This window comes from Mytilus galloprovincialis, chromosome 2 (assembly GCF_965363235.1).
Source record: "Mytilus galloprovincialis chromosome 2, xbMytGall1.hap1.1, whole genome shotgun sequence".
Lineage (NCBI taxonomy): Eukaryota > Metazoa > Mollusca > Bivalvia > Mytilida > Mytilidae > Mytilus > Mytilus galloprovincialis.
The window spans coordinates 79,862,976-80,007,154 of NC_134839.1; the positions used below are offsets into that span (position 1 = coordinate 79,862,976).

General features: G+C 32.4%; 6 protein-coding genes and 1 long non-coding RNA gene across 7 annotated transcripts in view; 4 read left to right on the forward strand and 3 right to left on the reverse strand.

The window, feature by feature from the left end:
- Positions 1-28,246: 28,246 nt before the first annotated feature.
- On the forward strand, positions 28,247-48,591 carry LOC143062551 (uncharacterized). The gene is made up of 13 exons (XM_076234216.1): positions 28,247-28,324; positions 28,586-28,777; positions 34,871-34,997; positions 35,651-35,764; positions 37,413-37,522; positions 38,378-38,496; positions 39,196-39,341; positions 42,098-42,211; positions 42,763-42,857; positions 44,974-45,100; positions 45,419-45,603; positions 46,833-46,911; positions 48,059-48,591. The coding sequence occupies exons 1-13, from the start codon at positions 28,247-28,249 to the stop codon at positions 48,589-48,591; spliced, it is 2,019 nt and encodes a 672-aa protein (XP_076090331.1).
- Positions 48,592-49,584: 993 nt separating this feature from the next.
- On the forward strand, positions 49,585-61,112 carry LOC143062552 (MAM domain-containing glycosylphosphatidylinositol anchor protein 2-like). The gene is made up of 9 exons (XM_076234217.1): positions 49,585-49,648; positions 51,821-51,950; positions 52,661-52,842; positions 54,300-54,381; positions 55,860-55,954; positions 58,091-58,217; positions 58,657-58,835; positions 59,802-59,898; positions 61,105-61,112. Exons 3-9 carry the CDS (start codon positions 52,693-52,695, stop codon positions 61,110-61,112), a joined length of 738 nt encoding a protein of 245 aa, XP_076090332.1. The 5' UTR covers positions 49,585-49,648; positions 51,821-51,950; positions 52,661-52,692.
- A 6,029-nt stretch (positions 61,113-67,141) lies between these two features.
- LOC143064513 (uncharacterized) lies at positions 67,142-89,813 on the reverse strand. Its single transcript, XM_076237384.1, has 5 exons — positions 89,619-89,813; positions 79,025-79,454; positions 71,656-71,775; positions 69,602-69,662; positions 67,142-67,458 (listed from the first exon to the last, which is right to left on the reverse strand). Exons 2-5 carry the CDS (start codon positions 79,428-79,430, stop codon positions 67,449-67,451), a joined length of 597 nt encoding a protein of 198 aa, XP_076093499.1. The 5' UTR covers positions 79,431-79,454; positions 89,619-89,813; the 3' UTR covers positions 67,142-67,448.
- Positions 89,814-90,496: 683 nt separating this feature from the next.
- On the forward strand, positions 90,497-93,052 carry LOC143064514 (uncharacterized). The gene is made up of 2 exons (XR_012975268.1): positions 90,497-90,953; positions 91,892-93,052. It is a non-coding gene; the product is annotated as an uncharacterized LOC143064514 (long non-coding RNA).
- Positions 93,053-107,684: 14,632 nt separating this feature from the next.
- On the forward strand, positions 107,685-114,790 carry LOC143064515 (uncharacterized). Its single transcript, XM_076237385.1, has 5 exons — positions 107,685-107,796; positions 108,968-109,008; positions 111,127-111,245; positions 112,547-112,714; positions 114,583-114,790. The coding sequence occupies exons 1-5, from the start codon at positions 107,788-107,790 to the stop codon at positions 114,690-114,692; spliced, it is 447 nt and encodes a 148-aa protein (XP_076093500.1). The 5' UTR covers positions 107,685-107,787; the 3' UTR covers positions 114,693-114,790.
- Positions 114,791-117,418: 2,628 nt separating this feature from the next.
- On the reverse strand, positions 117,419-128,021 carry LOC143064516 (uncharacterized). Its single transcript, XM_076237386.1, has 10 exons — positions 127,931-128,021; positions 126,688-126,734; positions 125,634-125,749; positions 123,630-123,794; positions 123,211-123,257; positions 120,639-120,750; positions 119,832-119,999; positions 119,065-119,099; positions 118,569-118,623; positions 117,419-117,483 (listed from the first exon to the last, which is right to left on the reverse strand). Exons 1-9 carry the CDS (start codon positions 127,931-127,933, stop codon positions 118,585-118,587), a joined length of 732 nt encoding a protein of 243 aa, XP_076093501.1. The 5' UTR covers positions 127,934-128,021; the 3' UTR covers positions 117,419-117,483; positions 118,569-118,584.
- Positions 128,022-138,467: 10,446 nt separating this feature from the next.
- The window catches only part of LOC143062426 (melatonin receptor type 1B-A-like), a 6,355-nt gene continuing 643 nt past the window's right edge, over positions 138,468-144,179 (reverse strand). The window contains exons 2-4 of the mRNA XM_076234121.1: positions 142,199-142,316; positions 141,311-141,431; positions 138,468-139,204 (exon numbers count right to left, since the gene is read on the reverse strand). Coding sequence (XP_076090236.1) covers positions 138,541-139,204; positions 141,311-141,431; positions 142,199-142,316 — 903 coding nt within the window. The 3' untranslated portion in view covers positions 138,468-138,540. The remainder of the gene's footprint in view (positions 139,205-141,310; positions 141,432-142,198; positions 142,317-144,179) is intronic.

The window sequence follows — 144,179 nt, forward strand, 5'->3', positions numbered from 1 at the left end:
AAAACGGAGGAACCAAAAAGATTACCATTATCGCCTATGTTAAAATAAGGTCGTTAAAAACTTCCATTTGTTGTGTTAAAATAATTACTGTATCCATGTTATTGTAACCTTTACATTTACATTTGAGGTGTAAAATAACCTCACGTATAGACTATATAGTAATGCAGTACTAACATCACATTATTGATTACTAGAGTTACAGAGACGAATTTATATACGTTTTTCCAAACTTGTTTCCGAACTTGATGTAACATTGTAATACTTTATTCTTGTAATTTTTTATTAATAAGTACTGTTTAAACTAAATTAGGGTATATTTTACTTTAGGTTCAGTATACTATGTTGAGCAATCCTTGAATTAGGGGACGACCATTTGAAATTCTAGGGGGGGGAGGGGGGAGGATGATTTTGAAAATAAATAACTCAGCCTTGATAATCACAAAAATAAATGGTTTGTTCTGTGGTAGTTTTAAAATAAATTACCTGACTTGCAATGTATTGAAAATAATTAACTCAGCATGTCTAATGGTCGTCCCCTTAATGTTGAGTACCAACTCAGGTGTAAGCTACTTTTTTTGTAGAACTTGTATTGAAAGTTTATCGGTTTAATTATTCTATATATGTATATATATATAACAAGTCAAAAAGGGTACAACATCACCATTAAATAACTATAAAATAAACAAATATTAGATATTTCGGATAACAAAATATCCTTCTTCATTTTAAATAGCACGATGTCAAATGAATCATATCAATATATTCAAACTGAGAAACTTTTTCTAAATCTTGAAATTTATACAATTTAAGCGAACACCGCAGACGGTGGTACAATTTTAAAATTTCCAAACACAGCGCAAAGATTACAAAGATATGCCAAATGAAAAAAATTATTTTCGATGTGAACTGGCACAACTCTAAATTTCCAAGTTGTGACAGTTTAAATGTTATAACTGCATTGAGGGCAGTCCTCAAACAAAAAATTCAAACATGTCCTAACCGATCCAAGTTTGTATAATGTTTCAAACTTGACAACGGTAGGGCAATTGCAACAGAAACTACATATTTAAGCCTCCCAAACGAGTATCAGTCTAATAATGATTAGAACAATAAGTTTATCTAATGAGGTAAAATAATTGAACGTGGCTACGTACTTATACATCCATCCCGAATGAATGGAGCCTTGTAATTTAAACTGGTATTTTAAAAAGAATTTCGAACTGTAAAGCCACTACTAAAGCCGGAGTTACTGGAAACAAGTGATGACAGGAAAATGAGGGACTAATTCTATGTTTTTTCATTGATGCCCTCTGGGGAAACTGTCCGTAACTTTCTGATCCAAAATCTTTCCCGAGCGACTCTGTCGACCTTCGACAAACCCTCGTTGTGGTCTATGATTGTGATGGTAAGGTTTTTGAGATCAGCTTGTGTGTGCCCAGGTGATCTCAAATGACGACTTACGGGTAGATCGGGCTTGCAAGTGTAGTCACTTCGATGACCATTCATGCGTTTGTTGAATGGCTGCTCTGTCTCGCCAACATACTGCATGCCACATCGACACTGAAGGAGGTATACAACATTCTGGGTTTTGCAAGTTACATTGCAAAATATAGTGTACACAGACCCAGTCGAGTGGCAAGTAAATGTTTGAGTATTTAGTATTTGTTGACAAGTCAGACAACGTCTGTTACCAAATGACTTGCACCATCCTGCAATTGAACAGCTTTTATTTGAGGAGACGCCAGCTCCAACAAATAAGTCTTTCAGACTTGCTGGTCTCCGAAAAGCTAAGACAGGAGGATTGTAAAAGATCTTGGATAATTTAGGGTGTTTGGCAATAGTTTGCCGATTAGCACGGATCAAACGTGAAAGGTTAGAAAAGGCTGGATTGTATGTTAGAACAAATGGGACTATTTTGCTGCGCCTCTTCCGTTTGTACTGTAAGAGGTCATTGCGGCTGTTATTGTTAGCGCGCAAACCCCTTATCTATGTCCAATTTCTTATTTAATTGAATGGTGGGCGTTGTTTGCATGTCTGATGAAATCATCCAATTTTTGTTAGGATTCAATCTATTTCATGTCAACATCATTAATGAAACGGAACCAAGACAAAGGTTTGGATAAAGATGCTGCAATAAGTTGTTTTTCTAATTTGCCCATGAAAATATTCCGTTTGTACTGTAAGAGGTAATTGCGGCTGTTATTGTTAGCGCGCGTAAACCCCTTATCTATGTCCAATTTCTTATAACCTCGTTTTGTCAAAATTCTGCGAAGTTCCTGTAACCGTTTCGTGACAGCCTCCTCAGAGGAGCAAATCCGCTTGACTCTGAGAACTTGACTGTACGGGATACTTTTTGTACAGTGTTTGGGTGACAGCTTTGGGGATATCAACCATATCGAATCTCATAAGCTCCACGTCAAACAGATTAACAAATTTAAACGTGATGGTGTTCAAATTAACCCCCTTTAATCAGACCCTCTAAAAAATCAAATAAAAAGCCTCGAAATCGTAGATTTCAAAGAAAAATTCGAGTTCCGACCAATCCCAACAACACGGTGGTCAATTTATCCTCAGTCTCTTTATCTGAGGACGTCTTGTCTAAGGGTTTGAATTTTTGCCCTACTCCCAATAACGTAGATAATATGAAACTGGGAGATGACCTTGATAACTTTGCCAGAACCCTCAGAATCAAAGAATATTTTCCGTATTTTAAAAAGAAGAGTTCATGGATTCCAAAACCTAGTAAATCTGCTACACTGGAAGATGTTATCAACAAAATCAAATCGGATGTTGTTCATCTAGCTAGCAACAAGTACTCGTCATTTTATAACACCTCTCCTGACGAGAAAAAAGCCATACAATCGCTGAGAAACCGAGATGATATTGTGATAAAACCAGCAGACAAGGGCAGTGCCGTTGTGATAATGGACAGAGCTAACTACATCGCGGAAGCAGTGCGTCAGCTCTCTGATGAGAGATTTTATAAGAAACTAGACTATGATCCTACATCCGCGTTTACCTCCAAAATTATCACTGCGTTACAAACCATGTACAATGACGGTCACATAGATGAGGATACAATTGGTCATTTAAAACCAGAGAATGCCAAGCCTGGTCGATTGTATCTTCTTCCCAAAATACACAAGTTTAACAACCCTGGTAGACCCATTGTATCCGCAAACGGCCATCCGACTTAGAAAATCTCGGAATTCGTCGATTTTCATTTAAGATCTCATGTAGAAAGTCTTCCTTCCCACATTCAAGACACTACAGATTATCTTCGTAAAATGGAATCTATGAACCCTCTTCCTCCGGAAACCCTCCTTGTGACTTTAGATATTACCTCATTGTATACCAACATACCTCATGATGACGGCATACAATCTTGTAGGGAAATATGGGACTTTCGCAACATTTTAGAACCACCTACTGAATGTTTAGTCCAGCTGCTTTCTCTGGTCCTGAAATGCAACAATTTCACCTTTAATGGTGATCAGTACCTTCAAATAAACGGGACAGCGATGGGGACGAAAATGGCACCGTCTTACGCCAATATTTCCATGGGCAAATTAGAAAAACAAATTATTGCAGCATCTTTATCCAAACCTTTATCTTGGTTCCGTTTCATTGATGATGTTGACATGAAATGGATTGAATCCCAACAAAAACTGGATGATTTCATCAGACATGCAAACAACGCCCACCATTCAATTAAATTTACGTATGAAATTTCCGACTCTAAAATATCTTTCTTAGACACAACCACATCTATAAAGGACGGTGTCATATCAACACACCTCTACTGTAAACCCACAGATAAATATCAGTACCTTTCTCCCCAAAGCTGTCACCCCAAACACTGTACAAAAAGTATCCCGTACAGTCAAACTTTCAGAGTAAAGCGGATTTGCTCCTCTGAGGAGGCTGTCACGAAACGGTTACAAGAACTTCGCGGATTTTTGACAAAACGAGGTTATAAGAAATTGGACATAGATAAGGGGTTTGCGCGCGCTAACAATAACAGCCGCAATGACCTCTTACAGTACAAACGGAAGAGGCGCAGCAACATAGTCCCATTTGTTCTAACATACAATCCAGCCTTTACTAACCTTTCACGTTTGATCCGTGCCAATTGGCAAACTATTGCCAAACACCCTAAATTATCCAAGATCTTTCCCAATCCTCCTGTCTTAGCTTCTCGAAGACCAGCAAGTCTGAAAGACTTATTTGTTAGAGCTGACGTCTCTTCAAATAAAAGCTGTTCAATTGCAGGATGGTGCAAGTCATGTGGTAACAGACGTTGTCTGACTTGTCAACAAATACTAAATACTCAAACATTTACTTGCCACTCGACTAGGTCTGTGTACACTATATTTTGCAATGTAACTTGCAAAACCAAAAATGTTGTATACCTCCTTCAGTGTTGATGTGGCATGCAGTATGTTGGCGAGACAGAGCAGCCATTCAACAAACGCATGAATGGTCATCGAAGTGACTACACTTGCAAGCCCGACCTACCCGTAAGTCGTCATTTGGGATCACCTGGGCACACACAAGCTGATCTCAAAAACCTTACCATCACAATCATAGACCACAACGAGGATTTGTCGAAGGTCGACAGAGTCGCTCGGGAAAAATTTTGGATAAGAAAGTTACGGACAGTTTCCCCAGAGGGCATCATTGAAAAAACATAGAATTAGTCCCTCATTTTCCTGTCATCACTTGTTTCCAGTAATTCCGGCTTTAGTACTGGCTTTCCAGTTCGAAATTGTTTTTAAAATACCAGTTTAAATTACAGGGCTCCATTCATTCGGGATGGATGTATAAGTACGTAGCCACGTTCAATTATTTTACCTCATTAGATAAACTTATTTTTCTAATCATTATTAGACTGCTACTCGTTTGGGAGGCTTAAATATGTAGTTTCTGTTGCAATTGCCCTACCGTTGTGAAGTTTGAAATATTATACAAACTTGCATCGGTTAGGACATGTTTGATTTTTTTGTTTGAGGACTGCCCTCAATGCAGTTATAACATCTAAACTGTCACAACCTTTGGAAATTTAGAGTTGTGCCAGTTCACATCGAAAATAACATATCTTTGTAACCTTTGCGCTGTGTTTGGAAATTTTCAAATTGTATCAGCGTCTGTGGTGTTCGCTTAAATTGTATAAATTTCAAGATTTAGAAAAAGTTTCTCAGTTTGAATATATTGACATGATTCATTTGACATCGTGCTATTAATGAAGAAGGATATCTGTTATCCGAAATATCTAATATTTGTTTATTTCATAGTTATTTAATGGTGATGTTGTACCCTTTTTGACTTGTTATATATATAATATTTTGTAGTGTACAGAATCATATTACATGATCCATCGCCCTGTAAGATTGATCGTTGACTATTTATTTAGTCATTTTTTATATATATATTACAAATCCGGTAAGGATCTTTGTCTGGACCTTGGCGCTTGGAGAAAACTTTCAAATGATAGTGAGGGCCATGTTTTATTACGTTTCTCGTGAATTACATTTGATGTTTGGCTCACACAACTTTTTGAATGGCAGTGGGACCAATATATGCAAAATTGAAAACTACTTCATGAATGCATTATTTAAAAAAAAAAACCAGAATATACAGAAAAAACAATTAGAAGCGATATGAAGAAGAAAAACTGACAATAACTCTGTATAAACCCTGTATCAAGAATAACCCAAGCCTCTTAATACCAAATAATTGTGAAATTAATGCATGTTTTACTGGGAAAATGCTACATACCAATTGAGCGTTTGCAATTGGATTCAGATTGGCCTTTTACAAATAAAATTGAAATACGGATTGTGTCAAAGACACAACAACCCGACCTTAGAGCGGAAAACAGCCAAAGGCCACCAATGGGTCTTCATTACAGCGAGAAAAACCCGCACCGGAGTCGTGCTTCATCTAGCCCCTAAAACAAAAATGTGCACTACTTCAGTGATAATGGACATCATACTTAACTCCACAATATGTAAAAGAAACTAAAATAAAAAATCATACAAAACTAACAAATGCCAGAGGCTCCTGACTTGCGACAGGCGCAAAAATGCAGCGGTGTTAATCATGTTTTATGAAATCTCAACCCTCTACCTATACCTCTAGCCAATGTAGAAATAAAATCAACAATACGCACAGTAAAACTCCGAGTCCGATGTCAAAATAGATAACAAAAGACTATGATACATAAATAAACAAAGGAATACTGGCAGTAACATCTCTATTATCCAAAATATCATGATTTGTCCGTTACTTAAAGAAGATATTTGTATCTTCGTTCGCTATTCTTTCTTATGAACTTGTTCTTTTAGATTTATCTGAAAGTTCGGAAAAGTTTAGAATACAAGTTAAACGGGTAGATACGTCACATGTTCTTATTCTTTTTCGTGAGAAACGGGTATAGAATGATGTAGATTGGATGTACTCTATACGATCATTGAAATGTTTTAATATGCAAATCTGATTTACATCGCCATTTAAGTTGACAGATTAACAATATCTCTGAAGCCCGATTTTGATTGTTGTTATAAAAAATAAATAATGATTTTGAAAGAGATTTCAACAAATATACCGAAAACTAAATTAAAATATGTTGTTGTGATTTTACTTATTTAATTATGTATCAAATACAGTATCTTTTTACATCTATTTGAATTATAAAGGGATATATAGAACAGAACTATGATTGTATTCAGAGTTCTGTTCATTGATAAGTGTTTTGCATATTTTGAGATTCCAAATAAATTATCAATATCCAGTTCCTTTATGAATGTTTGGATATGGATTATGCACCAATGCTTTACCAAAACGATATTTTGCCACAGGTTGTAATTGAACAAGGATGAAATGCTCATTTTCACGTCGAAAATAAATAAAAAAATACATACAAAAATTAATTACTTAGAAATGTAAAGGACACAAATCTAGATTGAGATTTATGTAGTGATTTTCTGAATTATTGTGCATGCATTTATGATGTGACTCTGTACCTATATATCTTGTCATACTTTGAATGACAAAATTATTTTATTCATTAATAGTACTTTTACTGTTAACCCACTTTTTTGCGATATACATTTGACGTGACTCTGTACTTATGTATCCCGTCATACTTTGAACCACACTATTATTTTATTTATTATTACTTTATACTGTTTAGTCAGTTTTTGTTATATCTATTTTGCGTGACTGTATTTATGCATCCCGTCATACTGTGCGAATTTCAAACGCGCAATTATACACTAGTACTAAACCCTCCCTCCTTGATGGGTGCATTTTACATAGACAAGTAAAATCGTATAATATAATCAAAATGAGGATGTTAATTTGATGTGTGCTTCTTCGTTACATTTGTTGTTTTTATAGTGATTAAGATGATAACACAATGTTGACTACCCCTATTTTTAACTATTGTGTCTGTTTGTTTTGTTCACGCATCGATGACAATATAATGGAATGTGATACGACTGTCATACAAGTGAGAGATTTAGCTAGCTATAAAACCAGGTTCAATCCACCATTTTCTACATCTGAAAATGCCTGTACCAAGTCAGGAATATGACAGTTCTTGTGCGTTCGTTTTTGATGCGTTTTGTTATTTGATTTTGCCATGTGATTATGGACTTTCCGAATTGATTTTCCTCTGAGTTCAGTATTTTTGTGATTTTACTTTTTAGCTTCTAAAACTCGCGACATGGGACAACATACATTTCAAACTTTAATGTTTTCTTTCAAGACCTGCTTAAGTCTTATGGAAAAATAATCAAAAGGATCAGCTGTTTTCTTCACAAATAATACAAGACGGTTTTGAAATAAAGATTATATGTACAATTTTTATAGCGTGTTTTTTTATTTGTCTTTTAAAGTTATTACTTTTACTGTTCAGTCTTTTTTTGATTATACCCATTTGACGTGGCTCGGTACTTGTATATTCTGTCATAATGCTATTATGCAATGGTAAATTTGTAAATTCGTGCCTTTCGTTTTTGCTTATGTACTTTGTCTGTGTGCTTTTGTTTTTCTTTGTTGACATATGTGTTTGTTTTAAAGTGATTCAGTTTAGAAGACAATGTTGACTGCTGTACCTTTATTTTTAACATGTTTACCTATTATGTCTGTTTGCTTTGTTTACACATCGTTGTCAATATAATCGAATTTCATGCGACTGTCATACAAGTGAGGGGTTAGGCAATCAAACCAGGTTTAATCCGCAATGTACTCATAAATAATAAGAAAATGCATGTAAAGAGTCAAGACAGGTCTTATCCATTCGTTTGATTTGTTTAAGCTTGTGATTTTGCCATTTTACTAGGGACTTTCGGTTTTAAATTTTCCTCGTAGTAAGGTATTCTTGTCTCATTCTAGAAGATGACAGAAGAAAAGTATTGTTTTTAATCCAAGAGATATGTCCATTATTCGATGAACCCTTTTGGATTATCTACAGAATATTCTTATCAATACATATGTTTTACTTTAATTTGAATATTTACTGCTAACATATTCTTATATTTTAAAATATGCATACGATATAAGTACCATTAAATTAAGTTGTGTAAAGATTGACAAATCATTATCGACAATCTGATGAATTTTACTACCTTGCCACCAACAGTGATTAATGTCTACATATTTTGTACATAAAATTATATTAAAAATAATACTGTTAAGATTCATAAGAAAAAAATGAGGATAGTTAAAAATCATTTAAAAAAAATTATCAATCAGAATATAAATAACATTCACACGTATATGTTGTCGAAGGTGGTCCTCACAATTTCGATGAACGTAACAACAATTTGTAACTACAAGCGATTATAATATTTTACGCTTCTCGATGATTCACAAGGACAAATAATTTTCTTTGTGACTTTATAATCAACGTTACATATTGTTCGGGGTGATATTCATCATAGCCTTATATAGTTTACTTTTGCTTATTTGCAGTGTCCTTTTAGACTCTGGTTGGTACTTTTCTCATTGACACATCTCCCTTTTTTATATTATATTATTGTTTTTTTGGATTTGAATAGGTTGGTGGTGAAGTGAGTTAACTACACGGTTGTTTGAAGTCAAACATGCTTCTTCAATTGTAAAAGCAAAGTTAATAATTTTAACTAACGATCTTACAAGTATCATTGCAGAGCACACTTACCTGTACCAAGTCAGGAACATGACAGTTTTTGTCCATTCGTTTTTTATGTGTTTTGTCATTTGGTTTTGTAATGTGATTAGGGACTGTTTGATTTTCCTCCGAGTTCAGTCTTTTTGTGATTTTACTTTTTTTATATAATGCTGATGTTTTGATAACTTTTACTATCATGCCGATCACACTTATTTGTTAAGAACTATCACTATACTGAGGTTCCAACACATATATACTATCAATATAATGAGGTGTCATATTAGACAGAAAAAAAAATATTTACCAATAAATTTCGTTTTAACAACGTACATTTATATTATATCTTTAATATAGGAAATCAACACTCGTATATTTGTTCTAATATCCTTGATAACCGTGGACAACACAATAATAATAGATTCAAGGGTTCATATTCTGATAAAACGATTTTGTCGAAATAAACATGTTTCTAATTTCCTTGGTTCTGTGACTTCGAACGCTAATTTGAAATAAAATGTAATTTCATTTATATATATATATATATATATATATTATCATTTAGATCATGATGTCTATTTTATCAATACAAGATATGATTATATTGTCATTTATTTATTTGATAAGTTTCAAGGTTATTAGCTGTCATAGTTGATTTATATGCTTCAATTATGATAAATTCCAAATTATGAAGAAAACCAACGGTTAACATCCTAATACAAGGTTGTTCCTAGACGCCTCTGTCTACACTTTGTGCTTCATTTGTTAACGGTTACCCTTTCTATCTATTGATGGGGTATTGATGTTGAAGTAAATAATCATTTAAATGGCTCTTGATTAATTTTCAAAACTGAAGATCCAACTCGACGACGCAGAATCTGATATTTGTGATGTTTAATCCTTTTGAATAGAAAAAGAGGGATCATATATTGAATAATTCGAAACACCAAATCCCTACAATCATGTATTTTACGAACATAATGCAAAGTAATCTTTTATTCTTCTTCCTGTTCTTCTATGGTGCCTTACACACCATTGTATGTTAAAGGAGATTCTTAAGCTGTTGACCCCTAAATCATGTTTGTTAAAACTTTATTTGCAAAAGTAGCAAACGGGATTGAACACAAGTTATAACATCATTCGTGACGTCTTCTCCCTATACAGATATAGACATAAAAAATATTTGATAATGACGACAACACAACAGGAATGTCCAAATGATCTTTTAGACTCATATATACATAATGTACACAGCCATGTATCACCATCATTGCTGGTGATCCGATGAATAAATCTGTTGTAGAGTTGTCACTGACTCAGACGTACTTAATACTTAAGACTCAAGATTCGTGTATATATTTGTTTTACATGTACACGCATAAAAAGTGCGGTTTTTATCCAACGCAATCATAGGTTTGAACGTAGTTTTCAATTTAGACTCGTATATACAAAATTGCGGTTTTTATCCAACGCAATCATAGGTTTGAACGTAGTTTTCAAATTAGACTCGTATATATGTACGAGCCTAATTTGAAAACTACGTTCAAACCTATGATTGCGTTGGATAAAAACGTAGTTTTCAATTTAGACTCGTATATATGTACGAGTCTAAATTGAAAACTACGTTCAAACCTATGATTGCGTTGGATAAAAACGTAGTTTTCAATTTAGACTCGTATATATGTACGAGTCTAAATTGAAAACTACGTTCAAACCTATGATTGCGTTGGATAAAAACCGCAATTTTTATACGTGTGCATGTAAAACAAATTTCGTTGTAGAACGCTCTAAAAACAGCACAAACAACATTTTCCAAAAGACCAAAAAAGTGAAAAAGTATATTTAAACAAAACGCATTTGACTAACAGATCGAACAACTGATGTTCTTTAACCCTGCTGACTGCCATTGTCGATTGCCAAATAAAATTGATCACAAGATGTAACAAAATGGATCTTAATATAAATTTAATACTAAACAGAAGAAAACAATTTCAACTTGTGGCCACGATGTTATGCCACAAACATAAGGTGTTAATATTTTTTGTACACCAGATCCGGATTTCGACAATAAATGTCTCTTCAGTGACGTTAGGGATCGAAACGGTATTTGGAAGGTCATATAAAATGTACCCTCATTTTTAGATAGACTCTTGAATTTTAAGAGTCAATATAGGATGAACGGATCATATAAACCGGAGGGAAAATATGATACAAGCCCAAACGAAAAAATATAATTGAGTCTAAATTGAAAACTACGTTCATCCTATGATTGCGTTGGATAAAAACTGCAATTTTTATTGCATATGCATGTAAAACAAATTTCGTTGTAGAAGGGTCTAAATACAGCACAAACAACATTTTTCAAAAGACTAAAAAAGTGAAGAAGTTTATTTAAACAAAACGTATTTGACTAACAGGTCGAACAACTGATGTTCTTTAACCCTGCTGACTGCCATTGGGGATATATAATAAGCATTAAATGTTTGATATGAACTGATTGATATTTCAGTCTTTGATTCATGAACTTTTATATGTTATTTTTTACTTTGAACAAGGTACCAGTAACTGTGAGTACTCTCAGATCTATAGTATGTGTCTTGTGTGTCGTGATGAATGGGTGTATAAATACCCTGCAACATCCGATATGTGTTTTTGTCAAGCTCTTTCAACTGATTTTTATAGTTTGTTCTTATGCTGAACTATAACACCCTTTGTGACATTTTAGGTGAGGGTTTTGTTGCCTTCAAACAAACATACTTAACCCCACCACATTCTTTATGTGCCTGTACCAAGTCAGGAGCCATTTTTGTCAGTTGGTTCATATCTTTGATATTTGTTTTTCGTAAATTGTTTTGTTTTAAATAAACCGTTTGTTTTCACTATTCAATTATAATTCAATATATTTGTTTGTAGTGGTCTTTAATTATCCGACTAAATGGTTTTTTTTTTCCTATTTCAAGATCAAACGGTTGCCTATAGCTGTTAACGGTACATATATTCAATTTGCACAATCTTGGATAGTTGTCTCATGGACATTCCTATCATACATCCTTATTTTAATATAAACAGAAGAAGAAAATTACAATTAAATATGAAATAATATAAGACAAGACTGGACTGGACTGGACTGGACTGGAGTAATGTGTTTGGAAGTAGAAAGTCATAAAATGATTCTGTAGTTTCGGTAACAAAAAAATATCTGCTGAGTGTTTCAGTAACTGTTGTTGTAGCCACAATTTTAAGGTTGTTGTATTTTTTGTTGTTTTTTTGTTTTTGTTTTTTTGTTTATAGCGCGACATCGCTGACTACGATTATAAGTAAAATTTACTTGCATTAGTTACACGATTGTTGCAGCTAGTTTAGCAGGAACTTAGTAACACTCGGCAAACCTGAGTTCATACTTGTTTGTGGTTTGGTTCGTGTTAGTTAACATTTTTCCGTTGTGTGTGGTTTTTCAATTGTTGAAAAAATCCAAATACATAATGTATAAAGTAAAATCACAAAAATACTAAACTTCGAGGAAAATTGAATCGGACTCACCCTAAGGTACAGAACCACTACAAAATTTTTACAACCTCTGCGCACACAAAATAGTAACTAGGAATAGGGCACCACAGATCACATCAAGAAATTAATTAAATTGGTCATGTGGAAAATTATGGACGAACAGTATAATTCAATTTGATGAACAGAAGCACAATATCAAAACGTACTCGTAATAGAAAAAAAAGACGTTATTTCGAAAGTAAAAATAAAGGTTAACACCAAAAAGGATCATACAAAGATTCAGAAAAAAATTACCAGCGTTGTTTTTTTAATGTTTGTCCTTGATAAAAATTGACAACAAAGCAAATAATTTAGAAAAGGTTCAATATACTGATGATATATCTTCTGTCTTGATAAACATGTTTTTAATTTTCTCGGTTCTGTGAATCTGAATGATAAATAGTAGATTAAATTTCATTTTTCATCATTAAATATTATCATTTTCAAATCGTGAAATATTACCACGAAATAAAAATGTGATTGAACTGTCATTCATTTAATTGACGAGCATTATATATTACAGATTTCAGATGTTAAGATTAAAAGCAAACTAATTTAATAACTTTATCAAACTGTCTAAATCGATTCAAGGTCTTTATTAAAGATTGCGGTTTCATAGTTTCTTTTAGTAGCAACAAATATTAAGGAAAACTGACCTGTAACAAATATGCGTTTTTCTCACGATGTTTCATTGCGGATGAAAACTGAATATACATCTGTCTTTCTTAAAATTATTATTCAATCTTATAAACATCACATGTGAAACATTTCTTATTGATATCAAAAAAGTTAAATAGTTATCTCGATTCATCCAAATGTTGACCTATTGTTATACGTGTATATAGTCCTATATAAATAAACCCGCCTGCGTGTGCGGCATTGTCTCGATGCGGTTGAAGTCCCATGGGTGGCCTTGTGCTATTTTCTACTACTTGGTCATGTGGTTGTCTCTTTGACACATTCCACTTTTCTCTTTTCTATCCTATTCTAAATACAGTGGTCGTATAAACACTGTTCTAAATACGATGGTCGTATAAACACTGTTCTAAATACAGTAGTCGTATAAACACTGTTCTAAATACAGTGGTCGATATAAACACTGTTCTAAATACAGTGGTCGTATAAACACTGTTTCAATACAGCAGAAGTACAAACACTTTTTAATACGTCAACGGCGGTAGTAGAACACATGCTGTACCCTAAAAGTGATGACAAGGCCTGAATCTACAATGAATATTTGAAACTAATTATTTAACCAACAGTCGATCAATAAAATTTAAAAAATGTTCGTCTGTTGTGTTTGGCATATACGAGATGAAATTTCTACATGGATGCCCAATAAAAAGCATAGAATTAGGTCGTTGTTCTTGTTTACAGAAAATTCTTAATTCATAATACATGAAGATTGCTAAAATAAGACAGCATGAACTCAATTGCAATAAAATACACAAATGTGAGGTAGATTGTTAACAGAAAATATAGGTGGATATCTTCAAAGCTTAATAAACAGAAAAGTATAGTAGTTTATTCAGTAAACAATAAGCAATGTGGTTTCTTAAAATTTAGTATTTAAAATAAGGAAAAATGAATTTCATTTTCTTTGTCTGTGAGATACAATATTAAATATGAAGCGAGCACATGTTAATAAATATTGAAAAAAGTAAGGCACACTTTTGAAAACTATGTACATTTTCATAATGGCATTAACATTAACTTTGTCATAGACATCGATGTCTTGTCGATTTGTTTAAATTGTATTTTCACAATATTTGTGCTGAATGTTGTTTTGACACTCGCTGTTGTTCTGGGGGAAACGGTACTATTTATTCTGCCATAGGCCACAATGCTAACATTTTCTAAATTTACCAGTTTTTCTAATAAAAACCTGGATAAAACAGTTATGTGTGGTGTTAGTACTTTATTACTGTATTCTAAGAATTGAAGCCAAATAGTATCATGACCAATTTCCAACGGAGCTTGTTTTTGTTATCCATGCCCACCGTCATTTTGCACCAAATTTATGAAACTTTGGAAGCCTTTTCGAATAATTTTCTAGAAAATATTTCAATAGGTTTTAAAATTTATATTGTAAATTTACACACTGCAGTTATTCATAGATAAATAAAAAAATATATTGTACCCTTACATCCAATCACAGTGCTCCTAAGTTGACTTCCTTCACCTGTCTTGGGTACACAAAAAGCAAACCTAATGCTGGGAAAATATAATACTACCGTTTTCCCTATACTGTGACACAAAGCTATAAAGAATTCTTATGACACCACCAATGCAATACTGGGTTATTGTGGAAACCTTGACTATAATTAATACTTGTATGTCTCCATTACTTAAAGAAACCTGGATAATTTTATGTCTTCACCCCTACATGCTGATTTACCGCTTTCTCTACTTCTTTCAGATAAGGCTTAACAAACAACCTGTATCCAACTATATCTTATCTTATTTAAAAAGAATAATAAACATTTCCATTTAAACAGATAAAGATGACAGTTCCATTCAATTTGTATACATTTTATCCAAAATTTACAACAGAAGCACAAATTCAAGATTTGTCATACTAATCTCCATTCCATGCTTTAGTATATGCCATAGTGTGGTTCAAAATTTCGGGCACAGGACGTTTGCGCTATTTTACCTGTAAAACGATAGGACATTTGCGCTTCAAATACTATGGACATTTGCGCTTTTAATTTTGTTACACCTGTATTAAATTGACCGGACATTTGCGCTTTTTACCTATAGTCGTCTACTTGATTTTTTAATGAGAAGTAATCATTACGTAAATTTAAGTAATATTTCTCTTTAGTACGACAAATGGTCCAGAATCCTTTCGTGCTTCTTCTTGACTCATCCTGCTATATATATATATTTTTTTTATTATCTTTTTGAAGAGTATCATTTAACAACAGTCTGTGAATTACATTAAGGTTCGTTATATTCATGAATATACACCCCTGTCAAGAATTGAGAAAGAAAAACTTGATTATTTATTTGAAAATGTGGTCGAAATACCATTCAGAACAATAGATAACAATAACTAAATTTGTTCACTTCTTGGGCTTCAGGTATCAACAAAAACTGACCTGAGTTGACTGTACGTGTTTTTATGTCTTTAGAATGTTTACTTTAGCTCAGTGTATATAAACTTTTCAGCACATATCAATGTGATATGAAATGTGCTATGAAATGATTTTAAACTTTAAACCATAAATAAAAATATGTCTTTAACTCTGCCAGGTCAAACATGCGGGTCCCAAGTCCGGATAAAAGAGAAGGATAGTCATAAAAACAAAATGTTGCAAAAGCGCAAATGTCCATTTTTAAAAAGCGCAAATGTCCTATGACTTAAAGCGCAAGTGTCCAAAAAAAAAATAAGCGCAAATGTCCTATCAAAAAGTGCAAACGTTCTGCGCCGAAAATTTCAGAGCTGGTTATAAAATCCATTATTCTGTCTTGAGATGATAAAAACAAGGATATTAGATACTTAAAACATTAAATCTGCAAAATACTCAGCTGTAAAGTTGTCTTTGTTGCCTGTATTAATCTATGAAAAAGCTGTATTATGTCCCTTGTGAGTATTAAATTCCAACAAAAGTCCTTTCAAACAGTACAAAATGACAAATTATATATGCCTGATATAATAAAAGATAGAAACTACAAAATGAAGCACTATTGGAATATTTGCTACATGAATTGCCAACAATGTGAGCAATTCTTTACACAGGAGAGTATAAATTCTGTCTAAATTTAGCCTCAAGTGGGCCCCTTTTTTCTTAGATGAACAATTCTAGCAGTGAAAATGCTTCTAGTATGACCAAATACTGCCTTACTATATAAACATTACAAACTTAACAAGACAATATCCAATTTTGATAGATTGTGTCAAGGGAAATACCCAATTGATACATTTGGGGAATTACACAGCAAAAAAAGCAAATACTTCAGTTAAAAATATTTGTCGCGACTTGAATTCTGGGTTTTCCAATTGAATGAATCATTGCGAATGGTGAAAACAAACACAAAAGAACAATAGTTTAGTGCAGTTTATGCAATATAGTTAATATTATTGACACCCTAGAATAAAGTTTTATATCAGTACCCATCAATTTGACTTATTATGATGACTCAGCACTTTTCTCAACACAATACTGTTCTTAGATAAAAAGTTCTATTCTTTGTGATAAAAATCAAATGTTCTTATCAAAATGCTTCAAAATAATATAATATGACTGAAGTCTGATTGATTTTGACTTCCCTTGCTACCTTGAGTATAGGGAAAACGGTACTATTTAGAATGAAATTCAGAACAGTGTGGCTGTGGCCATTGATTGACACATTAAATTCATCCATTGACTGGGACAATTTAGGTGAACGTTTGTATGTAACGACCACTGCTCACTATGTACTTTTTAAAGACACTTAAACTATGGTGTCATCAAAGGTTCTCAACACCTTAATAAAGTAATTCAAAAAATTGATCAGAAATAACACGATGTTTTGATTTATATCAATTATATAAATCAAAACACAAAGGTTATTCCTGATTATTTTTTCGAATTATTTTATAATTGTGTCAATCAATGGCCACAGCCACACTGTTTTGAATTTCATTCTATTCTGCCATTGGCGACAATACTAACATTTTCTAAATTTACCAGTTTTTCTAATGAAAACCTGGATGAAACAGTTATGTGTCTTTTCGTGTATTTGGTCATGAACTGTTCAAAGCTTTTCAAATTAAAATATGTTGTTACTGATGACAAAATTTAGGTCAAGTTCAATAATGGCGATTTTCACTTTTTCTGTTCAGGAGTTATGGTTCTTGAAAGATTGAAAAGTTGTGTTTCCAGTCATGTTTTTGCATTTATTCATATACCATTCAGCCAAAGTTTTTCGGATTTTAATATGTTGTTACTGATGACAAAATGGAGGTCAATTTGATATTGACGATTTTCACTTTCACCGTTCATCAGTTATGACTCTTGTGATATTAAAAAATGCCAGGACACAAATAAATGTTAATAAATCCGATTTGTTGTCGATCTGACAGCCTCTTGTTTACAGCATAGTCAATTTTCAAACCAAATGCCTATTTTCAAAGGATTGGCACCGTGATCTGCGCACATAATAAGGTCGATGAGTAGTGTCAAAAACATATACGTCTAAACACTATATAATGAGAAACACAAATTTATGATGTACGTAAAAAAGATTATTTTTTAAAATGCATCATCAATAGTGTTTCAATAATATATTTTTTTTCCTATTATGTAGTTTGTTTCATTCATGACGAACGTTCGCTGTCCGCCTAGATATTAGACTGTTTACACATGCAGGTTAGCTGAATGTTTGACTTGCAGAAATTACTAATAATAATGAGTTAAAGCATAGGGGTACTTATTCACATTATCTTAATCAACATCTCAAAAATTAATCGACCACAATATTCTTAACCAGGATCAAAGTATCATACGATTGATCAAAGAAAAATACCAACTTATAGGGTGGGTAAAGTTTAATTATTAGTTTACTTTCTTTTGTAAAAAACGATAGCCAATCATAAAAAAGAAGGTTTAACTTCAATTTAAGAAATTATATAAAAGGGCTACAATGCGACAGTTTCTATATCTTGCAGCCTCTACTGAGAATTAAAATGTTGATTATCTACGTTGCATGTGTTTTACATATGCTAACTGCGGTATTGTCAACACCGTACCGTCACAAATGTAAGTTAAAAATAATTATAAAGGTTGATTACTCTACTTTTTGATGTACTTTTGTCTTTTTTTTTTTTTTTTGTTTGGTTTATTTGTTTTTTTTTTTTTTTTTTTTTAGATATATGTAATTCATTTAAATAATAATAAAAAAAAAATACGAAGTATTTTGTGCCTAATATTTAATTTTTACGGTATATTGACGTGTAAACATTTCTTTTTTAGCAACAGAATTGATTGAAAACGAACTAAAAAAGTTTGACAATTTCCATGGCAGACAGATTAGAACTGTGAGTGGATTGGTTTTAGAAGTTTCCTCTCATTTATTGGAATTTTGAGTTTTCATTTTTTTAAAATCGAAATATGTCAGTTATGTCATCAATTAAAAATATAATTACTAAAAGTTTCAAAACAAAAATACTTACGAATCGAATGAAGTAAATTAGTTTAATAGTGTTAACAACAAGTTAATGAATCATGAAATACTTTGATCATGTTGATGATTATTTACCATTGATAGTTCCGTTTCTTACCCGAAAAGTTACTTATTAAGTTTGAAAATGATTATTATAGATTATCCAGAAAACAAAACTTTCATGAAAATATCTTTTGCTTTCTGTCGTTACTTTCAGATATAGGCAGTAGTGCTTTTCAGGTTTCCATTCCCTCCAATTGTTTATGTTTAACACCTTCATTGAGCATACTCTTTCCTTTATTTTCTCAATCAACCCGGCGTATGTACAGATGATATGCATTTTAAGAATTGAATGCTTCTTTTTGTAACTTCATTGAGATGTAAAAGCGTTGACCGAAGTACATTTTGTATGAAGCGCGAAAGCGCTTCATTCTAAAAATGTGCGCACGGGCAACGCTTTTACAACCCTATGAAGTTACAAAAAGAAGCATGCAATACTTATATTTTAGCTATGATCATGAAAACACGATTTTTTTTTTTTGATTTTTTATTTAATTCACCTGTGCTCTTTATTGTGGGACCACGTGTTATCATGAATGATGAGTTTTATTGAGTGATACAATTGCTTAAGGAATAACACGTGATGTGCAGTTAGCCAATCGGAATAAAATATTATAATGAAACATACATCTATGATCTAATGTAATTATAGAGCAATACAAAATAGAATAAGAAATCTGCCGTATTACTAGAACAAGTTAAGCTGATAACAAACAACTTATCAAACATCGTGACTTCGCTGATTATTTTTCTCCATTTTTTCTTCTCATAGTCGTGACACGGGATTTACGTAATTACAACTCAAGCACGGGGCAGTATGATAAAAATAAAAATATAAAAATTTAAAGACGTGGTATGATTGCCAACGAGACAACTCTCCACAAGAGACCAAACTGATGCTTGTTCACATCACTTTAACCCCATGTATTTGAAATACACATGGCAATAGTATTACTAGTTGTCCCTTTTGTAATACAAGGTTAGTCTCAGTAACAGTCATCTTCTAAGTTTTATGTAATTTTTATGCTTTTTTTAACAGAATGAGGAGAACAATGACATACTTTTAAACAACGCACAAGATCGACTATCAAGCTACGGTGTGCGACGAAAATTGAACAAGCATGGCCTCAACGAGATGAATGACCTACAAAGAAACCTTCAAGAAGGCACGCAAACAGACAGTAAAAAGCTTGGGATCGTTGAAAGACATGGGGGACATGGAAAAGGAAAAGGGAAGGGAAAGGGAAAAGGAAAAGGAAAAGGCAAAGGAAAAGGAAAGGGAAAGGGAAAGAAAAAAGGTCTTGGAAAAGGACATTTTTTTGACAATCAGGAGGTAATCTTTAACATTAAGTATGTAATATGAAACATTTTATTGGTAATATTTCATCATAATAATTTTAGTAAATAAAAGTTTTATGATCTACAAATAATTGAAGCCACATTTGCTTTAATACACCTTAACGCTATTTAGTCCAATACGGGGAAAAATCAGTCACTTGCACAATCTTCTGTTTGGGTCAAGTCTTGCAATAAATGGGAATCCGATTGTGTTACGCTATGAACAATGTGTAGTAGTCAGACAAATACCAGCTTAGTCTTATTAAATAAAAGGTTAACAGTCACGAGCTAAGGAGGGAAAAAGATAACTAAAAAACAAAACAAAAAAAAAACATTTCGAAACAGAAAGTCACCAAACGGCATTTAGCTACAAATGTATGAGCAAACCCAATACTGTATATTGAGCTATAAAATCTCCAACAAAAATTCTTAACATTTCAAAAGGAAAAACTGACATCCTGATTCGTGATTAAACAACAAACAAGGCCGTATGGTGACCTATAGTTGTTAATGTCTGTGTCATTTTGGTCTCTTGTGGACAGTTGTCTCATTGGCAGTCATACCACATCTTCTTTTTTATAAACAAATATGGCAGACAGCCACCAACGACAACTCCTGAATAACAGTTCGTGGACTTAGGACAGATACATCAAAAAATTTGTTTCTGAGCTTTTAATCCTCGCTCAGTATGGGGTAACAGCAAAACATAAGAACAAACTGAAAAAATCAGTTTGAAAAGTTTTAACTCTTCAGATGGACACAAAACTGTAAAAACCAAATAAGACGGCAAACGGTAAACGACAAAAAAACACGGAGAACATATCTAGTCGTACTTGCAGTAACAAAAAGCAAGTCAAATGCTAATAAAAACTAAATAACTGCTAATTAAATCATGTTTACCAGAATACTATTACTTTTTTTTATTCCAGGAAATTCCTGAAGATCTTGAAGTTTATCATGAGGCAATGTATATTGAGAAAGATGGCAAAGTCCACGAGGTAATTAATTAACTTATTTTTCCATCATAATTATATCAAATGTTGGCAAAATTATACCTTTCACATTGCTACTGTCAACAAATATATCTATTCAAATTAACAATTATTAAATTCTAATATATGATATATTTTTAAGCTGAGTCAACATTTGTGACACCATCTTCCGAAATCATGTGAGAAAAATAAGATAATACAAATCCACAATTCCGAAAAATCGGAACTTATTCTTTTTAGCTCACCTAAACCAAAGGGCCAAGTAAGCTTTTCTCATTACTAGGCGTCCGTCGTCGTCGCCTGTCGGCATACGTGAACTGCAAAACAAACCCACTCTGATTTTAATGGATCAATTGGAACCAAACTGGGCCACACTCATTATTGGGTTATCTTATTCAAAAATGTGTCCAATGACCCCTGGTGTCGACCAACATGGCCGATATACTTTAACTAGATTAAAATAGACCATAGTGACAAAATTTAAGTTTAGCTATTATCTTGGAAACCTTTTAAAACATGACAGGACAAAAATGTTCAAAATGATGTGATCTATTTAATGTCTATTGACATCAAAAATGGCTTCGTAAGTTATTGCAATAAACGAATATTTGTCCACCATCTCAAATATTATTATAGATAGAAAGAAACTTTAATTTATAAAACAAAATCAGCAACACAAGATCTACAAGTAAGTCAAATATTCGAAATTGTTAGTCAATTGAAGTCATTGCCTTTAGTTTAATATCTTTATTTTTCTTCTTTTTTTTTTGCGTTTTTTGCTGATTTTCTTGAAAACTATAATAAAAAGATTTTAAAGAACAAACATGATCAGCAAGAAAAGTTCTACAAATAAGTCGACATTACCAATGTCTTTGGTCGACTGCTTAGTAAATTTAATGCCATTTAGTGACGATTTTCCAATTTTTTTATGTTAGCCTATTAAAAATCACGGACCATCACAATTACACTATCGTATTTTGAATCCTCTATCTCTTCCGCGCCCGAGCCCTTTCTTGTTGTCTCAATCAGTTTCATAAATAAAAAAAATTGTATGGACAAAAATCATTCTTTACATCAGTTTAGATAAAAAAAAAAATCGTTTAACTTTGTCCTATCGGTATCACAAAAGACATAAAAACAGAACACGTAATATAAAATTGGATTCTAAAGTTATTGTAAATACTTGTTTATGTGGTTGTCATACATCTCTATTTTGTTTTATTTTCAATATACATGAACAAATGCACTCTCAAGGTTTGTGGACTCGTTTTATTATTTTGCAATTATACCAGTATTTCCTTGGCTTGTGTTGTTTAATTGTCATCTACTTTGTATATAATGAAATTAATTTCTTTCTTCTTTTTCCTTACTTCATGTTAAATAGGCTACTGGGAAGAATTTAGGAAAGAAAAAGGCTAAAATTGAACAGAACGATAGACATCTGTATAGTAAAGTAAGTAGAAATTAATGTAATTATACATGAATAAAAAAGGTGAAAAATCTTTATCATATATGATTGTCAATGTTTATAACTATGAAGATACTGACACCGGATAACAATATTCCTTATAAGAAATGCATATATCAGATTTTAAACTGTATCAGAACACCAACACACTATTGATGCGTATTACGTATGTGCTACATGTCAAGTACAGAAGGTTAATTCATGCAGGAACAAGGCCAATGAAACTACCAGCGAAGTATAATTATGAAAATTCTTCCATTTAAACTACGGAGAGTTACATTCTTATCCTTGTCATTAACTTTATAGTATAAAACTAAGTGGATGATAAGGGAAAGGGGCACCGGACATTTGCGCTTTTTTTACCTGTAAAACGATAGGACATTCGCGCTTCAAATACTATGGACATTTGCGCTTTAAATTTTAGTTCACCTGTATTGAATTGACCGGACATTTGCGGTTTTTAACTATAGTCGCCTACCTGTATTTTAATGAGAGGTAATCATTACGTAAACAAAACAAATGATCCAGAATACTTCCATGCCCACTATAATGAACAGTTCTGTTCGACTCATCCTGCTATTTTTATCATTTTGAAAAGTATCAGTAAACCAGAGTTGGTGAATTACATTAAGATTCGTTATATTGACGAACAGGCACCACAGTTAGGAATTGAGAAAGAGAACTTGATTATTTATTTGAAATGGGGGCGAAATACCAGTCAGAACAGATAACAAGAGCTAAATTTGTTCACCCATTTAATTGGGGGGAAAGTATTTAAGGAAAGCTTTCTTCTCATACATGTATTTCATTTCAATATTCTAGAATATTTTTTTTGTTTTTAAACATTATGATTGTACTATTATCGTGTGTCAGTTGTAACTACATTTTGCAATTTTGCACGACCTGTAGTTGTAAAACAATCTCAGTGACATATACTTTTTATGGTTATTTTAGAAATATTTTACATTGTTTATCAACATTGTTTGCTAGACAGGTCTTTGAGATATAAACTTTAAACCCTATGTGTGAAAAGATCATATAAAAAGAGACTGTATCAAAATGTCTAAATTAAATGCATTCTGTTTTCCCTAATTTATTTTTAATATGTTAACATTTTTAACACTATATATAATACATTTAATTTGTTATTCATTTGATTTGTTTGAGTTTTTTTATTTTTGCCATTTGAGTAGGGACTTTTTTTTTAATTTTCCTCGGAGTTCAATATTTTTGTGATTTTACTTTTGGATAGTTGTTGCATTGTTAATTATACCAAATCAACCTTACATATAAATATAACATACTGATAATATTTTTTCCAGGACTCGAGAAAGAGAAACTACCTCATAGGCGATAATTATCTGTGGCCAGAGGGTATAGTTCCGTATGTCATCGATTCTGCATTTAGTAAGTACAATCCAATATAACATATGTATTTTTTTTTAATGAAAATGAAAATATTTTGGCGAATAATTCCAAAAATATAGAATTCCCTCCACAATCTTTTGAATTTTGTTTAAGTACATTTCTGACGAAGAAGTATATAACTTAGTTAAACGTAAATTTCGACTGCCCGTGCATGGACTTTAAATTCACTGCAAAATGTTAACTTTAAATTCACTGCAAAAAGTTAACTTTAAATTCACTGCAAAAAGTTACATGGTTTGAGAGGTTAACACTGTTTTTACACTTTAGAAGGCTTTGAACGTCATTAGAATTTTGTAATTTGAAATTAACTTGACAATTTTCTAAACCACTCAACTCACAGGAAACGGTCGACAGAAACAATATCTAAGTCATTATTTGTCTGTTACTTGGGTAATGCTACCACCTATTTGATGTTCGTAATCCTCTAAAATAATCGCTTTATCTGCTGAAGCGTAAATAGAGGATGAGTTGAATCAATCTGTGTGTTATATTTGCTATTACTAGACGTGCCTATTGTTGGTATGTCACGGTTGTGCTTTCTTCTGGTCACTTAGTTCAAATTTGTTGCAGTTTTCGTCTGAGTTTTTCATTCCATAAATTTTGAACTCCTCCTGTTGAAAAAAATACAAACCAAAATACAACTTCCCTTTATCAGTTTACCTATCGTCGTTCTCATTAGCTTAGCTAAAATGTTGTTTATTTTTTTAAACAATGCCTGTCTAGAAAGATATGTCATGGTTGTTCCTTCCTCGCTTTCTTTTGATAGGCGGTGATAGTATCTTCAAGGAATATCTCCCCTTTTAACTAACTCTACAATTAAGTCGGAAAGTAAATCTATGGAATATCAAGGACTGTTTTCATTTAATTGTTTCAGAGATAGTCAACATTATCTATAATTTCAGATGGTATATAGGAAAACAATGTGTTAATAGATGAATGCCGGTGATGGCTGGCAAAAAAAATCAAATTCCTTTCCGTTTATCTTTTTGTAATTTCAATCTTTCAACTGAAAAACTTTTAGAATGATAAATTTAGCGTAAATGTATTTGTGTTTTGTCGTGCAGTCACAGATTTTTTTGCTAATTTATTAGCATTTTACAAGACTTTGTTCGTCCATTTTTATGCCTAGCACTATCCATGTTGAATCAAGTTTTCTAGAGAAAAAAAAAAGAAGTTTGGTGCTCTAACAAGACCATTTCCATGCATTAAAAATCTTTCTTATCCCATATCCTGTTTTTCATTGTTTATTTTTGCACTGTTCTTGCGGTAAGAGACGTCATATAGATTTTCCTTCTCATTTAATAGCAGTTTTAAACAAACATAAATATGGATTGATCACCTTTCACGAATAAAGTCTTTTGCACTCTTTGTACGGTTTTTTATATAAGACAGTGAAAGTTTGTGTTTAGCACACCGAGTTAATAAAACGAATATTCATGCATGTAAAACTACGAAGATTACCAATGCAATAACTAATCATCTGACATGGATGGAAACAACTATCAAGCACTGTACGAAAAAAAGTTGGAAAATATAAACTAATTCCCACTAATAAAAACATTTATTTTAAGTCATCTGTTTTGAAAGTCAAGACTTAGATTTTTTATGAACCTTTTTTCTAGATGCAGGGGAGAAAGCCAAAATCATAGATGCAGTCGCTGAATTTCGTTCTTTGACATGTGTACATTGGGTTCCATTAGAAGATTCTAAGGATCTTGGACATAATAACTATGTTTCTTTCGTCAACGGAACGTGAGTAATTGAAAATTAAGAATAAACTCATCATAGATATCAAGATTGAAATTTAGTATATGCTCCAGACGTGTCTAAAAAAAGACTCATCAGTGAAGCTCGAAATAAAATGTCAAAAGGCCAATTTAAATACCAAGTTGGAGAGCATTGAGGACCAAAAATTCCTAAAAGTTATGCCATATACAGCTAAGGTAATATATTCCTGAGGTAGAAAAGCCTTAGTTTTTTTCAAAATTTCAAAGTTTTGTAAACAGTTAATTTATAATTATGACCATATCAATGGCAAAAGTGCTGACTACCCTCGGGAAATTAAAACTACAACAGCAGTGACATCGACCCAGTAGGTGTAAATACCCAGTGGTGCTGATACCACCTTCCCCCCAATCCTTATTGGCAAACGATGTTCTTGGCTTGGATTTAGCAAATAAACATACGATTGGTAAATACTATTTTTGAGTTCCTATTCCTACCCGTTCTAACTGGGGTTATCTTCTTCCACTAGTAACACATGATGCCTTCGTTTGTTAGAATTTAGAAGCGTTGAGTTTTCTCCTGTAGTCAATTAAAATCTGTTTCAAACTCTGTTATGCAGCTATTGTTGTGGTCTGTTTTAAACTCTGTTCTTCAGCTATTGTTGTAGCCTGTTTTAAACTCTGTTCTGTAGCTATTGTTGTAGCCTGTTTCAAACTCTGTTCTTCAGCTATTGTTGTAGCCTGTTTCAAACTCTGTTCTTCAGCTATTGTTGTAGCTTGTTTCAAACTCTGTTCTTCAGCTATTGTTGTTATCTGTTTCAAAATCTGTTCTTCAACTATTGTTGTTATCTGTTTCAAAATCTGTTCTGCAGCTATTGTTGTTGTCTGTTTCAAACTCTGGTCAGTAGCTATTGTTGTTATCTGTTTCACAATCTGTTCTTCAGCTATTGTTGTTATCTGTTTCAAACTCTGGTCAGTAGCTATTGTTGTTATCTGTTTCAAAATCTGTTCTGCAGCTATTGTTGTTATCTGTTTCAAACTCTGATTAGTAGCTATTGTTTTTATCTGTTTCAAACATGGTTAATACAAAGATGTTTTACATATTTCTGTTTGTGCATCAATTGTTAAGCTGGTTATGAAATTGAATAACATTCATGTTTTATGTTTTAAATAGAGTATGCTCGTCTTACATTGGAAGGGTTGGTGACTCTAGCCAGAATATAGTACTCTCGATTACAGCGAAATGTGTGAAAGTGAGTAATATCAACGTACCTTGTACCTATCAAACTATATATTAAGGAATGTTGCAGAATTTTTGTGAATTACATTCAGTAAGACATGTGTAATCAATTTTTAAGGCATGTATTTCTACAATGAGACATCTCTCTAGCTTTATAGACTCTCTACTCTAAACTGACAACATTTTGTAGTATCATAGCACACAAACATACATTCATTCGTGTTTATCATGCATTGCATCACCACTCTATTTTCAAAAAGGAAATAGAATGAAAAAATGATTTATGAATGGATTTGGAATGGATTTGACTTATTGTTCCAATGTTTGCGACGCTGAAAAACACTTTCCTTTTATTTTCTTAATAGAAATTTATATGAAAAGTATAATGTAAACTAAGCTGTCATATTTATGTGGTCAATATAGAAACAACATTTATTTAAATGATTATCTTATAATTTATTCATACTGCAAGAAAATATAGCCTATTGAATCTTTTGTTCCATGCACTTACCATGGGTCGCGCTATAGGAGTATAAACATGCAATTATTATTCAGTTGAGAGACAGTTTAATTTGTATGGTCATTATACCATGGAATCATTGCAATTAATCTATTCAAGCTATTGATTAAATAAAGTGTGGTTCATCAAAATCTGTATAACATATATATTTATAACCTATTTGATTGTTGCAAATTACAATATTATGATCATCTTTTAATAAAAAGCGATTCCTATCCACATGTAAACATAAAACTAAAGGATGTGGTATGATTCCTATTTACAAGTAAAAACAAATGAGAGGATGTGACATGATTCCTATTTACATGGAACTAAAACTTAGAGAATGTGGTATGATTCCTATTTACGTGTAAACATAAAATAAAAGGATCTGATATGATTCCTATTTACGTGTAAAAATAAAATTCGAGAATGTAGTATGATCCCTATTTATGTGTAAACATAAAATAAAAGGATCTGATATGATTCCTATTTACGTGTAATAATAAAATTAGAAAATGTGGTATGATTCCTATTTACGTGTAAAAATGAAAAAGAAGATCTGGCATGATTGTTATCGACATGCAAACATAACATAAGGGATGTGGTATGAAAGGTCAAATGATGAATTTCAAAATAATTTCCAAATGTCACTCCTAAGACCTTCAACAATGAGCAAAACTCATACTTCAGAGCAAGCCATAAAAGATTCCGAAAAGAGAAATGTGAAACAATTCAAACAAGACAAATGAGAAAACAAATGGCCTGAGTTATGTACAATACAAAATAATATTAGTTCCTCTCTGTCTTTGTTATCAAAAGAAATAATTAATTCAATGACATAATCATATTTCAATACCATGAAAAGTAGTACTTATGTTACATTATTCTTAATAACTGATTCACTGGCTAGCTTTCCTAATATACAAACAATATATATTCTGTGTTGATATTGTTGTTTTTTTTTTTTTTTTTTCTTGTTTTAGCATAGCATTATTATACACGAAATGTTACATGCCCTTGGTGGAAAGCATGAAATGAGTCGACCTGATAGAGATAACTATGTACAAATCATGTGGGACAGACTATCGATGGGTGCAAATAACTTTGTAAAAGGATCAAAAGTATCAACTACTTATCCCTATGACATGTCTTCAGTTTTACAGTACGCTTTAAGAGTATGTATCAATTTAGTAAACAAAAAAAACTAAAATTTGTTTGGAAGAAAACCTCATCTCAGCTCAACTGAACTCAAAATAATTTACTTCTTACGCTTCGAGCTAAGATTACGCAGTTAAGATATCGTCTTTAAGATGTTGGAAATGATATACTTTATAAGCTTTGAGCTTAGGATTGGGCAACTAATTAATTTACAATATGCAAACATATTATATTTTGATTGTCTTGTAATAAGCACCTAAAGTATAAACACAAGTAGATGTGGTATGATTGCCAATGAGACAACTTTCTAACAAAAGTTGAACTGTATGTAAGCACGTGCGGCCTTCAACAATTAGAAAAACCAATACCGTATAGTCGGCTATAAAAGGCCCAAACATGATAATATATGAAACAATTCAGTTGAAAAAACTTAGGGTCTAATTTACAAGTAAAAATCAATATACGATTACCAAACATGATATAAAACGTAACAAAATGCAATGTTTCCCCATTTAGATCCGAAAATGTAGAAGATATATATTTTGCTTTAATTAAAAAAGTTTGTCGGCAATTAAAAGTTAAACGGGTCTTCCTTATGAATTGCACTTTTCTAAATCCTTCTTTAATAACGGAACAATTATAGATTAAGAAATAAAACGATTATCATAAAAAGGTTAATTATATTCATCTCATATGTTTGATATGGAGAGGTATATAGCCACGCTTCAGGCCCAATTCTATTTTCACTTTAAAGTTCTACACATATGAATCTTATTTGCAGAGAAATACTTTTATGAACATAATTTACACGAACGAAATTTCATATAATCGTATATTTTAAAACCTATAAGCTTTGATAACTTAACATTTTCCTAAATCTGACCATAGTGAACACTTTTTGTTTTTTGCCAAAACAGGCGTTGATAATTACAGGAACGCATATTCAGTAATATTTGAATACTTTATATATAAAGCATATCATTCATTCGAATTTTCTCGGATATAACACTGTTTTGAAGAACACAAACACCCCTGCTAAAATATGGCATGGTATTGGTTGCAAAAATTCGATATTTTTCATTAAATAAATGCAATATTTTATATTTAGTTGGTATATTTCTTCATTTAAATGCAATATTTTTTCATTTGAATGGTATATTTTTTCATTTGAATGGTATATTTTTTCATTTAGATGCAATATTTTTAATTTAAATGGTATAAATTTTCATTTAAATGGTATATTTTTTCATTTAAATGCAATATTTTTCATTCAAATGGTATAATTGTTCATTCAAATGGTATAATGTTTCATTCAAATGGTATAATTTTTCATTCAAATGGTATAATTTTCATTCAAATGCAATATTTTTTATTCAATTGGAATAAAATTTATTTACATACAATATTTTTTATTCAATTGGTATAATAGTTTTATATTTATATGCAATAATTGCATCATGGGAAATTCTTTGACGCCTTAAGGTCAAATTTGCAACAACGTTTGTGATTGGTCGGTATTTATTTGGATTTTCTTCCCTTTCTTTCTAAACTTGAATGACCAATAATTAAAAAAAAACGCTTCAGAATATCGCCCCTCTAACTAAATCTGGCGTTCGTGCGAGTCCTGTACTGGCTGTTTTATTAAAATCTTGTGGTCATTTCTATTGCAAAATTTCGATGGTCACAACGTTTGGGCCACTTTTCAATCAATTTAAACTTGTGATAAATAAGAGCCATTTTATATTTATTTATTTGTTCGGGTGGGGGACAGAAGAATTTCATATATGAATATGGTTGCCTGGTAAGAGCTGAAAAATATGCATGATTAGAGACATATTGAAATGATTAATAATGTTCTCCCTTCCCTTTGCCATCCTTAATTTATAAATTTAAACTGACCACCAAGGAATAGCCCAATAGTGTTGACAGTAGCGTTAAACACTAATCAATCAAAAACCCTTCCCTAGAATATCAAATAATTGTCCCTTAACAGTTATTGTCAGTGTAGTTTTCATATTTATCCAGCTTATCGTCCTACTGACATACCATAAAAAACGTTTATAAAACAGCTCACATTCTTATATATCTGCATTCATAAATTAATAATTTCATTTAGACTAAACGACGCCATGTTTGTTATGTGTATCTACCGTCTTAATAACCTATCAAAAAAGAAGAAGTAAAAGAGAGCCAGAAGATCTTCCAAATGCAAAAAAACAAAGACAGAAATAGACTTCTTCTGGCTCACTTCCGAAGAACAAACAAAAAAAAAAAAAAAAAAAAAAAACACGCGACCCATTAATATGTTTTTAAAAACGCCTTGCCCCTACCTTTTTTTCCCAAAAAAATGGCATTATCACATATATAAACAAAAAAATAGATAAGGGGCGGGACCAAACCTATAGATAACATAATAAAGAAATGAAATATACAGAATAAGTTGATTGGTTTTTGGTTGCCTTAAGTCCAGTGGCAAATATGTCACGCATGTTTAGGACAAATATAATAGAGATCAAAGGATTAAAAAAAGAGTGAAATGGTAAAACCTAAAAGATATAGAATTATAGAAACGATCTTTGATCTGAAACCCTCCTTACACACACACACACCATAACCATTGCTGCCAATACTCGCATACGTTGTATATACATCTCTATAGAAATATCTAAATTTGAAAATCCTCTCCCACCCCTTTTAAGACACCGAGTTTTTTTTTATCCGCCCCTGTTATGTGTGTCTTAATATATACATTTTGTACGAGTCTAGATAATAGCTAAACGTACAATCATATAATTTGTTGGATACCTATAATTAAATTATATACTGTATCACAAAATAAACTTCTATACCCTTTTCCTTTCCCAATGCAGTATTGAAAAGTAAATCATTTAAAAGTCCTGAAGATAAAATATGTTTTGACATATGCTCTGCATACTTATTTAAGCAATGACATATAGTAATTATTGAACTACTGTGGGGCTTGAAAAAAGTCTAATTTAAGGGATTCGGAGATGAGAACAGTAAAAAAAGCTCAGCAACGAATCCTAAATGTAAAATGATTTGCGGCATAATACATGAGAGCACATATCAGTATTAATAATGAAGTTCACGCCTCATACAGTGATGTCCTATGTCATAGGACTATTAATGTAACATGGGTTAGCAACTGGTTCCTATTTATCCTGAATTGTCTTTATTAAAGAACTTGTTCCGGAGTATAACAGCTTATGTCTCTCCTTGTCACGGGGTCTCTTGTTCTGCTGTTGTAATTAGGTGATTTTTTTTCTTCATGTAGCAAAAAAAGAGGTGGCTTTGTTCAAATAATTATAACGTCCTTGAAGGCTGTTTATTCTTTTTTCATGTTTGTCCACCTGCAACGTCTCTGAGGATCAAGAAACTTGAAGTAAACAAAATAATATACATGTAGCACAAAAGAACGTCATGACAACATGTATCTTGACTTAGCGGGGGAGGGGGACTAGCTATGTATATATTTTTTATTTCAATGTGAAGACTGTAGGGGAGTTTCTTCAGAAAGGGTTTTTATTAGAGATGTTTTTGCAATGCACCTAGGCATCTGTTTCTATCCATGAACAAGTTGTGTGTCAAATTAATTATTATTACTTGTCACTCGCATATTTTGATCTGTCTGGCCACTATTTGCATTAATTGCCAGTGCACGAACTCCAAATTTTAGTTAGATGGGCGATATTCTGAGGCTGACGCGTTTTTTAATTCTTGGTCACTGAAGTTTAGAAAGAAAGGGGGAAAATCAAAATAAATACCGACCAATCACAAACGTTGTTGCAAATTTGACCTTAAGGCGTCAAAGAATTTCCCATGATGCAATTATTGCATATAAATATAAAACTATTATACCAATTGAATAAAAAATATTGCATGCAAATGATATTTTATACCAATTGAATAAAAAATATTGCATTTGTATGAAAATTATACCATTTGAATGAAAAATTATACCATTTGAATGAAAAATTATACCATTTGAATGGAAAATTATACCATTTGAATAAAAAATATTGCATCTAAATGAAAAAATATACCATTTAAATGAAAAATTATACCATTTGAATGAAAAATTATACCATTTGAATGGAAAATTATACCATTTGAATAAAAAATATTGCATCTAAATGAAAAAATATACCATTTAAATGAAAAATTATACCATTTAAATGAAAAATTATACCATTTAAATAAAAAATATTGCATCTAAATGAAAAAATATACCATTCAAATGAAAAAATATTGCAATTAAATGAAGAAATATGTCAATTAAATATAAGGTATTGCATTTAAATGAAAAATATCGAATTTTTGCAACCAATACCATGCCATATATTCAGTAATATTTTAATACTTTATATATAAAGCATATCATTCATTCGAATTTTCTCGGATATAACACTGTTTTGAAGAACACAAACACCCCTGCTAAAGTTAAAATTCGTATAATCTGTTACGTCTGACACGCATATGTTTGACGTTTTGTAAATATGTTTTCCTTATTTTAGACTAATGTTAAATATGATAAAACAATTTGTAGTATTTTTTTACATCCCAGCTCCTTTGTTCTAACAGGGGTGATCTGAGCCGTATCACCCTTCCAGATCACCCTAGTTTGAGTTTCTTTGTTATGCATGCTTTCCTTTGTTCTGTAACATTTTTTGCGGGAATGTCAAATCCACTATAAAACTTATAATTAAATATACAATTATACGGAAAAGACTATCTATCAAAATTCACGTAGAAAAAATCCAGTGTATATGCTGGGATTCGAACTCAAGACCTTTAGCATATCACGCCACAACACAACCACTACACCAGGACGACTGGATACGAACTATCAGGAATTTAACATACTTAAAGGAAGCAAGATGATTTTTATAAGTGGGGCGAGTTGGCAGACCTTTATTCAGTGGGGTGTAAACCCTTTTCGTTAATAAGTGAATTGTCAGTGATTGTTCAGTTTGATTTTACACTTTTTCAAAAGTTGGGAGAGTCGGTAAACAAGAGTGTGGAGATTTTTTTCATAAAGTGGCGATATAGGTTGGGCCGATTGGCCAGTGGGGCGAGTTGACATTGTTTGATATCTACTCATCGTGTTTGGGGGTCAAAAAGGGTATAAATCATATAGTAATGTATAAAGTATATTATAAAGGTTGTGTGGTGTTCTAAATTAAATTTTATGAATTGTAAATGGTTTTTCGTCTAATCTAAAACAGCTGGGATGTAAAATAGTTATCCCACTCGGACTTGGTGTGTCAGTGTTAGATCACCGTCTGGCCTCCGGCCATCGGGATGATCTTACACTGACACACCGCGTCATCGTGGGATAACTATTAACGAAATACTATTTACCTGTCTTACCTATGGATATAAAATTTATATAATTTAAGTGTTATGATTTATAGAAAAGCTGTTTATTAGTATGGACTGGTTGATTACACGGTATTGACACAATAACGTGCTTAACGTCTGTGTTCTCAACATTTTCATTTTCTATTTGAAAAACATTTTACTAATATGGTATGATTGCCAATGACACAACTATCCACCAAAGTTCAAATAATAGTCTATAAAAGTATAGCTTACAACTATAAAACTAAACAATATTAATATTTATAAATTATACTCTGCTTAAAAGAAAGTTATTACAAAACCGACAAAAATTTTTATTTTGAACTATGATCATTTGATTTCAAATATGAATTATATAAAATTGAGAATGGAAATTGGGAAGGTATCAAAGACACAACAACTCGACCAAAAAAGAAAAACAGCCAAAGGCCATGCACCAATGGGTCTCCAACACAGCAAAGAAAATCCCGCACCCGGAGGCGGATTTCAGCTGGCCCCTTAAACAAAAATGCGTACTCAACCCCAAGCATATAAATGAACTAGAATTGAAAATAATACTAAACTAACAAAGGCTAGAGGCTCCTGACTTGGGACAGGTTCATAAATTCGGCGGGGTTAAACATGTTTTGTGAGATCTCAAAACTCCCCCTATACCTTAAGCCAATGAAGAATAAATTTTACTGGTTATCGTTGCGGTACATTGTATCAATTTCATTATAATGTTTTAGAGTTTTACTAAAAACGGAATGGAAACCATTGTGGTTAAAGACTGGCGTTTGAAGTTTCTTGCAAGTGTCGGTAATGATCTTATGTATTATGACATAGCTGAAGTAAACAGTGTCTATAAATGTGCAGGTGAGCTTATATATTTTTGTTACAAAGTCACTGGTGGTAAGCGGACGGTCGTAACTTCATCCGAAACTGGGAGACATCTCTAGGGATAAGTTTTTCTGCACGAAAATCGGAAAAGAAAAACTTATCCCTAGAGTTGTCTCCCATTTTCGGATGGTCGTATCTTTACATTACGACCATCCGCTTTCCACCAGTGAAAGTAGATCTTGCTCAATTGTAAATATTTTTTATAGTACATATTCAAAGCTTCAAAAGTGTGCTCAGGAAATTTATTTTCTGCTCTGAATTGTTCTTGTCTACGATATTCTTGATGCATTAATGTTATCATTGTTGATGAAGATAAAACAGATTTTGTAACAGTTTTTCAGAACAGTTGGGCTGATGTTTAGACGAATTATATAATTATATATATATATAACTTTCAAATAAAAAAAATCTGATTCCATGTTATTATAAGGTCATAGATGTATCATGTACACATACTTAATTCTCGTTCAAAATTGAAAGTTTTTGGATTTCGTCACGCACTAATAACAATAATGATGAAAAAAACGAAAATGTTCAACCTATGGTATTCCTAGAAGAAATACATGTTATTATGTACAATTTCCTCTAAAATTAAAATACTGTCTTAAATGTTTACATCAATTTTTTAGATAACTGTCCAAGTCTTGGATGTAAAAACGGTGGATTTACTCTTTGGAACTGTACCTGTTACTGTCCAGATGTTTTGACCGGTGATCTCTGTGAACAACCTATTTCCAATAATGGTAAGCCAAGTGAAAGTAGCCACTTTAATCGGGTTGTTGTCTCTTTGACACATTCCCCATTTCCATTCTCAATTTTACTACATGTACATATAATTTATTACATAAAAGACAGCTCTTAAATCAATCACAAATATCTATAATACTAAAATAACGAGGTCCAATTTGTCAGCCGTCATGGGGTAAAAACGACAAATCAAAGAATTCAACTTTATATATTGCTAATATAGGACAATGGTGTAGATTGAAAATTACACCACTCCAGACCCTTTTGTTTTCCAAGTAATATTGCCCATAATTAACAGGTTCCGGGTCGAATCCGATTGCGACACCAATAGTATATTCACCTGTTACCTATTATCTTATCTGAGCGTTTCCGCATCTGACAGGCGCCCCACCAAACGGTGTTTTTAGGATTTTGCTATCTACACGGGTCATAATCACAGGGTTGACACTACTAAATTCAATCATTGTCAAATTGTTCCATATTGTAGTATTTTAATCAGTAAAACTTTCTAAGATAACAATACGAATAATAAAAATCGTGACTTAAAATAAGGCGTATAGGTATAGTTTTCAATTTGTTAGCGAGCATGACGTAAAACAGCGAATCAAAGAATTCAACTTTATTTATAACTAATATAGGACAATGCTGTTGATTAAAAAATACTCCATTCCAGGACCTTTTGTTTTCCAACTAATTAATATTACCAATAATTGATAAGTTCCAGGTCCGAGGGGTTCACACAGAAATATTTGAAAGCGGAGAAAAATGTGTATCTTATAATCGGCATGACTCTATCAGATGACAATACCAATACTAAAATAAGGCTTACGCATAACTATATACTTTAATTCAGTCACGGACCCGCGATATCACGAGTGTGTTCTAGTGGAACAAAACAAAATGAAATATTTTATGTAATTGCCTGTTATTTAATTGTCGATGCCACTGCTGGTGGGGATTTATTTCACCAAGGGTATCACCAGCCCAGTAATCAGCACTTATCATTGATATGTTCATATTTATAAATTAACTGTCAACGAAACTTTGAAATTTTGAAAAACTAAGGCTTTTCTACCTCAGGAATAGATTACCTTAACTGTATTTGGCAAACTTTTTGAATGTTCGGTCCTCAATGCTCTTCAAATTCGTATGCTATTTGGCCTTTTAACATTTTTTGATTCTAGAGTCAATGATGAGTCTATTGTAGAAGAAACGCGCGTCTGGCGTAAATAGAAAATTTTTATCCTGGTATCTATGATGAGTTTATTATTAATTTCATTACATATACTATTATCGTTTAATAAAATGTCTCCTTCCTCGTTATAATTTGACTTTTCTGTACACAAAAGTCCTGACGTACATTCAGATAATCTTACCCAGGATTAAAACGTTTTACGACAGACGTGCGTTTTGCCTAGAAAAGACTCATCAGGTACACTCGAATCAAATAAGTTAAGGCCAAATATTTACCATTTTGTATCAGTTGTGCAAGAAATCAGCAGATTGAAATTTAATGACTTTACCCAAATTTTTGTCAAACGGATTGCCAAAGAATTATCAGGAAATGTAGTTCACATGCCTCATTTAAATATATTGTTGGTCTGCCAAGAAAATAAACTAATACAGTTGTTTTCTTCTATACAGCTTCTTGCGGAGGCACAATCAATGTACCTATGGGAACAGAAGTAACACTTACATCTCCTAATTATCCTAATAATTATGACACAGAACTGAGTTGCACGTGGATTATAAAGGTAATAAAAAGTAATAAAACTCATTGAATATTTGAGGTTATTGTAAATCTTCAGACCAATAGTTTATGGTAACGTTAATAAGAGCATTTATAATTTTATTATTCAACTTTAACTGCTCCAGGAGCCCCGGATACAATGTTTAAATATGTTAAATCAACAGTTAGATTGAAACTAGTCATCTTGGTGTAAGAGTATAAATTGTGGCTTCTTATGTTTAAGGTCTCGAGTTCGATTTTCGGCATAGATGCTTATAATTTAGTGGATGCGTTTCTGAATAAATTTTGTAAGTAAGTCTTTATTCCGCTTAAATATTTCTAATTGGTATTGTGTGGTACACGTTCCCGCCAAAATGTTACAGATCAAAAGCTAGCATGCAGAATAAAGAAACTCAAGTGAGTAATCCGACTCAGATCACCCCTCTAGAGAAAAAAAGTTGGGATGTAAAAATAACATAGGACTAAAATGATACCGCCTTTGGTCAAAATCTCTTAATTCCGCTTAGATTAAATTGTCTGTTCTGTTCTGATTGAGGAATGACAATTTTAATCATTTTTTGGGGGGCAAAAACCTATTTAAGATAAAGAGAAATTCTAAATAGAAAAAAAATGACATGACAAGATGAAAAGAAATGAGATTTAAGCATTTTAAGAATTTAATTATCTTCTTGTCTACAAAGTTGGAGAGTGCCCATTCTAGAAGATGTATCGACCTTAGTGAACGATACAGACCCATTAGTGCATTTTATTAATTGACTTTTATCGTTTTCGGATATCAAATGTAACATCTTTAATTATTCGACAACAAATTATGATATGTATGTTCTTAACTGTAAGCTAAATATCTATTAACAACTAGGGTGTAGAAAATAATATATTAAGAGGAACCATTGTTGACATGGAAATCAGTAATAACAACTATGCCTGTTATCATTGGATGGAGATAAGATACAACATGATGGGACAAAAGGGGCCAGAGTATGTATTAATAAACTCTAGAAACATAATTTTATGGGTAACGCTACAACATGATGGAACAAAAAGGGCAATAGTATGTATGACAAATGTTTTAGAGTAATTCTCTTTGACTTCAAACTTTTCATGAAGAGTGTACATGTCAGGATATTTTTGTTATGCAAACAGATAAGCATTTTTTTTTTTGTTATGATTACTTACGGATCGAATTCTCGATTCTTTCGTGTTCACTTATTATAGTAGTCAGCACTTCGGTGTTGACATGAATATCAATTTTGTGGTCGTTTTTATGAATTTACTGTTAACAAAATTTTTTGGAAAAACTAAGGATTTTCTTATCCCAGGCATAGATTACCTTAGCCATATTTGGCACAACAATGTTTTGGAATTTTGGATCCTCAATGCTTTGTACTTGTTTGGCTTTTATAACTATGTTGAATATGTGCGTCACTGATGAGTATTATGAAAACGAAACGCGCGTCTTGTATACGAAATTATAATCCTGGTACCTTTGATAACTATATTATACTCTCAGTTGTGAGTTTGCTTTTTGTCTTAACGACAAATATTGTTTGATTGTATCAACTATTATTTTAAACATGTTTAGAACATGCAAATAGGAAAAATAATCACTAGGATTAAGTCACAATAAATACAAGTTAATCATGCAATCTATAAAAAGATAAATATTTTTCTCCACAGACGTTGTGGCTCAACAAACCATGAGGTTTGGGATACAACTGTTGATGAGGAAATGAACACAATGATCATCATTTTTGATAGCTTTGTAGGCAGTGATAAAGCTCCAGGAAGGGGATTTAAAATGAATTTTGTTTCCATTGGAACGGGTGAGTTTGCTGACAGAATTGTTTTCATGTTACTATTATCGAACCAGGAACATATATATATATATATATATATATATATATATACATAATGTACACAGCCATGTATCACCATCATTGATGGCGATCCGATGGATACATCTGTTGTAGAGTTGTCACTGACTCAGACGTACTTATATATATATATATATATATATATATATATATATATATATATATATATAGAATGAAATTCAAAACAGTGTGGCTGTGGCCATTGATTGACACATTAAATTCATCCATTGACTGGGACAATTTACATGAACGTTTGTCTGTAACGACCACTGTTCACGACGTACCTACGATAGACATTTAAACTGTGGGGTCACCAAAGGTTTCTTAACGCCTTTAATTATAAAATAATTCAAAAAATTAATCAGGAATAACCTTTATGTTTTGATTTATATAATTGATATAAATCAAAACATCGTGTTATTTCTGATTAGTTTTTCGAATTACTTTATTAAGGTGTTGAGAACCTTTGGTGACCCCATAGTTTAAGTGTCGTTAAAAAGTACATAGTGAGCAGTGGTCGTTACATACAAACGTTCACCTAAATTGTCCCAGTCAATGGATGAATTTAATGTGTCAATCAATGGCCACAGCCACACTGTTTTGAATTTCATTCTATATACTGTTCTCAGATCGAACTAATAATTAAAAAAAACCCATTGAAGTGACGAGTTTCAACCTTGTTTTGACGGACAAGTTTCTGCTACAGTAGTGGACTATCTGACTTTTGACGGACAGGTTTCTACGGAGCCCCTTAAGTGCCAAAGATGAAATTTAAAATATTTGTACGCGCGACTTTAAATCTTGTGCGCACAACTTTTAAACTTGTGCACACAACTTTTAAACTTTGCGCACAACTTTTAATCTTTTGTGCACAGCTTTAAATCTTGTGCACACAACTTTTAAACTTGTGCGCACAACTTTTTTAAACTTGTGCGCACAATTTTTAATCTTGTGCTCACAACTTTAAATCTTGTTCGCACAACTTTTTAAAACTATATATATGTTATGGTTTTTGATTGCATGATTACCAGAGCGTTTTGAGGTTTCTTTACTGATCACAATGTGTTGTTTTTAATGATTATTTAGTTGCGTTATTTCATTGGTATATGATTTCATTACTGAAGGAAATGGTTTAATGACTACCCACTATAAAATTTCATTTGTATGGGATTACCAAAGCACAACAATGAGTTTACTTTCATCCCACCCCTAAACAAGGACTCGATATATCTACATCTGTGTAGAGGAGAAGGGGCGATAAGGATCAACTTTGTTACAAACATATAAACATACCATCAAAGTATAAAACACATGCTCACAACAACTAAATATTTTATCATGTTACATTGTCGTTATAATTCCCTAATTCACATTTCTTCTAAATATGAAGATGTGTTTGTTGTGCACTCGATGTTTACCAGATCTAGATATTTTCAACGATGAAATAAAAGCAGGCAAACATTGACTTAGTATCGGATAGATCCATATTTTCTCCAATTAGATATAAAGAAGATGGGGTATGTTTACCAATGAGAGAAACATGACCTTGTGCAAGACCTATATATTTTACATGTGCTTCATTTAAGATATGACTGCATTATCATTGTTAATTCTAATTTCTAGAGAATATTTTAAAGTGTTTGTATATTGATCACTTTTCTAAGCTTTGTCGTCATAAATGCTGGTACCCAAATATTACTGGGCATTGATTATCAAAACATGACTGGGGCTTATTGATGACACTAGCTCACATGGTCCTTCTGATAACAGCTTAACTATTCGAATTAGCTACAATGCAAGACAATGCAGTATATGTTTACCCTTATGATTTATTCACAAAATAATACACGTAAAAATCAGGTCCATCCTTGCTTGATTAATTAGCAAATAAAAGCAAGTTTATAGACACATATGACTTATAGTTTTGTGGACAGTTTAAACAGTCGCACGTTCAAGTCTACTATAAACATTGTGCGTTCAAATTTAAAGGTGTTTAAAAAAATTGTGCTCACAAGTTTAAAAAAGTTATGCGCACAAGTTTTTAAAGTTGTGCGCACAAGATTACAAAAGTTGTGTGCACAAGAATAAAAGTTGTGCGCACAAGATTAAAAAAGTTGTGCGCACAGGTTAAAAAAAAATTTTTAAAAAGTTATGCGCTCAAGATTTAAAGTTGTGTGCACAAGATTTAAAGTTGTGCACACAGGATTTAAAGTTGTGCGCACAAGTTTAAAAGTTGTGCACTCAATATTTAAAGTTGTGCGCACAAGATTTAAAGTCGCGCGCACAAATATTTTTAATTTCATCTTTGGCACTTAAGGGGCTCCGTAGGTTTCTGTTACTATCGTGGACGATCTGAATCATTCTAAAATATACTTACAAATATACATCATGTTATTACTTAATCATTGTTTATTTGAAATGTAATTGTTTTTAAATTGTATTCTTGTGGTTTTCTTCTTCATTTCGAAATAATGTAAAAAGTGCGACTTTTTAATGATACTTTCAAAAAAGTCGCTCTTTACTGTATGATGTAGAACTAGCCAGACCAATAAATGTTACTATTGCATGTTTTGTTTTATGTGTATAAGTACCTTTATCAAATTCAAGTATTCGCCGACGTTTATGCTCACTAGGGAAGATTAAAAAAACATCTGTTGTATATCAAACCTGTTTGTCTTCATGAACGTTTTTTTTTCTCTTTGCAGGATGCTTGAGTAACCCATGCAAATTTGGATCTTGTGACAGTCCAGTTAACACTGATAGCTACGTATGTACGTGTGATTATGGATTCAAAGGCATAAACTGCACTGAACTTTCAGGTAACACATATCAATGGCAACGACTACCTCATTGTTTGGAAACAAATTGTAATATATGGATTTAAAATTTAACTGAGCCGAGTTTAACGTCAATGTAACGAGTGATGAAATCTCTTTAATCATTTTACAATATACTGTGGTCTCCTCATTAACCGCAGAATACTCTTTTTATTGATATGGGTACAAGACAAGTACGGATTCAAGAGTTTAAAAAAAAACCTGTTTTTCATTACATCTATGCAGACAACGCACATGTTAAAATAAGAAATGAAATTATTTCTATACTATGGTATATAATGATAGAATACATTGATTATATTTGAAAGTACGTTTTGAAACTTTAAAATCTAAAACGAAAACGTTACTAACAACAAATCTTATCTTGTAGCTTTTTTACTTCAAAATTATATCGATTACATTAAGTGTAAAATCTTTCAAATGCATATTGAAAACATAAATCACGTTAGGTGTTTGTATTGTGCGAGACACGACATTAAGAATGACGGATCTTCGTCTGTTCATAATGCTTTTTATCGTTTCCTATATTTCAGAATACGCATCTATTGGTTGCACTTCAGAAGTGGGTGAATACTGTGTGTTCATGCAGGAACCAACAACAGACGAAATGAATTGGGACACAAGTTCGGTAAGTTTAACTGATAAACTGATGAATAAAAAATCCGGGCCAAGTGGGGATTGGAAAGTTATTATCAAGATGCTTGATTTCTTGATTGACAACATATTTGTTACGTTCGGAGGACGTGTTTTTCAATAGACTGTCGGCATTCCAATGGGAACAAACTGTGCCCCTCTACTTGCCGACTTGTTTCTTTATTATTATGAGGCGGACTTCATGCAGGAACTTCTTAGGAAGAAAGATAAGAAGTTAGCAATATCCTTTAACTCTACTTTTCGCTATATAGATGATGTTCTTTCACTAAATAATTCAAAATTTGGTGACCATGTGGAACGCATCTATCCAATCGAGCTAGAGATAAAGGATACTACAGATACAGTTAAGTCGGCCTCATATCTTGACTTACATCTAGAAATTGACAATGAGGGTCGGTAGAAAACAAAACTTTGCGACAAAAGAGATGATTTCAGCTTTCCAGTTGTGAACTTTCCATTTCTAAATAGCAACATTCCAGCAGCACCTGCATACGGGGTATATATCTCCCAATTGATACGATATTCCCGTGCTTGCATTTCCTATCATGATTTTCTTGATAGAGGGTTGCTGCTCACAAGGAAGCTATTAAACCAAGAGTTCCAAATGGTAAAGTTGAAATCATCCCTTCGTAAATTTTACGGGCGCCATCACGAGTTGGTTGACCGTTATGGAATAACCGTTTCACAAATGATATCGGATATGTTCCTTACGTCGTAACTACAATCCCATTACCTTTCATGAATTAGACTATTTACCGGATTTGTTATCGCATAAGCAACACGACGGGTGCCGCATGTGGAGCAGGATCTGCTTACCCTTCCGGAGCACCTGAGATCACCCCTAGTTTTTTGGTGGGGTTCGTGTTGTTTATTCTTTAGTTTTCTATGTTATGTCGTGTGTGCTGTTGTTTGTTTGTCTTTTTCATTTTTAGCCATGGCGTTGTCAGTTTGTTTTAGATTTATGAGTTTGACTGTCCCTTTGGTATCTTTCGTCCCTCTTTTATCAAGATTTACCCTTTTGGACAATGTAATAAACCCATCCAAGATACCAAGTATGTTATTTAGAACACAAGACGCATGTTTTGTCGAATAAAGACTTCCCAGTGAGTACCGAATCAAAAGTTCGAAGCTTAATCATTCAATCGTATATGCTGGTTCGTATCATGAAAACAATATATCATAAGGAGAACAATCCACATCTTACATCTATCTAGAGACGAAAGTGTGACCTCTTCATTTGTGAACTATTTTGACCACAATATGGCTACAATGACGTAATTAAGGGTATAATCCGTCTTGCAGTTCAGTGCATAGAATGAATAATTTCAACTCGGCTCACCGACGTTGATTCAATTATGGTCAGCGCAGTAGACATCAGGTACTCTTCGGCTCCTCGAAATTTCATTATCTGTACAACTGATGTTCCCAATGTAATAAATCATAAATCAAACAGATACAAGCATACAGCTATCGTCTAGATATTGTCAAACACAGACTTTTCAGAGCGTTTGGCATTAGAAGTATTTGATTTGCATATCTATGAATACTTGAATTGGATTGGTCAATTATAATTTTATCTCTTTGTTTACATTTCGATAAACCATGTTTCCTAAACTACTTTCGTAACCTTCACTGCTGAAGCTCTGTAAGCCTTAATAACAAAATTGTAAACTCAACTGTAAAACACTCATTCAGACAGAGCTTAACGCTACAAAAGACCTTTTTTCCCGAATAGATTAGGGCTATATAGAAATTGTACTTAAAAAACTGAATGGGTTTATGAACGCTCATGTTTCATCTATCTTATAAGACAAAAAGTGGTGCTTAGCACCAGACCTTCTTCTACATGTATAATTAAACTCCAAGCAGACCGAAAGCAAACAAAAAACAACATAAAGACAAATTACAGTATACAACAACAACATAAAAACTAAAGCCTGAGCAACTTAAACCTTACCGAAAAGCCGTAGTGATCTCTGGTGCTCCGGAAGGGAAAGTAAATTCTGCTGGAAATGTGATACCTGTGGTAATGCTCATGTAAGTACAACCCTTAAACATTAAAAGGATATTATTTTTTATATATATTACAGAAAGCACCTTACGTATACTCAGGTCCTCAAATGGCCAAAGAAGGTTTTATATTTCTGTACCTTCATTCATCTGGAAAGACCGCGAGTGGCGACAAGGCGGTCATGTCAACACAAATTGACTTCCCAAGTAAGATATTGCATGACCAGTTAAAGCTTTATGAGAAACAGTATATTCATACAGGAATAACTTGATAAAAATAAAGAGTAAATGCGTTATTGTTAATGTTTAAAAATTATTTATAACACAAGTATTTGAATTACTTAAAGTTAAAGCAACTTTACCGCTCCATCCCTAAATATGAACATTTTGATCTTCCAGTTACATTTTCTCAGTTTACCAGATTGCGGAGTAAATTATGCAATTGACAGCTCTACTCAAACTTCTGTTGTTCTTTATCTTTTTTTCCATGATTATCATTTTCTATTTTCTATTTTCAATCTTTAGAGGTAGACCGGTGCTTGTCATTTTGGTATCATATGTATAGTTATACTGCAATATCCATGGGTTTTATGAATGTGTTTGTGAGTGATTCAACTGGTCAAGATACATCAGTGTTTTTTAAAAATGCTTCACAAGGCAAGCAATGGTTGTATCAGGAAATAGATATTCCAGCAGTTGATAATTTGAAGGTTTGTATAGTTTTGATAAATATCTCATATAGTTTTTGAGTTTTTGACTCACAAGCGTCAACCAATCTAAAAAAAATGGTTATCAGTATATATTTAGAAGAATAATTTACGATAATTACAAGTAAAATGACAAACAACATCATGATCCAAGTTTTATTTTGCAGATTGTGAAAAACTACAGACAGAGGCATATTTTCTAAGAATGTTTTTCTGTTACCTACAATGTTTTCAACCTTTCATTGGTCATTACTTATGCATTAAGCAGGATTGCATTAATATCGATTTTGAATATTTAAATACGCGAATTAAAAATCAGAAAACATAATGAAGTCGATAATTGATTTTTTTAAATCTGGCCAGAATAATTTTAATCAATGGAAATCTAAGCTTTATTATTGCATTGTAAACATTGTTTTCACTCTTTGAAATACAAAGAATTGAGCATGTCTCTACAAAAAAAACATTGCACACGAGCAAACATTATGCATATTCATTGGAACCATAATGAAGTATAATGGGAAATTACCGTTTTTTTTTCTAGTTAAGAATTTGCCTTCATCTAACAAATAACTATAATGCCTTAATTGCTACCTTAATTACATAAGTAGTTAGGTTTTATGTTTTGTTGTATGTGTGTCCGTTCGTCAGTTGTTTTATTCGTCCTAGCTAGTTTTTCCATAATGGTGTGGTGACATAAACTTGAAAGTTGGAACATTTATCTATTTTGATGTCCGCGTTTTAAGATATACTCTTGATAAGAATTGGACGAAGTTTTCACAGTTTACAAAACATTCAAAGAATTGTTTTGAAATCAGTGTATTATCAGGATAAATGTTTTTAGGTACATAATTTACGATGGACATATATTTTGTATATGTTTTTATTAATAGGATTTGAAAGTTAAAGAAACAAAGGTCGAGTTTTCCCTCATATCTTTGTTAATATATAGGGTTGGTTTGATTTTTTTCAGGTTCTTTTTTTTTTATTATGAACTCATGTGGGTTTTCATTTGCTTCAAACTAGTAATGAACAATATGCTTAGATAGTCTCGTCTTCGTAAACAAATATTTTCAACAAAACTTCCAAATTAAACAATTAAACAAAAAATGAAGTTTCCTCTTCAAAGCAACTCGAAAACTTCTACATTTGTTTTTACACAAATGACTTAAAGATCTGTGATATCGAATAAGCTTGCCGTTTTACAAAACAAAATGTTGTTTTTTACATAGGTTTCATTCGTAGGCACCAGAAATGGATGGATGTCGTATATGGCGGTTGACGATATTTGGCTGATTCCTGGAACATGCGGTTTGTATTAATTGAAAGTAATAAGATAATAAACCAACAAAAAACACTGGCACGATTTCAAAACGGTTTTGGTTCAATTGATGCAAGAATGAATTATTGAAACGTTGCCTAGGCGATTCACACACCAAGGTATTTGTAGAAAAGAAATTATTTACATTACATGTATAAGGTCCTTCAAGGACAACAGGGATCACCAACAATATAGGAAAAAAAGAGGACACTAACATCTTACAAACTGTAATGTAACATTTCAGAGATAACTTATCAATTTTTATAACATGTGTTATTTTTAAACATAGGTATAGTCATACTTTATTTAATTATAATTCTCTAAAATATTTTACTCTTTTCAAAAGGAATATGAAATTAAGATGCATGTACAAATAAAAGCGACAGTAGTTAACCGTTGTTCAAATCTCATAAATCGATTAGGGAGAGAAAAATTAAGGTAACACAGTGAAACAGAGGGAATCGCATGAACTCGAGGAGCGATACCAGTCGACAGAGTAAGCGCTATGCGAATCAAAAATAGTTAAAATGTCACAACCGGCAATTTCGTCCTTAGCGACTCTACTGGTATATAAAGAGTTAAAACTACACAAAAATATCGCAGGTAATATAGACACATATCGGTCAAGCAATTCTTGATGGTGACCGTAAAACTTGAAGGGTCGATTTCAGTTGTTCTTCCTTTTAACTCTGTTTGAGCAGATTTTGTGTAAAAAGCACAATCCTGTTAATGACGTTCGTAGAGATGAAATATGCACGAACGTTGTGTATCAATTGAGATATGTAAACGCAAACGATGGCGGAGAAGGATTGTTTGCTTCTGAGAAAAGGGGAGTTGACATATGTGTGAAAGCAATGATCAAGATACGAGGAGGATCTTCTACTTACGGCAGTATCATACATTTTACATTAACTGGGATATAAGAGAAATAAGCACTTACAGACATTGGGTTATTGAGTGACATTGTATCATCTAAATGTCTGAAAGTGAAATTAAAGAAACTTGCTTTTGATTCTGTTCTGTGAGAAACATGCATTTCGTTTTAATAAAAATAACTACCAAAATTACAATGACCAGAACAGGATGTATTTTAAATATCATACTACTGTGGATAACAATGTATTATTCTTTTAACAGCAAGTCCTTTAACAAGTACAACAACAACGAGCACAACAACGCCAACAACATCCACACCAACCACAACAACGCCAACAACAACACCAACCACAACAACACCACAAACTACAACAACACCAGCACCAACAACAACAACACCAACCACAACAACAACAACAACGCCAACTACAACAACACCAACCACTACAACGCCAACCACAACAACACCAGCACCAACCACTACAACGCCAACCACAACAACGCCAACAACTACAACGCCAACCACAACAACGCCAACAACTACAATGCCAACCACTACAACGGCAACCACTACAACGCCAACAACTACAACGCCAACCACAACAACGCCAACCACTACAACGCCAACAACTACAACGCCAGCACCAACCACTACAACGCCAACCACAACAACGCCAACAACTACAACGCCAACCACAACAACAAATCCAGCAGTTACTTCGACGTCAGGTAAACTGACCCATTGGTGGCCTTCGGTTGTTGTCTGCTATCTTGTCGGGTTGCTGTCTCTTTGACACATTCCTCATTTCATTTTCAAATTTTATGTTTAACACGTTATAGTATATTAAAAATTTAATAGTCATTAATTGATTCCGATGTTTAATATTTAGTTTTCGATGTAATGTTTTGTGGATTGCTTGTATCAAATTGGGATATAGTATGATTGCTAGTGTGGCAACTATCGTTAAGAATGTATGTCAGCGTTCAGCTCTCAGCAATGACCAATTATTATACTGTATAGTAAGCTTTAAAAGTTTCCTAGATTTCAATATATTTAAAAGAACTCATTAGAGAAAGGCAATTTTCAAATATAAAATATAAGAATAAAAAAAAGCATTGTGCTAGACAGCAATGAACAACTTCAATCACTAGAATAAATGAGCCTTTTGTCGGACATACACAATAATGTGACCAGTTTTATGTGTGGAGAACTTAGTGCTCACCTTCTTGAGATATTGTTTAAAGCACAATGCAAGACTAAAATGTTGACATAAATTTAACTCAGATTGGTTTGTAAAATTTTCCTTGGAAATGGTGTTTTATATCTTTTTTGTCGATTTGTATTTAGACAATGATTTTCGTCTTAGGAACTGCTCTCCATTTAACAATTGCATTAATAAGTAATGTGAATACTACAAGCTAATGCCATTCGAATATTGAAAAGTCAATAGAAATAATGTGTAATGTCTTCTGTAGGAAGTTTTGTTAATGACAAGACTTTGCCCGGTACACATTTTTTTGTAATTTACAAAAGACAACACAGAGAAAATCCCAATCATAGGAATAATAAAACTTGATACCAACATATGCATATCTTTGACTTAAAGAAAAGTTTGAAATTCAATGCGTTAATTTTGTTTTAGGTTTTTAAAAATGTGTTCGATTTTGGGATACATCTGTGATTCTATAGGATAAACAGCATTAAACATCCATCTTAATATTACTTATTCTATTACAATCGCAAACATTATTTTAATAGTTTCATATTCATGTGGATTTGAGTCATCAGAAGATGATTGCATATTTGAAAATTCAAACAACGGCGACTTTGATTGGCAGCTTGGTCATACAGTAAGTATACAATAAATTATGTCTAGAAGTGTTATACTACTGTTGCCTTTATTTATGTAGCAATTTGTTGCGACTGTCATACAAGTGAGAGGTTTTGCACATTAAAACTAGGTTCGATCCACCATTTACTACATTTGAAAATGCCTGTACCAAGTCAGGAATAGCATAGTTGTTGTCCATTCGTTTGATGTGTTTTATCATTTGATTTTGCCATTTGATTAGGGACTTTCCGTTTAAGAATTTTCCTCGGAGTTCAGTATCTTTGTGATTTTACTTTTTTTTTTCTTTGATTTTGTATAGGATTTTCATAGTATTTGTTTATTAATTTTACAATTGGAAACACCAATTTATGAATTTTCAATTAATTCCCATTTCAAATCATAATATCCACTTCTTAATCTTTTATAATGTAATCGTACTTTTATCTTAGATTGATATCTCAATTTACTCTGTAAATTTATTAAAAGCTGGAAAATATGATCTACATTATTTCCTTTTTCATTCTGGCATTATCATTTTCACCAGGTCTATTAAGCATGGGTCATTGAATTAGAAGATCTAACATAGTTTTATATGATCAAGTTTGAGAAGAGGTCAATTTTACTTGATGCATGTATACTTATTTTTTCAAATGAAATTCTGAAAATTCCTTTCCGAGGAAATAAAACGTATCTTAGTTTTACTTTATTATCCGGTATATTGGACGATGGTTTAATTTTCTAATGCACATGTTATACAGCAAGAAAAGTGCTGCCATTTTAGTTCAACTTTGTTTATAATGTCAAAACAAAGGGAAACACTATCTTTTTTTTTAACAGTTTATCGTTAGTTTTGTAGAAATAAGCAGGTGTTACCTTTTCTTACTTGCATTAGAAAAATGTTGCTAAAAGCATAGAAAATACTAGTGATTTTTACCAGAAAAGTGCGATTAATGCTGCAGACTTGCACTTTTGAAAATCGACTATAGACGTTACACAGACATAAATTCAGACATGAAATGTGAAATATGTGAGTGTTTGGGAATAATATTCAAAAAGTCACAAATCTCCGTTGCCAAAGATATGTTGTGATCTAGGAAGACCATTAATCTAACGATAGCATCAAATAAATGTCGTCATTTTAAAGAACAAAATATGTTTTACTATTTTTTCCGGTATAGGTCAACCGAATCAATACACTTTTTGTATAGATTATTCTTATTTTATTCCGTTCAGTCTGATATTATAAATATCTCTGCATGCGAATTGTACAAACCACAACTACAAGAAACAAATATTTTACAAAACAAATACTCTTACTTCTTTTTTTGTCCCTTTTCTCCTTCAGTAAAACTAAGGCTTATTCCGATGACGATAATTATTGTAACAACTTATGTCGGATATAGGGTCTTCTTTTTGTAAAACAATAATCAAAGTACAGGTTTCACACCTATTGACCCTGAATTTTATATTTTTTATATTTTTTAGGGAGTATCTTTTGTTTTAACTCATGAAGCTAGTTTTGTTTCCAGGGTCAACTTTAAACATGCTATCGACAAAATATTTAACACACAGTTTCGTGTATATACGCGTCCTTTCGTTTTTCGTTTAGAAAACAATGCCTCATTGTAAACGTTTGCTAGTAATACGCTCGCGTTTAAAGGCGTTTTTGAATATTTTAATTGGATCATTTTGATTTCCTAATTCTTTGTATTTTAAGGTGCCATTATACCTTTTAACATAAAATAAACACACACATGAAGTAAATGTGACTAAATTTACAGATTTATCAATAAAAAATGTTATTGTACTATCTTGATAAAAATATAGTTTGCATATTTTTGACCTTGATATTGCAAAATGATTTATAGTTATCTTCAATCAAACGTCTATAAAAAAAAAACAGGAAGACTTGATCTTTCCGATTTTTAAATTTCCAATTTGTTGATAAATCTAATCTTTTATGAATAATGATATTGTAAGGTGGTTCAATGTGAAATTCATTGAAATGAGGTTTGTGCAATATTATTTCTAGACTTGTCTTAGGCAAACATTCAACAGTTTGTGCATTGTTGTGACTTGTTGACACTAAGTCAAACACTACTAGTTAAATAGATTAATATACTATGCTTGGTGACGAATACACTATGATTGCTGACAATTTTGTAAGCAAATGATTTTTTTTTTCTCACAGGGAGGAACACCTACATTAGGAACTGGTCCTGCAAATGCATACTCTGGTGATCAATATGCGTATATTGAGGTTACTAAAAAAAGGAAAAATAAGGTTGCAATTTTATCAACACTGAACAAAGTTCTAGATGGTATGTTATAGTTATTTTACATATACGATTGAAATATACATGAATTATTTTCACTGCTTATAATTGACAGCACTAAAAATCGTTATTAAATCCACACAGTGTTATTGCTGTAGAAATGTTTTCATTGATACATAAACAGATAAACATAAACTGAATGTTAGTGCACTCTTTTACACGCTCTGCTGTACTCCGTATGAATAAAAAGTGGATAGCCTGTTTTGGGTTTTTTCATTATCAGCCGATTAAAGTATTGCATTTCACGCATGTTAAACAGAAACACAAAATTCATTAAGTTGATTTAAACAATATCGTCATTTATTCCTGAAGCTCTTAATTCATTTTTATAACAAAAATTTATGGTACTTATTTTACTGCTTAATTTCACATTAATACAAAAAGTACTATAAAGTAAAACAGAGACACGAAAGAAGAGGGGCGAAAGATAACAGAGGGACAGTCAAACTCATAAATCAAACATAAACTGACAACGCCCTGGCTAAAAATAAAAAAGACAAACAGATAAACAATAGTACACATGTGACAACATAGAAAACTAAAGAACAACACGAAGCCCACCAACAACTAGGGGTGATATCAGGTTCTCCGGAAGGATAATCAGATCCTGCTCCACATGGGGCACCCGTCGTGTTGCTCATGTTATTACAAATCCGGTAGATAGAATTCGTTTTACAGTTACGTTATTGTTTCAGCTTCAAACTATTGCCTGCAGTTTCATTATCATATGAGAGGAGCTGGCAGTGGATCACTCTCAGTTTTGGTGCAAGAATACGGATATGCATCTAGTTGGGATAACGTGTTTACTGCCAATGGAAATCAAGGAGATCGCTGGATGTTCGCGTCCATTAATATTCCATATCACACCGATCTTTATGTATGTATATAGTTGATAATAATTTTATTAAGGGATCAAAGGTGTTAGACAATTAATTCAAGTTGGACTAATAAAGTATACACTATGAAACGGTCAAATAAAATTTATCTTGGTAAAATTGTAATCTTATATGGACGTCTGTTCTTGTGGATGCATGTGTCTTTTTTGCTATTTTATGTGCTTCCCTTTTTTGATTTACGTGTTCGTTTTTATTTTGTGGTTAGTCACCACTTCCATGTTGACATGAATATCAATTATATGATAATTTTTATAAATTTACTGTTTGCAAAAGTAAGAATTATTCTAAATACTAAGGATTTTCTTATCCCAGAAATAAATAACCTTAGCCGTATTTAGCACAACGTTATGGAATTTTTTCAATGCTATTCAACTTTATACTCTTTTGGCTTTCTTGACTGTTTTGATCTGAGCGTCACTGGTGAGTCTTATGTAGACGAAACGCACGTATGGTGTATTAAATTATAAACCTGGTACCTTTGATAACTATTATCATGTCGAAATGTCCTATTGTAATGTTTATTTGTGTATTCCTCTTTACTGAATGTTCTTGCATTAATTTGTACTGTAGTCCTGTCATGTAATGTTGTCATATTAGTGTTATACTTAACATTGCCATAAAATCGCGAGGTTTGGCTAGCCGCAAAACCACGTTCAACCCAAAACAAATTCTAAAAATGTCCTGTACCAAGTCAGGAAAATGGCAGTTGTTATGTTGAAGTTCGTTTCTAGCGTTTAGCGCTATAAAACCAGGTTCAATCCACCATTTACTACATTTGAAAATGCCTGTACCAATTCAGGATTATGACAGTTGTCCATTCGTTTGACGTGTTTTAACAGTTCGATTGTGCCATTTGATTAGGGGCTTTCCGTTTTGAATTTTCCTCGAAGTTATTTTTGTGTTTTTTCTTTTTTCTGTGTGTGTTGCATTGTCGTTTTTGTTTTTTGTTGCACTTCATTGTTTCTGTTGTTTCGTTGTTTTCCTCTTCAAGTTGACGTGTTAACCTCAGTTTCAGTGTGTAACCTGGATTTTTTTCTCTCAATCGATTGATAACTTTCGAACAGCGGTATACTACTGATGCCTTTACTTTTTATACACTTACCGAAAGTTCGAAACAATCAGCTATTTTAAATAAGTGTACATTAGACAGGACTATGTCCTTGGTCAATATAATCTGAACAGGTCCATATATAACGTATTGGTCTCGTCAACAATCCATAATTGATAATTGTTAATAAAAACAAAATAAATAAAACAATACATAGAAATTGTGGAGTCAATTTTCAGAGCGACTGTATCATTGTTATATAGTATTCCCTATGTTCCTTTGTTTCCGTTATAGGTTTTTAATTTTTTTTTTTGGATGTGCGATTTTATTTGACTGGTGATTCGTCTGATCGAGATACAACTGTTAATCGATGAACTATTTTATTTATAGATTGAAATTAAGGCAGACAAAGGAGGTAATAAAGGTGACATCGCAATTGACGAAATTGTGCTATCGACTGGAGAATGTACTAGTAAGCTACTTCAGCTTTTATATAATTCGTATGGTTATATCTCTGTATACATTTGTTAGGGATAGACATTACTTTGCTTGTGCATATAGTAAATCAGATGAGATAATACAATGCAATTTATATCATACACTTTCTGTACTGTTCAATTGAATACTTTAATAGCGACATTTCAACTATATAATATAAAAACAGAAATACATGTAATAGTAACTTGTATGATTAAATTGAATAGAAGTATAAATAATTAAGACAGACAGGAAGGAATATACAATGATGTAACGACTTGTATGTAATACTAAATAAACGACTTTATTGTTTTTCTTTAGAGAAACGTGATGTCCCTACTGAATTAAATTTTAATAAGATTCTACTCGCGCCTCGTGTGAACTTTCTTATTCGATTCTCGAATTTATTGTGTATGCTGTTGGAATTATATGACTTTCTTCTTTTCTCTCTTTTATTCCACTATTTGATAAAACAAAAGCCATCTTTTATAGTTTTCAGGGAACCATTGTAAAATAACAATTTCTATTTCGAACATCTAATCTTTAAAAACAACGTAATAAATAGTGTCCTAATAAAAGCGACAATGTCAGTGCAAATGGAGAAAGAATCCGACAACTATATAAAAGATAACATACGTTTAATACTGAATTAACCTGATAAGATACAAAGTTTCTCTCCATAAAAACAAACTTTCAAGTCTTTGTTATATTTTTTATCTCAATGATTATGAAATATAAATGACCACTATTTAATAAAACAAACAAAAAAGAAAACTGAACATCATGTCAATGTCAAAGTGAAGATGATGATTTGATTTTTTTCATTTTTTCCTAAGGTAGTTAGGATAATTTTTGCTGCATATCTGCTCCAACATGATCGGAGAGCAGAATACTTATTATAAGCGGTTTAGTTTCTCCATCGGATCTTCTTTATCAACATTTAAGGTTTTCTTCAAAACTGAGTGACTAGTGTTTATCTTTTCAAGGAATACGGTTTGAAATTCTTGTATTAGTCATGATAAACACGATCTAACTTATGGGCTTATCAAAATAAATCATTAAATTTGTCAGACTATTTTTCAAATTGTTGCAAGGAAAACAAGTAAAGAAATGCTTCTATATTATACCACAAAAGAAATTTATTCAAGCCATTTTATTTTGGTAAAGTATATTCTTTTCTGTGTATCTTTGTAACGATGATCTTCTATAATTGACAATGAAATCTTTATATGTGAATAACATGAAAGTCAATAACAAATTTACGGAAAACATTTCTGCTATACTAGTGATAAAAAAATTAAGAATTTAATTATCTTCTGTATGTACTATTTCTATGATTGTGATTTTTATATTTTATGATTTTGCTACCATGCTGCTTGTTTAAAGTAAGGCGAGTATAATTAAAACGTCAGTTTACGATTTTGGATGTAACTTATGTAATGAAAAAAGTATATCAGAAAAATATGTTCACAGGTGATCTATTTGTTTGTGGATTTGAGTTATTAGATGAAACCTGCATATTTAGAAACAAAGACAACGATGATTTTGATTGGAAGCTTGGTCAATTGGTTAGTAGAGAAATAAAATACAGTAATAATTGTATGTACTTATACAAACAATATAAACCTAGTTATTATGTGTAAGTTTGTGTTTTGTAACGATTGATAGATATCTGTTTGTTCCACGTGAAGTGGCAAATATTTCAGGAATATTTAAAACAAATGTGTTGGTTATGCCTGTTTTTGAATTTGTAATGCTGATTTTCATGTTCCGTCAACAAGGAAGAGTTGAAAAATCACAAATACATTAAGGTTTATAACCCAAAAAAAATAGCTTGCATGGTAAATTAAATGCTTGTTTATGTGCTGTGTCAATAGAGTGTGTACATGCCCTTTTGTTTCTAGTTGTTTGTTCTTATTACGATTAAGATTATAACACTGTTGTAACCTAATTCTTTACATTTTTATAAAGTATATCTGGTTTTTTTTGTTCCCAAATTGTTTTCAATATAATGGAATTATATGAGATGTCATACAGATTTATTATTAATTTTTATTTAAGTATGACCAATTGAATTGTAATACATAAGTACAATCACCATACTGTATAAAATAGTAATTGTACAAGTTAAACTAAAATTTCCATTCCATAAAGAATAATGATAGACTATACATTTGAATAAAAGTTACAATGAATTATGACTATATAATTATCATCTTTATAAAAAATCAATCTGTTTTGTTAATTAGGTCTTTCCACTTTTCTGTGGAAAGACCTATTGTTTTTCTTCTGATTATTTTTTTTTTTTTTCTTCCGCCAAATTTTGTTCTTGCGATAAACATTTGTTTCTAAGTATGTCGCTTAGATATTTGGTATATGATATCGAAGAGTTTATGCGCTTTTGAAATTTACCCTGTGTAACCGAATACTTTTCTTTGTAGGAGTTATCTCCCCAAACACTGTTTTCCTTGTGTCCACGACTCCTTCGCAACCGTAAAAGATTACGACAAATTTATTTTACAAAATTGCTCGTTATATCCTTCTCATGATTTGTTCTATTTTGACCGAAGCGATATGAACGCTTCATATGAGAGTTATTTCCCCTTATGCATTTGATATAAGTGATATGCATTTCTATCTTGTAAACCATAAGTTATAGAGACCTAGGATCTTTTGATTTGAGGTCCTTGGTCCAAAAAAATGAAAATTAGGTCAAGGTCAAAGGTCAAGGTCATATTCTAATTTTTGAATTTGGCTTATTTTCACTCATTTTCATTAACCTTATAAGATATCGACAAATTATTTTGACTAAGTTGTTAGTTGCGACATGTCGTAACTTAATAATTTTAGTTGAAAGGGTGCGTAGACAATGAATGGAAGTTTTCGCCCCTATCATATCTAACATTATATGTAAAGTGATATAACTTACTAACCATACATATTAGAGACCTAGGGTCTTTTGACTTGAGATCCTCAGTTTGTGACCTTGAAATTCAGGTCAAGGTCATAGGTTAATTTGACGTTCTAGATTTTGACCTTTGCTTTAAATTCATATCTATCAGTGGCGGATCCAGAACTTTTCCTAAGGGGGGGGGGGCCGCTGACTGCCCTAAGGGAGGGCCCGCTCCAGTCATGCTTCAATGATTCCCTATATAATCAACCAAATTTTTCCCACGAAAGGGGGGCCCGGGCCCCCCAGCCCCCCCCCCCCTGGATCCACCTATGTCTATATATCATAAAGCCATATGAACTGACATTTTAGACTGATTTTTAATATTTTAATATCAAAATAGGTATTAACTGGTGGAAAGACCTTCAATTGTTCTCTGAACAATTGGTTTTTAATTATATATATATTTATCAAGTCAATAAAATGTTTGCGTTTTAAAATCTATCGATCAAGTATTTAAAAAAAATACAAGTGATGGTTGTTAGCTGCCTATATTAACAGATTTTATCCATAATATTCTGCATAAGGCAATTACTGTACCTAGTTAGGAATATAACAGTTCTTTTCAATTCGTTTGATGTGTTTGAGCTTTTTAGTTTGCCATTTGATGAGGCACTTTCCGTTTTGCATTTTTCCTTGGAGTTTGAAATTTAATGTTATTTCTATTTGTAACACATACCAAAAACAAATAACTGTATTATCAATACTGATAACTGTGACATTATACGAATGCAATACCGTTTTCGTTTATTAGAACACACCAACACTAAAGATTGGACCAACTGATGCATATTCCGGCAATCAGTATGCTTATATTGAAGTAAATAAGAAGAACTCGGGAGAAGTTGCTGTTTTATCAACAGACGGGACAGTTTTAGCAGGTATTTAACATGTATTGCCATCATCTTTTAGTCACTGGTCATAATAGTGTATAATATTAATATTTTTACAAGATTGTATATGAAGAATGTAAAAGATTTAACTTCCCGTAATTCTCTATTTCATTAAGGGGTGAAAAAAAGTGAATTCGAAAAATATTGGTTCCTAAAGAAAAGACAATACAACTGAATTCATGTGTCGGACGATTGCTTATTTCAATTGAGAGACTATAATTGTCCCCAATCTTCCAAAACGTACAGGACAGACGATGTAAAATATGAATCCACCAATTAGTATAATTTACTCCGTTTTCCTACTCATTTTTCCACAAAATGTATACTAGTTTGCAGAAAATACAAATCTGAAATATTCATTAGTCAATAAAACTTGTCAGAGTGGCGCTGTGCAGAGAATAACAAGATTTAAACATTTAAATTTCAGCCTCCGAATATTGCCTCCAGTTTTACTACCATATGTACGGAGCTCATATAGGAAATCTTGTAGTTTATATAAAGGAAAATGGTTCAGAGACATGGGAAATTGTGTTTACAAAGGATGGAGATCAGGGAAATCTTTGGAACCATGCATGTTTGAATTTATCGTATCAGAATGAAATCACTGTACGTATATATTGTTCAGGCTAGATTAAGCATAGGTATCAACTGATGTTAAGTTTTTTTACTTTCAATGTGGTTTTAAAATTAGACGTTCACTCACTTTAAAAGTCCACTTATAGATATTTATTGCTCCATACATAATACATCTCTTCAACCATTTTATTCAGTCGTCCGAATGAATTTAAACATCAGCAAAAAGTGCATATATACATGCATTATTTCATGGAAATGAATAGGTACGTGTTATTCATTTGTAACAAATATTTGCCAACATACAAGGAAAAGAAACTGTACCCTTACAATGTCATCAATTTCAAAGTATCAATGATGCCTCCACGAAAGAGAAAACAATAACATATGATCACTGCAAAGTAAAAATGTATTGTAGCTGAGATTAAATTTGAATGATTTCCCTTATTTTGATAACTGAATTTTGGTGTATATATGGGCATACAAGCGAACTTAAAATTGCTGGCAATATCACACAAACGAATTTAAGAAATAGTTTTATAATTTGAATAATACAAAATTAACATGTCAAGTTGGCAGACGAAGTATTAAGTTACTTTTCAAAGGCTGTGGTAAGAGCAGTGCAAATAATTATGCATTTCAAATATACAGATAATTTATCCGGAGCACCTAAGATCACCCCTAGTTTTTGGTGGGGTTCGTGTTGTTTATTCTTTAGTTTTCTGTGTTGTGTCATGTGTACTATTGTTTGTCTTTTTCATTTTTAGCCATGGCGTTGTCTTTTTTTTCCATTTATGTGTTTGACTGTCCCTCTGGTATCTTTCGTCCTTCATCTATCTGAAGAATGAATATGCCTTACTTGTAACAACTATGAAGGGAAAAACATAAAGCATAGTGCAACTGGAGTTTAAAACTCAAAGCTTTTTGTCCTTTTTAGCTTGTTACTTTATTTGAAAAGAAAGACATAAAATATAATTAAATTATCATTTCTGTATTCAGATTGAAATAGAAGCAAGCAAAGGAGGCCAAACCAGAAAGAAAAACAAAGGGGACATAGCAATTGATGAAATTCAGTTGTCTACTGGTGCATGCACATGTAAGCTTTCTTTTTTATTTGTCAAACAATTAAATAACCTTAAATGCATATATCTCCTCGACTGCAATAACATTAACGGTACCAATTTTCCTGCACCAGATGCGCATTTCGACAATACATGTCTCTTCAGTGATGATCGTGGCCAAATATTTGAAATCCAAAGCTTATATAAAAGATGAAGAGCTATAATCCAAAAGGTCCAAAAAGTATAGCCAAATCAGTGAAAGGAATCAGAGCTTTGCATGAGGGAGATAAATTCCTTAATTTATAATAATTTCTAACATTTTGTAACAGCAAATTTTAATAACACAAAAAATCCGTATTTTCATGCCAGTACCGAAGTACTGGCTACTGGACTGGAGATACCCTCGGGGACTAACAGTCCACCAGCAGAAGCATCGACCCAGTGGTAGTAATAACATTAACGGTACCAATTTTCCTGCACCAGATGCGCATTTCGACAAGACATGTCTCTTCAATACATGTCTCTTTAAAGGTTTTATCTCTTACTACATGTTTGAACGTGATCACGTTGCTTATTGTATTCCAGATTATAAGTTGGTGAAAATCAGAGCATATTTGTTTTACAGATATCATCATTAGTTTACCTATTGGCACATTAACATACATATTGCAATCCGCCTATAATTATGTATAAAGTAAAATTTAAAAAAATACTGAACTCCGAGGAGAAGTCAAAACGGAAAGTCCCTTTTCAAATTGCAAAATCTAAAGCTCAAATACATAAAACGAATGGATAACAACTGTCATATTTCTGACATGGTACAGGCATTTTCTTATGTAAAAAATGGTGGATTGAACCAGGTTTTATAGCTAAATAAACCTCTCACTTGTATGACAGTCGCATCAAAGTAGATATTTTCATTATGTTTGTTTACTCATAATCAAATCAAATAAGCAACATCATCAATTATAAAAAAAACTGTTCACATATATCAGGCTTATAATAATATTTTTACAAACAAATAGCTCATTGGTGGCCTTGGATTTTTCTCTGCTTTAAATCGTGTCGCTGTCTCTTTGACACACTCCCTTTTCCATCGTCTCTTTAATAATCAATAAAAAAAGCAAAAGTATCATTGGAATAGAAGTTCAGATACACGACAAAAGTACTTTTAAAAAAAAATGTTTTGCAACTTTCTTCAAACATAACATTTAATTGCTATACATGATCTTCTTTCATAGTTCCTTGATATTAATGTATATAGGTTTTAATTATTAAGTATTCTTCTGAAAGTGGCATCCATTTCTTGTTAATTAAATAGTATGTTCTCTCTTACAGGCCAATATATAGACTCACACCTGAAGTAGTTTTGATTACAGAAAGACAACAACACTGGGATATATCTGAATACGAAAACAAGGACTTATCAAAATATAATAGACTAATATAATCATACTAGTATTTGTTTTACATTGAGAATTCATTATCTGCACTTGCAGATTGTAAATAAGTAAGTCCATGTCATGCGTGTATATTTAATTTTTTATCAGAATATATATTTTGCAAGTGACGAGGTTTGGTTTTTTTTGGTTAAAAGAGTGAATACCGTTCAAAACATAATAGATTATTTCTTACACGATTTATGTTTATGATTGTCTATAAAAGTGGATTATGGAATTTAAAGTGACTGCAATTACTTTCATACAATGTATATAAAGTTTAATTTGTCAAATTTGTCCAAACATGAAATTTAATTGCTATACTTATAAGCTATTTTCATACTTACTTTATGTTTTAGGTGTTAGCCTCACAAATCTAGAGGGCATTACCCCCGTAAAATAAAGGAATACATCTGATTTAAAACCAGGATCATCCACCATTTTTTCTTAAAATGTCCTTTAGTCAGCACTTGTGTTGGCATGAATTATCATTGATATGGTTATATTTATAAATTTACTGTTCACAAAATTTGGAATTTTTGAAATACTAAGGCTTTTCTACCTCAGTTATAGATAATCTTAGCTGTACTTGGCAAAACCTTTAGGAATTTTGGTCCTCAATGCTTTTCAACTTCGTACTCTTTATTTGGCCTTTTTAACTTTTTTGTATTCGAGCGTCACTGATGAGTCTTTTGTAGACGAAACGCGCGTCTGGCGTATATACGAAATTTAGTCCTGGTATCTATGATGAGTTTATTCTGTACCAAGTCAGGAATTTGTTCTATTGTTGTTTGATTTTTGTTGCACTTCTGTATTCTGTCATTTCGTTGTTTCCTCTTATAGTTGGTGAGTCCCTTGTTGAGACTTTTATGAAGAAAAGTGCCAACTGCACTAAATAAGTAGTTTTTATTTTGAATTATTCATTGACATTGCTTCATTTAGAAGACTTAAGGGCCAATTCCCAGGAAAAGTGATTTACAAAGATTTAAAATTTCAGTTGTTTTTCATTGAGTTTTTAACATACTGATTATATGTGTTTGTGGCATGCCACAAAACCAGGTTCAACCCACCATTTTTTTTCTTTAAAAATGTCCTGTACCAAGTCAGGAAAATGGTCATTGTTATATCATAGTTCGTTTCTGTGTGTGTAACATTTTTACGTTGTGTTTCCGTTGTGTCGTTTGTTTTCTCCTATATTTGAGTGTGAATTCACATTACTATAAGACGTGTCACGGTACTTGTCTATCCCAAATTCATGTATTTGGTTTTGATGTTATATTGGTTATTCTCATCGGATTTTGTCTAATGCTTAGTCCGTTGCTGTGTGTGTTATATTTTAATGTTGTGTCGTTGTTTTCCTCTAATATTTAATGCGTTTCCCTCAGTTTTAGTTTGTTACCACGATTTTGTTTTTTGTCCATAGATTAATGAGTTTTGAACAGGGGTATACTACTGTTGCCTTTATTTAATTAATGTCGGACAACAAAGACATTTTTGTCCTTTGAGCTGTTTATGGTAGATAATAGAAGGTTTTTCTTCATTACCATCAAGAAAAACATGACCAGAAGAGAAGAGGCATAATCCTCATCTTATTTTACCTCTAATAAAACGCTGCGATCTTTTAAATTTGACACGAGTAGTTAATAGGAAACATTTTTACACTCTACATGTGTGAGCCAAAGGTCTGAAATACCGCAATACCTAAAGTCTGAAAGTGTCATTTTAAACAACGTTATGTTGCTGGGTCTGTGAAATGCTCTATGAAACCTCTTTCTACAGTTTTAACATTTAATTTATCAGCAATCGAAATTGTGCTTCAGAATAACTGTAACTGTGAAATTACCCAGTATAGGTCTTGCGTGAATCAGATGTTGATATTCAATTTTCAAAGACTTGTTAGGGTGCTTAAAATAAATAATCCTTCTGGTAATGCAATAAACTAATTGATATGTCTACGCTTAACATTAGTCTTAATCATGAAAAACAATACTCTTTGGTGCATAAAAAAGCATGTTCATCTCAAGTAATAAAATATGATTAAAGAAGGGAAAATCATACCTTTGTTAAAACTCCTGAACAAAACGTTAAATGTAACTGACAACATCAAAAGCTTAATTTTCTTAATCAGAACAAATGTTTGACGTTATGCGATGTCATACCAGTGAGAGGTTTAGTTATTTATAACACTACGAATAATCCACTATTTTCTACATAAGAAAATCCCTGTACTAAGTCAGGAATATGACAATTATTATCCATTCGTCTGATGTGTTTGAGCTTTTTATTTTGTCAATAAATTATGAACCTATCATTTTGAGTTTTCCTCGGAGTTGGGTATTTTTGTTATATAATTTTTTACAGGTATTTGACATTTTTATCAGAAACAAATATGTCACTTTGAACCGACTTCTTTCTAATTTCCAATTATTAAGACGCCCTTAAAAATCCATCTCGAGAAAAAGAAAATGAAGCTGAAATATTTTACTTCACTATATAAATGTATTTTTAACTGAATAGTATATCTATCACAATCAAAGAAAAGCTTGTCTCTAGAAATTTACAAAGAGGATCTACGACAAAAGAAATGATTCCAGTTGGGTTTTTTTTCAATTTGTAGACTGCATTTTGTGAAGCAACCCTCCAGACCTGGTGCATATGTAGTATACATCACCCAGTAAAATATTCGCTATTGAAAGAATGTAACTGCTCAAAAGGAACCAATTAAATAACGGGATGAAAGTTGTAAAGTTGAAGTCAACCATTCCAAAGTTTTGATAGAGCCATCATTATTTAGTAAGCCTTTATTGAATGTACATTGACGACGACCACAATAACATTCCACTCATCCTAACAACAGTCCCGTCTACTTATCTTTATATATGACATTACCTAATACCATTTATCATCAAATCTTGTCAGGCATTATCACCAAGTGTGTCACGTGTGTAGAATGAACTTCCTAGCTCTCATTTGCACCATAGTTTATTCTCGTGATTGATGGAATTCGTAGTGCTGAATGTTTGGTTTCCTGTGTAATATTTTGTTCTTTGAATTTTCTTAAGTTTTTTTCATTTCACTATAGTGTTGTCTGTTTCATTTGGTTTTATGATTTTCGATTGACTCATTAGTATCGCCTCTTGTTTTACAATATGTAAAATTCCTAATTCAGTAAAGACTGGATGGTGAAAACATTGCAGTATGGATACCATCTATTATTCCAATGAATCAATTTGAAAGCACATATTTATCTTTTTCTCTATAGCTATGATGGTGATCTGTACCAAATTTAAAACCAAAACCAGGAATAGTATTGATAGATGAGCTAGGTTATAATGGCAAGTTACTTGATTCTTTCTGTTTATGGTAACCACAAAACTTCTGTAAAAATATATGAAAATATCATTTTATAAATTTTGTGCGCCCGAATCCCTCTCCTCGATAGAGTTCGAAGATATATTGTCTTTGCCTGAGTGAGTTTGAAATCTTCATCTGTAAACGGACATTTGAAGACATGTGTGATGTAATTCATGTATGTACCGAATCACTGACTACTGAGGTGATGGTACCCTTGGAGAATAATAGTCTATCAGCAGCGATATCGACCCAATGATATTAAAATTTTAAATAACACTTAATAAATTGAAAGCGTTTAAAGCGCATTTCTTGAATAAATTTCATAAGGAACGTTCAAAACAAAAATGTTTCAATGCCAAAGACGTATTAGCACCGAAACACACTAAACATGTTAAAAGCTCTGTTACCAAAAGGAACCTAAAATGATCCATGTCAATCTAAGGTAAACTTTGCCTTAAACTAATTTCAATTTTCTACCTCGTAGCTTTGTTTAATAAGGTTTTTTGTGTAAATAGCATGTGCTAGCAAATGAAATCCTTTTTTTTTTTTGTTCGAATGTGTATCTGACTGATATAGAGCTTTTTATAACAGTTTCATTTTGGTCAAAGGATGCGTTTTTCAGAAGGATTTATGCCTTACAAATGCTTATATAAATAGGTAATTTGTAAACTGTCATTCTTTTTATGAAGCTATCAACATTTTGACAGTCAACAAAAGTTAAAAGTATCCTAATTTACATATTTAAGATTTCAAATGTGTTTTTTTCAAATTTTAATTTTAAGGCCCAATTTTAGGCTTTTTCGTGGGCCAAACTCCTTGTGAAGTGGTTCTATTACACCGTACAATTGCTGATTAAACTAAAGGAACCAATAGTAAATACAAACCTAAATAAGAAATTAAAGTTTTGAATTTGGGGATACATTCCTTTATTCAAAACATTTCAACAATCTTATGATAACAATAACATATGTGTATATGACTTTAAAATAGCAAGTTTTATGTCATTAAAAAAGAGCAATATTTGTTTGTGGTCCTTTAAAGGGAAATGGACGCTTCTTAACCAATCTAATATCGAGTGTGAGTCTCAAAGATTGTAGCATAGAGAAATGTTAGATTTGAACGGGATACAAACTATGTAGTCATATGTAAGCTATCCGAAATATTGTTTTAACAAATGACTTTGCGGTTTTAAAAGAGTTTAATTAGAAAGGCAATAAAATTCTTATCGTCATTCTATAATTAAATGACCATAATAAAAGTTGATGACCGCAGCCATCTCCCGGTGTTCAAATCATATGATATGTGTTAAAGTATTGTATCGGATGTGTCATGTCGACAGACCAATAAATATGTTTTAAAAAAAAGAAGAAAACGATAAAGAGCAAATCCTTTCACTGAAGTTAAAGTTGAATTCAATACATAAAACAATTACGATATTGTTCAAACTTTTGTTCTTTTTTTTTTTAGTTTTCAGCCTTCCAGTTTTTTGTCAATATATAAAGTATAACGACTTGACATAATGCACTACAACACTTAAAACGCATCCAAAGGCATTGTTGTCACTCCGTCTAGTTTTGTCATCACTTTATTAACTTCTATCTCTATTGGTATGCAATCTAACACGATCGATGAGCCGTCTAACCTGATATATGTGCATTCTAACACGATTGGTGTATGTTCTAACACGATTGGTGTGAATTCTAACACGGTTGATTGGTGTACATACTAACACGTTTTGTGTGCATTCTTCAACAATTGGTGTGCATTCTGACACAATTGGTTTACATTCTAACACGATCTATGTGCATTATAACACGATTGAAATGCATTCTAACACGATTGGTGTACATTTAAACACGATTGGTGTACATGTAAACACGATTGGTGTGCATTCTAACACAATTGGTTTACATTCTTACACGATTTGTGTGCATTCTTCTACGATTGGTATGCATTCAAAAACGCGATTGGTGTACATTCTAACACGATTTGTGTGCATTCTAACACGATTGATGTGCATTCTAACACAGTTTGTTGGCATTCTAACACGATCAGTGTGCATTCTTACACGATCGGTGTGCACTCTAACACGATTTGTGTACATTCTAACACAACTAGCTTAAATTGTAACACGAACGGTATACATTTTAACACGATTAGTGAACATTCTAACACGATTGGTGTATATTCTAACAGGGTTAGTGTGCATTCTAACACGATTATTGTACATTCTTACACGATTAGTATACATTCTAACCCGATTGGTGTACATTCTAAAACGATTGATGTGCATTCTAACACGATTGGTGTACATTCTAACACGATTTGTGTGCATTCTAACACGATTGGTGTACACTCTAACACGATTGGTGAACATTTTAACGCGATTGGTGTTCATTCTAACTCGAAAGGTGTACATTCTAATATGTCTTGTGCGGAAATCACGTGGGGAATGAGATCAAGTCGACAAAAAGACAAACAGCAATCATGTCTATGATTTATCACAAGGTGCTAAAAATTAGATGATCTATAACTTTTAAGACATTTGAAAATGAAATGAAAAATAACGTTGCACTGCATGATTTTTGTATCTGTAAATGTATTTCGAAATCAAGTGCTTATATTACAAATTAATGATTCTTCCGTTCAATAATTCCTCGAAAACAAATGCTGGAATATTTTTCAATTATTGTTTTATTCATTTCTTGACAAGTATATATCCATTTTCTAGTGATGAAATATGCTTCAGTTGTAACAATTGTCAGGCATGTGTCATATACTTGTATCTAAATCTAGAATTTCCTGGAAAGAAAAATTGTTTGTATTAATTGATGTTTTCCACAAATGCAATCTATACATTATACCAAAATACTATTAGATGAATGGAAATCGGTAATTTTTTAACCCATTGTATGAAAGTTCAATACAAGATATGAAAGTGTTACATTATGAGAAATCAAATTCCGCCATGACAAACTAGTGATATCAAACCAATAAATTAATGATATGATAAACACTGTTATTTGCTTCAAGTTCAATACTAGAAAAAAAATATGAAAACGAAAAAAAGTAATGTTAATGCACAACGCTATCACCAATGAATCCTATCATTAACCTTAGATTCAATGCCTACAATGTATCGTCAAATTATGTGAAACCAGTACTGTATTTGAAGATTTACAGGCATCAAAAAGCAATTTGATTATCACTAATTGAGCTTATTGGAGACGAGTTAACTCAAGTTTTAAAGATCAAATTGTTTGACATTGGTCATTTCGGGGTATTTTTTGGCTTGCTTTACGATACTGGTTTGGCTGATTTTGAATTTTCCTCGGAGGTTTTTTATTATTTTACTTTATACTGTTACATTTGCACAAACTGTTAAACCCACAATGATTTAATTAAGGTTACTGTAGTGTACTGGTGTTCAATTTTAAATCGATTGTAAAGAGACAAATAACAAGGTAACAAACAAAACATATATAGAAGAGGGACGAAAGATACTAGAGGGATAGTCAAGCTCATAGATTGAAAACAAACTGACAACGCCATGGCCAAAACATAAAAAGACAAACATAAAAACAATAGCATAAAGAACACCACATAGAAAAAACAAAAACAGCATGAACTCTAAAAGGAGACCTCAGAATGTGCCAACAGGGTCTCTTGTTATTCATGCTTCAACAGGCATGTCAACTTAAATTCAGTGAAATGTCAAAGCTTGGCATATGACACAGTTTGGTTTCAGAGATCACCACAAGACAACGATTAATAAGCCATTGATTAATAACTATATACCATTAAAGATGTGTTCTGTTTTATGTACTCTGAGAATGCTTTCGACTCAGTGTGGAGGAAGAGTTTACCTTATAAATTATGCACAATAGGAATGGGTAAAAAGTATTATAAAGATGTATAGAATAAAAACTTAGAACAATACGTGCTCTTCTTTCTTTTAAACTATTCGAAGAGTAAAACAGAGGGTTTCATTAGTACACTGATTTAATAAACATTGTGTAAACAACTAGGATCATGTATTTTATTCTGAAGACTCTATGCCACCCAAACTTGTAGACTTGAACCTTGGCTCTTTATATTTAGCAGATAATCTACTTATGTGGTCAGAGAGTAAAAATGGTCTTCAGAATAACATTGTTTGCAGTTTCTGTAGATTACAACTATAGGCCCATAATTAAAAATAAAATAGTAGAAATATAATTTTAAAAACAATGTGGAAAATAATAGACTTAAACATTACTTTATAAAAACAATCGAACTTAGATTAGATAGAGATTTTATAAAGTTCTTTCCAGTAGACTTCAGAAAACTGGAGACGTTTCTTTATTCCTGGTCACAGAAAACTATCTTTATATGACAATGAAATATGCTTTGTTTACACTTCTAATCTGTTTCAATTTGTTTATATTTTTTTTTTTTTTTTTTTTTTTTTTTTTTGCAATTTAGCCATTGCCCTAACTGTTCTTTATGTACATTGCTTTGCAATACCAGTAATTGGGACAATGTAATAACTTAAATCGCAATATTTTTGACCCGGATTTGTTCTCTTAATCTATTTCATACTTTTGAACAGCAGTACCTACTGTTGCCTTTATTAAGATAAGTACATACAGATTTACTCGTAGCAGTGGAAATTCCGCCCAAATACCATTTTTGTAGCACTTTCTTCTTAATTCGATTATAATTTTGACCTTTCATATTCCTTAATATTGCATTATTTTTACAGTTCGATCTCAATTCGGCATTGCTATAGAGTTTTGATATTATTTTTCTTTAATATTAAATGCTTTCATACGCTCTGAAATTTTGACGTCAAATGAGTATAGAAATTTGAAAAATGTGCAAACGTTTATCAGACTATCTGATACATGGTCCGATAATATTTACATAAATTAATAACATAAAGACAGAATTAGATGTTACTTACAAATCCCTATAATCAATACCAAACACGCTGGTTATTGGGGGAACTACAAATCTAAATAATGCTGAAAAATACATACATAATTAATAATGTAATATTTTCAACTAAAAATTAATATTTCTGTTATAAAAGAAAAGTTTTTAAAGTAATTTATTTTTTGATGATACCAAGTCCGTTATTACAACACTATCTTTCGTTAAATATATTTAAGTAATGACTTTAATATTTTTTCAGTCTATGAAGGAATAAAAATTTTAAAAAAAAATGTGGTGCGTAGCGGGTTATTTTTAAGTGTGCACCACATTTTTTTATGTTATTTCGAGTAGACAGGAAAAAAATAGTCATTTCTTATAATTTAATTCTAAATTTCATTCAACCCTCTTGCTGCCGGAGGGACACATGTGTCCATGTTTTAATTTATGCAAGCTTCTCCTCTATGCTGTATCTTTTTCAAATAAAATAACAAAGTTTAAACAGTGTTATATTTTTTCTTCACTGGGTTCCAAATGTAACAGTCATTATGGCGTGACGTCATATGTTGAATGACGTCATTGTTGGACTTCCAACGTCACAAACGTCGAGCTGTCGTATTTTCTGGCGTACGAAAAATAACTGGCAGCAAGAGGGTTAAACCAAAGTAAACCATGAAAAAACGTTGATGACGTCACGGTCACATGACAAAATTATGATACACATAACAACGTCGGCAAATCAGAAGACGCGTTACGTCCAAAATTAAATTATATATACATAACGTCTAGATATTAGTCAACTATATTTCTTACGAGTGTACTCAGTTTGGATGGTTATGTGAAACGATTCTGTACCAAATAAATAATATATTAAATTATATACATTTGCCTGAAAAAAGTTCACAAAACAACATCATTAACGAAAATGGGAAACCATTTATGAAACTATCTATTAATATTTCGGATAACAGTTATCCTTCTTAAAAGTAAAATTAATTTTAATCTTGAAATCAGAATAGATTGATACCATCAATTTTTACATCACGATATTTATACTGATGAAATATATCTTGCATATATTTATTATACTATATAATACTCCCTTCGGATCGATTAGTACATTTTTCATTAATATTTTAGTAGCTCTAATCTAATTTTGTTTATTTTTACTATGGAAAGGCACTACACGTATTACTCGACATTTTTCTGAATGCGGGACAATTCGAAATTTCCATACAGAAAGGCTGACACCTTAAGTTGTTCGTTACAACCATTCTTTTTCAGTTTTTCTCGTACAAGATTTAATTTCATATATATCATATTCATTCTACAGCATGCAATCTTTATAAACCAATATAATATCACACGTACAAATAAAGGCAACAGTAGCATACCGCTGTTCAAAACTCATAAATCCATGGACAAAAAACAAAATCGGGGTAACAAACTAAAACCGAGGGAAACGCATTAAATATAAGAGGAGAACAACGACACAACACTAAAATGTAACACACACAGAAACGGACAAAGCATCAGACAAAATCCCACGAGAATAACAAATATAACATCAAAACCAAATACATGAATTTGGGATAGACAAGTACCGTGACACGTCTTATCGCAATGTGAAATTACACTAAAAAATAAGAGAAAACAAACGACGCAACGTTAAAATGTAACACACACAGAAACGAACAATAATATAACAATGGCCATATTCCTGACTTGGTACAGGACATTTTTAAAGGAAAAAATGGTGGGTTGAACCTGGTTTTGTGGCATGCCAAACCTCGCACTTTAATGGCAATGTTAAATATAACATTGAAATGACAACATAATATTACAGGACTACAATACAAATAAATAGGAGAACGTATTAGACAAAGAAACACATGATTAATGAATAACAAAAAGCATCAGGTTTAAAATTCAATACGTCAAAAACGCGCCTCGTCCACACAAGACTCACCAGTGACGCCCAGATATAAAAGATCGAAAGCGAAAAAAGTACAAAGTTGTACAGCACTGAAGATCAAAAGTTGAAAAATACAAGTACAAATACTTAACTACAGTAGTCAGACGTACCTTCCTGACATCCTTGTTCAACAGCCCAATCTCTGAATACCGTATCCCGTAATATCAAAGGTATAAACCATAATCCGTGAACAAATGTTTCACATGACGTCCATGATACTGAATTCTCAACTGAAAAACACGTCATTTTGTTCATTATGAGTTACGGACATTGCTGTATATATTGTTAAAATGATTGCGGAGTATATTAAATATCGACAAAATATATATGTTTATCAAATTTAGAAAAGAAATGGGAAACGTGTGAAAGGGACAATAACCCTGCCAAGGAGCAAAAAACAACACAAGGCAACTAATAGACGAGAAGATTTCGCGCTCGGAAGCTGGAGTTAGATGGCCACTAAACAAAAATGTGTACAAGTTCAGTGAAAATGCATGACACAGCCTCATTGTAAATAATTATTGTTTACTGTTGACTTTTTTCACACAGAATTCAACAATTTACGACGTTTTGCTATCAGTGAAAGCAAATAAAGTGCTTAAAAATCAGCTTGTTTTTTTCACCGTTAGTCATGAACATTTATGTATAACTAACGATCAATTTCAATCGTAAGATATTTTGTGAACAGAGTTTCATATTCGTAAGACAGTGTTTGTCATATTTTACGTTAAAATCGTCTACTTTATATTTTGTACTTTAACACATACTTTGTCTCTCTCGCTCTTTCTCTCGAAATATATAAATTGGTGTGTGCTAGTCACATAATTCTGTCCATGACGCCAAACTTTCTAAGCATATATAAACTATAAAAAAGAAGATGTGGTATGATTGCCAATGAGACAACTATCCACAAAAGACCAAAATAACACAGACATTAACAACTATAGGTCACCGAACGGCCTTCAACAATGAGCAAAGCCCATACCGCATAGTGAGCTATAACAGGCCCCAATAAGACAATGTAAAACAATTATTTGCTACTCACAGAAATCTCTCCATGACGCCAAGCTCTCTCAATACATATATAATCATTGTGTGCTACTCACAGAAATCTTTTCATGACTTCAAGCTCTATCAATATAACTATTTATCCTGCAATTAGCCCATATTATTGTACAAATAACAGGTATACAAATAAATTTTTGCTTTATTTGTACATGTACAAATAAAGTCTACTGTTACCCGGCTTATATGTTGAGCACAGGGTAATGTGGATTTTTCTTTTGTAAACCAGTTTATTTTTTGGGTCCTCTTCGCGGTCCGCGTTTAAACTTTGTCAATTTCTTTGAAAATTTATAGACAATGATTTACATTTTGAAAAGTTTCAAGTGCTGAGTGTAATTTTCAGGATAAAAACAATATATGTACATTGTCGGAAGATATCAAATGTATTTGTACTCGCTACGAAACAGGAGAAAAGCTTGGCAGAGCCTCTCTTTTCGTCCTGTTTCTAAAGGTCTTTCATACAAATAAATGTTATATTTTCCGACAATGTACATTGTATATATATATATATATATATATATATATATATATATATATATATATATATATATATATATATATATATATATATATAAAACTGACGAGGAAAGGTAACACACGGCCACCAAAAACTTTATTATAGTGAAGCCCAGGTGGTCGTGTGGTCTAGCGGGACGGCTGCAGTGCAGGCGATTTGGTGTCACAATATCTCAGTAGCATGGGTTCGAATTTCGGCGAGGGAAGAACAAAAAATTTGCGAAAGCAAATTTACAGATCTAACTTTGTTGGGTTGATGTTTAGACGAGTTGTATATATATATATATATATATATATATATATATATCTGGTGTACTAAAAAAATATTGACACCGTTTGTTTGTGGCATAACATCGTGGCCACAAGTTAATTTTTTTCTGTTTAGTATTAAATTCATATTAAGATCCATTTTGTTACATCTTGTGATCAATTTTATTTGGCAATCGCCAATGGCAGTCAGCAGGGTTAAAGAACATCAGTTGTTCGACCTGTTAGTCAAATGCGTTTTGTTTAAATACACTTTTTCAATTTTTTGGTCTTTTGGAAAATGTTGTTTGTGCTCTATTTTGACCCTTTTACAACGAAATTTGTTTAACATGCACACGTATATAAATTGCGGTTTTTATCCAACGCAATCATAGGTTTGAACGTAGTTTTCAATGTAGACTCGTTTATATATATATATATATATACACGTTTATATATATATATATATATATATATTATATATATACAACTCGTCTAAACATCAACCCAACAATGTTAGATCCGTAAATTTGCTTTCGCAAATTTTTGGTTCTTCCCTCGCCGGGATTCGAACCCATGCTACTGTGATATCGTGACACCAAATCGCCTGCACTGCAGCCGTCCCGCTAGACCACACGACCACCTGGGCTCTCAAAAAAAGAGCTTTCGCTGGCCGTGTGTTACCTTTCCTCGTCAGTTTTAATCTAGCGGCGTACTACAGTACATGATATATAAGGCATGAAGATGTTATTGTTACAGATCAGCTAAATTATCTATAGTAAAGGATCCTACAAATTAATGTAATATACAGTCACAGAAAATAATTATATTTATAAATACGTCTGAGTCAGTGACAACTCTACAACAGATGTATCCATCGGATCGCCATCATCGATGGTGATACATGGCTGTGTAAATAATGTATATACAACTCGTCTAAACATCAACCCAACAATGTTAGATCCGTAAATTTGCTTTCGCAAATTTTTGGTTCTTCCCTCGCCGGGATTCGAACCCATGCTATTGTGATATCGTGACACCAATTCGCCTGCACTGCAGCCGTCCCGCTAGACCACACGACCACCTGGGCTTCACTATAATAAAGTTTTTGGTGGCCGTGTGTTACCTTTCCTCGTATATCATGTACTGTAGTACGCCGCTAGATTAAAACTGACGAGGAAAGGTAACACACGGCCAGCGAAAGCTCTTTTTTTGAGAGCCCAGGTGGTCGTGTGGTCTAGCGGGACGGCTGCAGTGCAGGCGATTTGGTGTCACGATATCACAGTAGCATGGGTTCGAATCCCGGCGAGGGAAGAACCAAAAATTTGCGAAAGCAAATTTACGGATCTAACATTGTTGGGTTGATGTTTAGACGAGTTGTATATACATTATTTACACAGCCATGTATCACCATCGATGATGGCGATCCGATGGATACATCTATATATATATATATATAAACGCCTAAGAAAGTGTTCACAACACTCCAAATACAAAACTAGAGGCTCTCAAGAGCCTTTATCGCTCACCTGATTCTACTTGGGTTATTGAAATCATCTAACAAGAAAAAAATTTGGCTACAAAGTAACAACACTACGCCAGCACCTCATTAGAAAGGAACATTTATGCTATGTTTGCTTTCATTCAATTCAGTGGTTCTCAAAAAGAAGACATTTGTATGTATTTCCCATAGGGTCCTATGTTAAACAAAGTCCCCTGCTGGAAGCCACCTTGGTTGATGGATTGGCTACAAAGTAACAACACTTGGTCAGCATGTCATAAGGAACATTCATGCTATGTTTGACTTCATTCCATTTAGTGGTTCTCTAAAAGAAGACATTTGTATGTATTTCCCATAGGGTCCTATGTTAAACTAAGCCCCCCGCTGGCAGCCATCTTGGATGATGGATCCGCTACAAAGTAACAACACTTGGTCAGCACCTCATAGGGAACATTCATGCCAAGTTTGGTTTTATTCCATTCAGTGGTTCTCTAAAAGAAGTCATTTGTATGCATTTCCCATTGGGTCCTATGTTAAACTAAGTCCCCCTCTGGCGGCCATCTTGGATGATGGATCTGCTACAAAGTAACAACACTTGGTCAGCACCTCATAGGGAACATTCATGCCATGTTTGGTTTCATTCCATTCAGTAGTTCTCTAAAAGAAGTCATTTGTATACATTTCCCATAGGGTCCTATGTTAAACTAAGTCCCTCCCTGGGGCTATCTTAGATGACAGATCCTCTACAAAGTAACAACACTTGCTCAGAACCTTATAAGGAACATTCATGCAAAGTTTGGTTTCATTCCATTCAGTGGTTCTCTAAGAGAAGTCATTTGTATGCATTTCCCTTTGGGTCCAGTGTTAAACTAAGTCCCCTGCTGGCGGCCATCTCGGATGATGGATCGGCTACAAAGTAACAACATTTGATCAGCACCTTATAAGGAACATTCATGCCATGTTTGGTTTCATTCCATTCAGTGGTTCTCTAAAGGAAGTCATTTGTATGCATTTCCCATAGGGTCCTATGTTAAACTAAGTCCCCCGCTGGCGGCCATCTTGGATGATGGATCGGCTACAAAGTAACAACACTTGGTCAGCACCTTATAAGGAACATTCATGCCATGTTTGGTTTTATTCCATTCAGTGGTTCTCTAGAAGAAGTTCAAAATGTAAAAAGTTAACGACGACGACGACGACGACGGACGACGGACGACGGACGCTAAGTGATGAGAAAAGCTCACTTGGCCCTTTGTATTTAAAGCATATATTTGAACTCTCTGTTGTAATAAGCCATATAACCTATGTCATGTTTAATAAATTTTTAGAATGGTGCAAGCGTCTTAACTGATTTTCGGTTTGACTTTTTTATTGTATAAATTTCAAGATTGTAACAATTTAATTTAAGAAGACTTAAAGGTGATTCATTTAACATCAGAATCTCACTGAGGAAGGATATCTGTTATCCGAAATATTTATAAATAATTACATTTAAAGTTACCTTTTTTGTTTTTTTGGAGTTGTTGTGTACACTTTCTTAGGCGTTTATATAATTTATTTAATGTGTACATGTATCGTTACTTGATCCAGCGCCCTCGTGGGGAATATTGTTGACTACTATTCAGACGTTTTATATATATATATAAACGAGTGTAAATTGAAAACTACGTTCAAACCTATGAATGCGTTGGATAAAAACTGCAATTTTTATACGTGTGCATGTAAAACAAATTTCGTTGTAGAAGGGTCTAAATACAGCACAAACAACATTTTCCAAAAGACCAAAAAAAATAAGAAGTATATTTAAACAAAACGCATTTGACTAACAGGTCGAACAACTGATGTTCTTTAACCCTGCTGACTGCCATTGGCGATTGCCAAATAAAATTGATCACAAGATGTAACAAAATGGATCTAAAGATAAATTTAATACTAAACAGAAAACAATTAACTTGTGGCCACGATGTTATGCCACAAACATAAGGTGTTAATATTTTTTTGTACACCAGATCCGGATTTCGACAATAAATGCCTCTTCAGTGATGTTAGGGATCAAAACGGTATTTGGAAGGCCATATAAAATGTACCCTCAGTTTTAGATAGACTCTTGAATTTTAAGAGTCTATATATTTATATATATATGGCAGTCAGCAGGGTTAAAGAACATCAGTTGTTCGACCTGTTAGTCAAATGCGTTTTGTTTAAATATACTTTTTCACTTTTTTGGTCTTTTGGAAGATGTTGTTTGTGCTGTATTTAGACCCTTCTACAACGAAATTTGTTTTACATGCACACGTATAAAAATTGCGGTTTTTATCCAACGCAATCATAGGTTGAACGTAGTTTTCAATTTAGACTTGTATATATAAAATGACTGAATAAATAGTCAACGATCAATCTTACAGGGCGATGGATCATGTAATATGATTCTGTACACTACAAAATATAATATATAACAAGTCAAAAAGGGTACAACATCACCATTAAATAACTATAAAATGAACAAATACTAGATATTTCGGATAACAGATATCCTTCTTCAATAATAGCACGATGTCAAATGAATCATGTCAAAATATTCAAACTGAGAAACTTTTTCTAAACTTGAAATTTATACAATTTAACCGAACACCACGGACGCTGATACAATTTTAGAATTTCCAAACACGGCGCAAAGATTACAAAGATATGCCAAATGAAAATAGTTATTTTCGATGTGAACTGGCACAACTCTAAATTTCCAAAGGTTGTGACAGTTTAGATGTTATAACTGCATTGAGGGCAGCCCTCAAACAAAAAAAATCAAAAATGCCCTTACCGATCCAAGTTTGTATAATATTTGAAATTTAACAACGGTAGGGCAATTGCAACAGAAACTACATATTTAAGCCTCCCAAACGAATAGCAGTCTAATAATGATTAGAAAAATATAAGTTTGATCAAAAGAGGTAAAATAATTGAACGTGGCTACGTACTTATACATCCATCCCGAATGAATGAAGCCCTGTAATTTAAACTGGTATTTTAAAAAGAATTTCCAACTGTAAAGCCAGTACTAAAGCCGGAGTTACTGGAAACAAGTGATGACAGGAAAATGAGGGGCTCATTCTATGTTTTTTCATTTATGCCCTCTGGGGAAACTGTCCGTAACTTTCTCAGCCAAAATCTTTCCCGAACGACTCTGTCGACCTTCGACCAACCCTCATTGTGGTCTATGATTGTGATGGTAAGGTTTTTGAGATCAGCTTGTGTGTGCCCAGGTGATCTCCAATGATGACTTACGGGTAGGTCGGGCTTGCAAGTGTAGTCACTTCGATGACCATTCATGCGTTTGTTGAATGGCTGCTCTGTCTCGCCAACTTACTGCATGCCACATCGACACTGAAGGAGGTATACAACATTCTGGGTTTTGCAAGTTACATTGCAAAATATAGTGTACACAGCGCCGTGTTTGGAAATTCTAAAATTGTATCAGCGTCTGTGGTGTTCGCTTAAATTGTATAAATTTCAAGATTTAGAAAAAGTTTCTCAGTTTGAATATTTTGACATGATTCATTTTACATCGTGCTATTATTGAAGAAGGATATCTGTTATCCGAAATATCTAATATTTGTTCATTTTATAGTTATTCAATGGTGATGTTGTACCCTATATATATATATATTATCAGTCTAAAGATTTGCACAACGGTACTGATATAAGATGTTATAATACGAAAATGTTGTTATTAAATCGTCATATATATATATATACACATATTGCCTATAGATCATAATCTAATCTATGATAATCAAATTCAATCATCAATGGAATAACAAACATTCTCTCGTACAAGAAACATACGCACATATCAATAATGATAAAAGTATCATAAAATGAAAATGAAAAAAAAGTTTATACAAAAGATTATTTGTAACAAATGATATATGAATTTAACAAGAGGGTATGATTGCAAATGGAACAACTCTTCGTCAGAGACCAATTGACGTAGAAGTAAGGAACAACAGGACACCATACGGCCTTCAACTATAGGCAAAATTCATAACACATAGCAAGTATATATATATATATATATATATTGCTATGTGCTACTCACAAAAATCGTTCCATGACGCCAAGCTCTCTCGTTATATATAAATTCTGCTACTCACAGTAATCTTTCCATGTTGCCAAGTCATCTTCCTCTTCTTCGTCACGCATTGGTTCATTTCTCCGGTCCATGTATTCGGTGACAGGACTAAGGTTTGGATTATTTGTCTCAATGTTCTCTACGGGTAAGTAGATTTTTTGTAAATGTTTAATGTATCTAGCTGAATGATCTCTTTGTAAAGGAAACATTTCATTATTTGAAGCTGAAAAAATATTCCTCATAATTTGTTCTTTTTTTATATTATTTATAATTTGAAAAGAAACGGCGTTTTGAATGGATTGTTCAAAGTTATTTGAATCAAAATCATGTCTATACAGGGATTGTTGTACATCCTCGTTCATGGTGTTATCATACGCCAGGCAAAATGTAATAAGTACTTTCAGACATATCCAAAATATCCATGGCATAGTATCAACTTCCCGCAGAGTATTCTACAAAATAGTACAATAGATCATAATCTAATCTATGATAATCAAATTCAATCATCAATGGAATAACAAACATTATCTCGTACAAGAAACATACGCACATATCAATAATGATAAAAGTATCATAAAATGAAAATGAAAAAAAAGTTTATACAAAAGATTATTTGTAACAAATGATATATGAATTTAACAAGAGGGTATGATTGCAAATGGAACAACTCTTCGTCAGAGACCAATTGACGTAGAAGTAAGGAACAACAGGACACCATACGGCCTTCAACTATAGGCAAAATTCATAACACATAGCAAGTATATAAAAAAAAAACGAAATGACAATTCAAACCAGAAACATAACGTCAGATGAATGTACAAAAATAAACTGAAAACAAATGGATTACTAGTAAACAGCAAACAAACCAGAACAACTTTATTATAGACTCCTGACTTGAGACAGGGTCATATGGAATCTGGCGAATATCAGTTTAGGTATCAAACTTTTTGCTTTAAAATATTATTGAAAAGTTCATATTTTGGCATTCGTTAGCAATATTTTCAAAATGTCGGCCACTGTTGGAAGTTTACAACGACACGACATGCCGGTATTCATTTAGTTATAAATCAAAAAGTATTATTTCAAATATTAATCGGAGTGTGTCTTTTTATATTTAAGAATTTTCCTTTTTCACATGTCCTTTAATATATTTATTAGAAACAGTCTCTTACACTAAAAATGAAGAATGGTTTATATGCATGAACCATGCAGTTTACATTGATAGCTTGGGCTGACATGTGAATATATATTTTTAAAGATTTGTACCATGAAAATCAACAATGTTAGATGCATGTCTTTTCAATAATTGTCTTACCTTAAAGCATCATAGAATTAAACAGTGTTTATCTCTGTTAAAGTGGGTACATGCTATTTGTTTTGATAAAAATTTCGAGTTACATAAATTTAACTGTTTATATTGCAATTAAATATGACACGTTATTGTAACTTGTATGATAATTGTAAAGATTGTTGCCAATCTTTAATTTAAAAACAATATCTTTGGTTTCTGGATATTAAATAATGACTAAACAACTTTTAAAAGTATCAGAGATTATTATTATCAATAATAATAAATACAGGTAAATGAAATACAATATGTTAAAACGTTTGAATGTGTTTTTCGTGTATGCGTTATTACCTCTTGGATTCTTTCAAGCTCGGTTTAAATTCGTTTCGTTATCAGAAAAGTCCGGTTTTTATAGTTCTTAGCACGCCTTATCCTTGCGTGTAAGAATATAGTCCGTTGCCGGTCAAGGTTAAATCATGTAAATAACTGTCAGTACGTACATACATATGAATTATAAAGAAAGCAAGCATAATTTCGTACGTCTCGACACCGATTCAACGATATAAAGCATGTAAATACAAGTAACTAAAGAAATGTAGGATTCATAACAAGCTAGAAAACAAAGATGTTATTCGGACGCCACATGTTGGCGGAATTTCGTAACGTTAAATCGGCAACTGTCAAATTTGCCGGGAACGACGTTACGTTTACAAAAAGGTACTGCCGCGATATTTAACGTTCACAACACTGCCCTCCGTCAAAATAGAATTTCGTCTCGAAATTTAAACAACTACGAAATATTAAATCAATTTATACAATCAAACAAAATCAAGTTAAACAAGCACCTGCTGCTGAATATTAAAATTAAGAAAATTTGTTTTTGTCTAAATCACGAATAACCTAATATCACGATTCATGACACGTGTAATGGTAAAATTGTACCAACGGCATACAAAACAGTAAACATATAAATAATGTCAACAAATTTCTGAATTTGTGTCTTTTCAGTATAATAAAATGTTTTTAAAATTTTCAACGTCTTCTTTTTCCAACAGCTTCACTGTATTATTGGTTCGTCTCTTTTGGTCTGTCTGTGTATCTTGTGTTCTTTCTCCTTCTGTATCCTCTACTGCTCTTTTCTTCCTTTTTCTCCAATCTTTTCGTGTGTCTTGAGTTACATGTTTTTCATTCTCAAGTTCTTTCTTAGTTTGGTTTAAATCTGTGTTACGGAAACTATCTTTCAGTTGACTAATTTTTTCCTTTTGACAGAACTGGTTTCCGTCTTCTTCTGTAACAGGAACATTTTCATCTGTAACACTTAAATTATCTTCTGTAACATGTTGCAAAAGTTCAGGCAACATTTGGACATCGACCTTGTCCGTCTGATTACCCTTATAACTTGCACTTGTAATATTTCCTATATATTCACACATGTCCTGCGTACTTGCTACCATGGGTTCTCTGTCATCTGCCATTACCGGCTCTTCCACTGAATCTCTGGTTGACAGGAACTCACTTCTTTCCGCTTCTTTGTAAATGACTAGCCCAGAATTGGTGTTCTTTTCTCCGACACTGGCTACTTTCATTTCATCAATTAGGTCACATCCTAATAACATGTTCTCTTCAATGGGCGCTACATAAACTGGCCATTTGAATGTTTCACTCCTCAGATTAACTTTCACCTCTGTAATCCCTTCTGTTGTCAAGTTCTTTCCGGCCTCAGCAACTTCCAAATTTCTTGCTGCTCTCCTTAGTTTTGGCCGTTTACTTTCAGGAATCTGATCATACAACTTCTCACTTAGAACAGTCACCTCCGCTCCAGTGTCAATAACTGTATTCGTCACAATCTTGTTAATGACCACTGGAACTGCAATGCTAGCTGCTGTCACCCGATCAATGATAACATTCTCTTCTATCCTGCTGATCGTTTCTGCACTACCCATTACCTCCTTTGGTGTGTTCTCTGGTGTGTTCTGTTGTATCTCCTTAGACTCCTCAAACAACATCTCTAGGCTTAAATCTAGGTCCTGTATATCTAGGCTATCTTCTTCAAATGATCTCTTCATAGAAACTGTACCCACTGATGTTTCCGGTTCAACCAAATGCTCTATCATTTGGCAAGGTTTCTCTTCAAATTTCAAATAATTCTCTTTAATTTTTTCTTCACCATGTTTAGGGGCTGACACTTGGTCGATAGTCTCAACCCTTAGCAGTTTAAAGAGTCTTCAGTTTGTTTTTGACTCCTTTCATTATACTCTATAAAACCACTTCGGTTTTCTTTATGATAGGGGCTTTTCTTTTCTTTTTGACAATCTCTTATGTAATGGCCATCCTCATTACAGTTAAAACATCTGCGATTCTTCATCTTGGTCGTATGGTCTCTATACACTTGCTTATTATGCCATGCACTACTGTCATAATCTTGTGGTGCATTATACTTTGCCATTTCTGTTTGAATAACTTTCTCTAGTGACTGGGCGATGGACTGGGTGATGGAGTTTTTCATCCCTCTTTCCAATTGCGTAAGTCTCTCCTCCGTTACATATCTTTTCCCACCAACTTTCCTTATTTCAATATCATCTTCACCTTCATCTAAATCAACAGTTTCTTGCATACTCAGCTGACGGATGTTTCTATCTTTATTTCCTCTTTTATATGTTTCATATAAAGTCACCTGGTGGATAGCTTCAGTCATACTGGTAATCCTCTTTGTCAGTAATTCTATAGCAATGCTCTGGTCGGGTAATCCTCTTAACATGTACTCTACACTCAATGTACTGTGAGTGGCTACGTCAATAGTAGGAAATGACCGTCTGACTAGCATTTCTACTCTGGAAGCATATTCATGGATGTTTTCTTTGCCCTGTTTCCTTAATGTGTGCAATTCTTGTCTATACGTCTCTGGATATCCATGGTCACCAAATCTATTCGACATAGCTGCACATAGCCCAAAGAAAGATCTTTTGGTCTCCGGTGAAAAGTAGGAAGCATAAACCATTGCCTCATCTTTTAGTGCGGTTACTAATTCAATGGCTTTAGTATTAGTATCCCATCTGTTGATCTCTGCAATAAGTTCAAATTGCATAAAATAGGCATTCCAGGGATCTCTGCCGTTGTAAAATGGCACTCTGTTTCTTCTCCCATTGTCTATCTTGGAGTTTACATAATTATGGTGCTGTTGCTGTGGTCTGCCATACTGTTGCCTAGGTAACCAGTTTGGTACTGGGGAATTGTTTGGATACTGCTGGTAGTCTGGATGTTGCTGGATTTCAGGTATTGTCGTATTTGCATAGGTATATGATGGTTGTTGCTGGGTCTCTGACAATGTTGTATCCATATATGTATGTGTAGAACGTTGCTGGGTGTCTGACAATGTTGTATCCATATATGTATGTGTAGAACGTTGCTGGGTGTCTGGCAATGTTGTGTTATTATAGTAGGTTGGGCGTTGCTGGGTTTCTGCATAACTATTTAGACTACTGATAACAGGGTTAGACTTAATCTGAGTGAAATGTTGGACATTATTCTTCATCTGAAGGTTTTCATCTCTTAATGCCTCTAACTCTTTTCTCATCTTTACCATTTCTTCACTCTCAGATGATTTCTGAAGGTTTTCATTTCTTAATGCCTCTAATTCTTGTCTCATCTTTATTATTTCATCACTCTCACATGATTTTTCTCTTGTTATAGTCGCTATAGCACTATCACTCTTACTTTGAGTTGGGAAAAGAAATGGATTTGTGCTTACTTCCCTTTGAATATTATTCGCAGTACTACTAAATGGCATGGGGCTTGTATTTATCTCCCCCTGGTTTAAACTAATAGCCTGGTTTGAGGCTAAATAATTATGAGAAGTGACATCCCCATATGAGCAGGTATCAATATTTGTAGATGCAACAGACCAAGTGGGAATGATTGGACTACCTAATGTGGTAATTCCCCTACTAAGTGAATTGGACCCCTGTGGTATACGAGATCTGTCTCTTAAATTATACATTTTACTTTTAATTGCTAAATGGATTCAAGAGTTTCAATTTACTAATAAACTTGGATTAAACTTATGTTTGTTAATCTTGTACTTTTTCAGAATAATTCAACTTAGATTATTTTTTATCCTTGTTGAAAGTGAAAAAGAATTTCCTATGTCTTACTTTAAAAACACCTTTTAAATTATGATTCTATCCTTACTTTGTGAAATAGACTATATAAATAACAAATTTGAAATAGACTATAAATTTTTCAACTTTGATCTTATCCAAATATTATTATATCTACAACTTAGATTTATATTTATCCTTGTACAAAAGAAACTTTTGAAATAGACTTTAATTTACAACTTTGAAATAGACTATAGTTTTTACAACTGGACCCTTTTGAAAAAATTACAGTCTAAATACTTAACTTGGATTCAGATTTATCCTTGTTAAAAATAGACTCCTAAATTTAAACTCAACTTGGATTAAAATTTATCCTGGTTGAATATGTCACTTACTTTTATTATAATGAAACTTTCAACTTAGATTAAAATTTATCTTTGTTGAATTGTACCCTTAACTATTTTCAACTTGGATTTATATTTATCCTTGTTGATATATATTCTAACTAACTATATTATCACTTTTCAACTTGGATTAGAATTTATCCTTGTTGAATTTTAAATTATAACCTTTTCAACTTGGATTAGATTTTATCCTTGTTGATATAGATTCTGACTAACTAATATATTTTTCCTTTTCAACTTGGATTAGAATTTATCCTTGTTTTATAGAATTTAACTAACTATATAATTACTTTTCAACTTGGATTAAACTTTATCCTTGTTGATATCTTTTAAACTCAATAACTATTTTATTTCAACTTGGATTAGAATTTATCCTTGTTGAATTTAAATTACTTAAATATATACTATAATCTAATTTATATTCACCAACTGTACTATCTATTTCTTTCAGCTTTCGTTGAAGTGTCTTCTTTTTTTTAAGATCAGTTTTTTTTTTTATGTGTAACCAAATATCATAAAATATGGACAGAAACAATGTATGTACTTAACAATTGCGTGCCTAATAAAATATTCACGTAAGTTCTTAAAATTTTCTTAAAAAAGAAAACTAAATTCGCTGCCACCAGTGTAAAGATTGTTGCCAATCTTTAATTTAAAAACAATATCTTTGGTTTCTGGATATTAAATAATGACTAAACAACTTTTAAAAGTATCAGAGATTATTATTATCAATAATAATAAATACAGGTAAATGAAATACAATATGTTAAAACGTTTGAATGTGTTTTTCGTGTATGCGTTATTACCTCTTGGATTCTTTTAAGCTCGGTTTAAATTCGTTTCGTTATCAGAAAAGTCCGGTTTTTATAGTTCTTAGCACGCCTTATCCTTGCGTGTAAGAATATAGTCCGTTGCCGGTCAAGGTTAAATCATGTAAATAACTGTCAGTACGTACATACATATGAATTATAAAGAAAGCAAGCATAATTTCGTACGTCTCGACACCGATTCAACGATATAAAGCATGTAAATACAAGTAACTAAAGAAATGTAGGATTCATAACAAGCTAGAAAACAAAGATGTTATATTCGGACGCCACATGTTGGCGGAATTTCGTAACGTTAAATCGGCAACTGTCAAATTTGCCGGGAACGACGTTACGTTTACAAAATGGTACTGCCGCGACATTTAACGTTCACAACAATAATCAAAGATATAGCTAGATTGTGGAGATACTAATGAAGTCATCAACGTGATCAAAGAAAACAAACATGGGAACGTGGCCTAATCATGATGTTTTGACAAGACCTATATATATTATTATTAATTGTACGATTGTTTATGAAATCATTTTATGATAATATTTCATATTAACAAAAGAAAACCTCGAACTGAGTGGTAACAAAGATGAAATATCTATATATTATTTTTAAACGGGTAACCAGCACATTTTACTGACATAATCCTAATTAAACCAGTCACATGCAGAAGTATCGAGCGTAATTATGACTGGAATAGTTGCATATGAGTTGATTGAACTTAAACATTATCAAAAACTACCTTGACCTAAAACTTTAACCTGAAGCAGGACAGACGGACGGACGGACAAACGCACGAACAGACGAACAAACGGACACACAGACCAGAAAACATGATGCCCCTCTACTATCGTAGGTTGGGCATAAAAAAATCAGAAACAAGTGCATGTGAGCAGAAATACAGCACTAACAATGAAAACAAAAGTAACACAAATTCTTTTGAACCAAACTTGTGATATCAGATCCTCAAGAAGTATCAGGTGTTCAAAATCTAGGGAAAGAAACTTTTGTTATGGCTACGGCAGTCAAGTACAATATATTTATGGTTATCTATGGCACAGTTATTCCATTACGGCCAACCAACGCATGCTGGTGTATAGCAAAGTTTAACGATCAAAGGAATGACTTCAACTTTATCATATAAACCTTGGGTTCAACTGCTTTCGTAAAACCATCAATCTTGTATAAAGGAAATAATTATGGGCAACGCAAGCCCGGAAATATCGTACTAAATTTTAAATATATACTGCATATGCATGCGTAAGAAAACGATGTAATAATATCGTGTTATTCAAGAGTTGTCCATTAAGTGTGGTTAAACGTCATATCTAGTAAGTTTGACTGAGGTCACTTCGGTTACAAGAGAAAAAGTACAAACTAAAAATAACTTTTATAAGGGTAATTTTTACGGAAGTTAACAAAAAAGTTAGATTAGGTATTTTTTTCAGGGTGAAATTGGACATTTTATTGAGATTCATTTTTAATTTTTTTTATCTTAGAATTATAGTTATCTACAGTTTTTCATGTGTGTGTTTTTATTTTTGGTAGAAATTATACATGTTAAATATGTTTGATAAAACAGCTTTATTCAATTTTGTAAAATGTCTGAATTTTCAGGTAATATATATAATGCCTAACCTTGACATATATATTATATAAAATGACTAAAAATGCCTAGTCAGTATGTAAAATGTCTACAAATTCAACCAATTGGCGGTTTATGTATGTTCAGGTAAGTCGAAAACGTATATCATTGATATACATCACAAAAAAAGACAAAACACGATATCTTGCAAAAAAAGAAAAACAATGGTATGGTGAAATCAAGTTTATTTTTCTGAAAATTGCAGAGAAAGTTTCATGACTAGAATTAGTAATCACATTGAAACTACTGAAATAATTACTCACTCTGTATTTCAGACGGTCATTTTATGATAATTTGTTTTAATGATGGCAGACACAAATCATTCTTCCGAGTGATGAACAAAATGTATACGAAAAAAATCTAGATTCAGAATAGAAGTGTGTTATATGGAGTAAAAAGCAATTTGAATGTTTTGATTGATTGATTGTTCTTTGTTTTACGTGCATATTTTAGGACGTGAACAAAATTAATACATTACCACCATTTTCTACATTTGAGAATGCATGTACCAAGTCAGGTGTCCATTCGTTTGATGAGTTTATAATTTGATTTTGCCATCTGATTAGGGACCTTCCATTTTGAATTTTCCTCGGAGTTCAGTATTTTTGTTATTTTACTTTTTACTTGCGTTGTACAATGAATTGGCCGGGATAAAGGACATGAGTTTTGAGTGACATTTTAAACGACTATACATTTAAAACGCACAGAGATCTGGCCTTTCAACAGGCCACATTCGGACCTGTAACAAGTTTCAACGTACACAGAGCGTGACAATATTCTTAAACAAGAAAACAATTTATACACCCCCTTCGCAAAATTGATTCCAATCTATAGCGCTATTCTTACCTCGGGATCATAGGTAAAGTCCATATTTTTTATACCCAAATGAGCCCTTACATGTATTGTGGATGATATTTTGAACGCAATGCATAGATATTAACAGATGTGTTTTATCAGTTAAGAAAAATGGCAGAGCTGAATGTGAAATGGTTAGGGTTTTACCAAATCTGCCGGGTCTCAATGCAAACAGAAAGACCATAACAAACACTAAACGATTGTAAATAAATCAGACCGAACTCTTAGACTAGCTGAATTGTAAAGAGAGGCGAAAAATACCAAATGGATATTTCTAAATTTATAAGCCGAAAATAAACTGACAATGCCACAAACAACAGTACGTAAAAACACAACATAGAAAACTAGTTACTCAAATGTTTGTGTAAATATAATGGTTGATGAACACAGCTATCAACATAAACTGCTAGTTCTTCCTGTTGTAGCCATTTGATGGAAACATATTTAGCCCTTTTATTCAGAACCTTCATTATGATGAGTTCGATGCTTGCTATTTGATTAGGAGAAATAACTACTGTCAAACGACTAACTGGTTGTTTTATTCTTTTAGGAGAAAATATGTTTCTCAAAATTTAATTTTATGGTGTCAAAACAATTTTATTTTGTTAATTACATTAAAACACAAGGTAAGCATCTTTTTTGACATTTTTACATAATCTAGCCTAGTGGTAAATCAAAATTACATGGTGTTATTACGCATTTATCATGCAGAATTGAGAAATTATAAACAACGGAGGCATTACACAGCATCGAGCTTTCAAGTCAGTGTCAATGTATACTGGTTTCTCTAATCAAACTTCTGGAACTTTAAAAATAATTTGTTTAAAACAATGTTAGACTATATATATAGTATTTGTTCCGTTCGGAAATAACTCTTAATCCCCTTTATTCCGTCAGGAACAAATACTGTGATATTTCTTCCATATGAGACATTTCTTCCTTTTGGAACTAAATACTGGAACTTTTATTACATGACGCTGAGACTACTATAACACATGTGATAAAATAGTCTCAGCATGGCACCAAAAGCCTGTATTAATCTGTATTTTCATAATATTATCAGTCCCATTTATAGCATTTTTGAAATGTATGAAAATTAAAGAGGTTAATAGTAATAAAATTAACACATAGATAACCAAAGTAAGACGACGGAGTTTATATTGTTTTGGAAAATATAAACCAATTTACATCAAAATAAAATAATCAATTCATGAAATCAGTTTCTAAAATGTGCAATTAAAATCCCGAAAATAGTTCCGAAAATTAAACTTGCGTTGAAATTATTGTAAAAATGAAAATTTTCAAATAATCCGTTCAAATGAGGAAGTACATAGACTTTAAAGATCTTTAAAGAGAATCTATATTTTATCAGAAGGACACTAAGTCCAATGCATATGTTTGTATTGTGTGTATGATTGCATCCATAAAGAATGATCAAAACTTTTCTCAGTTTCCTATTTCTTTACATTTTTTATTATTCTTAACGACAAAGTTTAGAAGTCACTTACCGCTTTAACACCTTCATCGATTGTATGTATTGGAAATTATGTCAACTTTTACCCTGAGGAAATACACTGGTTATAACCTAATGACCAGTGTTAGACAAATTTGAAATCCGTGTGTTAAATAGCATTATAAGGCATTTTAATTTCGTTTTTTCGCACTTTTTAATTTTTGTAAAAATGCTTAGACAATCAAAATCACAACTTATTAATTTTGATAGTCCGAAGGATTTTTTTTCTTTGTCGTAACAGGTTAGAATCACTTGAATAACATCATCCCGGTTAACCAGTGACATGTTCAACCTCAGGTTTGACCTTATAACATACTAAGAGAAGATTATTATATTTATAGATTTCCGATTGAATGATTGATCGGAGCAAGGATTTGTATAGTTACAATGCTATTTAATACACGGATTTCAAATTTGCAACAGTTTATATTTAGTTCAAAGTAATTTCACAAATATGGAATTATAAATCTATTTTCGTCATGTTTGGTAACTTTGTGGTATTTTAATTTTACAAACGATTACCTCTAGACATGATAATATATCGAAAAAAAAAAAAGTTCATACTTTGAAAGCGTGAAATATTTTACGCTTTCAAAGTATGAACTTTTTTTTTCTTCAAAGTAAAATTTGATAAAAATAAATCTTAAAATTAAATGTTCTCCATTTTTTTAATACCGTGCGAATGACGTATGAATAAATATGTATTATTGTTTTCTTCGTATTTGTCTACGAAATGAACTATATTTGTGAAAATATTTTTAACCTTTTCTATATAGTTTCATGGTGTGAAAATCGTCAATACTGCCTTTTTATTTTTAATTAACCGGTGAAACAATCTGCAAACGATTAACACATGATGAAAATACTTGACGCCAATGATAACGATTGACAAAATAACTGTAAACTCACGTGAAGCAACATTATTTTCATTTAGTGATTAACCTAGAAGACATTTGGAAATTAACAGGAACAAGCTCAAAACACAAGTTACAAGGAACATAAGACTTTAAACTGATGCGGAAAGACTTGTCCATAATATAAAAACGACAGCAGTTTTGAATCGTGCATTATAAAGAGTACGTCAAATTTCAATACATCCTGCCAGCAGTAAGCTTTGATAAAAAAAAGTTGTCCACAGAAACCGACAAGATTATATAAACTGTGAAACCGTTATTAAAAGTTATGGAGCCTTGGTTAGAAGCTACAATCATTACACTAATGACAGTTCTTGTAGTCGCTGCATTCTTATTTTGCTTTTGCTGTCGAATAGCAAAAAAAGAGCGCACTATGGAAGAAGGATTTAGCCAATCAGGTTACAGTAAAACCGTTGGTAGGTCATATTTATTTAGTTAATTTATCAGATTTTTCGTCTTTTTTACAATGTGTATGTTAATTTTGGGAAATGTTGTTGCTTTTTGATTTAGTACGTCAGTGTAAGGCATAGTTTTGAATAAAGACACCAAGTTAGTTATACTGTGCACTTGAAGAAAATATTGTTGAACCTTTTATTTATCAATCCTCAATTGGACAACCTAAGAACGAACATATCTATACACGGTTGTTTTCATTTTGATTGAGATCCTAATAAATATTCCTCGGAATATTAAGATGCTTTTTACCAAAATATACATCGTTTTGTTATTCACCGATCGAAAATAAAAAAAAAACTGGGATATTTCAGATCTCAGTGGCGGATTCAGAAATTTTCAGAAAAGGGGGAGGGCACTTACTGCCTAAGAGGCCCGCTTCAGTCATAATTCAGTGGTTCCATATTTAATCAACCAAAATTTTCCTTCGCATATTGCAGACTGAATGTTATTGTTTATCTGTCGTTGAGTTGCTGCCTCATTGATCTATAAAAATGTACGCCCGACATTTTTTTTTTTTTTTGTCGTTAAAATAGTTTCACTCGTTTTTTCAAAGAATAGTTTATAAAACTTTTAGATTGTCACAAAACATACATTTTAGTTCCGATTTCATTGATTTACTTTGATTTATTTTTTTTCAAAAAGACCAATATATTGAACACTTTGAAATAACTCAATATCTGACAGCATATATAACATACGAATATGACAGAAAGTTAAAGTCAAATCCTTTGTATTTCAGTATATTGTTCCAGCCATCCCCATGTAAGATTCAGATTTAAGTTTAAACTTTTTATGATCCAACAAAACAAAATTAATTTTGTATGATAAAATTTAGGATCTACTTTTTATTAATACCTGATATAAGTTCCATAACTTCATGTAGTTATTTATTTTACAGGGACAATGGTAACAGAAACAAAACAGTGACATAGATTTGGAGGATTTTCTGTGACTATACATTATATTTTATACATTTTTCTGCTTGATTCATATATATATATTTGTCATGTTTAACGCTTTGTTTAATGCGCGCAGTTGGCAAAAGGAAGTTTTTTTTAAACATTCGACTGTATTTGGTTCATTTCAAGTGAGAAGAATATATCATTATGGTAAAACAATATTCACTTCAGCTGGCCAAAACAGTCACCGTGGACGGTGTTCGTCGACTGTCGATAAACTTGTTTCGAAAATAACCAATGAAACCGCTGTTCCAATTGGAACAAAAACCTGGATATACTGATTATGAAGGTTTTTAGTTTTACTGGTTTTAGATTTGTTCTTGTCGTTCCTGTCGATCAAGCAACATGGCCACCGTTAATAGAAATAGGAAATAATGGTAAATTGTAAGTAATTGACTCATCTCTTGAAAACCATAATGGAAAGAGAATTCTTAACAGAATTAAAAAAATGCTCAACATGTCAAGAACTAACACCAAATTTATTAGTGGGCTCTAAAACGGAGTTATTATTTCCGTAAAATGACGTCAGAGTAGTAATTCCTTTAAATTGCGATGTCTGTCAATTTGATATAAAAATAAGGAAATTTGGTATGATGGCAAATTGAGAATTATGTTAGGAAATAATAACTATGTTGTAGCACAGTTGCGACAGTTTGTGCGATACATCGGATATTTTGAAATGTCTGGCAAATTTTGATTTCAATTATTTATATTATCGTTCAGATAGATAATGTTCGATTTTGTTTCCCGCTTGATAACAGCATGGTCGTGTCATAATCTGCACATACTTTCTAGAAGTAACAAGAATTAACTATGAATTTCAAATCAGACTTTTAGTGAAATTATTTTTAACATAGTAGAACTTCCCCAATCAAGGTAGATGAAGTTTACTTAGATAAAGCCAGACATATTTAAAAACAACTTATAAAAATATAAGGCCAGACTGTCTTCTATCATCCGATATATCAAAAAGTCGATTACCTATAATATAATCACCATTTGAACAAATGATAGTACAGTTAAATAAACTGTTTACCTGATTCCATTTTGTAATTTGTAAAACATCATAGAATTGAATAAATTAATTTAATGGAAAAGAATGTGTAATTTATTCCAGTTTAACAGATGCCATCTGACCAAGGGTATATACCAATTGAAACCACAATCCCATACTCATTTTTTGAATTGTGACATCATATAGTTAGACTTAGCACCTAGTTTTCACTAACCATTGACAACATATGACAGGAACCACTTTGGGAGCAGGATCTGTTTTTCTTACTTAATTGTTTTTCCATGGCGCTGATTGTCCCCTTGGTATATTCCCATCTCTTTATTTTTCATTTTGGATTTTTACCAGCAAGCTGTGTGATTTCCAGTATTAATCTTTTAGAATATCAAAAATTAAGTCTGATTTGTAATTTTAATATAGTTTATTACATTGTCCAACCAAAACTTTCGAGAAACTGAGATATTATCACAAAGATTTAATATTCAATCTATAGAAAATAATTTAAAGCATCTGGCTTTTCTTCGTATCTTCGAATTTTGTATCGATCTGCCAAGAGTCCAAAAAGTATTCCTTTAACAAGTTAATATATACTGATATATTTCAATTGGTTAACAATGTAAAAAGCACATATATTAATATACGAATGTGATACGTTAATGTGCATAATTGTCTGTTCTATGGTCGGGTTATTGTCTCTTTGACACATTCCCCATTTCCATTTTCCATTTTATTATGATGTTGTGCATGGTAAAGAAATTTGAAGAAAAAACCTGATGAATATTTCGTATCGATTAATATAATGTTCCTGAATATTTCATTTATAAATATCCTGTTAATAAATAACCGTCTGAAATGTTGACACATTTCCATTGAGTGGAGTGTTGTAACAGTGATGTATACTGTTCAGGACGTAACTTGTCAAAATTATCAACGGTTATTAGAATTAATAAACAAGGCATTGGAAATCGCAAAAAAATAGACTATTTTTTATATTTAAGGCGGTTTTCTGTTACTTACCGTAAACAAAGTTAGGTTCGCTATGTATAAGTGTTTCGACGTAAGCAACATAAATAATATTCAACACATCGAAGAACATTTCTACAGGATACTGAAGTTAATTTACAGACACAGAACTTTTTTATCTCCAAAAATAGATCAAAATGCATAGAAACTTGAAACTAGGGGATATAAATTAACGGAGTTATATCTGTTCGCCATAACATTTCCCCTTAAATTTGATTTAATCTTTAGAATATGTCCAATTCCATTTTCATGATAATCATTTGTTATAATATATATTTTACAAGTATTGTATATTTAAAAACGAACACTAAATATATAGTGTTTTATAAGTATGAAATCAAAGATTAAAATTTTCTTTACAGCAAATCACAAACATGATAGATTCTAATATTTGGTTTGAAAAAAAAATTGAGATATCACATCTGTTAAGAAAGATTGTCGTTTAGCATCTTTAAATCCTGTCATGCATGATGGGTTATTGCGCGTCAAGGGACGTCTCAACTTGTCACTAAGCAAATGTCCAGTCATTATACCAAATTCTCATCACGTGACCACTTTAATAATCAGGTCGTTTCACGAAAAAAATGGTCATACAGGAATGTCACAAGTGCTAGCATCATTACGGGAAAAGTATTGGATTTTAAAAGGACCTAGTACTGTCCGAACAGTTTTGAACAGGTGTGTAAGATGTAGACGATATCAAGCACCGCTTTGTTTTTAGAAGATGGCTTCTGTTATAGACGATCAGAAAACTCCTGATAAACCACCATTTACCTTTGTTGGAATAGACTACTTTGGTCCATTAAATGTTGAAGTTGGACGTTCAGTCGTTAAAAGATACGGTTGCCTTTTTACATGTCTTACAACAAGAGCTGTTCACATAAAGTAGCTCATAGTTTGACTACAGATTCTTTTATTTCTGCTTTCCAACGTTTTACGAGCAGGCGAGGCATACCTGAAAAGGTGTATAGTGATAACGGGACAAATCTTGTAGGTGGAGAATCGGAACTTCGGAAATATATTGAACAATGGAACAGAACAAAAATATCCAGTTACATGTCACACAAGGATATTAATTGGACTTTCAATCCGCCAAACGCTAGTCATCGTGGTGGTGTATGGGAAAGAATGATTCGTACGACACGCAAAATTCTGAGAGCTCTTGCAAATGAACAACTTCTTACCGATGAACAGTTACTTACCTTTATGGCTGAAGCCGAAAGAATCGTCAATGATAGACCGATAACACTAGTCAGTAATGATTCTCGAGATTTGCCAGTTCTCACACCGAATATGTTATTACTAATGAAAAACAACACTTTAATACCGCAAGGTGTGTTTGATGAGAAAGATGTATATGCTAAAAGGTGGTGAAAGCAGATACAATACTTAGCTAATGTATTCTGGAGACGTTGGTTACGTGAATATTTACCAACTCTACAGCAGAGAAACAAATGGCAAAGAGAACAACGAGATGTAAGGATTGACGACATTGTAATCATTGCAGATGACCATACACCGAGAGGACAGTGGCCATTAGGACGAGGAATTGAGGTCATTAGGAGCCGCGATAGTCTTATCGGTAGTTGTGTGATCAAAACAAAAGAGTCAAAATTTTTAAGACCAGTAACTAAATCATGTATACTTGAATGTTCACAATAGAATTAACAGTAATTAATTGATATTTGTCAGTTTTTTTGTGTGATGACAATTTTTAAGAAATGTCATGGTGGGGAGTGTTAGATTTGAAATGTAATTCCAAATTGTTGGGTTACTTCATTTATTATTACTGAATTTATTTATTTATTTATAATACTTGTAGATACTATTTTTGGGTATTTGCGCTCATGAACATTATATTATTTCCCGTTTTTAAGTTTTATGACGTTTCACTTTTAACATACGTTACGTTGTCTAGTTTTTTATTCATTGCAAGTTATTTGATATTCGGAGACACATCATTATTTTATAGAGAGATCATAATCGGTAAGAGATAATTTATGTACATTTTTAAGAACAATATTTATTTAAAGAAGAAATATTAAGAATTGTAAAAGTATTTATAAATTAATATTTATTCTAATTAACTTTTTAATTTAACAAGTTACTTATGAAGAGTGAAAGAAAGTGAATCATATTGTTTGATTAGTATTATGCCTTTAGTGTTTTAAGTTACATTTTAACTTACGTGTATTTGTATTTTATTGTAGAGAATCGGTTGTTATGATATAGTATATGAAGCCAAAATTATATGTAGTTTTGAAGAATAAAGATACTTATATAGACCGCATACTCGACTTATCGCCTTATTTGATGTCTTTGATGTGATCCGTTACACTAATGTTGATGAAATACAAACAGGCGCCATTATGACCAAAAAGAACTAAAACATGAATGTGTCCAAAGTACACGGATGCCCCACTCGCACTATCCTTTTCCATGTTCAATGGACCGTGAAATTGGCTAATAATCTAATTTGGCATTAAAATTAGAAAGATTATACTATAGAGAACATATTTTTATGTACCAAGTTTCAAGTTGATTAGACTTCAATTTCATCAAAAACTACCTTGACCAAAAACTTTAACCTGAAACTCCCACTTTCATTTTCTATGTTGAGTGGACCGTGAAATTGGGTCAAAAGTCTAATTTGGCTTTGAAATTAGAAAGGTTATATCATAAGCAACAAGTGTACTAAGTTTCAAGTTGATTGGACTTCAGCTTCATCAAAAACTACCTTGACCAAAAACTTTAACCTGACCGGACGCACAGACGGACGAACGGACGGACGACGGACGAACGAACGGAACACAGACCAGAAAACGTAATGCCCCTCTACTATCGTAGGTGGGGCATAACAATAAAAAGAAACATCACACAAAAAACAAAAGATTAAGCAACAACTACTTTTTGTGTTCGTCGATCATCGCTGTACGGGTGATATATAAATACCAGGCGTCCGGCTGTAAGTGGTTTTTATCACAGGTTTGTATCAGCTATATCTCAGAAAGTTTGAACATCAGTGCCAAAACTATTTGTAAAGGAGGCATACCCATTGGAAATATAAATTATATGGAATATTGCAAGCACTCTCTTATCTCGTTATTTGTAGGATTATCTAAATGTCTATATTATCGGTGTTTAAGTTGAGTTCCAATATCAGCGCTGATTAAAATGCTAAAAGGAGTAATGTCCCTTCAGAAGAAAATTGCCTAGTGAACAATTCTTGTCAGATATTTATGAAATTTATATCGGAAATGTCGAATACTAGTTCGAAAAACAGCGCCGCTCAAATACGTTTAAGAGTTCATAGGAAATATATGTTTATAACACTATTTTGTATAAAGTGCAATGAAGCCCTCTCCACACACCTACATTTCTGGTAAGGTAGTATTGGAATGTACTTATCTATACTTCAAAAGAAAGATATCGATTTATTTTATTTTCATCTGACTTAGGTGGGATTTTTTCCATTTTGACCCCTTTCCGAAATGTCAACGGAATTTCCGTAGTTCATTAACGTTAACGTCTCCTCGCGAGGAGACGTTAAGAATTGAACGATGGACAGTCTGCGGGCTGAATGCTTCTTGCTACATGATTGGAAGATATTACTGAGACGTGAATGATTAAAGATCGTTGATTGGTTGGGACAATCCAAACCTAGTAAATGTCTTTCAATCCCGTAGAGTATCGGATTTTTCCTCTATATTTTAGCAATTAGATTTTGCCTGGTCGTAAACATGCATATTGGTACACAGGTAACTTTTATTTATTAATAGCCGAATCTCCTGGAGTTTTGTAAATAGTCACAACATTAAACGATTTACTACTTTATAACGTGTGTCCTCACGTGTGTGGTAAATTTGTTGATTGATATGCAAGCTAGGCTATTCTGAATGAATTAATCTTCAAAGCGAGAACACATTCCACTTTCATCAGCTAAGAGACAGCTAGCTTTTTTTTTAAAGCTATTACTTGTACGGTTATTGCCGAGCTAAAAAGATGAAAAGAAAATGAAAAAAATACTGAAAAATCACATTTTGCCACACTTTTCTAAGGGTATATAATACTTGTATTTTCAAACAGAGATGAATGGGTCTATTGAATGATGTTCCTCATTTTTATTTCTTTAGATTTTTAAAAATTTGAATTAAAAATAAACTTAACCGTGTCAAAATCCTAACTGTGTCCACACTCTTTATATCAACACTTGTTCAATTGTACTGCAATTTTGCGGACATCTTTTAGTAAGAATAATACCAGCAATGTTTAGGATGGGTTCGAAATTATGCGCTCATTGATTTTCCTTGGCGTATACTACACTTATTTACAATAATATCGTACATTGACATCTAGATAGAGTGTTGTGTATTTTCCTTGTCGTATACTACACTTATTTACCATAATATCGTACATTGACATCTCGATTGAGTTAATTTTCCTTGGCGTATACTACACTTATTTACCATAATATCGTACATTGACATCTAGATAGAGTTTATTTTCCTTGGCGTATACTACACTTATTTACCATATTATCGTACATTGACATCTATAGATAGAGTGTTGTTTATTTTCCTTGGCGTATACTACACTTATTTACCATAATATCGTACATTGACATCTAGATAGAGTTTATTTTCCTTGGCGTATACTACACTTATTTACCATAATGATGTGGTGCCGCTTGTGTACACATAGAAGAACCAGTCCATATCTTACAGTATGCCAAGCAATACCTCTTGACGACTGACGTCACGAGGATCTCTTCTACTTCCGCTTACTGTATTAAACACATGTATAATTATATTGCTGTCTACTGATTCATCAGATATACAGAGATTTACAGATATTAAAGGTATTCTGTTTATTACACATACACTTTACTTATTTGTACCATATCGGCACAACATTGGCGTCGTACGACAAAGAACGAATAAATTTTTAGCAAGTGAGGCGGACTCCACGAGGGCGCCTTTGCAGATTTGAAAACTTGATGCTTCATTTTTTGTAAATTCATTACGTGCACATTACCATAAATTTACATCAGATTGATTGTAGATTAAATTGCATCAAATTTTTACAGTTTAGCACGTATGAAATCTTCATATTTGATATTTTTCATCGGATAAGGTTAGGAGTTTCCGGTTAATCGCCATTAGGTCCTTCTTCACGGAAGTCATTTGTCTGCATTACTCCATTGCGCAGACGCTAACCAGAAACAGTCTTCATTTCAGTAGATTGGTTTCGTATAATATTTTGATACTGAACTTGGACTGATATTTAATATTATAGAAGGTGTCTTCACTCATAAATATTTATGAACAACAGATAATACACCGTATAATAGAATACAGTGTGTCAGCTGAGTCTCTGTTCCAGTTCTGTCCTTTATTGTTGCCTGCATTTTAAATTATAAAAGTAGTAGCTTTTATAAAAAAGCTGCATTGTTTATGTCTTGAATCTCACATAAAAGTTGTGATTTTGAGATTTTATTTGCCTTGAGTAATTACTCAGTGCATATCATATTGTTTTGAGTTGCAGAATATTGCAATTTGAAATATTTTATTGCAATTGGAGAATAAATTGTGGTATTCTATTAACAAATTAAAGGACAAAATGGCAGGAATTGGGGATGATAATGAACTAACTCAGAATGAAAACCTTGAAGAGTTGACACAAGTAGAGATATTAAACAAAGAACACATAGCTGACAACACTCTAACTGTACATAAAAACAACATGTCATTAGAGCAGCTTTACCAAGAATTTAAGGAAGAGAGAAAGGCAAACGAAAAAAGGGCTGCTGAGATGGATAGCCGGGTTAAACAAAGCGAGGAACGCATTAACCGAATATTCAATGGTTTGTTGAATTTCAAAGCAGAACAAAAGGAAGCAATGAAAATTTGTTCAGAAAATATTGGAGCAATATCCCAGCAAGTCCAACAGTCGGAACATAGAATTGACCAGAAGATAGATGACAACGCTAAGCATTTAGAAGAATTAACATCTGAAAAGTTTAATGCCTTAGCAAGAAAGTTGGACAAAATGGATCCATCGGAGGAGGCGAGTACAGTTCAATTTAAGAGTGCCTTTGAGCAACCGGGATCATTTCAAGAGATGACATCAGTGGTTAGTGATTTGGTTACCAAAAGGAACAAAGAAGTCAAACTCCCCTCTATGGATACCCCAGTTAAACAAAAAGTTGAACCTAGTCAATATATTGCTAGGACACAATTAATGCAAAATACGCCTCCTGCCTCATCAATCAGTTCAATTGACCATACAACTACACAGCCTGAATCAAAAGCAGATGTACTTCCACCTTTAAGTGCCAAAGGTAGTGTGTTAGGGCCCTCGGCTCTACACAACACAGTGTTGTTTCCACAGCCTCATGGCAAAGACATGCCAAAAAGTGTTGGTACTGAGCAGGAAACTTATCACATGCAAGGTTCGCTGTCGCTACCTAGTGACAAGGGTCACGTGCCAGGGCCCTCGGTTCTGCACGGTCTAACACAGGTATGCTAACACAGCCTCCATTCAACGGCACAGAAGGAGCATCCACGGAATATATATCCAAACAGTATACTACTCCAGCAACGGATACTTCAACATTGTCCTATGTTGGTACACCATATGTAGCCCAAGGTACACATGTAAGTAGTACTCCATTACACATACAACCAGCTGCAAGTAGCGAGTCACATGCAGCTTCCTTGGTACAGAATAGACCAGCCATGTGCACTACTATGGAATCAATGGTACAACATACCCCATTCGCGTTCATGACCCCTGTGATGACAACAGTCTCGTCGACAGACCCGTCACCAAAGCAAATTGATACTAGAAGGTCGAGATCGCGCAGTATAAAGGAAAAGAAACGAAGCCACAGCTCTTCCTCTGATTCCTCTCTTGATAGGGAGTACTCAAGATGGCATGACAATTCTGGGGCTAGGGACAGGAGTAGAAGTCCTCAGCTTCCTAAGATGCAAATCTTTACAGGAAGAGGATCCCTTAATTGGGAAGCATTTGTTAATCAATTTGAAAGGACTGCAGGCCGAAGACAGTGGGAGGATCGGAAGAAGGTTTGCAGACTATTAGACTGTTTAGCAGATGTGGCATTAGAATATGCCCGCAAAGTGAATATCAGTGATGATTACAAGGCGTTGCGAAAAGCCCTTAAGCAACGTTTTAGCAAGAAGGATGAACCAGTTTCAGCAAGACGTCAGTTACAGTATGTAAGGCAACAGGACAGTGAAACCCTGGAAGAGTTTGCCGAACGTGTCCATTTTATAGCCATGGACGGATACAATAAATGTGACAATTCGATTATTGATCAAATCGGTACAGAGGCATTTCTCAGAGGTTGCAAGGATAAGGAGTCTGTCCGTCACGTTATAGAAGGAAATCCAGAGTCTATCAACAAGGCATTGAAACATATGAAAACGTCTGTTGCAAACCAAAAAGCTATATATGGGTCAAGAAGTCCGAATTTTGCCCATCGACAAGTTTCATTTGCAAACAGTATGGATAACTTGACTGACATAGTACATGTCGATCACAGCCCATTGGAGGATGAAGTACAAAACTTGACAGAGCTTGTGTCTAAATTATCAGATGTAATGCTTTCCTCAGATCAATCTGCTTCTAGAAGATCCCCAAAGTTCAATGTATATCGATCAATTACACCCCCACAAATTCAAAGGTCATATAGTCCTTCACAGCAACGTTTACTGTCACCAGGACCAAACTATAAGAATTCAGGATACTCCAGACAACAGTCTCCGTCATCCAATGGCAGTGTTAAGCATAGCCCTAATCCATCAGCTGAGTCTTTAAATATCAGCGGGAAGAGTGGGTAGGTCAACGCTCGACCCTTAATTCTGATGACCAAAATGAAATGGCAAATGACATATCAGAACAGAGGCCCACGGACTCGTCTGATGTTGTTAGAAGTCGTGAGTTGACAGTAAGGGTTACATCGTTAGATCCAAATGAAAGTATTATTGTGAAGAATGCATCGATAATAACACTGGTGAACAATACATTAAGGCCAGCAGAGATAGGCTCTGAAACTGTTACAGTAATATTTGGTTTAAGCAAGAAACTAGTTATTAGCCAGGTTGGAATGAAAACACCCCAGAATATTGATGGAATACAGATAGATTTGTGCATGGCATAACTGCTGTCATGCTGTGAGGTTGAGCATTCCTGGCACATGTACCTATGGGACATAACAGTCACTCAGAGACGCAATCTGGGGCCTTTGGCCCCGTTTGCATGTTTATTTATATAGGTACATTCATTGTATGGACTTTGTAAATATATTTGTTTTTACCAGGAAGGTACTGCAATTTGTAAATACGTTAATTGATTGTATTTATATTCAGTCATTTGTGAATCTGCTTGCATGTTCAAGGATGCTTCGAGTGGCATCCTGCACTTGGAGGTGTAAATGAAGAGGGTAATGTACTTATGTTTTCGGTAGTGTTTTATCTTGCTTTTTAGGTTTATTTTATAGTTTAAATATGTGACTGATTCTACATGAAGGGGACGGATGTGGTGCCGCTTGTGTACACATACAAGAACCAGTCCATATCTTACAGTATGCCAAGCAATACTTCTGGACGACTGACGTCACGAGGATTCTCTTCTACTTCCGCTTACTGTATTAAACACAATCATGTATAATTATATTGCTGTCTACTGATTCATCAGATATACAGAGATTTACAGATATTAAAGGTATTCTGTTTATTACACATACACTTTACTTATTTGTACCATATCGGCACAACAATATCGTACATTGACATCTGGATAGAGTTTATTTTCCTTGGCGTATACTACACTTATTTACCATAATATCGTACATTGACATCTAGATAGAGTTTATTTTCCTTGGCGTATACTACACTTATTTACCATAAAATCGTACATTGACATCTAGATAGAGTTTATTTTCCTTGGCGTATACTACACTTATTTACTATAATATCGTACATTGACATCTAGATAGAGTTTATTTTCCTTGGCGTATACTACACTTATTTACTATAATATCGTACATTGACATCTAGATAGAGTTTATTTTCCTTGGCGTATACTACACTTATTTACTATAATATCGTACATTGACATCTAGATAGAGTTTATTTTCCTTGGCGTATACTACACTTATTTACTATAATATCGTACATTGACATCTAGATAGAGTGTTGTTTATTTTCCTTGGCGTATACTACACTTATTTACCATATTATTGGTTTGCATGATCGTTGTATCAAAATGTTAAATGATTATCTAAAAAATAATAAACTTCTGAAATACATCGTCAAAAACTCGAAGTTTTTAAGTTTTTAATAATAATACATATTTTTTTTTAAATTACAAAACAAAAATTAAGTTGTAAATGTAAATTTTCATATGTCATTTTTTTTTATAATGAAAAGTCCAAAACTCGAGCTTGTAACTGTTAATTATAATCAGTTTATTAAAATTCTATTCATTTTGCTTGTTTTGGTCGAACATTATTAAAGTCGAAAAAAGGTTTAATGGCTAAACTTATTAATTAGTCATTCTATACTGCAGATATCAAAAAAGACTGTTTTAACTTATTAGGGATCACCAATGAAAGAATGGGTCCTCCTGGACAATTTATCGTTTTAGATTATAAAAGACTGTTGCTAACTTTATTTTATGTTCTCAAAAGTAAAAACAATGTCACGTCATTGGCTCGGTTTCCATTGCTTAGATCACAACCTTTTTAGTATATGTACACTTTTGAAAATATTACTCAGTCAGAGTGCCAAGATCTAAAATAATAATTCATGTTGATCTTACATATGAATTTCTCACTTTCCCGATAAGATTTTCCGTATTTTTATGCCCTACCTACGATTTTCTCGGCTGTGCTTCCGTCCGTTCGTTCGTCGTACCGTTTGTTCGTCCGTCCGTCCGTCCGTTCGTCCATCAGTCCGTCTGTCTGTCCCGCTTCAGGTTAAAGTTTTTGGTCGAGGTAGATTTTGATGAAGCCGAAGTCCAATCAGTTTGAAACTTAGTACACATGTTGCTTATGATATGACCTTTCTAATTTTAAAGCCAAATTAGACTTTTGACCCCAATTTCACGGCCCACTGAACATAGAAAATGAAAGTGCGAGATTTAGGTTAAAGGTTTTGGTCAAGGTAGTTTTTGGCGAAGTTGAAGTCCAATCAACTTGAAACTTAGTATACATGTTCCCTATGGTTTGATCTTTCTAAATTTGGTGCCGAATTAGATTTTTTTACCCAATTTCACGGTCCATTGAACATGGAAAATGATCGTGTAAGTGGGGCATCCGAGTACTTTGGACACATTCTTGTTTTGTAATCTATTATATATCTGCAGTTACACTCATCTTTCTAGCAAAAGTTATTTGCATTATAGTCCGTTGGTCTTTAGTGCTGTCTTCATTGATGTTTCATTGGCAACCATACCACATGACATTTAAATAACAATTAACACCCTATCAACAGTTTGACGTCAATCGGGATGATAATTCTAAGTGGTAAATAGTGAAAAACCAAATCAGTTATTTTAGACAATTGAAAGTGCTTCGACTTCAGAATTTTTAGATAGGTGTTGTATAATGGACATCAGTATTTAAAATGGGGTTAACTATCTTGACCTCTATGTATCTTTAGATTTATGAAGTGTCTACATTGACCTATGCAAAACATTCCAATCCTACACTATAAACTTCAAATGGAATCTAAAAAAGTTAAGCTGATAATTGTTTCAAAAAGTCAAAAAGACATTGTTACAGCAATAATTATAATATAATTGACAATCTTTGTAGTCGCTGCTTAGTTATTCACCGGATTTGTTATCTCATAAGCATTACGACGGGTGCCACATGTGGAGCAGGATCTGCTTACCCTCCCGGAGCACCCGAGATCACCCCTAGTTTTTGGTGGGGTTCGTGTTGTTTATTCTTTAGTTTTCTATGTTGTGTCATGTGTACTATTGTTTGTCTGTTTGTTCTTTTTATTTTTAGCAATGGCGTTGTCAGTTTATTTTCGATTTATGAGTTTGACTGTCCCTCTGGAATCTTTCGTCCCTCTGTTATGAATAAATGGAGATACGGGGTAAACGTCAAAGACTCAAAAAGGCAACAAGACAAAAATATCTAAAAACTTGAATCCACTTTTGTAGAAGAATATGGCAAAAATGATGTTAGAATAGAGACATCTATAATTTTTCTGTAAAATAGAAACAACTATTGGTTTGTTCATTTTTATTGTTTTTATTCAATGGAATTCGTTTTCAAATACTTCAGACTAAAGATATAAGAGAAAAAAAAATACAATTGAATTTTTATAGTTAACCTTTTAAAGATTCATACTCTAAAAAAAATCGGAAAAGTAAAATTTATAGTGAGTGCATTGACATATTTGTTGTTGTTGTCTTCGAAGTGAAAGAGTGAGTTTTCAATAATAGTAAAACTGCCTCAGTTGTCTCATGGTTGTGTGTTCACGAATTCTAATGGTCTTTGTTTGAATTCATAACCTGGACAAATCACATAGACTTGCAACTGCTGCTTCTTCAAGACAAAAAGAGAAGTTTACCTGTCGAAATATTATATATCCGGTGTCAGATACGTCTGTAATATGAAAATACAAATGTAATCTATTCTGGTAATTTGTACGCTTATCTGCCAAATTTAAACCGTATAACGCACTGCTTTCAGGTGACAAACCACCAATTCACCCATTTAAATTTAGAACATGTGTAAAAGCAGCCCTTCCCTGACAATAAACGGTGTTTTGGATTTCATTGTATACTTGAACTAACAAACAATTTTACTGAAATGCAACTTTTGGTGAAAGAGAACTATATTTAGCCCATTGTGAGCCAACTTTTACTTGTGTACGAGTATGCATTATGTATTGAGGATTGATACGCTGCACATAAAGTATACTTAGGCAGCAACCATTTGATTTTCTGGGGGGAGCTATGTTTTTTTTTTCTGTACAAACTTTTTTTTTCGCCTATGGCGAAAAACAATCTATTTTTTTCGCGACAAGTCGAAAACAATTTTTTTTTTTCAATTTTAGCATTACACATAGTGGCAGCTGAGGGTGAAACAAACAATTTTTTTTTCTCAGAATCAAAAACAAATTATTTTTTTCTCCTAAAACTGGAAACAAACTTTTTTTTCCAAAAAAAACCATAGCCCCCCCCAGAAAATCAAATGGTTGCTGCCTTATTTAAGATTTTCAAAAAGCGGAATTTTTATTTTTTTTTTTTTTTTATTTTTTTTTTTTTTCAAATCAAATATTTTATTGTCATATAAACTTTACAGTTTGTGACTAACATATTTTTAATAGTAGTTGCCTTCCGAACGGTAGATTAAGTGTTTCACTTCAAGACTTTGAACATTAATTTTGTTCTAAATTAGCATATAGAAAGAAAGGTAAACCACTTACAATTCCTGGTTTCTATGAAGTTAAGATACATGTATATGTAAAATATTAAGAAAGCTTAAAATTTAAAAACAAAAGGTCGAATATATAGGGATTTTGAATTTGGTGGTCTGACACCTTTCGTATTGACAAGTCATTATTTGTATTGACAAGTCATTAATAAAGGAAGTTGTTCTCTTTGAAATCAAATCTTCATCAAAAATAAAGTATTCGGAAATAGTTGTAAAAATGTACAAAATACACGTAAATATCGTAAAAAGTTTTAGCAAAACGTGCAGAAAATGCAATGCAGTGCTGTGTTTTGAACGCTTTTCTGGATAATTTCATCGGTTGTAGCTGAAAGAAAAAGAAAAGTTATAATGTTAAAATATGCCAGAAACTATACAAAGCATACGGGGCCTACAATAAATAAAGATAACCGTAAAAGGTCAAAGTAGAGTTGTCTACAAGGAATAAATAAAACTGTAGAGGGTCAAATTGGAGTGGTCTACCAAGAATTAATTGCCTATTAAAAGTCAGTCAAAGTTGTCCACAATAATAAATAAAAAAATTATCTACAGTCAACTCTGCTTAGGTAAATAAGAAAAGAAATGAAATAAACAAAATCAATCTGCATGGATAATATTTTATAATGAAGTCCTAAATAACATAGTTATTAACATACGGGAAAAGGTCTTGGTTTAAGAAAAGGGACAACTGTGCATTTGAACATTGACTGCGAAAAATGAATGCATTGTTAATTGTTTGATATATATTGCTATCACCGTGTGTTCTTGTTTACTTCATTCGGGAAAGATATATAGACATTGAGACGGTTGACAGATCACCGGGCCTAATATGAAGCCAAAGTAAACTAAATATGCCATATCTACTGTAAAGCTTAAATGTTAGATATCGAAGAACATAATTATGATAAAATGATCGTTCCATTTTTGGGTAAATCTGGACACTCACAAACATTATGTTTTCGTCCAAGTTTCAAAAAGATCATTTTTTTTTTCAAATTGGTACATGTAAAATAAAATGTCACGATATAACGAAAGAAACGTCTGACGTTGTTTTTTTTTACCTAGGACAGACACACAAACACATTGCGATGTTTAACTAGTTTATTTTTAGATTTCAGTATCTTTTTAATATTTCAAAATGTTGCTTGTTGATCTCGATCAAGAATATTAAGAAGTTTATCTGACACACATGCATATAAAGCAGTTCTAGTGAGTGCTATGACTATGTTCATGTGAACTGTAAGATAACAGTTGGCACTGATAATTCAAATCAGTACTTAAGACGTACATTCTACAGCCTTGGTCTCTTATCATAACCAGACAACATGAAAAAGGCAAGTCTGATTTTCTTCTCTTATCAAATATATTCATATAACATTGTCGTTCCATCGTGTATTGGTCTGTTTAAAGCAAAAAGAAGTGCTATAACCAAGTGTACTTGTATTTATATATGCAATGTAATACGTTGAAAATTGAACGTTTGGGTATAACATGTATAAATGGTGACAAACACAGAGGTGAACGCACCAAACCTGTATCGTAGCTTATCTTTTGTCTGTTTCGGGAGTTTTAACTATCACACTTGGTGCTCACCTTAAAAAATAAAGTGTTAAAACATATTGTAAAAAACTGACAATAACATGAATTACTAATTTGAATATTTCAATGTTAATGTAGCATTCTTAGGAATGCTCCTTTCCCTTTCAACAAAACAAATATATTACGTTATCGCAAAGATTATGCAGTACAGCGGTTAGCATCCTAACTTATCGTTTACTTGTATCAACGTAAAATATGTTCGACACAATTATTTTTAATGATAGCATTTTAGACATTGATTTTTTTATATGTTTGTTCGTGAGACTTTGACTCAGCCCTTGTATAAGACAGCTTAAATAGTTCTTAGACAGTGTTAAAAATGTCACAGCTTGTGACAAAACATTTTATCATAACCACGCCAATTCTACTTTAGAACGATATTTTAAGATATGTTAAGGAACAAATGTGAAAAATAATATAATTTTCAAAACAAATGGCGTTGATCTGTTGCCTGCGACGTCAATCGCCCACTTACTTTATTTATTTTGATAATTTTATTTGCCTGTTTTTATTTGTAAGTACGTGAACTTTTGTTAGCCTTGTATGGCAAGCCGTTTTGTTTTTATTTATTCCATTCTCCAGATATCTTAGTAGAAATTAAGAACTTTATTAATTTGATGAGATATATTTAAACGAAATGAGACATCTTTATATAAGATATCTGATAAATATCGTTTTAAACCGGCTATAAATATATCTTTAAATAAAAAAAGTTTGATAAGTTTATTACATAACTTATTCAAGTTATACATATAGAATATCTGATTTTGTTAAAATGTTATCTTGTTTATCGTAAAAGATATCTGTAAGTTATGAACTATAATTACAAGGTATCTTATACGTTACATATGATTTTGAATATTCTGATTCTTAATGTCAGTCCATGTAAAATTCCATTTTTTTCAGATTTTTGGCGTATTTACTCTCCTGGCATTTCTTACAGGAATGTAAGTATAGCTAATGAATGTGGGGATTTAAGTAAAAAATAGCAAAGTTGTGGGGGAAATACGAAAAAAGAAATGTAAAAAATGGACAATAAAAATAATAGAACTACATTTAGAACGTCTCGTCTTTTTTCTAAAAAAAGTTCATTGGAAGGTACCAAGACCTTGTTGATAAATACTCCGTATCAACGTCACAAATAATACATGATTGTCTTGGTGTATATATTCTGCGCACTAATGTTGTTTATCATCTTAACAACGTGTTTTATTGTTCTTCATTTGTCTTTGTTGTATTATTAATATTACTTTTACTGTTGCATTGTTTTACATGTATGTGATATCCATTTAACGTGACTCGGAACTTAAACATCCCGTCAATGTGTTTGTATTGTCCTTCATTTTTTGCTGGTGTGTTTTGTATATGCGACTTTTTGTATGTCTTTGGTTCTTATAACGTGACTCTGTACTTTAAAAGATCCCGTCAGTATGATATTGTTCTATTTTATGTTATTATGATATATTTCCATTATGAATCAGAAAATACGTGAATCACAAACGTCAAGATTATTCAATCGCGTAGTGGAATGAACTATTTGTGGATTCTTATAAATTCTATATAACTTTTGGACTATTTTAAATCTCGGTCTATTTTTGAAATTAATTCGAACATACTTTTGATTTTTTAAACCTAAAATTAAGAATGGAAATGGGGAATGTGCCAAAGAGACAACAACCCGACCATAGAAAAAAACAACAGCAGAAGGTCACCAACAGGTCTTCAATGTAGCGAGAAATTCCCGCACCCGGAGGCGTCCTTCAGCTGGCCCCTAAACAAATATATACTAGTTCAGTGATAATGAACGCCATACTAATTTCCAAATTGTACACAAGAAACTAAAATTAAAATAATACAAGACTAACAAAGGCCAGAGGCTCCTGACTTGGGACAGGCGCAAAAATGAGGCGGGGTTAAACATGTTTGTGAGATCTCAACCCTCCCCTATACCTCTAGCCAATGTAGAAAAGTAAACGCATAATAATACGTCTGTATGCTAACATTGCATATGTGAAATTTTAAAATTGTTTGTATATACATTAAACGACAAATATATGTGACGTATAAAATTTTCTGACGTCAGACAAGCGAATCAATGAATGTGTTTGTAGATAGATGTTTTTGTGTTTTGTTAAATTGTTCCTTTTAAAATTGTTACACGATGATGACTGCTGTACCCATATTTTGACTATTTTAACTGTTTTATTTATTAAGTCTGTTTAATTCACGCATCATTGTAAATATAACGAAATTTGATGACTGTCATCAAAGTGAGAGGGTTAGCGCTATAAAACCAGGTTTAATCCACCATTTTCTACATTTGAAAATGCCTGTACCAAGTCAGGAATATGACAGTTCTTGTCCATTCGTTTTTTATGTGTTTTGTTTTTTTTTTTTTTTTTTGATTTTGCCATGTGATTATGGACTTTCCGATAGGATTTTCCTCTAAGTTCAGTATTTTTGTGATTTTACTTTTTATCAATACAAAAATACCAATTAAAGTCAACAACATATTATTCAGAAATCTATGAATTGAACAACAGTAATACCCTTACAACGGGTGCCACAAGTGGAGCAGGATCTGCTCACCCTTCCAGAGCACCCGAGATCACCCGTATATTTTAGTGGGGTTCGTGTTGCTTAGTCTTCAGTTTTCTATGTTGTGTCGTGTGTACTATTATTTGTCTGTTTGTCTTTTTCTTTTTAAGGCATGGCGTTTTAAATTTATTTTCGATCTATGAGTTTGAATGTTCTTCTGGTATCTTTCGCCTCTCTTTTACAAATCATACTAAAATATAATATCAAACTAATCCACCATTAACAAACTAAACTAACGATTAAGTTGACAAAGATTCTAATATTATTACTTTTTAGCGGTTTCCTTCACGAATTTGTTTTTCGATACAGTCAGCCTGAACACACAAACCCTTTAAATTCTGACTCCGTATATCATGCTTGCATGAAAATATGTGATTCTGAATATTCACCAATATTGTTTGTCTGTTATACCGTGGTTTATGCTTATTATTGACGTTTGTATACTATCACTACCTTCTATTTTACAGTCTTGCGGATTCTGAACCTCAGAGAGAGCAAATATTATTTGAAAAAGTGGATAAAAACTTGGATGGATATTTGACGAGGGCAGAACTTGATTCAGTTTTTCTACTGTTTGATACAAATGGTAAGTCACGTAAATTATGTTTGTTTGTCAAGGTTAACACACATTCGGTTAGGTTCTCAAAGACTATATTGACTCCGGAATATTGAAAACATATGGCCATACATAAATACAAGTGGTCATATAGTGATTAAGATGATAACCCAATGTTGACTGGTGTATTTCTATTTTTGACATTTTTACCTATTGTGTCTGTTTGTTTTGTTCACGCATCGTTGACAATATAATGAAATTTGATGCGACTGTCATACAAGTGAGAGGTTTAGTTAGCTATAAAACCAGGTTCAATCCTCCATTTTCTACATAAAAAAATGCTTGTACCAAGTCAGGAATATGACAGTTGTTATCCATTCGTTTGATGTGTTTGAACTTTTGATTTTGCTATTTGATTTGGGACTTTCCTTTTTTGAATTTTCCTCGAAGTTCAGTATTTTTGTGTTTTTACTTTTTTCATATCAAACCCAATATTCATAAAATCTCTGTAAGAGAGTTAACGTTCGGAAGATATTGCTATATGTAGCATACAAAAATATGTATACGAACATTGCTTAAATCCACATCATTTAGACTCTGTTGGATGGTTGTGTCATTGACAGTCATACCAAATCTTTTAATTCTATATGTGTATATTCCCATTTGGCTTTTATTTCTCATATTAATAAAATCCTAGAAAAATATCTCGAACTTATTATATTATATCTGTATATGTTGTGTACAAGTTATCATTTTGTACAAATTATAATTTGTATTTTGACTTTGTACAAAATTTTACAAGAATTCAATTATAACTTGTAGTTCGTACAAGCACTTTATGTACACATTACAATTTGTACAAATTCAAAATATAAATAAACCATATATTATAATAATTTGCACATTTTTGTTAGTACAAATTATAATCTGTACAAAACAAATTGTACAAATTATAATTTGTATTTTGACTTTCAATTGTACAAAATTTGACAAAAAAATCAATTATTACTTGTAATTCGTACAAGCACTTTATGTACACATTACAATTTGTACAGACTCAAAATATAAATAAGCCATAAATTATAATAATTTGTACATTTGTACTAGAAAAATTATAATTTGAACAAAATGATAACTAGTACACAACATATACATATGAGAACAATGTGTAAAGTAAAAGTTATGTATGTAACAGTGGTTTGAATTTCCTTTTAAAAGTTGCCGCATTATTATATTCGGTGTTTCAAAGAAAGACGAATACTTGCTAATGAAATACAACTTTATACAGCCTATCTATGTTTGAATTAAGTATATTCATTATTTGATTTTAGGAGATACCAACATAACTAAACAGGAGTTTGATACTGACTGGATATCTCTGTACAAGTTAGGAACTCAGAAAGAGGCTAACGTGTTGTTTGATAAAGCTGATGCCAACGACGACTTAATTATCGATGCAGCTGATTTGCCATTTATCTTTAAATTCTTCGATGCAAATTGTAAGTTATGCGTTTTTGATCATTACCCGATTTCAATCGATGACAATGCCATTACTCAATTCTCTATTTTAACACAGTATTTTTCCAAAATTATAACTAAATTCAATTGTTTCGATATCAAGGTACGGCAACCATATCACATTCAAAAGATTTCTTGATTGACAACATATTTGTTACGTTCGGAGGACGTGTTTTTCAACAGACTGTCGGCATTCCAATGGGAACAAACTGTGCCCCTCTACTTGCCGACTTGTTTCTTTATTATTATGAGGCTGACTTCATGCAGGAACTTCTTAGGAAGAAAGATAAGAAGTTAGCAATATCCTTTAACTCTACTTTTCGCTATATAGATGATGTTCTTTCACTAAATAATTCAAAATTTAGTGACTATGTGGACCGCATCTATCTAATCGAGCCAGAGATAAAGGATACTACAGATACAGTTAAGTCGGCCTCATATCTTGACTTACTTCTAGAAATTGACAAAGAGGGTCGGTTGAAAACAAAACTTTACGACAAAAGAGATGGTTCCAGCTTTCCAATTGTGAACTTTCCATTTCTAAGTAGCAACATTCCAGCAGCACCTGCATACGGGGTATATATCTCCCAATTGATACGATATTCCCGTGCTTGCATTTCCTATCATGATTTTCTTGATAGAGGGTTGCTGCTCACAAGGAAGCTATTAAACCAAGAGTTCCAAATGGTGAAGTTGAAATCATCCCTTCGTAAATTTTACGGACGCCATCACGAGTTGGTTGACCGTTATGGAATAACCGTTTCACAAATGATATCGGATATGTTCCTTACGTCGTAACTACAATCCCCTTCCCTTTCATGAATGTGACCTACCGAATTAGACTATTTCCCGGATTTGTTATCACATAAGCAACACGACGGGTGCCAAATGTGGAGCAGGATCTGCTTACCCTTCCGTAGCACCTGAGATCACCCCTAGTTTTTTGGTGGGGTTCGTGTTGTTTATTCTTTAGTTTTCTATGTTGTGTCGTATGTGCTGTTGTTTGTTTGTCTTTTTCATTTTAAGCCATGGCGTTGTCAGTTTGTTTTAGATTTATGAGTTTGACTGTCCCTTTGGTATCTTTCGTCCCTCTTTTAAGTTAGTTTCTGTATCAAGGTACGCCTATCAAATCATATCCAAATAAATTTAATTATCATACACCCGTTGCATCTGAACAGAATACACTCATTAGCTACAGATACATATACATACATTATCTAACGTAATAAATTGTTGAGAGACGGCCAAATGGTTCTGAAAAAAATATCTACCTGGAGTCACTTTTTCTATGTGTCCATTTGTCGCGCTTCTGGTCTTATAAATTCTCTCACACGTACAATTCGTGCAAAATATCACTTGTATATATAAAATTGGATATTTAAGGAAAAGTTTATTCAAAACCAATTGTTTTTTTTAGTTATAACTACTACACATATAACCTATGCTAATAGATGGAGTGCTGTTCTCATTTATATATGGGGACCTTTATCCCCTCAATTTTATGTAAATCAGAGTCAGAGATGTTTTTATCAAGTTTGGTTTCCATTTTTTAAAAGAAGAATATATCAAAGGGATAATAAAAAACCGTCAGACAAAGAAGTTCAGTTAACATGTTGACAAAAGACAATCTATGGAAAAACAAACCTCCAGAACACAATACACTACAATGAATCTAAAACGTGAGGAACACAATCTTCATAAAAAGTTCGGAAGGGTGAGCAGTCCCTAGTCAAATGTTGACACCTGTCCGCTTTTTGTTATATTATATTTATACTTCCTAAATGTCTATCCGATTATTATACTTCAATACACACAATTTATTGATAACTTTATCGTCAATATATTTTAGCTGACAATAGAGTGAGTATTGATGAGTTTTTGACACAGTGGGGACAACTGACTCTAATGGCGTTTGGAACAGCACCAACAGTAACTGCAGACAGTACCACTACAAGTTGATAAGCTCATACTACACCAGGATTTTATTTTGACCTGCCTTATAATTCATTCTACTAGTATTAATGAAAATAAAAGCAAATGCATTAAATGACAAAGAATTATTCTTCTATATCTTTTTACTAATAAAAATGATTTTGAAGTGGATTTTTGGTGCATCAGCTTGACAGACTCTTCAAAGCTAGATTAAGACGGATGGATCTTTGTTTTTTTTTTTTTTTTGTGAGTGAAAGTTTAAATTAACACATTTAACCCACTCTGTTATAATACGTGTTAAATATTTATGTGTCTAACAACTTTCGATAACATTTATACCTCGATATTAAACATTTAATTAACACTTATCTAACTTATTTTCCTGTGTAAATAAATCATTCTGGTGATGTCATGAAACCTGTTTATACAGTGATAGTAAATTTTAGTTGCTAGTAAACCAGTTTATACAGGTTTACGTTTTGGTTGCCATGAAATTAGATTATACAGTGATAATGCTGGACTTTTTAATCGACAATATATTTGATTAGTTTAGAGGATTGATATTTAAATAGGCAGTCGGTACTAATTGTGCACCCCTTCTCGCCAAGTTGTATTTTGTACTCGTATGAAGTAGAATTCATTCAGAACCTTCTAAATGACAAAAAGAAAAAGTACCGTGCAAAATTCTTTGATTTTACTTTCAGCTACTAGTATATGGATTTCCTTTCAATAAATAACCCGTAATTTAATCAGTAGTTGCATGTTATTATCGACTCCTACGAGTCGATATAAAGAATTGAACGATGGACAGTGAGTAAGTGAACTTTTCTTGCTACCTGATTTGAAGATATTACGAGACGTGAATAATCAAAGTTTAATGATTGGTTAGGACAATCCAAACCTAGTAAATGTCCTTCAATCCCGTAGAGTATCGGATTTGTCCTCTCTATTTTAGCAATTAGATTTTGCCTGGTCATTAATCATTCATATTCATGATATTGGTACACAGGTAACTTTTATCTATAAATAGTCGAATCTTCTGGAGTTTCGTAAACGTTAAACGATATATACTACTTCATAACGTGTGACCTCACGTGTGTGGTAAAATTTGTTGATTGATGCAAGTGGCTATTCTAGTAAATGAATTCTATTTTCATCAGCTAAAAGTCGACTAGCCCTTTTTGAAAGGCTAATATTTGTATATCCCATTGAACTTGAAATTAAAGATACTAATGATACTAGAAGGTCTGCGTCATGCCTTGATCTTTTCCTCACTATTGACACAGATGGACAAATCACACTAACATCTATGACAAAAGGGATGAATTCAACTTTCAAATTAACAATTTCTCATTTCTCAACAGAAACATACCCTCTGCTACGTCGTATGGTGTTTACATATCCTAATTGATACGTTATAGTCGTGCATTTTTACACTATATAGACTTCATATACAGGAGAGTGTTCCTTACACAGAAATTGCTTCAGTATAGTTCTGTGGAGGAAACAATCAAATTGACACTCCGTAAATATTATGGACACCATCATGCCTTAGTTTATCAAAACGATGTGTCTGTGTCTAAAATTTCTAAAGACATTTTTACCACGTCTTAGATTCTGGTTTAACGTCTATGTCGTCTGTCTGCTAAGTACCGAACGTGACATATTTTCGAATATGACTGTTTTGCCGAGTGCGAATTTGCATTGCTATGCGACGTGTTTCTGTATCAATACATCCAACAATTATCTATTAGCTAGGATGATTTGTTTTTTGGGGTGCGTTGGACATTGTTTTATGGCTTATCGTTTGTAGTTTGAATTCTGTATTTCTAGTACATTTCACATGTGTCTTATTTGTCAATATTGTCGAGTTAATTTCTATTTTCCATGGATAAAGTATTGTATAAGTCCAAATAATTAAGACGTCATCACAACATTTATTCTAAATAGTCTTTCAGTACCGTAATAATTATGATAATTGTTTGGACTAGTATTGTGACAATAATTGTATGAATTTCAAGATTATATATTCGTCACAAAAATACGACACTTTTTGTTTGTACAGTGCTGTCTTTAATGAAAGATGTTTGTTGTTATTTTCCGATTTACATGTTGTAACGATCATTATTTTATTCGTCTGTGCGTTTCTCTGTGTGTTTTTGTATTTGTTTTTCATGTATTCCTGTCACACAGTGTTGTCATTTTAGGGGTATTTTTGACATTGCCATATAAGCGGGATATTTGGCTAGCCATAAAACCAGGATCAACCCATTAAATTGTATCGAGTCAGGAATTTGGCAGTTGTTATCAAATAGATCTTTTCTATTTATGTTGGCGTTTGTTTTTGTTGCACTTCGGTGTTTCTTTTATTCCATTCTTTTCCTTTGATAGTTGATGTGTTTCCATCAGTTTTAGTTTGTAAACCGGATATGTTTTCTCTCAATCGATTTCTGACTTTTGAACAGAGGTATACTCCTGTTGCATTTATTTAACGTTTTATTTGCCATGAAACCGGGTTTTACATGGTTAACGTTTTAGTAGTCATGATGCTCGCCAATAAAATGTTTTTGATTGCCCAAAGATACCTTTTACTTTACAAGCTACCGAGCTTGTTGTCAAGTAAATGGTTAAAAACCATTACACATTTCATTTGGACTATACATTAAAAAAAATATATAATCCTGGTACTTTTGATAACTATTACTTCTAAGCAGAATAATGTGCCCTGTTAATAGACTGATACAGAAGTTACGTTTATATGTTTGCAATTTTATTTTGTTGTTGGTGAAAAATTCTTCTGGACTGCAACAACATCAACCTGTAAAAAGAAACATATAATAAAAATAAAACCATCTTATTATGATATTTTTATTATGATTCAACTCATACAAAAAAAAATTAAACAAAATAATAGAATAGTAGAATTCATTAAAACCATTAATTATTGCTTCACTCTTTCAATACATCATCAAACCAGTATTGGTTTTGCATATGTCACATGTTACGCATCTTGTAATATGTATTGATTTTTCATCAATTAATCATTATGTATGTACATCGTATATGTATGTTTTTCAAACTTGATACGACATGTAAATCATCAAAATCAATTCAGATCATAGTATGTGTAAATAAATTTCTAGCAAATAGAGAGAAATTTGTAATGTTTAATTTTTTACAGGAATTCAGAGAATTAATAATCAACTAGTAGGCAACCAAAAATAGAACGTATTGCATGTATCAGAAGAGAATTAATGCTTTTAGTGATAAGTTACTACGATTCCTGTCTCTTGTATAACATTAAAATATCATAATGAAAGATTTTGTGTCATGTAATTTAAAAGTACATTGTATAATCAAAACTATTTAAAAAATGATATGCTACCGAGCTTGTTGTCAAGTAAATGGTTAAAAACCATTACACATTTCATTTGGACTATACATTAAAAAAAAATTATGCGATTAGAAGGTAAACTAAATTACGTTATTTAAACAAAAATATTGAAAGATTACTATTATTAACAGAATATTGAAAATAAAAAGGGCGTCACTGTACGTTTCTTTCTTCTATAACAAAAATAGGAGAAACAAAATCCTGTAGATTGCTGTATAAATTAAACCATTTCTGAGTTACCGTCCCTTAAAAAGCCTAATAAAACAACTGTGTTCGTTAAATACTATAGTAATTATAAGATAAAATCACATAAACTTGGTTCATTTAAATGTATACCCCTATTCCCCATTCCAAGTGTATAACTGCATTGATTGCATTATTATCTTGACCTATTGTGTTTTGCTATTTTACATATCGAAGAAGACTGAGGACTCCCATACTACCTCGACTCAAAACATTACATATATTTTTTGCAACTGTAATAAGAAAAGACCAGTTCCATTAGATACCTGGATTGTTGTCATTTCATTGGTGAAGATTAACTGGTGGAAGAAGTAGGGACATCTGAAATACACATAACAACCAAGATTTACAAATACGTATACAATTCGCGACTTTCAAATTCTCAGTGTTGAATGTATGTCAGGATAAGTTTGAGGTTTAAAAACATTGTTAATGAAAAAACTAAGCGATGGGAAACAAAATAACAAGACGAATTATAATGTGGTTAACTCATTGTTGAAAATCGTTTTGAAAAATCGCTTTTATTTCTACACTTAAATGAATCTAAACTAGTTCAACATATTTCTGAAAATAAAAGTAACTATCTTTGCTATTTCATTTGAGTAAGAAAATTGGTCGCAACAACAATGTATATCCTTGAAGTCAATTAGGATTGAAACCCTGAGTGAATTCATACAACTGTTGGTAGTTCTACAACTTTATTAGCACGCAACATATAGTGTCAATACTTTGAACTGCTGTTGTAATAAAACTATAACTTACCTTAACTGTTTCGATAATATCAAGGTGGCTATCATCTACAAAGAAAATACATTTTTTGGTAATTTTTATTATAATGTTTCAAATATTTATTATCTATTGAAATATATTGTGTCTGTATAGATTTTTTCTCATGCTGCAGCATTTCAGTTTAAAGTTCTTTTTTTTAAAGTGGGTTTTTGAATATTACGCAAAAATTAAGTGCTCAATTCGAGAATCCTTGAGCAAATTTCTTTTCATAAACCATTCATAAATATTGTTCCTATAATTCATCTATAATATCTTCTCGTCCCTATTCAAATCGGTTAAGATTGCTATAATGCTCAGGTATTTAAATAGGTAGGTTGAAAAGTTTACTTCATGGCACGTTACCAAATGTCAGTCTTAGTAGTATTGACCTCACCTAACTGTTAGTTCTATAAATGGCCAATGTACCTATATCAGTACTAAAGTGTTGCCTAGTATGGTGTTTTAAAAGGGAATTATATTTATCATATGGTTTAATTTGGTCTTGTATAATGACATATTGAATTGAGAGAGGGTACAAACATCATGCATCTGTTGAATGGACCAAGGCCTTGAATATGTATGGTTAACTATTTGTTTGTTTTACAGAAATAAAAGAGTGAAAGCTGTAAAAAATGAAGTGCTCTCGTCCCAACATTTCCATTTTATTGTCGATGTTGACCGGTGAATAACTCATTATATACTCACGGTTAGTGTCGTAAACATTAAACCATTGACCGGTGAATAACTCATTATATACTCACGGTTAGTGTCGTAAACATTAAACCAATGGCTCATGTCTGAACTGGATAAAAATCCGTCGTGATTGTTGTCTAGTTTATCGAATAGAATGTCAGAGTCTTTTACAGTATCGGCAAACCCATTTGCCTTCCAAGCCGTCTCGATTTCAGATTTACTCACTTTACCATCATCTGAAATAAGTGAAATACAAGTTAAGGTTGAATATGATTGAGTTCCGTAGTTTAAAACTTAATACAACTTAATACAATTAAATTATGGCCTAGGGTATCACCAGCCTTCGGTGTTAACTTGAATATCAATTATATGGTAATTTTTAGAAATTTATTGTTTACAAAAGTATAGATTATTCGAAAAACGAAGGATTTTTGGATCCCAGGCATAGATAACCTTAGGTGTAGGTTCCACAATTTTATGGAATTTTTGGTCATTGTGGTCTTCAACTTTGTACTTATTTTGTTTTCTAACTATTTTGATCTGCGCGTCACCGATTAGTCTTATGTAGACGAAACGCGCGTCTGACGTATTATAAGCCTGGTACTTTTGATAACTACTTATGATTAAAAGTTCATTCTTAGTAAGATGAATTACTTATATGATCTAAAAAAATATGTCTAATTTATATTGTTTTGTTTCCTGCATTGCATTTCTTATCGCTGTGTGGGTATATGAAGCAATAATTTAAATCAAAGCACAAAGTAGGTTAATGAGTAATAAAATAAACAATAAGTCTACTAGAATTATATTTTAAATGAAAACTTCATTGCACACATTTCCATTAATGGACACATTCATTAAGGCATACAACTTACGATCTGCATCGAATGATATGAAGAAGTTATTGTATTCTGTCTTATTGAGAAGGTTGTTTTTATTCAAGTCAGACCTCACAAATAACACTGTGAATGGTGTTTCTCTTATTATCTGAAAAATTTTGCATCACAGGGCAATACAATAAAAATGCAATAAATTGTATAAGAAAAATTGTTTCTTGTACAAAACTAAAACTGTGTTGTCGATTGATTAAATTTTATCTGTGAAAGATGGAGACCAATCTACATTAACAGGCCAACAAGATTACACTGAGTTCAACTTTGCTCGAGGAAATTCCTCCTTGTTTCTTATAAAAATGTATTTACATTCAAAATCAAGTAAATCCTTTGATGGAACTAGTTGAAAGCATTTGAACTTCGACCTAATAACAAAATGTTTATGTTTATTATACTGAAATAGCCTTTCAATAGCCTTTCAATACTGTCATTGTCATAATGATTGTTTGGACTAGAATTATGAAAATCATTGTTTGAAGGTCAAGATTACATATTCGTTACAAAAGTGCGTCACAGTTTGTGGTGTCCTATGCTGTCTGTCGTTGACGGAAGACATTCGTTGTTGTTCTGCGGTTTGCATATTGTGTTATTTGTATGTGTGTTTCTCTGTGATAAGTGTTCTTGTGTGTGTGTGTGCTGTATTTCTATCATGTAGTGTTAGCGATATTTTTTAACAAAGTCATATAAGCGGGAGGTTTTGCTAGCCATTAAACCAGATTCAACCCACCATTTGATTTCAAAATGTCTATACCAAGTCAGAAATATTGCAGTTGTTATCATATAGTTTTTATGTATGTTGGCGTTTGTATTTACGTTTGTCGACACAACATGCAAACCGCAGAACAACAACGAACATCTTTCATCAACGACAGACAACATAGGACTCACAAATAGTGACGCACTTTTGTAACGAATATGTCGTTCCTTTGTTTTCCACTTATAGTTGATGTGTTTCGCTCGGTTATAGTTTGTAACCCGGATTCGTTTCTCTCAATCGATGAATTATTCAAAAAGCGGTATAAACTATTCAAACTATTTTAGGTCATTTTTTAGTAGCAATAAACAAAAAAACTATGTCAATTGGACATGCTTTGATACTATATCTGCTCTTGAATTTTTACTAGATAACATTTTTGTTCGCTTTGGAGATTCCGTATGTCGTCAGGTTATCGGAATTCCAATGGGGACTAACTGTGCACCACTTATTGCGGACCTGTTTTTGTATTGCTATGAGTTACAATTTATGACAAAAATCAGCAAAGACCCATCGAAACAACATCTGATACACAAATTTAATAATACTTTTTATCCTGTTGAACTTACTTTAAATAAAGCTAATACTAACAATGACCACTGCCCTTTCCTCGATCTTGATAATATATCATTAACGGAAAGCTTAATACTAAAATTTATGATAAAAGAGATGATTTCTCATTTCCTATCGTTAATTATCCATTTTTAGATGGTGACGTTCCCTTGTCACCATCTTACGGAGTTTATATATCTCAACTTGTACGATTCGCTCTTGTATGTAACAATGTCTTAGATTTTAACGAGAGAAATTGATGTATTACTGAAAAATTATTATACCAGGGTTTTCGATATCACAAACTAGTCAAAACATTTACTAAATTTTATCATCGGTATAAGGACATCATTCGTAAATATAGCTCAACATGCAGACTTCTTATACGTTCAGGTATTTCACATCCAATATTTTATGGAAATATTCTTTATAAAGCACAAAAATGTCAGTATTCACCTCCGAAGCTAACAAAACCTTTAAATAGACTTATTAAGAAGGGATATAGTTATGATACTGTTGTCAGGTCATTAAAGATTGCATATATTGGCGTTAATATTGATTCACTTATAGGGTCTTTGCATCGGAACTAAACACATTTATTCTTAATAAACCAGTTGTTGGCATGACACAGGTTATGTTCTTCTCATATATGTTATGATGGTAAGATACTAAACCCCTCACGAGGAGGATTGTGCCTGATATTCATATGATGAAGACATAATTTTTCAATCCGTTTAATTGAGATCCGGAGCTGGCATGTCAGTTAACTGCTAGTAGTCTGATGTTATTTATGTATTATTGTCATTTTCTTTGGTTACATCTTCTGACATCAGACTCTGACTTCTCTTGAACTGAATTTTAATGTGCGTATTGTTTTGCGTTTACTTTTCTGCATTGGCTAGAGGTATAGGGGGAGGGTTGAGATCTCACAAACATGTTTAACCCCGCCGCATTTTTGCGCCTGTTCCAAGTCAGGAGCCTCTGGCCTTTCTTAGTCTTGTATCATTTTAACTTTTAGTTTCTTGTGTACAATTTGGAGTTTAGTATGGTGTTCATTATCACTGAACCAGTATATATTTGTTTAGGGGCCAGCTGAAGGACGCCTCCGGGTGCGAGAATTTCTCGTTGCATTGAAGACCTGTTGGTGACTTTCTGCTGTTGTCTGCTCTATGGACGGGTTGTTGTCTCTTTGGCACATTCCCCATTTCCATTCTCAATTTTATACTACTGTTAGCTTTATTTACTTACACCCATCCATTTTTCACCAAATTCTTTTGCAGTCACATTACCATTACCTATAAAAATCAAGATTCTGATAGTGAAAAAATTTTAATATCTCCTTCAAATAAGCTTTTACAAACTTTTGTAGACAGACAAAGAAACGTTTTTCATATCTATGAATATCTGTAAAGTTGAGCCAAAACAATGTGTTTTACATGTGTAACCTGATATACGTTGAAAGCTGGTTACAATTGATATATTTTAAGTTTGGTCGACAATTCACAAGCACCACAACTATATTCTGTGTACTTGTTGTGTACACATTACATTTTCATATACTTTAAAATTTCATTTAAATTAACTATTTCATGTCATGACTACATAATAACTGGTATCATATTTCGTAAAAGGAATTTTGATAAAGGAGCTATAGACTCTAATTTTACCATCAAGATCAAAAACATGGTGCAGTGGTGCTAGATCTTTAGAGTTTATAATTCCATCGTCATTGAGATCTGCCAAATAGAAATATGCTTCCGAATGCTCTTTTGACTGGTGTGTCAGTAACTGCCAAAAACTCACAAACTCCTGCTTTGTCACTGTGCCATCGTCTGCAAAAGAGAAAGAGAGTAGATCACTAAGAGGTAATCAAGAATAGTAAGTCGAATCAAATATGCAACATTATGGCCAAACAAAAAAACTATTCATTCTATATTTTACTTTGAAATTTGTTATTTCATTTTAATTACTTATTATTTCTTACTTCATTCTAAAATGTATTTTTTTTATCCTGACAAGATTATCAAATTAAAACTTTTCTTACGATACAATGATTTGTTTGTTGATCATTTCAATTTTGTGTCAAAAATTTAATGTACTACGTACTGTATGCATGTACATATTGCTATAACATCTATCTAGCAATTTGTATACTGTATTCAATGCATCTTTTGTTTCCATGCAAATAAGTAGATGATTTAATTTCGATTTCGTCTAGAAATATAATGTATAAAAAAATTTCTAAAGCACCTTTTATACAACAGCAGTTTACCAAAGTCCGAATGTCATAAATCGATCAAAAAGACAAATCAAGGTGTATCAAACAAGAATGGAATCGCATAGCAAACACTGATGCATCGACAGGGTAATCAGACGTGCGTTTTTCAATGCACATGTGAAGGGTGATCGACACCAAGCGAAGAAAATTTGACAAGTGCTGTCTAAAACTTGAAATGAAAACAATAATTTAAAAAAAAAAGAACTCCGAGGAAAATTCAAAACAAAACCATTTTGAATTTGCAAAATCAAACGCTCAAACACATAAAACAAATGGATAACAGCGGTCATATTCCTGACTTGGTACAGGCATTTCTGATGTAAAAATTGGTAAATTAATCTAGTTTTATAGCTAGCTAAACCTCTCACGTGTATGAAAGTCGCATACAATTCCAGTATACTCACATTAAAAGGGGCGAAAGATAGCAGAGGGATAGTCAAACTCGTAGATAGAAAATAAACTGACAACGCCATGGCTAAAAATAAAAAGACAAACAAACAAATAATAGTACAGACGACAAAACATAGAAACTGAAGACTAAGCAACACGAACCCCACCAAAATTGAGGATGATATCAGGTGCTCCGGAAGGGTAAGAAGATCCTGCTTCACATGTGGTACCCGTTGTGATGTTTATGTTGTTACAAAACCGGTAAAAAGTCTAATTCGGTAGGTCAGAATCGTGAAAAAGGAATGGTATTGTAGTTACGACATAAGGAACATATCCGATATCATCTGTGAAACTGTTATTCCATAACGGTTAACCAACTCGCGATGGCGTCCGTAAAATTTAGGAAGGGATGATTTCAACTTCACCATTTGTAATTCTTTGTTCAATAACTTCCTTGTGAGCAGCAATCATCTACCAAGGAAATATTGATAGGAAATACAAGCCCGGGACTATCGTATCAATCACTGTGTTAATAAAACAAACAGTCATGATAGATAAAAGGAGTGCAGCAGTTAACATTGTTTTATAATCTTGCGCACTATACAAACAAACAAAAATGTAAACAAAACAAAAACAAACAGGCATATACATTTTTTTAAATAAATAGGGCCGTTAGTTTTCTCGTTTGAATTGTTTTACATTGTCATTTCGGGGCCTTTTATAGCTGACTATGCGGTATGGGCTTTGCTCATTGCTGAAGACTGTACGGTGACCTATAGTTGTTAATTTTTGTGTCATTTTGGTTTCTTGTGGAGAGTTGTCTCGTTGGCAATCATACCACATCTTCTTTTTTATATATAGACAAAAACACTCGTCACCAGAGATTGGTGTACGATCTGACCAAAAGTAGTGTAGGTAGGCTGTTTGTAAAATAGGCATTGAGTCACAACTTTTACGGGGCAATCCTCCTTTTACATGACGTGAATTATTCTAAAACACCTACGATTGACATCGAATCCTTGGTAAACACCATCTAATTCTGGTATGGTTATAATACCGTTGGCATCTCTGTCTGCTTTTAAGTACAGTACATTGATTACGCCGTATAAATCTAAGACGCTGCAAACAAATATTAAAAAATGTTGAAAAGTAATGATTAAATAAGTATATTTTATATTTTGCTAAGATACCGTTCTCTTTTTTTTAGCGACAAAATATTATTCGAATATAAAAAGAAATTAGAAACAGCCCTGCCATTTGCATTCGCCCCCTTGCTAGTTAACCTATCAATGAAGAGTTTCATGGACATTTATTTTCAGTAAAAATGTACTCAACCTCCAGTTTTTCAATGCTACTGATGTTTTGTATTTTTTCGTTTTATTCATTCTTTTAACTTATTTTGATCGAGTATACTACTATTTTGAAGTCATACTTTCAAATAAAACTTTTTTTGGAGGGTGTCTGTCATCCTTTTCTGTCTTTTTTTGTATATTCTTTGACACAGATGATCCACAAGAGTCAACTTTAGATGATCAATATCAAAGCTTAATGTACATGAATTGCTGCTTGATTGTTGGTCTTTAAAGCGGAAATGCATGTTAAAGATTATTCATCCTCTCTTCTGTTCTGATACAACTCAACTTATTATTTGTATATGAGACATGGATAGTATTAATCTAAAGCACGTTTACATAGACTTTCCTCGGAATGTAACAAAATCGAGGAATTATTCTTCTGTCGTCTTCCCCTACTCTAATTCACCTACAATTTAACTGTATACAGTGAACTTATAGCCCCATTCTCGTCAGAAATTTGACAATCTCACATCGCAAATGCATAAGGATCATCCCGGATAATTTAACAAGTAAAAGAAAGTGGAAAGAAGGTAGTAGATCTTGATAGAAAAAATATAATACACCAATGTATTTAACTATTGGATATTAGATTAAATGTTATGTATTAGTAAAGAATGTGATAAACGTGTACAGGGGATATATATGATGCATCGGTGCAATAGTTTCCTTGTCATTATAATATCCAGAAAAGTCGTAACTTACCTAGAGGCGCATGCAATTGCAAAGAAACACACCAACACCAGAGATTTCTGGAAAAAATCGATTGCATTATCACTTCTTCAAATAAAATAAAAGACAGAAGAGATCAAAATCCGAATCATAAAACTTAGACAAGACCTTTTTTCTAAATTGTGTTTAATAGGTTAGGTCAAAAAGAAAACCCGATTATCTTTTTATCGTTCTATTACTGGTCGTTTCTTTCTCCCTAAGACAGTTTTACGCTTGACGAAAGCAAGCTTGATAACGTCTCCTCTCGCATTGTGACGTCGCTGATAACTTCTCCTCTCACATTGTGACGTCGCTGATAATGCCTGGTCTCGTTTTGAAGTCTTGATACGAAAATTACGGAGCAACAGAGCAGGGTGATATAGGCAGAGGGAAGGACGATAATACGAATTGTCAATTTGAAGTTGTGAACAAACAAATAGGTGTAACACTGCTTTTTATGACGTGAATTATACGCGTCTTATATCTATCGCTAGGTCGCTGACATAACTTTTTGACTGATGGTCTTTGAGGTTATATCTACCCAGAATACAGTGCTTTGGTTTTAGTAAGATTCGGATATCACATTTTGATACTATTTATTCTGTATACACTATGTCATGTCCTTCCGGTTAAACTTGGTTTATATTGACTTTCTAAACATTTGATTTTGAAGGAGTCTGGTGAAGCTTATTTTTCCCTTAAATGGTATTATCCTATTGCAATATAATTTAAATAACACATTTAACAATTAATTAAATGTTAAACACATGTTAAAGTTAAGAAATTCTGGCTCCTGTGTGTTTGACCTTTAAAAACCGATATGGCGGCTTTTTGTCAGAAAGTTTTACTCTACCTTTTTTTATATTAATTTATTGTGGAATATATGACGGAATTTTTTTGAAAGTGAACTGAAAGAAAAACTACTTTAATCAACTTTTTTTTATGAAAACCACAGATTCAATGGAACTTTTAAGGCTTTATAAATGTTAAGTATTTTTTGTGGTTTTGTTTTCTTCTTTAATGCAGTTTATAACCATGCTAGATATCAGTGTGAACTAGAATAGATCTTCCGTTATTCTAAACGAAGTTACATAGAATTTTAAAGTTTAAAGAAAAAATATATATTGCATTATGTAAATAGATAATCTGCATCAAGTGTCTGGAAAAGTGCAGTAAAGATTTATTTTTAAAGCCAAGTAATATTCAGACCTGCGCTATAGATCTTATAAAATCTTACCATATTGCTGCGTTTAGATATTCAGGAAAATGATTGTAAGATAACGTCATATAAAGACAAAGGTCATAGTCAACAGTACCTTATCTTACTTTATTCAAATGATAATCTTTGTATTTACGTCGAAGAAATTAGCATATGTTACATAATGTGTAACTACGTTTGGACACATTTTATCTCAATCTATGTCTTTAGTACTTCGCCACTGACATGAAAACATGGATGCTGTGATAATAAAGTTAGCTGATAAAAAAGTGTTAATATTATTTGAAATTAATGAATATATTTCTCTCTTGCAAAACTCTGATTCCTTGCCCGGTTTTGGCTATAACAATTTGTCTATTTTTGTTAATATGCTCTTATTTCTTTAATACGTTTTGTTTTTTCAAATATTTTTTTGCTCGAGCACGACGGAAAAGACAATTATAGTCGGATACGTATCTGTTGCAGTAAGGTTGGTATCGTTTATATTATCATTTATAGTTGTCTTGTTCAAATAAACTTTGGTTGGGATATATTCTGATATACATTACTTTTTTATCGAATGCATGGCTGTCTATAATATGTGAAGAACTGGCTTTTAAGTATATTTTTTACCATGTAAATATAGAAATATTTGTTTTTGTTGCCATATATATACTTCCTCCTTTATTATTAAAATCAATCACTTTGTTTTTGGTACATTTTATATATACCAAATCGGACTTTGTTTTAGGTGTATGTTTATTTTAGTTATACCAAATCGGACTAAGAACATAAGGGTTGTTTCAAATACATGTGTCTGATTTTAGATAATCTTATTTAAACTAAAAAGTGTGTCGACAGTCTAAAAGTTTTAGGTTTTTAACCTCAAGAGATATTTTTGTAACTGCTAAAGTGTCAATAGTCGCTAAATTAACACAGATTTACGTAAAGTTTTACGAAAATATCGGTCAGTAAACAACGACTTTAATTGACAATCGCTATGTGCGTTCCTTCCCAAACTAAGGAGCCTGTAAAGAGCAAAATAAAACAAAATACATAACTCAATGGACAATTCTAAACCGAAAGTTCCTAACCAAATGCCAAAATCAAAAGCTCAAACACATTAAACGGATGGATAACAACTATCATATTTCTGACTTGGTACAGGCATTTTCTGCATTTTCTTATGTACAAAATGATGGATTAAACCTGGTTTTAAAGCTAGCAAAACCTCTCACTTGAATGACAGTCGCAAACACTTCAATTAAAGTGTCAACGATGTATAAACAAACCAACCATTAAAGGTAAAATGTCTAAAAATAGATTTCAACAGTCAACATTGTGTTATAATCTATATAACTTCATACAAAAGCAAATAACTACACCAACAAGCAATATTTCAACAAAGACAAATAAAAAGGCAAATTAATAAAACACATCAGCAAAAACAAAAATAGAAAAGATAAATGAATCAAAGCAAAACAACACAAAGACGGAATGTACATGTACCGAAATACTTTAAATGATATTTCTAAAGATCCTCTTTCACAGCGGACACATTTTTTCCAATCTTCGAACATGCAGATGAGCCAGCAATGTACCTTTTTTGTACGGAATTTTGTGTGAATTAAGGTATCAAAAACAAACAAGGTAAGTTCTCCGATATCATGTAAGTCGGTGGCTGTTTGTGGGTTCCAGTCTGATATTATTGTTTTAAAGCAAATATCAGACCCTTTGCTTTTTTCCGATTGCTTTCACATTTGTTCATGTCGCGGTCCTTTATAGCTTATTATACGGTTTGGGATTACCTTATTGGTAAGGGCCTATGGTAACTTATGGTTTCTTACATCCACGCCTTACATAGGTCTCACGTGTAAAGAAGTCGCTTACATGTATTTGATACTTTTTAAAATTTAATCATCAATAATCATTCAAATAAGCCAAACCCTGAACATTGTCTGGGGAGTCCTTATAAATGGTCCGAGTTTACATTATGGACGGTCCGAGTTGACTTTAGAAGATGACCCGAATGATCTCTGCACCGTGATATTCCATATTTGTCAAACTACCACATCCACTTATAAATTTAAATTTTCGTTGGTTAAACTGTCACCATCACTAATCGATGTGTCTCTGTCTGAACACAAGACAGAAATGTTTTACTTTGATCATCACCAATTAGTTCACCGATGTGATGTGTCTCTTAATGAACTGAAAAAGACATGTTTTTTGTGGTGTTTTTTTTTTATTATTATAAAGGCACCCGAATACTTAGAGTAGTCAGTAACCAGTTAACTTTATATTTTGAATACATTTATTTTCGTGGATATCAATTTTCGTGCATTGCTGAAAACTTGTATATTCGTGGATACATGTATTTGATTTCATGGTTTTGTCAAACTCTGTATACATTTGTACAAAGCCTATTTAATATATGCTATTCGTTGAACATTTGAATTTGTTGTTCACCTGAACCCACGAAACCCACGAAAATTGGTATCCAATGAATGAATCCTCAGTAGTGTGTGTCACATTCCCTATTTCGACATATTTTACTGAGTCTGAATATTTTTTTTTATTAAAATTCTTACGACAACATTTTTGTGTATGGAATGAGTCGCTTATTCTCATGATAACTTTACCCTGTATGTGCAGCCGACCTTTCTTCATTAAGAGTTCATGTGATTCTCAATGGGTTTGTTCTCTTAATTTGAATCTTTTAAGTGTACTTCATTAATGCATTTTGAACGAATAACTACTGTTGCATTTATCAACTCTTATTTACAGACATATATAATATCGATATAATACATTTATTTCCCGAGCCTGATGATAAAATTTGTTCACTCAAGAATATAAAGACATTTTCGAGAGTGAGCAAATCTTCATATCTTCCGAGGCCAAGGAAAACTATTGTTTTATTTTATTGCCTATGCTTTGTACATTACCTGAACATAAAATATTAGTTTGCATCCATTTTTTTATCTGCTTGTTTTTATACGAATTTATTTTTTGCGAAGCATTCCTTTACTCTTTTTTAAATCAGGATGTTAAATTGAAAAAAAGCTTTTAAATATGGTGAAATGCCAGTGGAACATTGTTTTCAACACCTGTGCATTGTCAGATACTATTTTCCTCTTTTTGTGGGGGAAATTTGGATTTTATATATATTTTTTTTAATATATATTTTGCTTTTTTTAGTCCTATAATTTTTATTTTTCATTTTGGAATTTTTGTTATTTTCTTTGCATTTTTGATTTAATTTAATTATTTTTATGATCTGCAATATTTACATCTTTTAAATTTCTGCCAAAATTTCATTTATCCCCAGGTACACAAGGGTTGAGAGTTATTTACACTCGGGCATTTAACTAATCAGATTTTGGTATTTGCTGCATAAGAATAAAATAACCAACATTTATTAATGTATATTTGATATTATTTGTGTCTGTCATCTGTAATTAAAATTTAGTACGCCAGACGCGCGTTTCGTCTACATAAGACTCAACAGTGACGCTCATATCGAAATAGTTATAAAGCCAAACAAGTACAAAGTTGAAGAGCATTGAAGAGGATCCAAAATTCCACAAATTTAAGTCAAATATAGCTAAGGTAATCTCTGCCTGGTATAAGTTTCGAAGTCACCAAAAATACTTGAAACGAAAACGTAGAAATTGTGATAAGCGGAATGTGTTTTCTTTCTGAAATGGAACATGATTTTTCATTCGTTGACATTTCTTAAATTAACACCTTCGCCACAGCATTGACAGATTCCCAGTATGCTTTACATGTAAATAGGAGTTGAGAGAAGTGACGATCCCTATTGTCTGAATTATATTTACACCTGCCTCCTGGTATTTCCATTTCTGTGACTGGATTTTGATCGTAAGTAGCTAGTTATAGTTTGTTTATAGTAAGTAATTGACTAAATCTTGTTTTACAGAATCGTGATCTAATCAAAACTGTACATAGTTTTTCTTGATTCTTTTTTATGTTCCTCGTTGATCCTTTTGTTATTCAACTTTTCTAGATTAAAAGGAGAGAGTTGAGAATAATAATTTTCGTTCCACAGCACGAACATATTAAGTAAAATAGAATAAGTAATTTTCTCCTGTAAACTTATAAATAACATCATTATAGAGTAGCTCGCAGCTACACATAGCTTGATTTTCACGTTAGAAATTTAGTCACATGTTATTTACATAAAGTGTATGTTGCAAGATGATATTTATCTTTGATAATAATAATTGTCATTAAAATAATCTGAATATCTATTGTTCATTAAACGTGAAACAAACATCAGAACCAGAGAATGCTTCGCTTTTCCTCCATCGTACCATTATTTGAAATATATTTCTAAAAAATGTTACCGAGACCTCTAAGGTCTCTTAAATTAATTCCTAATGCTTATCCTTGACTTGTATTGAATCAAGACTTTAAATTCATAATGGCTACTACACAACTAAGCACACAGTATTTAGAAGGAAAGGTGAAGAATTATTGAAGTCTAAGAAGGACTTTTACTTTGTGAACATCTACGATTATAATCCGACTCAGTGTTTCAGCTCCGTATTTAGCAAGGTACATTTATATTTCATTAACGAGTGATTGCACTAGAAATGAATCTTGAACATTCAAATAATCAATCGGTTAATTATCATTGTAATTTATTTTTTTCTTAACATAATTTTCACCGTGGACCTGGATCAACTGTCTTTTTAAACATCAGTGCCTTTGAATGATACCGAATTCATAAACATGTACCATTTTCTGACTATTTCCATGCAATTGTTGTTGCAATGATCCTTTTTTCTGATTTTTTTTCAACATTTCGGTGATATCTTTATAAGTTTTACTGTTTTTGTTACTTTAATTACTTATTGTAAGTAACGCAGAAAAAATATAAAAAAAAACATTTAGACGTATGTACACAATTGTCAAAAATATTAATAATAACTTGGCATTATTGATTTACTATAATCAAAAATGTATTTTCCAATCTGTAAATTAAGTACTATAAGTTCAGCAGACATAGTATATCCTTGTCGCAAATAATGTCATAGACAGAATGTGAAAAATAAGTGTCAACCATTTGTGACGCAAATTAAAAGGTGTGAAGATGCCAAGAGGCAACACAACAACACCATGGAGAAAGAAAAAAATTAATAACAGACAACCGACAGCTTATAAAACAACGTATAAATATTCAATCATTATTTATTTCCGTGTACATCATTAAAAAAACGCGGTTGTTCGTATCGTATTCGTATGCTGTATTGTGATGATATTTAAATGTTATCTTTTAATATTCTATAATTAGTTGAGTGACGTTTTTGAGTTATTTCATGTATTCTTTTACATTTATTTAAGGCTTAACAAAGAAGGATGAACAACACTATCATAGGTAAATAAGATATTTTATTTAAAGGGAACTCTTGGTTTAATAGCTTCCTTGTGAGCAGCAACCCTCTATCAAGAAAATCATGATAGGAAATACAAGCACGAGAATATCGTATCAATTGGGAGATATATACCCCGTATGCAGGTGCTGCTGGAATGTTGCTACTTAGAAATGGAAAGTTCACAATTGCAAAGCTGAAATCATCTCTTTTGTCATAAAGTTTTGTTTTCAACCGACCCTCATTGTCAATTTCTAGATGTAAGTCAAGATATGAGGCTGACTTAACTGTATCTATAGTATCCTTTATCTCTAGTTTGATTGGATAGACGCGTTCCACATAGTCACCAAATTTTGAATTATTTAGTGAAAGAACATCATCTATATAGCGGAAAGTAGAGTTAAAGGATATCGCTAACTTCTTATCTTTCTTCCTAAGAAGTTCCTGCATGAAGTCAGCCTCATAATAATAAAGAAACAAGTCGGTAAGTAGAGGGGCACAATTTGTTACTTTGGTAAATGTATGTGATTATTATGCCATTGTGGCGAACAATCGGGTTTTATCTTATGAGGCTGTCCGTTTGTCCTTCTCTACGTCCGTCCTCAGAGGGGACATGGTTTATCTTGCTGTCATCTTTATATTGTTTTATAAATGATCATCTTTATTAATTTAAAGTATGTTTCAATGTCCAAATTTTAGACAATTTATGATTTTGATGTCTACAGGTATATGACAACACCTATTGAAAAGTCTGAATGTAGTCTGAACAGTTTTAAATCGACTGCAAACGAACTGTCTGAATAGTACTTAATTTACCACAGAGGGTAAGTCTGAAAATTTACTGAATGACTGTAAAGGACTTCAAAACTTATTGTTAATTCATTTTAGACCTGTTCAGATCAACCAGTAGTTACAACTCATTGATAAACTGTTTTGCTACTATCATACAGAAAATATTTACAACATTAAAATATTGCATTCTTGAGAATCCTTACAGATTATGCGTTTTAAAAATTCGAAAAAAAAGGTTATTTGAAGAGTAAAATTGAAATTTATGTTATGCACTTCATCTTCAGATACCAAGCCTGTTTGCCTTAACGGAAAATATCATTATTCAGTTGAATTTAGTTGTTATGGTGTCAAGGTATGACAGATCTGTTTACTTTTTATATAAAAAGTCAATGTTGAGGAGTTTTAATGCTGGATTCGCCTACCTCAGCCTAAGGCCACCAATGGGTCTTCAACGCAGATGAAAATATCACACAAAATGGCGTAATGCTTCGGTCCTCTAAACAATAATGTATCCTAGTTTGACTATCCCTCTGGTATCTTTCGTCCCTCTCTTAGCGAAATGGACGCCTCAATAATTTCCAAAACATACAATTTAACTAAAACTTAGAAACAAAACACACAAGACTAAAAAGGCTAGAGGTTCCTGACTTAGGACATGCACAAAAATGTATATTTTAATCAAAACTTGTTAGATCTCAACCTTTCCTTATGCCTCTGAGACAATGAGGAATAAGAAAAAACACATACACACATACATACAGCAAATCGCGACTGAAACTCGGTTTGAAAGAAGTTCGCGTACGATGTTAGAACCAGGAACAGAAGAACTAAGAAGATCACAATGATAAAGATAGATTAGCAAATGACTACCATTTGTGGTGTTACACATTTATTACATTTTAGTATGAATTATCTTTCTTTTATCATAAAATTAATTGTTTAAAATGTTTCCATTTTTTTCTTTTTCTTCCTGATAATAGGTGAACTGCAAAATGCGGCAAATAATTTTTAAATAAAATACATTTGTTAACTTCTTAAGTGCTTTCTTAACACAGAAAAGTATAGCACAATGGAAAAGTTTCAAGAGATTTCCTTTAATCACTTACCACAAGATGATGTTTGTTTGATTTCAGAAGCTCACAATTCTAATTTGATTGTAATATATCAATTAATTCAAACCAAAAACTGATTTCTTTTCAAATACTCTAAGTTATCACAAGTGATGGTAAATTTTTTTTACGGTTTTATCACAAGTTATGCCGATTTTCTTTGCACGGTTTTATTACAAGAAATGAAACGATTTCTTTTTTTGGTTTTTGATGTGGTCCTTCCAACATTTTTGAATCATAAGATATACACCATAGCATGAAAGAAAATATGTTTCAATATCAGTTTTTTTCAATTGATTTAAAGAGCAAAAATCATTAATCTCATTCAGTAAATCATTTACAAAAAATATTCGTGACTCTCACATCATTTAAAAAAAAGAGTTGTATTTTGAAATTTTTAAACACAATCGGCTGGCTCAAGAAGTCATTTTGGTCATGAGCTGCGTTTCTCTTTTTTGCCACATTTTAAGGTATATTCTTCCAAAAATTATTAAAATATGAACTTGAGTAATGTCAAATAACGTCATGTTCTTTTTTGTAAATAAAAAAGTTCTTCTGAAGCTACGAAGATAACCATGGGGTCGATGCCTCTGATGGAGGACTGTCAGTCCCCTAAGGTATCAACAGACTAGTAGCCAGTATGAAAAAATACAGATTGTGTGTGTTGTTTTTCTAGATTTGCGGTTATAAAATGTTTGAAATTATTTAGAATTATGAAATATATCTCCCTCAAGCAAAACTCTGTTTTCTTCTTATATTTTTTAATCCTTTTTTGACTTATAGCTCTTCGTCCACCTCGCAAATCACTGAAAAGACATCGATTGTCGAAATGTACACTCGTACAGCAAAACTGTTATTTTTACCACTTTGAACATTTCGAACGCACAAATATGAGCATTCAATTTATCAAGTACTTTAAAATTGACAATGAGGGTCGGTTGAAAACTAAACTTTACGACAAAAGAGATGATTTCAATTTTTCACTTGTGAACTTTCCATTTCTAAGTAGCAACATTCCAGCAGCACCGGCATACGGGTTATATATCTCTCAATTGATACGATATTCCCATGCTTGCAATTCCTATCATGATTTTCTTGATAGAGGGTTACTGCTCACAGGGAAGCTATTAAACCAAGAGTTCCAAATGGTGAAGTTGAAATCATCACTTCGTAAATTTTACAGCACCATAACTAGTTGGTTGACCGTTATGGAATAACCCTTTCACAAATTATATCAGATATGTTTCTTACGTCGTAACTACAATCACCTTCCCTTTCATGAATGTGGTCTACCGAATTAGACTATTTACGGGATTTGTTATAACATAAGCAACACGACGGGTGCCACATGTGGAGCAGGATCTGCTTACCCTTCTAGAGCATCTGAGACCACCCCTAGTTTTTGGTGGGGTTCGTGTTGCTTATTCTTTAGTTTTCTATGTTGTGTCACGTGTTTGTCTGTTTGTCTTTTTCATTTTTAGCCAGGCGTTGTCAGTTTATTATCGATTTATGAGTTTGACTGTCCCTCTGGTATCTTTCGTATCTCTTTTAAAAGAATTTTTGACAATCAAAAATATATTTACTTTCAATACAATATAACATTAAAAAGTTGTGGCGTATTTTTTCATAACAATCAATCCCTACACGAACTTTACAAAACTCGAAACAAAGGAAAGGTTCAGTACAGTTATATATTCATTCACCTGTTATTTTTTATTCTCCGTCCTTGATTTCAAGTGGTTCAAAGTTATTGTGCTGTCATGCCAAGTACTTTATTGCTTCAAATCCGATTATTAATTCAATAATCAATTTAGTATTGAGGCTACAGTAATGTTCATCTACATAATAACCTAGACCATAAGCCTACATATCTGCACCAATGGGTAAATAACATTTCTCATCGGCAAACTACTTTAGCCTTCAATTTAATCGATCCTCCATTAATGTGTTGTTTATAAAATATATAATAGATATTATTTTAAATTTGTCCTTGTAAGTTGCTAACAAAACAGAAATTCATAAAACAAAATTACAAATCTATCATAATTAACATCAAACTTTATGTTAATGTAAAAATACACAAATATCAGCTATAGACCACCGGACTAAAGGATTAAAAACAACTACAGGTCACTACCCGACCTTCAGCAATGAGCAAAACATACCTTACTTTTAACTTTTGTATGATTATCATTCCGATACGTCAATTACTTGTAAATTACTTATGACATTGACAATATTGGTTAGAAGTCATTGACATAAATATTAGAGTGTAATAAAGCATGTCGCCATAGTAATAATTTTAATGAGTTTAATGTCACTGCATCAGATGTGCATTTCGAAAATGTATGTCTCTTCACTGTGTATTTGAAAATATATGAGTTACCCTTCAGCAGCTTTGGACGTCTCTCCCCTTTCTTTTATTTAGTTTGTATGTTTGTATATCAAATATTTTTACATTTCTGCCTATAAAAACTAAATTTTTTGTGTGATTAATGTTGGCAAATATTAATATAGATGTAATAGTCGTAACAATCCAAGACCCATCTTTTGCATATGAAAATCAAGTTTTCTTACGTAAACTTTGTTAAGACTTTTACCGTGTACTTTTAATTTACTATTTACATAAAAGTACAAATTGTTATGACATGTTTATAAAAACCCGTTGAAATTGCAGTCATTTTGTTATACACTTACAACTATGTAGTCCGTCATTATATTCGTCAGCCATATGTTGTCACAATGCATAATAGCATTGGACAGGTATTATATAACGACATCTAGGGGCGTTCTATGCGTTGAATCGTTACTTGAATTGGTTATAGTGTATTGTCCTTTATATAAATTTAGACCGCTTCTAAAATTGGGTTCATTCTTGTCATTTTATAATCATATTTTCAACTCACCCCTTATATGTGCATTACTGATACGTCACACTATTGATACTAATATAGTTATTTAGCTCGGTCCGTTATATTTCAAATAACGTGTTTACCATATCAAACTTAGGATATAACTCTATGTGACTGTTATCCTAGTGAATGGTTTAGCTAGTTATATAACCAGGTTTAATCCACCATTTTCTACATACGGAAATGCCTGTACAAAGTCAGGTTTTTCCTTGGAGTTCGTTATTTTTATAAATTGTACTTTTTAGAATAATATGTATGAGTTTGAATTGTGTTTAGTGTTTTGAAACGATCTGAAAACGATTACAATTCACATCTTTTCCGACTCTGATTCATTAACAGAATCATACCTTCATGCAATTACAAATTTAAAAACAATCTTTTTATTTAAAAGTTATGTGAAGTTAGTTTATAAGATATGACTTTATTTTCTTGTACTTTTACAATTTTTGGTCTTCGCGCAGAGATACGCTTGTTTCAGATGTAATCTGAGTAGACTTTTGGTGTTCTGCGATAAAGACTGTATGAAAACCGGGAATGAATTTTGACAGAAACTGTTTATATCCTTCTCTGAAATGTCTGTTTGTTAATCCATACAAGATACTGTTCAAGGAACTGTTAAAATGTCCAACTTGCATAAACAAGATATACAGCCAACTAGGCCATTTGTCTGACCTGTCGAAAAATAATGTCAGGTCATATGGTGTCCAGCAGATAAGAAATGAAATGAATACAATAAAAAATGTTCTGGCCAATCGCACTTCATCTTTCCTACCTTTCTTGTTTCTTGTCTTGCATTTAACTGACATAGCAATATGTCGTCTACTTTGGCGAACGTACAAATATATCTTCACATAGCAAAATAAGATGAGCGAAAGTGGAATATATAAAGCTGTCACACTTAAGAATATTGTATAACTAAGTGAAATCAACCGGTCAAAAGAGCATCCAAGTGTCTTCAAATCGAAAGTATCACCACCCCATCCTGTCAAGTTAGGCAGTTCTATCAAAAAGGCTATAAACCACAAACTAGTACACATCAAAATTGTTTTTCTCTTGGTAAAGATTCTTTTATAGAGCTGGAACTTGTTGATCATTATATACCTGATAAAATAGAAATTAATTCTTAATTACATATTTAAAATTGTATACCTTTTTTAAAATTTTTAAAATAGAAGGTCTGATCATACCATGGCTGTTTGAGTTAAGCAGATAATAAAGTTGCTTTTCTTGGGGAGGGGGGGGGGTATAAAACTCTGTCAATGAGTAAACTATGTGGGTAGTTTAATGACACTATAGAACCATTGTTGAACGATTATTTGGAATACTAATAAAAGGGCCTGTTGTTCAAATAAGAAGTACCTGTTTTAGTACTACCAAACTTCCGGGAACAATTGCACTTTTATATGCAATTAAAGGTGAGTGGGTTTAATTTTTCTGCAGAAGTCCGGATAAGGTATAGTTTTGACATGACATGACTGTCACTTCATTTTAACTTAAGACAAAGTGGTCATTTATGTTTGCAATAGCAGAATTTAATATAGATGCAATGGGACTATGATTTACTGGATTTATTCTGTATGTCAAGAATAACCTTATTTGAATTGAGCTATATTTGGAAAACGCATTAATTCAAAAAAGAATAATAGAACGTAGATATTCATCTTACACTTGCGGAGGAAGCTGTTTTTAGGTTCCTTTTTATAAAATTTGATGATAAATGATGTTTGTCTGGCTTGCTACAAGAATTTAAGGCTTCATTTTTTTACATAAATAAGGCCGTCGTTAGTTTTTTGTTTGAATTGTTTTACATTGTCATTTTGTGTCTTTTGTGGACAGTTGTCTCATTGGCAATCATACCACATCTTCTTTTTTATATTTATATTAAATTTTACAGTAAAAGAAAATTATTGAACAAAACAATGGAAGTTACCTCCACTTCAATATATATATATACAACTCGTCTAAACATCAACCCAACAATGTTAGATCTTTTGTTTTGGTCTTCCCTCGCCGGGATTCGGACTCATGCTACTGAGATATCGTGACACCAAATCGCCTATACATATATATATACTAGAACACACCCGTGATATCGCGGGTCCGTGACTGAATTAAATTATATAACTAAGCGCAAGCCTTATTTTAGTATTATTGTCATCTGATAAAGTCATGCCGATTATAAGATACACAGTTTTCTCTGCTTTCAAATCTTTCTGTTTGAACCCGTCGAATTGGAACTTATCAATTATTGGTAATATTAATTATGTGGAAAACAAAAGGGCCTGGAATGGAGTATTTTTTAATCAACAGCATTGTCCTAATTCTTTGATTCGCTGGCTGTTTTACGTCATGCCCGCTAACAAATTGAAAACTGTACCTATACGCCTTTTTTTAGTCACAGATTTTTAGTATTCGTATTATTCTTAGAAAGTCTTACTGATTAAAATACTACAATAGGTAACAATTTGACAATTTAGTAGTGTCAACCCTGTGATTATGACCCGTGTATATAGCATATTAATCCTGAATACACCGTTGGTGGTGCGCCTGTCAGATGCGGAACGTACAGATAAGGTAATAGGTAACATGTGAATATACTATTGGTATCGTCATCGGACTCGACCCGGAACTTCTTAATTATTGGCAATATTAATTACGTGGAAAACAAAGGGGCCTGGAGTGGTGTAATTTTTAATCTACACCTTTGTCATATATTAGTTATATATAAAGTTGAACTCTTTGATTCGTCGTTTCTACGTGATGACGGCTGACAAATTGGACCTCGTAATTTTAGTATTATAGATATATATGGTTGGAACGTAGTTTTCAATTTAGACTCGTATATATATATATATATATATATTATATATATGCTATTTTCATTATCAACAAACTTATGTTGATACATCGATGAATGTTTAAATGGCAGTTATGTTATTTTCATTATGAATTTGTGTCTTTAATTTATAATTATAAAGAGGTAGAAAATAATAAAAAGTTTGGCATTTTGCCTTTGATAATTAATGACGTATAATTTATGGACGTGGGAATTTCCCGTTTTCAATTCAATCGGATTTCCCTTGAACTGTTTGTGAATAAAATATCAAGATGGTTTGTTTTCTCACGTCTGGCCGTGAGAATTTAATACTGTTTTATTTTCTGTTCTCTGCCTTAAACTGTCGTTGTTCTGTATGAAGAGTGTTTTACCTATTAACAGCAACAGCAGCTAGATTCATCATTGAGCAAACGCACGCCATAACGCAAATAATAGCTACCAAGTGACATAACCAAACGTTCTCTATGTATGGTCCTGCCCCATTTATTATTCCTGTAACGACAATAACCAACCAAATCTACATAAAAAGCTTTTAACTAGCATTTATTCTAAAGCAAACATTAGACCGTTGGTTTTCTCGTTTAAAGGTTTTACACTAGTAATTTTGGGGCCCTTTATAGCTTGGTGTTCGGTGTGAGCCAAGGCTCCGTGTTGAAGGCCGAACATTGACCTATAATGGTTTACTTTTATATATTGTTATTTGGATGGAGAGTTATCTCATTGGCACTCACACCACATCTTCCTATATCTATAAGTCTGGTTGTATGATTCTCACATTCTCCCATATTCAGTATATAAACTGTATTACTAATTTCGAACAGCGTTATACTACTTTTGCCTTTATTTATTCTTTACAACATTAACATTCATTTTACAATGCATTTACAGTCGACGTATTAATTTACCATAATTAAGATAACGTGTTGACCACGAGGCTGTCCTTATGGTACTTTTGAAGTAAATGCTTCCTCAAATTTAACCGACTTATTATAAACTCGTGATACTTATGTAAAAATGTAAAAGTAATTATCATAAAGCGGATAAACTAAATACATAGCCATACGTGGTTATTTTTCTTAACTTTATTCACTAGCAATTTTTATTACGTTACTGTACAGAAATTCAAACAATAAAAAAGCATTATTATTATTTAGTCATATAGTATTATCGTCAACTGTCCCTGCCTGTATAAACATATATGCAGATAAACTAAACCTAAAAGTCACCGACCAACTCCTGTATCCAAGTGCAAGGCTTACCAATATAGTTAAAAGGCTCCACTATCAGAATAACAATGAAATCAGCAATTGCTAAATTAACGATAAACATGTTCCCAGTTGTTCTAAGTTTCTTTGATATCATAACAGCTCCAATCACCTGTAATAAACAAAATAAATGTTTTATATCTAAATAGCCTACTCGCCTTTCTTCACACTAAGTTACCCATCTTACTTTTTTATATTTCTTGTTGTATTATTCATACATTGATTAAGTGAGTTAAAATGGACTTTTTTGCAATACCAACATTTATTAATATTCTAAAATGCAAGGACTGGCGATTGGTGAAGAAAAAATATATATGTTATCCACGTTAGGACAGTTGGAAAACTGGATAGTCGAGAACACTAGGAAGAAATCTTTTCAATCGGTTTAGGTGACAGTATTAATAATATGTTTTGAAGTTCAAGCGTTTTCTTCAGTTTTTGTTTGTACCTTTAAGTTGTATTCTGAATCAATTCAATTGACTATATTAATGTCAGTAAATCGGATTTATGTCCCTTATTTCATATAGCGTCTGACTACAGTGCTCTACTTATACATCTCTGTCTTCCAGTGTTTTAAGTTTTCATCGTTCCTGAGGAAGGCAAATTCAGAAAAGCGATTGGAACGCACGAAATGTAGGGAGTTATTAAAAAATTATAACATGATTAATTACGATGCGTGTAGTCTAAATCTGTTCGTCCGCGGAATGGCAGCCAGTTTGAAAATAATTTTGTTGTTCTCTCCTGTTACAGCATTTTTGTGTACCTTCTGAGTATATTTCATTGTAAGCACTATAAAAGTACATGTGTTTTTATAGTATCTTACTAACTTGATATGTAGATGGAAGTAAACTTCTACACAATTCGAATAAAAGGACAAAAAGTACTTCGTAATTCCTTTCTGTTACGTTCTGTCATGTTACCTGATACAAAGTAACAGCATAACCATAACCAGTAACAGGAAGGATGTTAAAGACAATTTCGCTGATGAATCACAAAGTTAATCTACTATATGCCAACCATTTCATTTAATATAGGTTATGATCATCATATTAAATAAATCTCAACATAATATACAGTATATTCAATGAAAAGACAGGTTTCTTTACTTTTGATAAACAGCAGAGAACATTGCGCAATTGTAGTATAGCCGATGCTAACAGAAAGGAATTTATTTTAGAATGTTTCACCAGCCCAGTAGTCAGCACTTCGGTGTTGACATGAATATCAATAATTGGTCATTTTTATAAATTTCCTGTTTACAAAACTTTGAATTTTTCGAAAAACTAAAGATTTTCTTATTCCAGGCATAGATTACCTTTATATTTATAGCCTTTATAGCCTATTTTTATAGCACAACTTTTTGAATTTTGGATCCTCAATGCTCTTCAACTTTGTACTTGTTTGACTTTATAACTTTTGATATGAGCGTCACTGATGAGTCTTATGTAGACGAAACGCGCGTCTGGCGTACTAAATTATAATCCTGATACCTTTGATAACTATCATTACCAAGGCAGATTTTTCAACTTGCAAATACAGTTTCAAAAGATAAATGACATTGTTTGCTGTTGTCTTCCAATTGTGACCCATTTGAAATGATGTATTTCTCTCTTAAACCATGAAATAAAGCAATTTTTTTTTTAAATAATTCCTTCCTGTCACCAACTCTGTCCTGTTACTTGTCCTGTTACTCAAGATTCTTTCATGTTACCGATAAATAAACTCATGATAGATGCCAGGATTGAAATTTTATATTTACGCCAGACGCGCGTTTCGCCTACAAAAGACTCGTCAGTGACGCTCGAATCAAAAAACACAGAAGTGCTGACTGCAGGGTTGGTGATACCCTCTGGGAAATAAATATCCACCAGCAGTGACATCGACCCAGTGGTTGTAAATAAACTCATCATAGATACCAGGACTATATTTTAGTATATGTCTTATCCTTTTGTATTTAAAATGCTAAAATAATTAA

Bases quoted from the DNA above. Each gene is read 5' to 3' on its own strand.
- LOC143064516 (XM_076237386.1), bottom strand. The intron at 119,100-119,831 runs GTGAGTATATAA...TTTTCTTTGTAG, and splicing joins TAATGTTTACGACACTAACC to ATGATAGCCACCTTGATATT. The intron at 118,624-119,064 runs GTAAGTTATAGT...TGTGTATTTCAG, and splicing joins ATATTATCGAAACAGTTAAG to ATGTCCCTACTTCTTCCACC.
- LOC143062551 (XM_076234216.1), top strand. From the start codon at position 28,247: ATGTCACTCCTAAGACCTTCAACAATGAGCAAAACTCATACTTCAGAG. The intron at 35,765-37,412 runs GTAAGCCAAGTG...TCTTCTATACAG, and splicing joins ACAACCTATTTCCAATAATG to CTTCTTGCGGAGGCACAATC. The intron at 42,212-42,762 runs GTAACACATATC...CCTATATTTCAG, and splicing joins AAACTGCACTGAACTTTCAG to AATACGCATCTATTGGTTGC.
- LOC143064515 (XM_076237385.1), top strand. The intron at 109,009-111,126 runs GTAAGTATAGCT...TCTATTTTACAG, and splicing joins CTGGCATTTCTTACAGGAAT to TCTTGCGGATTCTGAACCTC. The intron at 111,246-112,546 runs GTAAGTCACGTA...ATTTGATTTTAG, and splicing joins TCTACTGTTTGATACAAATG to GAGATACCAACATAACTAAA.
- LOC143064513 (XM_076237384.1), bottom strand. From the start codon at position 79,430: ATGCCATGGATATTTTGGATATGTCTGAAAGTACTTATTACATTTTGC. The intron at 71,776-79,024 runs GTGAGTAGCAGA...CGTGTTTTTCAG, and splicing joins GGCAACATGGAAAGATTACT to TTGAGAATTCAGTATCATGG. The intron at 69,663-71,655 runs GTACGTCTGACT...TGTATTTTTCAG, and splicing joins TGAACAAGGATGTCAGGAAG to CATTATTTAGATTTGTAGTT.
- LOC143062552 (XM_076234217.1), top strand. From the start codon at position 52,693: ATGAGAGGAGCTGGCAGTGGATCACTCTCAGTTTTGGTGCAAGAATAC. The intron at 58,218-58,656 runs GTATTTAACATG...TTTAAATTTCAG, and splicing joins AGACGGGACAGTTTTAGCAG to CCTCCGAATATTGCCTCCAG. The intron at 58,836-59,801 runs GTACGTATATAT...TTCTGTATTCAG, and splicing joins CGTATCAGAATGAAATCACT to ATTGAAATAGAAGCAAGCAA.